General features: G+C 32.8%; 10 protein-coding genes and 1 pseudogene across 13 annotated transcripts; 1 reads left to right on the forward strand and 10 right to left on the reverse strand.

The window, feature by feature from the left end:
* Window positions 1-5,642, reverse strand: part of LOC122587540 — a 6,902-nt pseudogene extending 1,260 nt beyond the window's left edge.
* Window positions 5,643-9,110: 3,468 nt separating this feature from the next.
* On the reverse strand, window positions 9,111-18,520 carry LOC122586861 (cyclin-dependent kinase C-1-like). The gene is made up of 12 exons (XM_043758865.1): window positions 18,332-18,520; window positions 16,781-16,862; window positions 16,581-16,671; window positions 16,445-16,474; window positions 15,842-15,951; window positions 15,680-15,752; window positions 15,178-15,298; window positions 14,974-15,091; window positions 10,976-11,115; window positions 10,827-10,884; window positions 10,317-10,387; window positions 9,111-9,943 (listed from the first exon to the last, which is right to left on the reverse strand). The coding sequence occupies exons 1-12, from the start codon at window positions 18,439-18,441 to the stop codon at window positions 9,394-9,396; spliced, it is 1,554 nt and encodes a 517-aa protein (XP_043614800.1). The 5' UTR covers window positions 18,442-18,520; the 3' UTR covers window positions 9,111-9,393.
* A 7,078-nt stretch (window positions 18,521-25,598) lies between these two features.
* LOC122587541 (probably inactive leucine-rich repeat receptor-like protein kinase At5g48380) lies at window positions 25,599-27,524 on the reverse strand. The gene is made up of 2 exons (XM_043759725.1): window positions 26,598-27,524; window positions 25,599-26,481 (listed from the first exon to the last, which is right to left on the reverse strand). The coding sequence occupies exons 1-2, from the start codon at window positions 27,522-27,524 to the stop codon at window positions 25,627-25,629; spliced, it is 1,782 nt and encodes a 593-aa protein (XP_043615660.1). The 3' UTR covers window positions 25,599-25,626.
* Window positions 27,525-30,035: 2,511 nt separating this feature from the next.
* Window positions 30,036-31,657, reverse strand: LOC122589790. The gene is made up of 2 exons (XM_043762114.1): window positions 31,016-31,657; window positions 30,036-30,432 (listed from the first exon to the last, which is right to left on the reverse strand). Exons 1-2 carry the CDS (start codon window positions 31,573-31,575, stop codon window positions 30,354-30,356), a joined length of 639 nt encoding a protein of 212 aa, XP_043618049.1. The 5' UTR covers window positions 31,576-31,657; the 3' UTR covers window positions 30,036-30,353.
* A 2,239-nt stretch (window positions 31,658-33,896) lies between these two features.
* On the reverse strand, window positions 33,897-39,448 carry LOC122589850. Of its 2 annotated transcripts, none has more exons than XM_043762169.1 (2): window positions 39,160-39,448; window positions 33,897-36,833 (listed from the first exon to the last, which is right to left on the reverse strand). In XM_043762169.1, the coding sequence occupies exon 2, from the start codon at window positions 36,754-36,756 to the stop codon at window positions 34,282-34,284; it is 2,475 nt and encodes an 824-aa protein (XP_043618104.1). In that variant the 5' UTR covers window positions 36,757-36,833; window positions 39,160-39,448; the 3' UTR covers window positions 33,897-34,281. The 2 variants fall into 2 exon arrangements, with proteins under 2 accessions (XP_043618104.1, XP_043618105.1); XM_043762170.1 differs by lacking the exon at window positions 39,160-39,448 and adding an exon at window positions 37,589-37,641.
* Window positions 39,449-47,584: 8,136 nt separating this feature from the next.
* Window positions 47,585-52,989, reverse strand: LOC122589243 (probable receptor-like protein kinase At5g20050). The gene is made up of 6 exons (XM_043761504.1): window positions 51,990-52,989; window positions 50,928-51,004; window positions 50,271-50,520; window positions 49,590-49,940; window positions 48,016-48,147; window positions 47,585-47,851 (listed from the first exon to the last, which is right to left on the reverse strand). Exons 1-6 carry the CDS (start codon window positions 52,923-52,925, stop codon window positions 47,720-47,722), a joined length of 1,878 nt encoding a protein of 625 aa, XP_043617439.1. The 5' UTR covers window positions 52,926-52,989; the 3' UTR covers window positions 47,585-47,719.
* A 1,230-nt stretch (window positions 52,990-54,219) lies between these two features.
* Window positions 54,220-62,008, reverse strand: LOC122586820 (synaptotagmin-2-like). Of its 2 annotated transcripts, none has more exons than XM_043758814.1 (13): window positions 61,885-62,008; window positions 61,580-61,720; window positions 59,304-59,402; window positions 59,010-59,060; window positions 58,534-58,657; window positions 58,325-58,443; window positions 57,650-57,751; window positions 57,277-57,351; window positions 57,118-57,194; window positions 56,432-56,678; window positions 55,421-55,771; window positions 54,845-54,976; window positions 54,220-54,607 (listed from the first exon to the last, which is right to left on the reverse strand). In XM_043758814.1, exons 2-13 carry the CDS (start codon window positions 61,688-61,690, stop codon window positions 54,476-54,478), a joined length of 1,620 nt encoding a protein of 539 aa, XP_043614749.1. In that variant the 5' UTR covers window positions 61,691-61,720; window positions 61,885-62,008; the 3' UTR covers window positions 54,220-54,475. The 2 variants fall into 2 exon arrangements, with proteins under 2 accessions (XP_043614749.1, XP_043614748.1); XM_043758813.1 differs by having other exon boundaries at window positions 61,580-61,716; window positions 61,885-62,007.
* A 5,004-nt stretch (window positions 62,009-67,012) lies between these two features.
* Window positions 67,013-78,095, reverse strand: LOC122587309 (vacuolar protein sorting-associated protein 35B-like). Its single transcript, XM_043759438.1, has 22 exons — window positions 77,965-78,095; window positions 77,777-77,873; window positions 76,899-77,022; window positions 76,008-76,193; window positions 74,896-74,983; window positions 74,652-74,708; window positions 74,464-74,553; window positions 73,756-73,878; window positions 73,505-73,579; window positions 73,367-73,426; window positions 73,122-73,238; window positions 72,317-72,556; window positions 72,138-72,203; window positions 71,873-71,962; window positions 71,342-71,431; window positions 71,066-71,155; window positions 70,362-70,430; window positions 68,928-69,008; window positions 68,333-68,440; window positions 68,140-68,243; window positions 67,948-68,061; window positions 67,013-67,476 (listed from the first exon to the last, which is right to left on the reverse strand). Exons 1-22 carry the CDS (start codon window positions 78,058-78,060, stop codon window positions 67,266-67,268), a joined length of 2,376 nt encoding a protein of 791 aa, XP_043615373.1. The 5' UTR covers window positions 78,061-78,095; the 3' UTR covers window positions 67,013-67,265.
* An 8,130-nt stretch (window positions 78,096-86,225) lies between these two features.
* LOC122588830 (probable purine permease 10) lies at window positions 86,226-88,908 on the reverse strand. The gene is made up of 3 exons (XM_043761041.1): window positions 88,802-88,908; window positions 87,080-87,694; window positions 86,226-86,815 (listed from the first exon to the last, which is right to left on the reverse strand). Exons 1-3 carry the CDS (start codon window positions 88,836-88,838, stop codon window positions 86,310-86,312), a joined length of 1,158 nt encoding a protein of 385 aa, XP_043616976.1. The 5' UTR covers window positions 88,839-88,908; the 3' UTR covers window positions 86,226-86,309.
* A 27,983-nt stretch (window positions 88,909-116,891) lies between these two features.
* Window positions 116,892-121,467, forward strand: LOC122589745 (GDSL esterase/lipase EXL3-like). The gene is made up of 5 exons (XM_043762072.1): window positions 116,892-117,148; window positions 117,391-117,521; window positions 120,120-120,353; window positions 120,817-121,072; window positions 121,154-121,467. The coding sequence occupies exons 1-5, from the start codon at window positions 116,896-116,898 to the stop codon at window positions 121,333-121,335; spliced, it is 1,056 nt and encodes a 351-aa protein (XP_043618007.1). The 5' UTR covers window positions 116,892-116,895; the 3' UTR covers window positions 121,336-121,467.
* Window positions 121,468-135,399: 13,932 nt separating this feature from the next.
* On the reverse strand, window positions 135,400-139,509 carry LOC122589293 (bZIP transcription factor 27-like). Of its 2 annotated transcripts, none has more exons than XM_043761570.1 (3): window positions 139,101-139,509; window positions 137,843-137,920; window positions 135,400-135,616 (listed from the first exon to the last, which is right to left on the reverse strand). In XM_043761570.1, the coding sequence occupies exons 1-3, from the start codon at window positions 139,455-139,457 to the stop codon at window positions 135,554-135,556; spliced, it is 498 nt and encodes a 165-aa protein (XP_043617505.1). In that variant the 5' UTR covers window positions 139,458-139,509; the 3' UTR covers window positions 135,400-135,553. The 2 variants fall into 2 exon arrangements, with proteins under 2 accessions (XP_043617505.1, XP_043617504.1); XM_043761569.1 differs by having other exon boundaries at window positions 135,400-135,619.
* Between the last annotated feature and the right edge of the window lie 4,670 nt (window positions 139,510-144,179).

Consider the following 144,179-nt stretch of genomic DNA (forward strand, 5'->3'; position numbering starts at 1 on the left):
ATTTGACCCATGTTAGGTAAAACAAAACCAAATTAGCCCATTCAAAACATCTAGGGGGGCAGTAGCCTATAAGTTTGCAATGAAGATTCCAACATAGGTTTGTCTGAAGAAATAGAATACCCGTGATGGATCAAGGGTCAACATTTTCTCCAGTAACTCAAGAGCATTACGACCAAAGCTGTACAAAAGAAATTAACAAGAACACAGTCAACCTTTTTCATTTACAATTGAGCAATAACCTTATCTTAGATAAGCATGGAATGTGCTCAACTTTCCGAAAACCTCCCTGACCTGGCTCTTCAACTGTGTACTTGGTTTATACTTGCTATACCACATCATTTCAGAAACCCCGGGCCAGTTAACCTCATCAGGAGATCCACAAAGCTGAAATATCTTGTGCGCTTGCTCGGCCTGTAATGAATAGAAGCAAACAAATAATTCTCCAAACTATGTCTTATCATCATGTAATAAAAAGAATGAGGGATTCCGGTTACAATATTCTTTTCATAAAATACCAGTGAGAACTCTCTTTTGGCAGCCAATTATTTTATTTCCATAAATAAATCACAAAGTACATTTACCCCCTTCCCTAGTTCACGCTGAAACTCAAAGGGCCACATCTTTTGATGTGAGAAGTCGGAAAACTTGCTATTTCCAAAATCTACTATCATGAATGTTTGTAGTTTTTGGTATCTTATGGTTTTAAAATCTTTACATGTGTTGTAATATAGAAATCAAGTTTCACTGGATAACAAAGCTAAGGATAACTTTATTTAGTTTTAAAAAGGTAACATGTTTGACACTAAGAAGTCAACTACATAATTTTGGGGGCTAAGTGACAACTCAAAACACTTGCATTGGCTTTTAAAATATGCATAAAATATGGAATATATGGTCTATTATCGTCAAACGACGAGCTTTATGAGAGTTAGGAATATATGAATTGATTGGAAGATGAAAACTTATGTATACACCAACTCTCGCCCAAAAGAGTAAGCTCTCCCCTGCTGTTGCAACAGTATTGGCTTCACAGGCGTTCATAAAGACATCAACCATCCTATTATGAATAACATATTTCATATTCTTTTTCTCTAAGAATACAGATATCCATAATATGATCAGAGCGTAATATTTTATCAACTAGTTATTAAACTATGTGTTAATAGTCAAAATGGACAATTTAGGCAACATTCTAACAATTGCCTCAGTAAAAAGCATACCAGTATACCACCTAACATTTAAACCCCCATAAAGTTATACCATCCTATGAAGTACACATCATACAGATTCACAATTCAATTTGAAAAGAATAGATGTTAGTTAAAATTTAATATTTAGACAGACATGCTACTATAACTTAAGAAGTGGTATTTACTTTTCCACATCACACCCACAATGATACATTTAGCAATGCTCTTAGTGAAAACATCACACACAAAAAGTTACTAACCTCATTTTGTCCAGTTAATATTGGTGATCCATAAAGAAGCTCAGCAAAGATACAGCCAACTGACCACATGTCAACAGGAGGACCATAACTTGTAGCTCCAAGCAACAATTCTGGGGGCCTGCTCAAAAATAATCAAAAGACACAAGATACAGATAAGGGAGGAGGGTACGTTCATTAAATATTGTTTAAAGTAGCCACTTACCTATACCACAAAGTAATAACATGATTTGTGAGATTTTCCTCATGGTACGAAGAGTATGACCGTGCTAACCCAAAATCCGCAAGCTTTAGACTCCCCTCATTATCAATAAGAAGATTTGAAGCTGTACAGAAGATTTTCAATGCCTATAAGCAGATAGAGGTACCATTTTTATCCATTTAATTATGAATGGGTCAATTTGGTAATGTTTTATCATACCAAAATTGAGTGGGTAATATTAAAAAAATTAGCTTAAAAAAATCAACAAATGGGTGAAACAAGCAGAAGTCTTCCTAGGTGTTTTGAATGCATAAAACCTACCAAATCATTAAATAAATTACAGTGGTAATAATATAACTGCAGCATTGTCCTTGACTCCTTGACATACTAATTATTTACATAAAAATTTATTCGCTTTGACCCACCCCAGCCCAATTAGCCACCTATATAGGTGAGCAACCACCAGAGAATCAAAAATGAAGAAAGAAATTCTGACAATGACCTTTTATATCCCTATGAAGTACTTGATTGACATGACAATAATGAAGCCCTGTCAGTAGTTGCCTCATATAACACTGCATGTAAACACTGTCAGAAGTTAGGCATGTTGATGGTATTAATTAGTTGCTATACTGGCAACAATTTTTGATATATTACCTTGATCTGGGGAATTGTGAATCTCAGTCCAGGACGATTAGCAAGGCCTGACAAATCATGGTCCATATATTCAAACACCATGTATATGCTGCCCTTGTATCTGTAACCATCTGCAGGCTTGAAGGAAATATACCATATATGTGAGAGATTGTTGACGCATTAAAAACTGAGAAACAACAAGATGCAACTTTAAATACCAACCACATAGACAGAAGTGAAAACCAGGACGGGCAGGCCAGGTTGGGTAACAGATAAAAATGGGTACTGATATTCTTACAACAAAATTTAGCCATATACAACAAAGATACAAATTTTGATACACTAAATACAACTGCATGATGTATGTATTGTTGTAGATGGCTAAAAATTGTTGTAGGAATATCATTTTCCGATAAAAATAGCTCAACTTGGTGCAGGTGTAAACAGGTTAGGCTGTGTTCGGAACACTTGTTTACCAAAGAAGTTTGATTTTATTAATAAAGATTATGTCAGATATCATTACAAAAATTAATGTATACAGATATGAAAAAATATATCAATAAAAATGATTCAAGAAATCCATCCATTAAAATACACTTTGGTTGACTTTCGACCTGTTTGACACATTATCTAAGCTAACGTTTAAGATTTTACCCATTTCACCAGATTGGAATAAAACACAAGCTGAATCAATCCATTCGTAAATAAATGGGTGGAAATTGCCACCTCTACACGTATATCATTTATCATTATATGCGAATAAAATTTGGCTAGTAGATATGACTTTACCTGACTTCCCATGCTCATCCACCTCTGGACCTTTAAGCAGAATTGAAAGCATTTAGAAACGTAAGTTTTATTGATCAAAGTAGTTGCCAAGCTTATAATAATAGTAACGTAACTCCATAAATAGACCCTTAGTACCTGTCGAGGTCACAATCTCTTTCAGCTTGATAATATTATCATGCTGCAGCTTCTTTAAAATTTTAATTTCACGAATTGCGGTTTTAGGAAACTGCAGAAAGAAGACAGCGGTAACAAAATGAATTAGTGAAAGGTTAATTTGCGCCGAGACTTTACAGTAAAGTCCATATCTAATAAATGTTGTATATAAAACAAACGCACCCCTTCCTTCTCATTGTCCATCCGTATCTTTTTCAAAGCAACTATCTCCCCGGTTTTTATGTCTTTGGCCATGTATACCAGACTGAGAGCAAAAGCACAAGAAAATACTAATGAGTACAAACAAGCGGGTATAGATTTATTAATATAGGCAGAATAAATCTACATTATATTTTCTTAACAGAAAACATAAAAATAGAGATATCTATAATGCATGATTAATGATCAATTTTCTGATAATCACACCGGTATCTTAAACCTACACGTCCAAGTTTGCATTCCCTTTACTCTATCATATGAACTCAAAATCTTTAAAAAAACACTAAACTCTACAGAAGAAACGAGTCCCATTGCAATGCAGCCAATCATCTGAATAAATGAATCTTGTACAATGCAAAACCTAATGGGATTAAATATCAAAAGTAAAACTAAACACCAGAGCCCACGGACCCTCTGTGGGAGCTAGGTGGAAATGCGAGTAGCAATTCTACATATGACATTAACAAGTATTTTGTCCTAAGATTACATCTCAAAAGTTGAAGACCATCGCAAATGCTCATATGATTTCTAAAGGGACCCAGACTCATCAAGCCCAAAATTTGGCATTAAACATCAATAAATCACTATATCATGTAGGTATATGTACCCTTTTACTTACATATTTTGCAAATAAACTGTTTCCATGACTTGAACTCGAAACATACCATCCCCTTAAAACAAATTTACAACAAAACAATTTTACATGCCTGCCAACTACTGTGGTAGGATTCTACCCAATTCCCATTTTGACTCACCTATTCCCCTTTGAAGTCAATGATACAAATTCAAGTCCATTAAACACAACCATACACACACATGTTACATGTATATAGTCACATATATTATCCCTCTGGTTGAGTAACGTATATCTTCTGTCATTTAATTCAGTCCTTCCAAATAATTCAGGTGGCAATAATGCTTAGTATAACCAACCATTAATTCAGAATTTTCCAGCAACCCCGACCAGCACATACCAGATTACCCCGAGGACATCATGTAAGTGCTAAATCAAGTTCTCCTAGCAGTTCACTCATATAGTGGCCTGTGGCCCAACTGCTCAGGTTCCTTCCCTACTCCGGTGGTTTTGACCCTGGATACTTTCCAAATTTCCCTATTTATGAAACCAACCAATCTACACACTGGAGATGCATAGAGCCATAAAGGTAAACGGAGTCAGATCCTTTCTCATAGTACCTAAGGATAGTCAAGCCAATGGCTCTGATGTACGTGGCCTAACCTCTACTCCTGTTTCCGTTTCCTATACTTTTTCCCTGGTCATCCTAAGATGTTTAACCAGTAAGATTTGAACACCAATATCTTCAGACCTTTTGGCCTCCTTACCACTAGGCCACATCCTTAAATATGGTTTCACCCCAGAGACACATATCTAATGTTATTATATTCTTTGTGTCTCCTCCAAAATCCATTTGATGATCTCATATTAAACAAGTTTCTAACCCTAGCCTTGCCCTAAAACGGCACATACACACACACATCTAAATCTATATCTATACTCCTATATAAAAGAGGAACCCCCTCCCCAAATCTCAAATTACAACTTCAAACTACCAAAAATACCCCTCTCCTTTATTCATTAATTTAAACATCTCCACCCAATGTACCTATAATACCCTTAATGAAATAATCTACGACATAAAACCCTCAATCCTTAAAAATAACTATACTACCTCCTTGAACATATACAATTAGCACCATTGCTGCCCCTACCACCCATCACCACCACCTGTCGCCGCCGCCGTCACCCCGCACCTTTACCACTATCGCCGCTGCTTTGCGCGGGCATATGACTCGTATATATATATTAATATATCATCATAATCATAATTTAGTAAATAAACCACATATATTATGCCGTCTTTGACCGGGTTAGGTATTGCTATTGTTAATCAAGTAAAATAAGTGGAAACCCTATACGTTCATATATATATAATAATAATGTATCTATATGACTTATACATACACACTAACAAAACACTGGATTAAAATATAACTAAACTTCGGGATATATATATATATATATATATATAAACTAGGGTATGGAAATAGAATTAGGAGGAATTGGTACCCATAAGTTCCTTCACCAATTTGTTCAAGTTTCTCGAAACAGTCAACACTTCGAGAACCCCATAACGGTGCTTCTTCAAGATTTAACTGCCCGTGAGCCGCTCCCGCCATTCTCTCTTGCTTTACCGGCGAACAGAATATGCAGAAGCGGCAGCGTCGCGAATTTTATGAGAAAAAAAAAAGGTTTTTTTTATGAAGGATTTTGCTTTTTTTGGTATATAAACGAGATGAGTTGCCGCGGCACAGAATATTCTGTTGGGATTTAAAAAAGGGAAAGTAGAAAAAGTTGCAATTTGGGTATCTGTGATATCACACGTTTTTGTAACAATGGTCCAACTTTTATACCAAAGTAGCGATTTTGGTCAAGTTTTTTTGTTTTGGTTGCAATCTCAGTCCAATACAACAACAACAACAACAACAACAACGGTACCCAATTCCTGAGCAGAGTATGAGAGAGATAAGCTGTAGACAGTCTTACCTTTACCCAAAGGTAAAGAGACTGCTTCTATAAGGACCTCCAGCCAAAAAGATATAAAAACCGTAAATAATCAAACGTCAATAAAAATCAATCTTGCAATTTATATATTCACAAAACCCATTAAATTTATTTTTGTTTTTGTTTTATTAATTTGGGAAAGTTGCAAATATCTCCAAATATACGATCCAAATTACAATATCTTAGAGATAAATATAAATTACAAATATATTTAATTCTATTCTGTTAACATGAATTAGATTTTAAGTTCGTGTCAAATATGCGGGTATTACGATATTATTAATATTAAACTTTAATTTTTTATGGTTTAAAATGTTTTTTTTTATTAATAGAAAAAAAATTAATCTATATATTTTATATGAAACATATCCTAAATATTTCAGTTAGAATATGACAACATTATAAAATGACATTTTTACATGTTTTGTTTTTTATATGTATCATGATAACTAAAAAAACTTCAAAAAAAAAGATAATATTGCGAATACTTTTAGAATCTTAATATATTTACGTTGAATTTTAATTAATTTTGTATTTATAAAATAGATAGTACTATTGGGATAAATATTAGCTATTAATTTATTGAATATGTATTAACTATATATTAGTTGTTATTCTATTAACTATTAAGTTATTAACTATTAATCTACTATTATTATTCTATTGGATATATATAATAATTAATCATTATTATTTTTTTTTACATTGAATTCTTATGTTATTGTTATAATTATTTTTAAATTTAGTTTGTTGTTCATTATAGGTTCGTTATGGCTTTTCTTTAATAACAAAAAATATGACCACATTAGTTCATCTTAAAGATCATACACATTTTAACCATTATTTACGACTCCGTGTTGTGAATGTATAGACTGTTTCGAAGTGGAACAACCCGAAGAACATCAAAACGTTGGAGATCGTCTTTGTTGATGAATTGATATGTATTTTTCAAATTATACAGTTTACACTTTTAGAATATAAGAAATTGTAAATTTTTTATTTAACTAAAGTTGAAAAAAAAAAAGTAAACTGGAATTAATATTTATATGGAGTTAATTTTCATATGTTTCTTCTTTAGCTTTCGTATTGATTAAGTTGTGATATATGACTTAACTAATCTAAATATTATATATTAAATTTTGTATATGTAACCTATATAAACTCTTAGGATTTACGATTATATATTTCTATAACCTTTTAGATATAAAATCTAAAATTGCTATGAGTAGGATTCTGATTACTTTTATATATTGACTTTGATTATTTTGATATCGTTTTGAAAGTAGCTCATTAATGGTGTATACTTAAGATTTAGGATTATATCTTTCTATAAGCTTTTAGATAAAAAGTCGAATTTTGCTATGAGTAAGATTATGATTATTTTAATATTTGACTATGATTATTTTGAATATGTTTTGAAACTAGCTCATGGTGTAATTTTTTAGCCGCTGTTATTTTATCAGGGAAAAATGCTACATATTGAGATGATGTTGAATGTTTTATTATAATTATTTAGCATGGTGGAACAATTTATCATTTTAGTTTGTGTGTGACCGGTATACTTCAGATCTTATAGAAAGCATGATATCAATTTTAAATAGTATCTTTAGGTAAAACCCTTTGATCCACGTTATGTTTAGGATTTATCACAACAGGAGATGGCTTTGCATGATTTTTGGCTCGACTCCTTCTTTTGTCAAGAATTTGTTTCCCTATCTTTCTTGCATTAGCCGATAAAATCATTTGATCGACGTTTGGAATGTCCTTTGTTGGGTTCCTTTTATATCCTGAATAAATTTTCTGGATCTGTATGCAAAGATATTTATTCGATTCTTATGGTTAATTTGTTTGGGGTTTATATTTTAAAATTGGATTAAATACATAAAAACACACTAAGAGAACTTACCAGTTTTTTTCCTATTTGCAGAGAACTATCATACATGACTCGGTCAATGGTGAATGAGCGGAAACTTTTAGAAGTATTTTGACCGATTGAGTGGCTATTCAGCTAGCAAATTTTCAAGTTGATTTCGGTATATCTATTTAATATATTTGAATTCCAATTTTATAACTTTGATTAATATATTTTGAGACTACCCGTCCATTGGACGGGCCTGAACACTAGTTAATCTACTATTATTATTCTATTGGATATATATTATTTTTTTGGATATGCATTAACTATTAATTTATTGAATATATATTAACTATAATTTTATTGGATATACATTAATTGTTATTCTTGTTTATTTATAATGAAATTATGGTTAGAAAGTTTAAATTTGTGATGAAAAACAAAAACTGTGAACTAAAGTCAAAATTGAAACCAAAAATCAACTTGAAGAAATTGAAAGTTATGATTAGTTAATAAATTATTAAAGTAATAGTTAAGAAAAAATCTTCTGAGAAAAAATAAGTTTCAAACATTTCCGGTAGTAAAACTTTTTTATATTGAGATATATTGTAGCATATGATGATATGAATGTATTTGATGAAATAAATATAAAATGGATATATTTGTGTATTTAGATAATAAGAATGAAGATATTTGTAAATTTTATATTTTAATCGGGGATATATGTAATTTTGATTGTATAGTTAAGTATATATGCAATTCTTCCTATTAATTTTTTTTCTTTTTTGTCAATTCTACCATCACCATCAATCTATTATCTTCAAAAACCCCATCCATTGTTTTTTTTTTTTTTTTTTTTTGCATTTACAGATCTCCATACATAAATTGAAACCTACATACAAAATTATATATATACATAATATTAAACAAATAACTTAGAAGAAATTATAGTTCTTCAAATTAATCCCATTTTATATATACAAACCTCATAAATCAGATTTTATATCTATACTTTCAGATCTTATAATACATGCCTATTTGTATATATACATTCCATAGCCATACCTATACATCTCCATTTACTCTCATCTATAACCATCTCAAACCTATAAACATAGATCATGGAGCCATTTAGGGTTTAGGATTTGACTGAAACCTGTGACAACAGGTTCATATAAGATAACCAGATGGTTGTACTTTGATAGAATCTGCAGGGGTTTCAAAATAATTATAACCATAAGATGAGTTTTTACATATAAAACAATTATTTCTCATTCAGAACCAAATTACCATCAAAGCCAATAAATCATTGAAAGATTCAAGTCATTCAACACTAAATAATATGTAATGTCAAAAAGGCACTAACATTCATACAAAGAAATGTAGAGACAGGGACATTTTGCCAAGAACAACTGTACATGTTATGTCGCTCAGCATTGCACATAACTTAGAAGCAAAGCCCTGGTCTAACATTTCCAAAACTCTCTTCTTTCATATTCACCTGCCAAATACTATTGCTGCTGCCAATTGTAAGGCTGGTTGCGATTACCTGGCACATTTGGGCCTCTACCCCCCACTCCAGAACTGCCACCATACTGAACATTTTGTGAATAATTTGGTGGACCTACGCCGTAACCAGAAGATGATCCTCTGGGCCCGCTACCAGATGGGGCTCGAGACTGTGGAGGATATGGTCCACCGCTAAACCCAACACCACTTTGACCTGTTGATCGGTCTGGATAATATCCACCCACACCAGGGTTAGAGTTACCACCTGGAGGATAGCGGTTGGGCCCACCAGGGGGTCCTCGAGGCTTTCCATATTGATGATGGCTAGGTCCACCAGAAGCTAGCGGAGCTTGACTAGGATTGCCCATGGGATGGTTATGACCTGCCCAGTGCTGAGAATGAGCTTGGGCTTGACCAGATTGTACAGGTGGCAACCGTGCGTGCTGCTGTGGGTGTTGTAATTTTTGCCTTTTAGCCATTTCTTCATTTTGACGCTGTTGTTGTCTTTTCTTTTTTGTTTGGAACTCATGTGAGGACTCGTACTTGGGCAAACTGAAGAAATGAGCAGAAAGAAATCAGCAAGTGTCCTCTAAAGTAGTACGAGTAGTAAATTAGTAGACTTGAAACGGGCTGGATAGGTTGACCAAAATCAGATTTGTCAATTTTTTGTTTAAATTAGTATAAATTATCAGTATGCCACATGATTTTGAGAAATATATACATCTCTTATAAACTAGTATTTTAATAAAGTAGCTAAGTAGGTTGTATGCACTTAGTGACTCCAGACTCATTTCCTTTTTAGCTAGTATTCTGATATTACCCACTTGGCCATTCAATTTACACATCTAAGTAATATCCTCAAACTAACTGGTAGAATAAAACTTCCATCAACAAAAATTGAAAAACGCGAACTTTGGAAGCATACCTTTTAGGGTCACAAGGTAACGGATCAGCCCAAAAATACTCGGCATCCAGTGCATCTTTTGCAGATATCCTCTAGAAAAAAAAACAAGATTAAAAGAGGATGAAATAGAAAATCGGTCATCAGGATCAAGTATCAAGAAACCAAAATACATGCCCAAGCAATGAGAACTGTAGCATGCAAAGAGGTAAAGGAAAAGCTTAAGTTTCATTTAACTACTGGTAGCAAGTTATAACAAAGGATGACATGATATAAAACAAAGGGGCCTAACTAAACAGATAAATGCATCAATTATTATTTACACAATTCAATAGTTTGACTCTCCGGATAAAACGAACAGGAAGGATCAAGGATATATCCGTTGAAAACAAAACTATGGACGACTGATAGCCTATTTGACCCAATTTAGGTACAACAAAACCAAATGGGCCCGTTCAAAAAATTTAGGGGAGCTATACCCTATAAGTTTGCAATGAAGAGTCCAATATAGGTTTGTCTGCATAAATAACATACCTGTGATGGATCAAGAGTCAACATTTTCTCCAGTAACTCAAGAGCATTACGATCAAAGCTGTATAAGAAAAATTGACCAGAACAAAGTCAGGCTTTTTCATACAATTGAGCAATAATCTTACCCTAAATAAGCATGGAATGTGCTCAACTTTCTGAAAACCTCCCTGACCCGCCTCTTCAACTGTCTACTTGGTTTAAACTTGCTGTACCACTGAAGTCTGGAAACTCCAGGCCAGTTAACCTCATCAGGAGACCCACAAAGCTCAAATATCTTGTTCACTTGCTCAGCCTGCAATAAATAGAAGCAAACGAATGATTCTCCAAGCTATATCTTATCATCATGTGATAATAATAATAAGAGATTCTGGTTACAATATTCTTTTCATAGATACCAGTGAGAACTCTCTTTTGGGCAGCCTAATTAAAGTACATTTACCCCCTTCACTATTTCACTCTGAAATTCAAAGGGCCACATCTTTTTGATTTGAGAAGTGGGGAAACTTGTAATTTCCAAAATATAATGATTATTGACATGGATGTTTGTATTTTTTGGTTTCTTATGGTTTAAAATTTTAAATATCATTACATGTGTTGTAATATAGAAATCAATTTTCACTGGATAACTAAGAGAACAATAATTTTATTTAATTTTAACAAAGTAGTATGTTTCACACTAAGAAGTCAGGTACATAATTTTTGGGGCCAAGTGACTACTCAAAATGTATGTGGCTTCTAAAATATGCACCAAGTAATAAAGATTATAAAAGTGTCAAATATATGGTCTGTTATTGTCAAAAGACGAGCTTTATGAGACCAAATAAATGGATTGATGTGGTTAATGATGTATATATTTTCACATGAAAAGTAGGCGCAGTAAAGATTTTACATATAAAGTAAAGTTAGTCCATTTAATTCAAGTCTTTCATCCCAAATAAATTATGGCTAAAGCAGAAAGAAGACTATATAAGAGGTATCAAAATCTATTTAATTGAATGAAGCAAAAACAATTTAATATATGCATATCATTAGGTAAGATACACATGCATATAAAAATGACTAACGAAGAAAACAAAACTGAATTCCTAATGCATGTATAATTCTATTACTTATATATTCATAAACTGTAGATACACATATTTACAAATACAATTGAAAACCCTACATACTCATCATAATTGAAAGCAAGAATATAATTCATAGATCTGACAGAAAATATGATACAAATCAAATGGTTGTATTGATATAAAACTGAGATAGATAATCGATATTCGAGAGATCGATCAACTCTCCAAATTAATAACTAAATTACCAATATATTTCACCCATAATAAAGTTACAACCCTAACATTCTATTTATACTAATCCTATAGCTTGGTTAACAAGCTAACTAAATAAATAATAATAATAATAATAATAATAATAATAATAATAATAATAATAATAATAACACTTTCCTAATATTAATACCTAATAATAATAATATTAATAATATAATAGTCTTGATCGTATCAAAATATTACCTCGATGTATAGCATATTTAAACATTCAACACCTAACTAAAATAGAACAATAGAATCATAAAACATTAATTCTAAAATATATTTGGATCACATATACTTAGATACAAGATACAAACCCATAGCGTTTGTTTTCCAATTTCGGCACCATAACTAGATACTAACCCACAATGCTCGATGTGCACATGTACTTAATCTAGCCCATTAGGCTTTGTAGCCGCACTTACTGACACTAAGCCATAGTTCCATATCCACAAATATGGTATATGTGACCATACCATGCACACTTCACAGGTTGAGTTGGATTGACGATAGAAAAAACATTCTTGATAACTATAATTGTTAGTTTTCCTCTAAATGTAAGCATATACTGACAAGCACATCTCTTATGGATCTATTAATATAAATCTACTAATCTGCATGTAATAAGAACACCTTCATACAATCACATTGTGAAAGCCAATGGGCAGTTCTTTAAGAGATAAATTGGTAAAATCGATAGCAGCACGTGAAGGAGATCACGAACACAAGATAAACTATCAATTTAAAGAGGAAATAAAACGGAGAAGCCAGAATAAATAAATAGAACAAAAAAAGAACAGAAAAATTGCATCCGAAGATGCTGGAATGGATGTCTCATGAAAAACCATCTCAAAATACGACAACACCAAAATCCCAAAATGGTTCATTTTCAGGGGAAGAAGGTATTTGACCATACTGGGTTTGGGTTATCAGCAAATGAAGACATCCCAGACCCCTGCCCAAGACCTATAATATGTTCAGAGGGATTATTGATCCAATCTGTAAGCCATTGAGTCCTTTCAATCATCACAAGTCCTCTTGTCATCATTTCATTACTAGTCATTGAACTGTTACCACCAACAGTGGTTTGTGATGGAGGCGGTGGAGGTGCAGCTACAGACTTCTTAAGGAACTCGATCCTACAGCATATGTCTCTCAGGGTTTGGTCTACCAACCCACCCAGATCGTTCAAATCTGGCAGAGTCAAGTTTGCTAATGAGCCTTTTCCAGTCAAGCATTGGTACATAACCTCATTCATCTCCTTCTCCTGATTCTCTTTAATTTGCTTCTTGAGCTGCTCATTTGCCTTGCTGATCCTTTGCACAATGAAGCTCTCCTGATTCACCATTTTCTTGCTTTGCTCCATCTCCGGCATTCTCTTGAACTGAGCAAGCACACGTTGGACACCAATGTTGTTGGGCCACATCTCAGGTTGAGCTTCATATGGGCTATATATTATGGCACAAGCATCAATGCCACATAAGGTACTCAACTCATGTACCTTCTTCATCAAACCCTTCTTCCTTTTCTTAAAGGTGGCTTTCCTTGCCGAGTCGTTGGTTATAAACGCAAGCTTCACTTTGTTTCTAGTCATGGTGATTCTTTCCCCAAAAAAGTAAATAATTATAAAGATAAAAATATGGAAATTTTATGTGTGGATTATTTAGTTGCAAATAAGCATTGCTATATATACACTTTAGGTGACAGCTGTGACATAATCATAGTATCAAAACAATTAAGTGGATATGAGGAATCATTAATTCATGGATATTCTAAGGATTGTGTTTACAACAATTCCTTTATATTAAAGATTTGGTCTTTAAAATCATAATGGTTTACATTAAAAATAAAATAAATATATATACTTAAACTATATATACAAATTAAATTATATATACATATACACATATGTGTGATTTCTATAACTTACATAGACTGATTCGAATGAATTGATTGGGAGAAGGAAACTTATGCAACCTTACACCGAACATAATACATCATTAATACCCAACTCCCCACCCCCCAAAAAAAATATATAATAAAAATAAATTTATCAACAGATACAAGGCCTGACTTTCACTGACAGGCTTCTCATGGGTTACCCGACTATAAATATTGGTTGATTTTTAATTATATAGTAATGTTGGTTTTAATAAACTGTAATTCTAGAATTTTTGAAGTATCATTGTCATGTTGGGTTTAAAACTAGAAATACCATATGAAATCTTATACATGGATTCGTATTAAGAATTTAAAATACATCTTTCACAGGGTATATGCACAGACAAACCCTCTTCCTGAGGTAATTTCCCCCCTGCTACTTCAACAGTGCTGGCTACACAATCTATGCATAAGGCAGCATTTATAAAGACATCAACCATCCGATTATGAATAACATATTTCATACTCTTCTTCTTTAAGAATACAGATGTCCATAACATAATTAACGTGCATAATATTTCATCAAGTGGTTATTAAACTATGTGTTCATAGTCAAAATGGACAATGTTAAGGTATTGGCACATCCTAAAAATTGCCTCAGTAGATAGCATACCACCCAACATTTAAGTCGATCTCAGAAAAAGCCCATAAAGTTATACCATCCTATGAAGCACTGAAGAGCACATCACGTCTTATGTGCACATCACATAATACAGATTCACGATTCAAATTTAAAGCATATATGTTCGTTAAAATTTAAAAGTTACACAAATTTAGGACATCCTATTGTAACTTGAGAGGCGGTATTTACTTTTCTACATCACACCCACAATGATAAAGCAGTGTAACAATGTTCTTAGGAATACATAAAACCATAATTTACTAACCTCATTTTTACCAGTTAAGATTGGTTTTCCATAAAGAAGTTCAGCAAAGATACAGCCAACTGACCACATGTCAACGGCCGGACCATATTTTGTAGCTCCAAGTAACAATTCTGGGGGCCTGCTCAAAAACAATCAAAAGACATAAGATACAGGTAGGTGATATGAGGGTATGTTCATTAAACATTGTTTGGAGTAACCACTTACCTATACCACAAAGTAATAACGCGATTTGTGAGATTACCCTTATGGTCGGAAGAGTATGACCGTGCTAACCCAAAATCCGCAAGCTTGAGATTTCCCTCATTATCAATAAGAAGATTTGAACCTGCACAGAAGACTTTCGATGCATATAAGCAGATAGAGGTACCAATTTTATCCATTTGTATGAATGGGTCGATTCTCAATTTCTCATTATGTTTTATCACTACCAAAAATGAATAGCTAAAATCGAAAATAATTAACTTACAAGAAAGCAAGTGAAATGGGTTAAACAAGTAGAAGTCTTCCTATGTGTTTTAAATGCATATAACCTCCAAAATCATTCAATAAATTACAGTTGCTGAAATGATATAACTACAGCATTTTCTTTGAAATACTAATTACTAAAAAGTTACCCACATTGCCCCAACACCGCGCAATTAGCCACCTATACAGGTAAACAACCACCAGAGAATCAAAATTAAGAAATAAAATTTCTGACAATGACCTTTTATATCCCTATGAAGTACTTGATTGACATGACAATAATGAAGCCCTGTCAGTAGTTGCCTCATATAACACTGCATGTAAACATTCTCAGAAGTTAGGGATATTGATGGTACTAATTAGTTGCTATATACATTACTGACATCAATTTTAGATATATCACCTTGATCTGGGGAATTGTAAATCTCAGTCCAGGACGATCAGCAAGGCCTGTTAAATCATGGTCCATATATTCAAAAACCATGTATATACTGCCCTTGTATCTGTAACCATCTGCAGGCTCGAAGGAAATATACCATATATGTAAGAGATTGTTGGTGACAAAACTAAGAACCAACAAGATGCATATTTGACTAGCAATCACGTAGAAAGAAGTGAAAACCAGGACGGGCAAGCCAGGTTGGGTAACAGATGAAAATAGTTCAACTTGGTGCAGGTTTAAACAAGTTTAATTTTATTAATAAGAATTGGGTCAAATATCATTACAAAAATGAATGTATATAGAATTATAGATATAAAAAAAAAAGATATCAATATAATGATTCCAGAGATCCATGCACTAAAATACACTTTGGTTAACTTTCGAGCTGTTTGACACATTATCTAAGCTACCGTTAAAATTTTTTGCCATTTCATCCGTTAGGAATAAAACAGAAACTGAATCAATTCATTCATCAATAAATACGTATATGGTATATCTTTTATCATTATACTACGAATAAAATTCGGCAAGTGGATTAAAGTAGTCACATAGAAACGATTTTACCTGACTTCCCATGCTCATCCACCTCTGGACCTTTAAGCAAAATCGAAAGTAATTAGGGATGTTAGTTTTGTTGATCAAGTAGTTGCCAAGATTGCAGATTAATAGTAACGTAACTGCATATATAGAACCTTGGTACCTGTCGAGGTCACAATCTCTTTTAGCTTGATAACATTATCATGCTGCAGCTTCTTTAGAATTTTAATTTCACGAATTGCGGTTATAGGAAACTGCAGAAAGAATAACACAGTAGCAAAATGAATTATTGAAAGATTAATTTGCAACAAGACTTTACACAAAAAACATATCCAGGAAATGTTGTATATAAAACAAACGCACCCCTTCCTTTTCATTGTCCATCCGTATCTTTTTCAAAGCAACTATCTCCCCGGTTTTTATTTCTTTGGCCATGTATACTTGACTGAAACCAAAAGCAAAAAAAAACAAACAAGTTGATATGAATTAATCAATATAAGCAGAATAATTCTACAATATATAATCTTAACTGAAAAAAATAGACATCTACAATGCCTGATTGATGATCATGTATCTGAGAATGCTACCTGTATCTTAAAACTTACAAGTCCAAGTTTGCATTCCCTTTATCATATGAACTCAAAATCTTTAGAAGATACTAAACTCTAAAGAAGAAACCGAGTCCCGTTGCAATGTAGCCAATCATACATAAAAAAGAATCTTGAACAGTGCAAAACCTAATGGGATTAAATATCAAAAGTAAAGCTAAACATCAGACCCCACAGACACTTTGTGGGAGTTGGGTGGAAATGCAAGTAGCAATTCTAGATTATGGCATTAACAAGTAATTTGTACTAAATTTAGATCTCAAAAGTTGAAGACCATCACAAATGCCCATATGCTCTCTATAGGGTAACCCAGATTCATCAAGCCCAAAAATTGGCATGAAACATATACAATACACACTATATGTACCCTTTCACTTACATATTTTGCAAATAAACTGTTTCCATGACTTGAACTCAAAATATTCCCACCTACTAATTGCTCCACTAGACACCCATTAACTATGTAATCTCTACAGGTATCTAACCACCATACACTATCACTTCTTACCATATTATATCTCAAATACTACATAATGCATGTACAGAATGCACACATACCATCCCCTAAAAACAAATTAAAACTTTCGAGCAACCTGAACCGGCACATACTAGATTGCCCCAAGCCTCACATAAGTGCTAAATCAAATTCTACTCGCAGCCCACTCAGATAGTGCCCCAACTAACTGATCCATGTCTATCAAGCAAGGGTTATCTTTCCAAATTCCCCTATTTCCAAAACCAACCAGGCTAAACGCTGAAGATGCATATGGCCATACGGGTAAGCGGAGAAGGATTCTTTTCATACTACCTGGTAAAAGTCAAGCCATTGGCTCTGATGTACGCAGCCTAACCGCTACTCTCATGGCCGTTTCCTAGACATTTTCCCTAGTCCATCCCAAGATGTTTATAACCCTACCTTTACCCTAAAAAGGGCATATGTGTGTGTATATATATATATATATTAAACAAGTTTCTAACTTTACCCTAGAAACGGCATATATATATATAACCATAATTAAGACAAACATTCTTGATTAATGATTAATGATTGTGAGATTGTCTACATCCCACCTCCCTGCCTATAACCGGATTGGGTATTGTTGTTTTACTCACGTAAATTAAGTGGAAACCCTATATATATATACACACACACACACACACATATATATAAAGTATACATATATAAATATTCACAGGCACATACAAACAAAATACATTGATGTAAATAAAAAAGATAGCATAAAAAATAAAATAAAAAATGTATATAAATTAGGGTATAGATATAGAATTTAGGAGAAATTGGTACCCATAAGTTCCTTCACCAATTTGTTCAAGTTTTTCGAAACAGTCAACGCTTCGAGAGCCCCATGACGGTGCTTCTTCAAGATTTAACTGCCCGTAAGCCGCTCCGGCCATTATCTCTTGTTTTCCGGCGAACGGAGAACGGAATATGAGGACGCGGCAGCGAGTGTTCTTTCTTTCTTTCTTTCTTTCTTTCTTTTTGTCTACAGCGTCACGAATTTTGTGGAAAAAAAATAAGAAAGAAAAACCGTGTGAATTTATATTTGTTTTTCTAAAGGATTTTGCTTTTGGTATTAATGATCTACTTAAGATCGATAAACATGTTGTGTCAAATTTGTTACGATTTGTTTCTACGGCACATGTTTTTAGATGATGTATTGATTGATTGATTGATTTTTATTTTTTGAAAGGTTGTAACGGATAAAGGGTTAATACCTTCCATGCTGGTTCGACTTTTGACAATGCCCTAAAGGGTTTGCACGTGTTAGATGAGTATATCATTGGTAATGGGGCATGAGGGTTTCTTTAACATTTAGCTGGTTTTCTCCAAAATGGTAGTGAGACTACCTCCGCCACTCATGTCTTCGGATTGACTGTGCTGGTGACGTGGTTGATTTCTACCGGACAATAAAAAGACATCATTTCGCGCCACAACCATCTCTTTTTTTATAGGTTCTACGGACCGATGCCTGCTCTCTCTGTTTTTCCCTCGAGCGGGATTTGAACCCACGTCCGACTACGCTGAGTCCAATTATCACTGTTGTTCAAAAAAAGGTATTTCATGATTACAAAATATGATCATTCAGATAGTGAAACACGTGAAGCCGCCATTAACCTCTTCTTTTTATTCTCCAATCATGAACTGCAAGGCGTGGTGGAGTTCCTCCTAAAGCCAGGAACATTAGAGGCGTTTATTGGTCTTTTAGAAAGTTCTGACCAAAGTAATGTACAAAAGGCAGCTGTTGGTTTGTTAGCAAACCTTCCAAAATCAAAACTTGCGCTCACTAAGAAGTTAATTGAATTAGAAGGACTTTAAAGCCATTGTCGACATATTGTAATCAGGAGATACATAAGCAAAAGAAAACGCTTTAAGTGCTCTTTTCAGGTTCACGGATCCCACTAATATTGAGGCTCAGAAAATAGTGGTTGAACTTGGGACTTATAGTTTACTTGTGGAATTTCTTAAAAATGGCTCAGTTACAGCAAAGGCAGGCACGAGCTGCTGAGAAGTTCTGAACTCACCATGACATCAAGAAAAAGTCAATGGTGTTTGTGTTTTGGTAAAGGCAGGGCCAGCAAATGGTCGACCCATGGAGGGATATGCAGTGTAACTGGTACATTTTGTCTTTTGGAGGCGAAAGCATTGCCCGAGCTGGTCAAATTTTTACTTGGAGAGGTCCATGCCACAACATATGAAGCAATTCAGACACTTTCAACTTTGATAAAAAAGGAGTCGCCTCGTAGAGGTGCACATGTTTTGCATGAGAATGGGGCAGTGGTTCCTATTTTGGAGGTTTTGAACTGGGGTTCGGAATCTTTAAAGGTTGAAGCGTTAGATGTGCTAGAGAAAATGTTTACATTGAATGAAATGGTTGAATGGTACGGGTCAACGACCAGAATACCTCTTGTTCGGCTAATTGGAGGTAGCATTCATGAAGATGGACATCTTTATAGAAAGGCTGTGAAAGTGTTGTTGCTTATTGAGCGTCATTCACGCCGATCCACTGTTGTTGTTAATGGGATATAGTGGGTGAACAATGTGATTTCGGATCTCTAAGGTGAATTTTGACCACCTTTATGGTTCGTATGTTGTCGTTCTTATGGCCATTCATAATATAAAAAAGTTTTTCATGTTTATAGCATCCACCACAAAAAAAAATGGCAGGGGTTAAACGTTGATGGTAATTTTTTTGTGATGATTGTATTGTTTAAGATAGTAATTAGTTTTATCATCTTTTTAACGTATGGCGGGCTCTATTAAAAGTTTAGTTTCAAAATCAGTTAATTTAGTTTGAGCAAAAAATATAATGCATTTGCAAATCTCCAAGTGATAACAATAGATCGTGGCAACTGGCAACACCAATAGGTTAATTTAGGAATAACTATTTTTTCTTTGTATGGCTGTGTTCATATGCATAAAAACTAGTATTAGTTTAATCATAAAATATAAAGTAAAAGAAAAACAGGAAAGTCAAAAGATACAATTGATGTGATAAAAATATCGAAGAAAGGAGAAGAGTAAAGTCATTTTATTATATCGTAATAATATATAATTAAGCATACTTTGAAGGAGTGAAATATATGTTGGAACCACATTAAATGTGACCATCATTGATTGTTTATCATTCGTGATATGATAATTGACGATAACTGAAATCCCTATGTCTAGTAAATATACGATGGGCGTATTTACTCTTAAAGACATATTATAAGGTTTCCCATTAGATGATTGGAACTACGAGGACTTATATTGCACATACTAAATACCAGGGGCTAAAGTTGTAAATCATCTCTCTATAAATAGAGAGGCATGTACAACATTTCAAAGACTAATCTTCCACCATAATTGTGTGTGTGTTTTCTCTCCTCATCCCATCTTTAATCAATCATCTCGTTTTTGGAACCCGACATTAATGGCAAACAGTCTTGCTCTTGCAAGGTCCTCTCGATCGTCAGGTACATATTATTATCATCATATTTTTATTACATTTACAATACAAATCATATTATTTCCAACAATATATGTGTCAATACTCTTGCTTTTAAACTCGTAATACTCTAGCTTAAGGGAAGGGATGGACCCTCCTAAGTAGAACCGACCAAAATAATACTTACATGGATGTGAAATGAAACTAACTCAAAACACAAAGGAGTAAAGATGAAATTAAAAAACAAACAAAAAAAGTAAGTTTATACATGGATGTGAAATGCAACTAACACAAAGGAGTAAAGGTGAAATTAAAAAACAAGAAGAAAAAAAAAGTTTGTTTAAATGGATAAGTTCTACATCAATATCATCATCCTAGACTCCTAGTAATGAGTGAAACAACCAAACTCCTAAAACCTTTTTGTTTCGTGAAAACCACTTCACCCCAACCTCAACCCCACCGAAACATTCCTAGCTATTATATTTACAAAAGTTACTATGTATATATATTCTTCTCTTTGTTCAACTTTTCATATTTTCTTTTGTGATGGCAATTTCTGATATCATAGTTAGTAACATGACAATCTTGTACTTGGTCATAATAATGGTCATAAAGGCATACGGGCAGCTAACGGGAAAGAGTTATGGGGGCGCATGGATGTTGGTTCTTTCGACTACAGTGGTCGTGGTACTTTTAGTATGCGCGCTTACGTGGGACTTGTCGCGTAAAGTTGTTGCCACGTGTGTGGTTGTTACTCGTGACAAAAATGATGTGACGCAGATGTGTCGAGGTGGTATATGTTGGCATGGTGTTGCTGTTAAGTCTCCTGTTTCTGAAATTCGGCTTACGCTTCCTAGACGTCATTTATGAACCAGTGATGATGTTTTAAGAGAAGAATTATGTAAAAGTGGTTGTTACAAAAGAATTACGAGTACAAAGTTGTGTTGTATAAATATAAGTGTATAGATCGATACGGAAGATAATTTTTCTTTGTTTTACTTTTTTATGACTCTTTTTTCGTTGTAACAAAAGTTTAATTTATTTACTTGGTGATAAATTTGTTACTATGACATTTATTTGAGTTACACAAAATACTTTTGTTGTGTAGTTGGGTTTGCAGAAGGCTTTTCTTTTTTTGAAAAATATGTAGAAAGCTGTTTAAAGAAAAACTCTTTTATGTACAAAGAGGATCAGGATACCCTTGTTAGGCAATATAGAGCAAGCACTTTTCTGATTTATCGATTCTCGAGATTTGTAAACAAAGTCATTGTTTAATTATTTATTGATAGCATTATATTTTTTTATATATTTGAACGGCGGAAAATAAAATGACCGTCTAGTAAAATGTTAAGAAATACAATCTAAAATACACTATTTAAGCAAACTAGATCGGTTACAACTCACAACTTACAAGACATAAAGGTTAAAAGTCTGTTTTACATGGTCGGCTCCCTAAAAACATTCAAGTTCCGTATTTAACCATGTTCACTGTATCCTAAGGTGTATATGATCTTAAGTGGGCTATTTATAGTACAGGGAATAGTTGTCGATTCGTAATTTTTGACTTGACTCGAAACATGATTTTTTAACTTGTGACTCGAAATGTGACTCGACTTGTAAAAGTCAAGGACATTTTTAAGTACTACATAATATAGTATAATTATATACATGTAACATCTTTAAAAGCGAAATTTAAGTTTGTTATCTTAATAAATTTATCAAAATATTACATATTCAATAGTTTTGAGACATAAACTTACAATTTGTCACCAAATTCGCAATAAAATGATCAAAATTACATAGGTAACACACAAAATAATGTAGCAAATTAAGTATAATATATGATATTATAACCATAGTATCAAACTACAATAATTATAAGTTTGTGACTCGTGACTCGGTTCAATTTCACACAGCGACTCGTAAGAGTCTGGACAAAAAGCGAGTCACCTAACGAGTCGACTCGTTTTTGGTGTAAATCAACTCGACTTGTAAGAGTCGACTCGTGACTCGTAAGAGTTTAACAACCGTTGAGGGCTTTCAACCATTTAGAAAGTCTTGGGGAGGACATAAGGAAGTCCCTTTATGAGGGTTTGGCTTGGGTTTACTCAAGTTCAAGTTTGAAGGGGCAGAGTTTACTCCTATTAATCGTCGTGCCTTCGGGCGGATTAGTAGGGGGTTTTCCCCCATCGGGTATTTGAAATAGACATTTCTACTTCGAGAGAGCTCTCTAGCACGGATCCGGTTAAGAAAACGTATGCTAGACCTCCCGCTGTCGAATCGCGACATCAAATTTTCAGCGAAATTCACCTTTAAAAAAAAAACTACTTCAAAAGGAAGATAATAAAAACTAGACTACATTTGACATTACAAACATAATCGATTTTTTTTAATGAGTTAACTCTTCATTTATTATAATTTTTTTTTGTTTAATTTAAATGAAGTTTTATAGTGGTAAACAAGCATCGAATGGTTTTCAATGAGTCAAAATAATTTCACATATATAAAAACTAGTTTTTTTTTTTTTATTATTCATGGTCCACTAAAAAAACCCAAAGCCCACCTAAACACAATACCTAGAAAACTAGAAAAAGTGCATCATTGGGCTTCGTTTGACTTTATTTCAGTACAGCTTGGTTGAACAATAAAAAATGACAAATTCAAAAAGCTCATAAACTGATAAGAGCAAAAAGCTCATAAACCCAATAGGAATGAGCAAAAAGTTTTGAATCTCGATCCCATTGTATCGTAAAATGATACTGAATTCAATATTTTTCGAGATCGATTTAAATCGGTACTAGGTTCAGAAAATACCAAACTAATCACGTTTAATTAACAAAAAAACATTTTTGATAATTTAATGGATTAGATAATTTAACTTTTTTTTATTTAGACCCTAACAAAGACTACCTAAGTTCATTAAACATTTGAGAAGCCCCATCAATCACTTAAAAGTTAAACTATGTAGCTTAATCGACATACAAAAAACTCACTTAATTGTACATCATTTCATCTGTTGCTAGGAAACAAAAATCGTAAATTTAAAGGGTTTTTTGGTTACTTTTATAGTTTTATATCTATGAATTGATCACTATAACATTTTGCAGTTTGTTACTAACTTTACATTATCTCTAAAATTGTTCATTGTTAATTCATACTGTAACTTGTTATTTTAGCTTTCTAAATTCTAACACACACGAATCAAACTCTGCAAAGGAGGTTTGCATTCTTTCGCATCAAATTATCATTGATTTGCATTCCATCAAATTATTATTGATTTGTCTAGTCTTTCATTCCCGATGTATTGTTTGTGGGTTTTTCCGAAGATCTCATATTCTTTTTCTTTGCGTAAAACTCACAATTATTCATTCGTGTCACGAATCTTATTGGCGGCGATGATGGCCGGCTCTTGGTGGTGGTGATGGTGGCGGAGATTCAACAGCGGCGGGACTCCTGAAATTAATTCTCAACTGAAGATCTAGACATTTAATTAGAGCTGCTGCAATGTTTTTAGAAAATAACGGTAGTCCGAAATTCTCATTCCTTAAATAATTAGAGCAAATCAAATAGCTGTTAATCACTATCATGTGCGAAGGACATCAAATGACAACTTGAGGTTTTATCAAGATTTATGAACTATAGTTATTAATTATTAATTGGTGTTTGGGGGAAAGTAGAAAAGGATCTAAGAGAATGGCTTAAAAGTTCATGGTGTTTTGTAAGAGCAGTGCTTATTACTTTCTTTGGCTTACGTCCTGAGACTCCAAAGATGCGGACGTTTATTGGCACCCTTCGTCCACATTGATGCGTCTTCAACTATAGTCCTCCTATGGAATATGGGGGACGCTCCAAGTGGGTCCAAACATCAATCTTTTATCTTTTGTTTTTTTTTTTTGTTTTATATATGAGTGGGGTATATATAGGTGTATTTGTGTGTGTGAGATAAATTATAATTAATTAATGATGTGGCGAAGAAGTTCCAAGAAGCTGTCCTTATAGACAGTGAGTGTTATGAGGGTAATCCTGGGTTATGTGATGCTGATGTGGCAGGAAAGAAGCTCCAAAAAGTTGACCCTTACAAGTACAAGCCTAATGGGTAAGGATGATAAAATGAGGTTATGTTTTTATTGTTGAAGGAATTTAATTGAATAATAAGATATGAAAATTAAGACCTGGGTTGTGGTTGGTAGTGGAGATGATGAAGATGATGCATACACTTAAATGGACTATTATACCCTTGCTAACAGTCCTAAACTAACAGAAATTAGTGGTATGGACTACGGGCAATAAGAATGAAAAACAAAAGGACTGTTAGCAACGAAAAAAAAGGATAGGGGTCAACTTAATAATAAGAAGAACCACATGAACCATTTGTGATATTTTCTCTTTTATTTAGCTACAGCTTAATTAGTATGTCAATATGAACATTGATGATGTAGAATGCCTCAGGATCAATGGAGGGTAGATTTGGATCTAATGCAATTTACATATATAATGATAAAGAACCTTTATACGCTAAAATTCTAAATTTTTGTTAGAAGAAATCTTAGTACATATATGTTTCTATCCATTGATTTCCAAAAGTTATTACAGTATTCTAAATAGGATTTTGAATATGCCTTCTTTAACACACCTTACATCAATACATAAATTAATCAACAGAAATTTCATTTCTTGTTTTTGAAATGGCACACATTGCTTGATGTACTTGAAGCATGCTCAATTCTCTATCATTTTGTACTCGGATGCAGTTCTTGGCTATTCTAAGCGTGCCATAAATTTCCTCATCAAATCCTTGTTCCGCCAAGCATCCATCAATCACATACAATTCCGTACTAGAGTTGATCCATGTCGATGGTTCTCTACCAGAAATCAATTCAAGCAACACAATCCCAAAGCTATAAACGTCCTCCTTGTAAGGACCGAGACTAAATTCTGGAACAACAAAATTGCAACAACTTGATGGGATGCCGCTTGTATTCATCAAGATTTTTGAATTGCCAAAATTTGATATCTTGGGCTCAAACTCATCATCTAGTAATATACAGTTTGAGTTGATTTTGCAATGGGCTACCCGGAGCACATTGTTGTGATGTAGCCACGCAAGTCCTCGTGCTATTCCTATGGCGATCCTAAACCGTAGAGTCCATCCCATCTTCTTACCTTCCACTTGTGGCATACAATGTAGCCATTGATGGAGGGTTCGATTGCTCATGTATTTATATACTAGAAATTTCTTCTCCATTTCAAAGCAAAAAGCTAGAAGTGGTACTAAGTTTGTGTGCCGCAGTCTTCCTAAAATTTCTATTTCTAATAAGAACTCCTTTTTAAAGCTCTCAAACTTATGGAGCCTTTTGACTGCAAGCAACAAACCGTTTGATAACATAGCCTTGTACATGAGTCCCATGTTTCCACGGCCAATCACTTTTTCAATGTCAAAATTATTGGTTGCCATTTCAATCTCCTCCAAACTCATTCGGCGTATGTACTTTTCCATGGCAGTTACCTGTTTGATAATCATAATTACATATTAGTATTTATTCTTCAACTTGACACATGGCGCAAACACTTTATATACAAAAAAATAGATGGATTTTCAGAGAGGATGCGGAATTTAATTACCTTGCTCTCTTCGCTTCCACTATCCTCAGTTAACTGGATTTGAAAGATTTCTTCAATCAGACGCTGCCTCCTACCCATTAGTATTTTCTTGGTAATGAAATGATAAGTAATCACGAGGCTTATAGACAGCCTAGAGGCACCTCTTGGAAAAAAGAAGAACATCAGCAAAGTACTTAAGATAGCAGGAGTAAAACCGACTTGAAACCCAAAAATAAAGGGATCTATGTGCCGTTCAAAATTAATAATAATATTAAAGGGATTTGTATGGCCTTGATCATTCTTGCAGGGACTCAACGGACCTCCACAAAGTCCTAAGTTGTTTATATAACTACCTGCAGCAGCGGTGGCATTGTAAAAATAGGGTACAGGTCCTGATAATCTATTGTTTGCGACACTAAAATCGCTGAGGCGATTAAGTCCCCCCAATTGTGGTGGGATTTCGCCAGTTAGGTGATTGTTATTAAGCTTCAGAATATTAATGAAGCTGCAATTAGCAAGGCTAGGTGGAATTGGACCGGAGAAACTGTTGTATGACAGATCTAGAGAGGAGACAAAAGGTATAACATCTGTTAAATTGGTGGGAAGGGGTCCTTGGAGTTGGTTGCGAGAGAGGTCTAACGTTGTTAGGCTGGTGCAGTTTTTTAAGCCCAATGGAAATGCTCCTCTCAGTCCTATGTCTGATAGTCGAAGATTCATAACCCTGCTCTCATCAATGTGCCAGCATTCGACACCAGTAAAGCGACATATGAAACCTTCAGCCTCATTACTAAAATCCCACGATACTAACACGCTATAAGTATCTTGGAGCGATTTCTTGATCGATCTCAGGCAATCGATGTCTGACTGAACGGCATTGCTTAGAGCAAAGCAAGCTAGTATGAGTAGCATGTGCAAGTATAAACTAGGAATAATACATATTCTGCTCATTATGATAATATATATGTAGCTAGCTATTGTTGTTGTATAGTGAATATGTAATACTTGTATATAACTATACAAGTGATGAACCGAGTAGTCTTTTAATTTGTGGGGCTCACTCCCAATACAGTAATTTAATGGAAATAACTGGGTTTCATCTAAAATTTGAGATAAGTATACGAAGAGTCAACGCCGCTAAGCGTATCAATATTAGAATAATTTAACGAAATAACCAGTAGAATGGAGATACGTATATGAAAAAACAATGTCGTTAAAGAAATAATATCCAAACACGTCTGTTGAAAAAAATGATAGACCATAAACTAACATAGTTAAGACAATTGTATTAATGCCTAAATTAGACACTTTTTTGTCTACCAAAAGTCTTGAGTCTCCTGTGGGACTCACACTCACTCACAAGAAAAATAGGGTAATTAAACAACGTTCATGAAGGGGTGGAAAAATTGAACCCTGGTCCCAGTTAATCTTAACTTGTTAAATACGTACGAAGTGTACGTCAACTCTTGCATTCAAAGTCTATACAGGAAAGTTCATGGTCTTCGCATTTTACTCATATTTTTACATAAAAAATAATATAGTGAAACAGATTTTATTAACAAATTTTAATAATTCATGTGGACCAATAAAATAAAATAAAAAAACGGAGTATATAGATAAAAAAAATAATAATAACTTTATTGGTGTTTGTTAATATATATCATATGGTTTTATGAACCTTGTTAATTAGTAAATATTTGCTTTTCACTCTAACAATATTCTTTTTACATGGATAAATGTTGTTTTTGGGTCATCGTCCAAGTAATTTGAGGAGTAGCTAAGATTATTGAAGCAACGTATGCCATCTGTACAATAAACTTATGTTTTTACACAAATATATTGTAAATGTATGTAAATATTTCTTCAAGTTTAAGTTAAATTAAACTAAATTAAATAAAATTTATATATCTAAGTAGGTTTTAGGTAGAATAAAACAAGTATTAAAGTAAAACAAATGAAACAATAGATTTCTTTTCACTGAAAATTATCGTGCATCATGAAAATCATCGTGCATCAATTGCTTTGTGAATCTTCGTGTCCTATTTGTTTTACTTTAATATTTGTATAACACAACCCCTATTAACCCCTATATAAATAATAGTGATCAAATCACACATAAATTTAGTGATACCAAAAATACATACCAGTAAGAAATTGGCAGACTAAGGTCGCGTTTGGTTCACAGAATTTGATAGAATCCGATGGAATTGGAATTGAATTTCATTCCTTAGTGTGTTTGGTTGGTTAAAGATGGAGGAATCACATTTCGTTGGAATGTTAACATTCCCTAATTTGATGGAATCTCCATTCCTTGGGGATGGGGGAAGGAATCTCATTCCGTCCCTCACTTGAATCTTCAAAAAATCAAAAACATTCCGTCAAATTCCATTCCTTCAGATTTCAATTCCTTTGAAAGATTTCATTCCTTCCAAAAACATTCCACGAACCAAACGCGCCCTAAGTATATATAAGCCGTATAACATGGCATTCCCTAATCCCTAGCATGTAAACTCATGATAGTAATATTATAATTTTTTGAACATAAGTTGAATGGTACCTAAAAAAATCAAATGCAAGTGAATTTGAGAACCCGGACTCTATCAAATCATCTTTTATAAGCTAAATTATTTCATGTGATCATATATCTAGCTTAATAAAATTTACCAATCTATTTTCTATATTCATCTTACAAAATGATTAATAAGAAACAAAATTTAAATGTGAAAGATTAACGAATATACTAAAAAAATTAAAAGAATTAAAAATTGAAGGCGTTATCATTCAATTGGATATGTAATAGGTCTAAATCTTTTAACATGTCTTGAATAGATCGGTGTATTTTCTCTTTTTAAACATTACATGCATGTTTTATCGGGTGGCATCTTGCTAGTCATTAATTAGTTCACCTTTCGAAAAAAGTTAAATATAAACATATAAAAAAAAATTATATTAATTTTTAATTTAAATTATTATCTCTATCACTATTGCCTACTTAATTGCTTTTTTTTTACGAAGAAGAATGTACGTCTTTTTCTAACATCAATCATCACACAATCATAGTAATGAAACATATATGGTTTGCAATTCCAATCAAACCAAGTAATAGCGTAATTGCATTTATAACATAGATCCAATGAAAAGAATGAAGCTATATGCCTATATATCGTCCAAGAAGGTGTCTAGACGTTCAAACGCAAGTAGCTTTGTGTCTTTGCTTCCAAAGTGTTCAAATAAGAATCCATTAATTTATTGTCAATCCCACATGAATCTTCACTAACCATTGCATATTTTTGGATTCGCGATAAGGCATGTTTATGGAAATTCATCTTTTTATTGGGAAATTGGTACGAAACTGAATATAATTAGAATGATAAATAAAGAAGAGGAAAATAATACAACATGAAATATGAAGTTTAATAATATAAACAATAAAATGAAGTTCGATAATCTCTTCAATTCTCTTATCTATAAAAAAAAAGGAATTGTTTTTAGAAGTGTTTTTAATCAAAAATCCTGTATGAAAGTCCCTTCTTTTTGTCTAATACCCGTTCTCTAAAATTTAGTCTAAACAAATTTTGGAATACATTAATCACGAATATTCTTTTTGAACGGTAAATTTCATTGATCCAACCCAATAACTGCAAGGTGGCATCCCAAATTGGTGATAAATGTCCAAGTTTGAACCTGAAACCTCTTAGAAAGGCAAAACTTATCGCCTCTCCTTTGGACTACTAAACCGATAAGGCATCAAACATATGATTTGCAGATGTCACATCTAAATCAAAAGAAGATGCAGCCCTTTTGGTTTGTTGATCTTGTTCTGAACCAACATCCAGGCTTCAATGTCTCTTCTGCATACCTACATGCACAAAAGACAACTATTAAGTGTCAAAAAATGTAAACAACAAACATGCAAATAATAAATTTATTGTAACAATACAAAATGTAAAATATCTTGACCATTGGATAATGTTAAAACCAGTGGTGGAGCCAAGATTCTTTTTCTGAGGTCACCAAACAGTTTTTATGATACCAAAAACATATAAACTAATTAACTAAATAATTAAATTACATCAGTTTGAGTTGCCAATTAAATTTAAAACTAGATAAATACATAAAATAGTATTGGAAAAATAAAGTTTTTTGAAAATTGTGGCGTTATCATGATCACGTTTGATCACCACATAGCCCCGCCACTAGTTAAAACTGATGCATGAGTATTCATAAAACACAAGTATATATATTAATGTATGAAGATTTTCATGATACATAAGGATTTTCAGGTAAGAAAAAAAAATGTGTTTTACTTTAACACTTGTTTTATTTGGAAACAATAATTAAAAGTATTTACAGTCAAAATTTGAGAGGTCATAAGAACTTATAATAAGGTGAATACAAATATATAGCTGTTAGTTGCAGAGTTAGAAAAGAAAGGTGCATACCTGTTTCTGGTAGGAGCAGTATACCGCGGATTATTGCTACAAGATTTGTTATTGGTGTCACATCGGTTTTCAGCAAAAAGCCGAGTCTTACATTCTTTCGTATCAATATGATATCTCTGTAAGCCGTTCACAGATGTACTTCGAGAAACCTTACGTTTCTTGAAGCCAAAAGAACTCGGTACAAACATCTTTAGAAGGATAACTCCAGTATCAAGGCTCACACTCCTTGAAATCGAACCCTTATTTGCACCTTTATCGTTTTCTTTTGATTTTGGTTCTGTATCTTGTGAGACCATGTCTTTTAAGGACAACTCGTAACACGATTCTGGCAAGTCGTTTAATGCTTCCATGAGCTCTTTTCTTCCTTCTACCATTGCTATCATGGGTGATGATGGACATATGCAATTAGAAGAATTGATGTTTTTGGACCAAAGGCGTGGTGAGAACCCGAATTGGTTATCATCTTCACCTTGTTTTTGAAGATGTTTTGTTTTTGGGATGTCACAAAATGTGAAATCTGTTGATTTATTTAAGGAATGGAGCTTTAATTGAGAGGTCATGTTATGAGCTACATGCACTTAATAGTTAATATATATGTATCAAAAGCAATTATCATTAGCTATATGCCAATATATATATAGTGTGCAATACATACATAGTACTTGATGATTTTCTCAAAAACAATTTAATGCATATGTATTGTGAGTCAAGTCTCTCTTTGAAAATGAAACTGCCGTCTAAGATGGGGTGACGACAAAAAGAAGACGTGATCAATTTTCTTTTCCATTTGGCAAATAAGATATAGCTAGAAACAAAATTACTCCATATTAGTTATGATCTCTAATATATTATAAATCATTTAAATTTAAATATGCATAAGGGTTTTTCATCGAGAGTTTACACTGAATTATTTTTCAGCTTAGGGTTCTCTAACGTGAACCTGATTAAGACCAGTGGTGAAACTTGAAAGTTTTTAGTGGGGGTCGGGATTTAAATATTTTTTTTTTCCTAACACTATTTTTTTTTAAATAGGAGGTCAAAATCGAGTATATCAAAAATTTTCTATACGAAAACCATATATCCCTCTATCGCAAAAAAAATTTCGGAGGGTCAGGCGCCCCTCCCCGCCCCTATATAGTTGCGCCCCTGATTAAGACAACGTATATAAGACTTCCCGTCATTTGCAAGTAAGTCACATCTTTTTCAAAAAAATTAAAAGAACTTTTTTATTAATGAGCTGAGTTGAACCTATTTTCTTCTTGTATATAAGGGGTTTGCTTGGCATTGGGCTGAGTTGAACCTATTATTTTTATTAATGAGCTGAGTTGAACCTATTTTCTTCGTGTAATAATTAAAGTTATAAATTTCATATTTTACTAAAATAAATATAACTGGCTAGTTAAATCGATATATCAAAGGCCTAATGGTATATGAGATAATTTATGAAAACAGAGATAACGGATTGTAATCCCATACTAATCATTTATAAATATACATTTTTTTGGTATAGAATACTTGCTTATAAAATGATATATAGAAAAGAAAATGGTAAGTAAAAGTATAAAATTTTATATCAAAAACATACCTCTAAATTTTATGATAAATATACAACTGTTTAATGCATCTTAACGAAAGTCTATGTAGTTTCGTTATACAAACTACTAAAGAGAACTTAACTAAAAAAAATTTTAGAGTTCGCTAAATATGGTATATATATAGTTATTCATGATAAAGTTTTTTATTCAAGTAAAGCATAATAACATATATTTTTTTGAATGTTTATATATTTCTTATACAGAAAAAAGTAAGTAAATAACTGCTCAATGCCGTTTTTCGCGAGTTTTGATCCCCAATATCTCGACGGTGTATGGGGGAGGTAAAATGTAGGCAGACCTTACATCTATATAGAGAGACTGCTTTTAGTTTCTAATGATAGAAAAGGCCCTCAATAATTAAATTTCTAATCATCACATTTGCTTTCAAGCAGGGTTAACGAGAAAGCTGTGGTGGAATGGTGGTGACCTCCCAAGTAAGGGTGTTCAAAACCGGATATTCAAAAATTCGGATAGTCGTTTTGACCATCTCGTCATTTTCAATAATACATCCACCTTAGAATAAATTTCCATCATACGATCTAACTATATGTATGAATAACATATCAAATTAAATATGATCAAAGTTAACATAGCTAGTTGTGCACCGTCATGGCGTCTATCATTATTCAATCCACCACTGCCACAATCATGATTATGTGAGAAGAAGAAAAGAACACCAAGTTATGTTCGTCGTCGTAGATCTGCGTTTTCCAAGTTTATTGACGTTGTAGATGCGGTGGTTGATTGCATCGCAGGCCAGTCACCATGTCTGCCTTGTTGATTTCTAGGGTTGTGTATGTGTGTACTGTGTAGTGTGTGTCGTCTTCTTATTTGGGGGAATAGGTTACTGATTTGCATTAGAAAACTAATGATATGTGTCTGTTGTTGCAAGTTAACAAAAATGGGCCAAATATTAATTGGTTATAGCAGCAAGTGTAATCCAACAACTAGGCCCACTATGTAAAATTTCAGATATTCTGAATATCCGAAAATTTTGAAAATTCTCATCCGATATCCGAATCCAAAAAATCGGATATCCGATTTTCCCAAAAAGCGGATAACTTTGGATCAGGTTTTCGGATTTTTCAGATGACGGATTTGAATTCGGATATTTTGAACACCCCTACTCCCAAGTCCCAACCCATCCATTCATGATTTATTGGATTGTGAAATCTTCCACCTACATAACATAACAATTCCAACTATACATTTAACAAGATTAAAAAACAATAAATGTACACTTACACAATTGTACATAATTGTACAATATTCACTTCACAATCATGTCATGACAAAATTTGCGGTTTCAACACAAACGTACCAGTTGAATACAAGTAGATACAAAAAAGTTCACTAACGTTCTTTGATATATATGGATATAAGAAACTACAACTACATGTAAACAAAGGTTTGTTTCACAGAGAAACACTTCTTCTATCAAGTAGCAAAGAGTTGAATAAGAAATAACTGTTTGTGACTAATGATAAAAATCTATTTCCTTCTTTGTTAATTAATAAGATAAAAATAAGAATGATCATCTTGTTCCTCCATACCCACATGACCTATGTTCCCCAAAGGCAAGTCTGCAAGAATCTTTACCCGAGTTGTACTAAAAGCCCGTGTGCTATTTATCTCTAAGGATACCAGATCAAGCTTATGTGAAACAAACCTCTACCTCCATGGTGGTTGGTGGTGTTTGTTAACTGGAAAAAACTCAAACCCTGAATGCGGTTCAGGGCGTTTCCCACCAACAATCGAGCTAGAAGGAGCTTGTTGTAGTGAGTTATTTTCCCGCATGTATTGTTCATCCACATTTTGAGGAAAAAACTGTCTCAAACCTACAATAGTCTCCCGGTTTCCACCATTGATTGTTAAACCAGTGTTAATATCAAAGTTATGATATGGGTATGAGGGTCCAACCCCATTTGAGCTGGAGGATGCACCGGGTGCAGCCATGTTCATCATGAAAGGTGATGGTGGTTGTTGAGAGGCCATCAATTGAGGTACAAAAGAGCCTCCTCTATATGGCACGGGCTTCCCATCTGGTGATAATGCATACATAGGCATGGGGTAGACATACATACCGTTATGGTGCCCGTAAAAAGATGGATTAGGATTACCATACTGCATTGAAGATTCTACAGGTCGCCCCAAATTGAAATCCATTGTGGGTTGGAAAGAACTTTTTCCCTTCACCTCGACTTTCTTACCAAAAATAGAAATAACAGAATGATCTACAGCAGCATCATTGGGGAAAATGGGCTGACTGTTTATATTCAAATCAATGTTTCTTCTTGAATGTTGTTTTGATGACGATGAAGATGGACTTAGCCACCCATTTGGGTCATTTCCCGTACTGTTGAGATCCAACTGGGGCCGTTCTGGAAACCTACGTACAGAAGATTCCCCAGCAGAAGGAAGATCTGATACAATTACCATTTTATCCTCACTACCATCAGCAACGTTCAGATCAATATCAAGAAAATCCAACCGTTTCTTAAAATTGTTGTGGGTTTCACTGGTGGAAGCCAGTTCTTTCAATCCTGAACCCTCAAAGTGAATAGCATCAGGTAACTGGGAAGCTACAGCTGCCCGGGGAGGAGAAACAATCGAGATCGTGGATGAGACGGGATTAATAGGGTTATCAACTTCTTCGGAACAAACTTCTTCGTTCAAATCAAACCCCGAGAACCCTCTTCCAGCACCGGGCTCAGATTCTTGAGCCACCTCAGAAATTTGAGAAACTAGGGTTTCTGCTTCTTTCACAGGTTCAGGTTTCGGTCCAGAGGTGACCTTATCTGAGACGCTGACAAGTAGACTTTGACTTTCTTGACCGTTTTTAGATTCCGGGGTTGACTCTCTTGACCGTTTCACAGTTCCACTGTTTAACATTTTCTCAGAAACTAGGATTTCTGCATCTTTCACAGGTTCAGGTTTGAGTCCAGATGTGACCTTATCTGAGCCGCCAACAGGTAGACTTTGACTTTCTTGACCGTTTTTAGATTCCGGGGTTGACTCTCTTGACCGTTTCACAGTTCCACTGTCTGACATTTTCTCAGAGGTGCTGCAACTTCTTTCTCGGGAATCAACTTCTAGTTCCACCTCATTAGCAACTTGCCTAGCAATATCGAGTGGGTCTATCATGCCAAAGTCTAGTTTCATATCTGATGTCTTGCTATCCATTGACAACTTAAATAATCTTGAACCGCTTTCTAAATTTTCATTACTCTGAACACCATCATCTTCATTTACGCCTTCCGTGTCACTTTCTGAACTTGAAGACGCTTTTGGGCTCTCGCCATTATCCACCATATCTTCATCTTTGTCACTTAACACATCAGTCTCTCTAGAAGACTCTAAACAGTTATTAACAGCAGCACTTGGAGCTATTTCTGCTGAAGGACTAGGTAAAGCCAAAATTTCAACCAAGTCTCCTTTATCATGAAAACTAATCTCTTTTTCATTTTCATCTTTAACATCCGATTTCTCAACACCTTCTGATATAGAATTCTGGACTTTGAATTTAATCAAAAGATTTTCATCCTCAGCTGTTAATTTACAAGATGGATCAGCATGATCCGGAATATCCTGATTTGTTGTTGCCAAGTCCACAATATCATCTGGTTGTCTGGTCACCGAACTATCAGCACCAATTGACTCGAGATTTTTGACATCTAATAAACTTTCATCATCCTTTTCTTGAATTAGCATCCAACTATCACTTAACGATTTAGCTTTTTCACGAACCATAGAACTACTATGAGAGCCAAGCTCCTCGACTGTGTTCCTTATTTCAGAAGAAAAAGAACTCTCATTATCTAACCGCAGCCTCTCAAGTGCTCTCAACAATAAAATAAATAATTCTTCCAAAGAGCCATTTTCATCATCATTTTGAAGATTCTGGGCATCCTTGAGCCACTTATTAATTAAAGAAAGTCCATCTAAATTGATAAACTGATCAAGACAGTTTTTGTTTTCAGTAGCTGCAACGATAGATGCGACGCTTGACAAATGTCGGATTGCTTCACCGTTGTTGTCCACAGAGTCTTTCTTACTTTGAATAACGCTGATGAACTCGTTAACTCTATCTAGAGTTGTAAGCCCATCTTTTAAGTCGGTAGAAGTAAAGAAGTCCTCGAGAGTCATAACTAGTCACCTGCCAGCTGAGATTCCTAAGGTAGTACTGAAGCCAATAAGCATACTACAAAAATTTACCCTGTGACCTGCAAATATCATATTATAAATGTTGAATTGAGCATAATAAATGTATAAGTATCCACGGATTAAGAAAGAAAATCAACTGGGATATACATAATATCTATGGTCTGATACGAAACAAACAGAAGCAAAACTAATTTAAGTCATACTTTCCATACGATAGGGTCTGTGAAAAGCGACTTAAAGCTTTCTACATTAATGTCTTTCCAGAACAAAGAATGCTCTATGATTTTTCTTTTAAATCGTAATAAGACATTTTAGCTTTGTAAACGATATATTGCAATGACCTAGATATAAAAAGATAACGAAAGTAAATAACCCAAATGTTCACCATGCACGCCTAAGTACAAAAGAGCCATAATGTTTTGTCAATTGGAAAAAGCACAGAGGTCTGAGCCATAGTCAGATGGAGCACGGTACGACACAGTATGCGAAACGAAAACTAGTATGCGGTTCGTAGGGCTTTATAATCTGGTACCCCGGGGGGATAGGTTCATTCGGAACGCCAATTAGATACGCGGTACGGTGTACCATATACGATACATGAATTTAAAATCCTGACATAATCAAAATTATATGGCTAATATATGAATTTATAGACACGTTGGTCAGGTAAATATAGAATAGATTTTATGTTTCCGATAAAAATTAGGTCGGCCCACTATCATATTTATTACCATTGACCCAATATGGTCTTAGCCCAAGTTAAGTTAGGTCGGCATCTATAATAAAACATAAAGTTTGAAATATCTCCACCTACAATAAATTATAGAACGGTGATGAAAAACAATGGTACGGCGGTTCTTATATTTCCGGTGCGTCGTTCCGGCTGTGGCAGTACACGATTCACCCATATGAAACGACAGAAACGAGATCGCTACCTTTAACGTACTGGATCGCAAACTGCTATCATCTGGTTCTAGTTTGTACCGCGTTTGGGTAAGTCGTACTGGATCGAAAATCGCAGGTAGGTTTGCGTTTCCTGTTACTATGGTCTGAGCCTGATACATGTTCTTAACAACATGGCTTATATACAGTATTATACACACATACACACACGTCAAAAACATTGTACGGCTCTAATTATGGGAAGCAAACACTTATCTAAACTCCTAAATTGTGATTACACTGATTAATCATAAATACTAGCAATCATGAGACTACGATAATCATCTACACTGAAAAGATTGCACTATTTTAATTCATTGAAATTAGCACTTATGTAAACTCCTAAATTATGATTACACAGATTAATCACAAATACTAGCAATCTTGAGATAACGTTAAATCGTTAATGGTGCAAAAAAATAAAAGCCAGTCACTCTTGAACGTGTACAGCTTTACTAAGAGTTTAATTACCAACTTTAGAATAAGGTAATTCATAGATTCACCTTGAAACGATTTAAACAACAGATATGGATAAAAACTTTTTAGGAAACATAATTACATAACGATCTTCTCAGACATTTAATCCCATGTACATGTACTTATACACATCAATACCAATCTTGAAACAGAAATACCTTAAGCTACAAGCATCAAGAATTTCTTCTTGATTGGCTGTTACACTTTTAAAATTTGCAGTAGCCTTTGCAACATATTCGTTTCAATAATAAACTATAATCAAAAAAGAGTCTAATCTGATGAACCTTAAGTCCTTAACTTTTTAATCGCTTGCAATCAAAACATAAATGATGAAAATCTTTAATTTCAAATTTCAAAAACGCAACAGGTGAGCAAGAAAAAGAACAGGTGATCAAAACATAATGCGTTTCCATGTTCGACATGACTATCCATAAATTAACGCATAAACAATATGAAACTAAAATGTTGAGCTAATTGTTATCCAATTATGTCGCCCGTAGAATTTCATTCATACTTTTTATTCACATCAATCCAGGTACAATTTCCCAATTTTAATCATAATAGATCATTTACATGGCAATTAATGCCCTCCAAAATATTATTAAAACAAAACGATTGAGCTGATAATCGCAGTTTTTCAGAAAACTACAATAACTAACCGCCACGAGTAACATTATATGCTTAAATTAAGTCTCAGATAATCATAATTATGAAGTTTTGTCAGATGCTAACTCCTATATATATATATATATTAAGAAACAAATAATTATAATATTTCCATTATAAACACTAAAACTTGAAAACCTAACAATAACTAGCATCCAAATAAAACAAATTTACAAAAAAAATAATAAAAAATCTCAATCTAAAAATGCAAACTCTATAGGAAAAACAAAAAACCCTAAAAAAAGGAAGCATAATACTAAAAATTAAATAACAGAGAAAGAGAAAAATTAAAGTAATTACCTTTTATGGAATTGATGAAATGGCAAGTATTATTATACCATGGGGAGGATGTAAATATCTATTTATCTGGGGTTTATAATTATTGTTATTTTCTGTATGTATATATATGTATAAAAGGGGTTTTATGTGAGAATATTGGGGGAAAAAAATCTGTTTGTGAGTTTCACGAAACCCTAACTTTGTGGGTGATGATATGTTGTGGGTGTGTGTTTGTGTGTTGTTGCCTTTTCCCAGACCAGAGAAAGGGATGGTGCCTTCCTGCCTCCTGCCAAACGTTGTTTTCAATTCTTTTCTTACTTTCTTATTTTCCTTATTGTTATTATTTATTAATGATTTTGATGGATGTAACATAGTTATGCAAAATTAGAAAGTTATCCACGTGATACAACGGTGGTAATGGTGATGGGTGGTGGTGATGATTTAATGACATCAACAGTGGTTGCGGTGGCGACGTTGATTGGTGACGGTGGAGACAACTGGTGGTGGTGTCGCCGCTGTTAACTGACAGTTTAAGCAAATTGATACTATTAGTTCTCACAACTTCACTAAATTTTTAAGGTAGCTTATGATTGAATAAAAAATTAAAACAAAAAACATAGGGATATTTTAGGAATAAAATGAGTGTTTAAAGTCTTTAAAGAATAAAAATAACAAAGACTAATTTGTAGTAATCATATACATTATGTACATGTATATTTATCAAAAATCATGATATTGTATATCAATTTTTTTTGTTATACTAGCACGGTACTTGTGCAATATAGCGGTGGTCATAGCGACGACGGTGTGATGGTAGGGGCGATTGTTGATGGTAGAGGTGGTGTTGACTGGTGTAGATAATTAATGTAAAACTAATTTTTGTAAAAGGTTAATTAATGAAAATATTTTAAAAGATAAATGACTCATAGTGTAATTTAATCATTAAAAGCCTTTTGACAATTCCTTCCATGTAATTTTCGATAAAAGACTATTTTTTTAATAATATAATATAGATAGATTTATAAGTACAAATTTATAATTACACAACTTAACCCTGTTTTTATATATTGGTAAAATAGATTAAACCCGTAGGTTGTACGGGACTAATTGAAAACATAAATAAATAGTTACTTATCGATACAATATTATAATACCGAATTAAGAATCAATACATATATGGCGGAAGTAAAATTAAATTAATGGAAAACAATTTTATCTTTAAAACTTCACTTTTTATTTTAGCTCAGTGTTTTATATTACTTAAAATAATGTGCCATATATCATTAGAAAAGAAAAACTTGGAAAATAATAATTAAAAATGAGCTATAAAATAATAGTTTCAAGTGTTATCGTTTAATTGGAAAGTTTTAAAAAAATCTAAATTAAATGGTTAATAATAATAATTGTAGTGATAATGATAAAATAACATTAATTACATATTAAAATAAGTAAAAATTCTACATGTCATTTAAATGAAGGATATAAATAAATAGATAGAGATTAAGTAAGATTATTATGAAAAATAAAAGTTATTTTCAAGTAATACTAACAATAAAATGGAATAATAATCAGATTTATTATATATTAACTCAAGCATAACCAAAATTAATTAAAGTGAAATAAACTCAATACATGAAGAGTTATTATTATACTCGAACAATAAATCGAAAGAATAGAATATACATTAATTGTTTATAATATGATAGCAACTTCGTAGATAACAAAAGATAAACTTTTAAATTAACCAAGGATAATTGATATTATTTTATAATATTTATATTTATTGGTGATTAGGATCAAATTAAGTTTAGTTAAAATAAAATTAATAGGAAAAATTAAATGAGAAATAGTTAGAAATTTGACACGTATGCAAAATGCGTATGCAAAATGCTTATTTGGAATATAAAGAGGATAGCCTAGGATCTGGACTATTCTTAGTTTAGATATAGATATAGATATTATACACCTAATTATATAATCGATTGAGTTTTAAATATATTTTTTATTGGTATAATTTTCATCAAATATTATATAACACAAATCAAAATATTCAAGGTCAAAATTTATATAAAAAAAAGACTTTAAAAATCAAAATAGGACACATTTAATGGGACGGATGGAGCATTGTTTTAAGTGGTGATATTTTTAGCTCAGTAATTTTTTTTTCTTGGATTAATTATTGTAATAAAAAAGAAATATTAGATTGGTTCTTACGGCAAACTAGAATGTCATATCAGAGGTAACTTTGATATATATATTTTTTTCTTTCAATGATTAGTTAAAATATTTTTTTTTAATGTGATTTAATTTTTAAAAAATCATTTGTCATTATTTTTTCACATAAGAAATGAGAATACATGGCTGTTAGATACTTAATTTTAAATGTAGATATCCTAAAATTTTGATTTTTTAATCAATAAAAAACATAAAGGACTAATTAATTATATATAATAATATATAATTAATTAATATTAAAAAAAATAATATGTGAGAATTTCTAAACAAATTTAAGCGTACTCACTTTTATTTTTTACATGTTATAAGCTTGAAGTTTTTAATACTCAAATCATTATTAGCTTATTACAATGTGGATAACTATCTTGAGAATCCTAGATGCTTTGACAACACTCACACATTTGATATAGAATCGGCTTTTGTAGGCGTCCAAAGATTTTGTAATGTAGCTTAATGTCATCAACTATTATTGTCCTATTATAAATATGGGATTTTCTAACTATAGCCCTTTAAGCTATTTTTAAACACTAATTACCTTTCAAATATAATCTTTAATTAATTTAGATAATTCTTTCATTAACTTTTGATTAAGTCCGTTCCGATTATGTTGTGAAAGTAAACCAAATATTCTAACTTAATCTACAATCAATCTATATATATATATATATATATATATATATCCAATAAAACAGTAGTTATCCTAGCTTTATTAGGTTATCCACCTCAACTAAGATAAATATTTAGAATTTGCCACGTAAGATTTTTCCTACGTGTCATCTTCATATTTTTTTCATAATATTTATCAATCTATTATATATATATATATAGAATAAAATATTTATAAAAAGTAATAAAAAGATTTCCAAGTGATTTTATTTCTATAATTTCTTTTTCGGTATATACATATCATATGATATGAGTACATTTAGCGTTCCAAAACAATCATCTAACAATTTATTAATATAAATCCATATATTTATTAATATAAATCCATAGCTGTAACATTCATCTGCATGAAAATCTTAATTAACTACACAATATCTAATATGTGTTTTGCATGTAATTTTGGATCCTAAAGATTCATGTAAGTTGATGTTGTTCATTGTTTTTTATATTTAATTCCCGCGCTTAAAATAGCTTCAACTATTTCAAATATTTTGATTTTTTTTTTGGAAGTGTCTTCTTAATATCTACTTTCAGGTAATAGATGTAACAAATTTGCTCTGGAATTGTTACGAGTTATATATTTAAGGTTACAAAAATTTTATAAAAAACTAAGTCCGTTCTTCAATTGAAGTTTTTCTTATATTGAGCTTTCTTGAAATATTTGTTATAAATATATGTAAACGCGTGCAACGCACGGAGCAAAAACCTAGTTTACATATATATATTTACATGTACTTTCCAGCAACACTTTTATGCAATCAAATTTTATTATATCTCATCGCTACAACTTACAGGCTTCATCATACACAAGTAAAAGAAAAAGAATTTTAACACATAAATAAACAACCAAAGTTCATGAATCAAAAAACCAAAAAACTTTCTTAATACTTCAAACTAAACACTGGATTGAGTCCACAGTCACCAACCATTTTTTATCTTTTGTTTTGTGGATTATTTGAAGACACATTTAACCCAACAACATTATTCTCCTTATTATCACATTTGGTTTTTGTATATCCTAATTCTTTGCATATGGAACATCTATTATGCGACTGATTTCCCAATTCCTTTCCACCCTTCATACGCCTCTTTTTTGGACGACCTTTTGTTGCTGATTTTGGGGGGCACAAAACGTTATATCTTTTTTTTCGATTCAACCTTGAGTTGTGCTTGTTTGAGTCAATGACACGTTTGGTGATAAACGTTGCATTGCACTGCCACTCTAAAAAGAATCTTGACTCCAACGCAAAGAAAAGTATATCGGCGGTATCTTAAAACAGTCCTTGTGAAGAAGTGCCAGATATATATGACGACAAAGTATTTCCCAAAACTCATAATGCTTGCAACTACACAAAGCAATGTGTCCATCCCAAAATACCTGATGTTTTTTATTATTTCTACTGTCAAAGTATCGTATAATAAAGTCGTTACCTTCAACGCGTACAATCAAATACTGGTTTGCTCTTTCAAATTCAGCTTGAAACTTGTTGAAAGCAAACGGTATAAAAATCCATAAGCTTGTGCTTCCAACGGAGATTTTGTCTTTAAACGAGTGCAAATGTACTTGACATTTTATCTTTCACCTTGTGAATTTCAATTTCTTTAACAGCTAAATCAACCTAAAAAAGAAAAAAGCAAAGTGGCTTAAAAAGAGCATGATTATAAAGTTATACAGAAATATAACAATTATGATATAAATTTGTAAGGTAGTACCTGTTTAACAAACTCTCTGAAACTAGTGCGAGAGAAAACAAATCGTTTAATAAAAGCATTAATGCTCTCTGATCTGCTAGTCGATTTCATTCCACCAAAAAAATAACTTCGAAGATAGGCAGGAGCCCATGACTTCCTAATTTTGTATAAACCTTGCACATGATTGTTTTTTTGCAAGTTATACTTTGAAACAATCAATGGCCAACTATGCTCGAATTGTTCTATAGACGTCATCTTATAAAGTGTATAGAATTCACCACACCAATTTTGGTACAAAATGCGGAGAAGAGTTACAAACCAACAACTAAATTTAGAAGTGATATGCCATATACAAAGCTATGTTTTGTACTTGGCATTTCAGTTGCAATTGCTTCTGTCATCTATGGATCTTGATCTATAATGATTGTCTTGGATGGTTTTTTCATGATGAACACAAAAGTCTGCATATTAATTCAAAGAAAGAGAATATGAATAATATATTACAAATATATAAATAAGTTAGATATTTTGAGAAATATACCTTCATCAACCACTTAAAGGTTTTAACACACTTGCAAACAGAACAGTTAGCATTACTATTTTGCTTCACGACATCAAATATGAATTGTACACAAAACTCAGTGAGAACGAAAGTAAGATGTCCGCAGTATTTGATTATTTAAATACTTTTAAAGGTTTTTTATTTAATAAAAATGCAAAAAAGAAAAGACTGGTCGAGGAGTTAGAGGCTTGGATACGTTCCCAATAGGCTTGTGATAAACTAAACTTGTTTGATACAATAATTATTGGTTTAGTTCTTATATGGATATAGATAATATAAAACAAATACTATTATAATTAAACAAATATGACACGATTTTCATCCTTATATCATGTTAAATTGATTTACAAAGATTTACAAAACATAAATATATATATATATATATATATATGTATTTTGACTTACAATGATTATTATGATCACGATTATCTATAATACCTTATAAAAGAAATGAACTATTTTTATATTAGGTAATTCTACCTTTGAATTATCAGAGTTACCATTGACTTTTTATGTTTTGCCCTTAGTGAATTATAATTACACTATAACCCTTTATTTTAATATTAACATTTTAAGCTTTTATTTCTAAAAAAATTTCACTATCACAATTACATCAACCTACACCACACCGCCACCACCACCACCACCACCAACAGTACCATCACCGACACCACTAGACCGTCTTCCCCACCACCGTCGCTGCATTGCGTGGATACCATGCTCGTTTTCAGTGAAGAGAACCATATTGTTTTATTTATTTTATTTAAATATACTTGTTTTAATTTAGGGTTAAATCACTGGATGACTAATGTACTTTTCTTGATTTACATAGTTGTCCATTAAACTGAATTATTTACATATATCATCCACATACTTTTCTAATTTTTACATGGTTCACCGATTGTTTACCACCTACAACAATAGGTCACTTTAATAATCAATTATGAACCATGTAAAAATTAGATTAGTATGTGGGTGATATATGTGAATAATTCAGTTTAATGGACAACCATGTAAATTAAGAAAAATATATTAGTTATCCAGTGACTTAACTCTTTAATTTAATCAGAATCTATAATAAAACAAATATATATTTATAGATATGGGATTAAAATCTAGTTAAATATTACGAGCACGTTTAAAAAAGTATGTTAAGGGGTTAGCAATAGTTTTTGGTTTATTCCATTTTACTCGTACGGTGGCACATCCAAAGAAAACAACTAAAGCTTGGTTCGGTAAAAAGTTCTGCATTTGAAAAAGGAATAAAGTGGAAAGGTTAGTCAATGAGATTGAGAATGACACCTGTTAATAACACGAGTATATTTGTTCTCAGTCAAAATTTAACATTATCTATGTTATTTATAACATTTGATGCATGTACAACATTTGATGTATGTAATAACGTATTATACATAGCCCTGGGCTATGTTGTCATTTCATATGTTATTATTGCATTTGTTTTGTATTTTAGCAACAGCAACTCTCGGGCTTTTGTTTTTTTCTTTTCCAAATCATACGGTCATATGGAATTACTTCTGTGAATTTTTATTTTTCACTAGTATAATTTGTATCTAACTATAGAGATGGATTATGTGACTCATGTCATTTATTGATTGATATATATATTATAAATTTATGACTTTTATATCAAGTAAAAAAGTATATATCAGTAAACACGTTTTCTTAATTAGGAGTAATATACGTACAATGGGAAATCAGCCACGGACCCGGACCGAAGAGCCCAGATAAACCGAATAGGGAAAAACCTACTTCATATATTTATTTTGTGACAATAACTATCATGTTAAAAGTGCTGAGTATAGTGATGAAATGGTTGATGGTCATACACTACATACAAATGCTTTTAAGTTCCATATAGTTTTATGACATCTACGATTCAATGGCATTGTATGTAGTAGCTCAATAAGAGTCACAAGGACCGGGACACTCATCGTCATATATGCACAAGATGGTGGCTTATTTGGAGCCAAGTGAATTAGTACGTTATGCGAGTTTATCTTTAAGGTAGTAGGATGTTGAAGATCATGTGTTTCGATTCCTCGAACATGTTCCTAAAAAGAGACAACCCACGTACCATCTAAAACCGTTTTCTCCACTACTGCAACTCCACCTCAAGTGTACCAACATTCCTCGAGTTCATTATAGGTTGTAATTCCAACAAATTTTTTTGTTCCTCACTACATCTGCAAGTTGTATGTCTACATAACCCAGCGTTTCCTATAAAAAGATAATACAACTATACAAGGTTTAAATTTTATTGCAGATATACAAAACCACAACATAGAAATGGATGTAAGTGTTAGCGTGTTAACCCCAAACAGTCGCAGCCAATACCAAATTTGGACACATATTTGTTACCTTTGACCCATTAATTTAAATCACTTGGTGAAGGGGGTCTAAATGTTTTGCACCTATCATATGTTCGGGTATTGTATTAGGGTCCTCTAATTATAAAAGTGTTACATTTGATCTTAAAAGTGTTGCCTTAGTATGTAAAAAGTGTTGCACTTTGAAAACATATGCAACATTTTGAAAAGTATTGCATATTGTGATGAAAGTATTGTTTTAGACCTAAGGCGGCGTTAATTAATTGAGCACTTGTTAAAGTGTTGCATTAGATAAAATGCAACATTTTTAGGGCTTAATGCAACACTATATGAGTGTTGCCTTAGCCTTATATTGTAGTAGTGAGATTAAGGTGGTGAATGGTGAAATTAATCTTGACTTAGGCTTATTAGATGGGTTTATTTAGTTAATGCATGAAATAAGAAATAGAAGTGACTCATGACAAATTGAAGATGTGCATGGACTTGCTTATATGATTTAATTAGTAGTTGGTTTTATCTGCACGTTTGTTTGTTTTTAGCATGAGGCCATGTATTGATCGAATTAAGTGGGAGAGTGGGTCATGTTGACCGGTTATTTAGCACTCCTCATATCCCAACCATACTTTTTGGTATCCCAACCAAAATAGTGTGGGCCCCCATGTCTATAATGATATATATGGTAGAGTAAAAGCGGGCCCCTGTCATTAATAATCTGGTCGGGTTACCAAAATAATGGTCGGGATACCAGACGCCTTATTTAGTATTGAAAATAGACGTTTGTGAGTGCCTTAAGTTTAGGAGAATGTGGTTGCAATTGGTTATTTCTAGGCTATAAATAGCCTTGCTTTTACAGAATATATGCACTACTTTTTCATATCCTTACGGTATCTTTGTACGCCTCTATATCCTCTATATATTATTGAGTGAGGTTGAGCGTGTTAAAGAGGCTGAATCCAACATTCATGATATCAAACATTTAACCTCGTTGTATTCGAGTTTATCATTAAGATAATTAAGTTATTGAAGATCATGTGTTTAGATTTCTCGACCACGTTCTTAAAAAAAGACAAGCCACAATCTAAGACGATGTTCTCCACTGCAACTCCACCTGAAGTGTACCATTCCTCGAGTCTGTTAAGTTGTACTTCCCGTTGATTCTCTTGTTGCTCACTACATCCGCGAGTTGTATGTCCACATAACCCAGTGTTTCCTATCGGAAAAAAAAAATAATGGAAGGTTTAAATTTTATTATTTATGTACAATACCAAATTTGACATGTTTCTAGCCTATTGACCCATTACCTAACCTGTGCAACTCACCCATTTTGCCACCTCCATTTTTTTTTTTGATATATAATAGATTAACTCGTGGTACCTTGGGATGTATTAGACCCATCCTTGAAGATGTGCTAACGACTTCAAAGTGTATCCTATCGTTCGTAGGTGGTTCTTCCAAGATAAATGCAAATTCTTCTCCCCATATAGGATCACGATTTTTCTTCACAAGCTGCACACAACACAAACCATAAGAGTTAAGACACGCAGTTTGACTGTTCTCTATACGTTTCATTATAAGGACAAATTGGGCAAAAATTGCTACGACAGGGGAACACTATACGCTTTAACCCCACAAAAGAATTTAACAATCAAAAGCCTTTCATTTACGGGGATTTGCATAAGTAAAAATGGCATGTGCTTTGCAGTTCCACCAAAAAGAAAGCTAGTTTTCATTTGTTACATTAATTAATGATGGCTGTTACATCATCAATTTGATTGAGCATCCAACTCAGATCCCCTTAAAAGGAACTTACGAAATTTTTACTAAAACTTTGATAGTTTTAATTAATAAATGTCAACAACCACGTGTGGCAATTGTTAAAAGACAGATTACCTACTTGATTTTTTAATTTATATATGGTTTTGTAGTGTTAATAACATCCCTATTACTTTTTCTCTACGCAGTAATGACATTGAAAACGTCCATCATTAAATGGCTTGGCTTGACACTCCACTGCCTTAATTATCACTTTACCCCGGTTGATTAACTCCAGCTGAATTCATATGTGAAGGATATCATCCAAACAATTGTTTATGCTGTTTGGTGGGATATACGGGGCAATGTTTTGAAAACCGATATTTTAGTCATACCGGTGTATTACTGGAAATACCGGCCGGTATGACTATTTAATTTATTTTATTTTCAACCATAAAAAGTGTACTGTTACAATTTATCAAAAATAGTTAAAATACAATTATAATCCACTCAAAAATAATACCATATAGTTTCGTTTCATAACTAAATATAAGTTTTAAAGTTCACAAATAACAAAAAAATAACATTAAAGACTTAATTTGGAGATTCAGAACTGAGATGGTATTCAAACAGTACTCCACGATAAAAGACGCCTAGTTCTGGTTACATTCGACTATTAACAACTCATTTTAGTGGAACCGGTACAGAAATAAGAAGATTATCTCTTGGGACAACAAGACATTATTAAGTGGTTAATGCAATTGTTTTGGTTGTTTTTTGGGATCATCATGCCGTTCTATATACACTATTGGAAGCTCTATTAATGTTGCTGCTACTTATGTTTCTCTAAGTGATTGCTTGATGCCACTCTAACTCTCATGGTTTTTAAGTTTGTATCGTAGTGCCACGGGACTTGTTGGGGATTGCATAAAAAATTGTCACGAGGTGAAAACCGGTGGCGGGGTTTTTCTCATGTCCAGCCGGTAATTGACATGAGTTTTTTTCATCCCTTTTATAATCTTAGAAGTTAAAATTCTGAGATGAATCAAGATTATGTAAATGTTGTGATTCTGGATTTCTTAGTACTTTTGGTCTCTAGTATCTTGCTAGGTGACTTGTTTTATTATTATACATATTCTCTGCCATAGTAGTAGTTTAATCATTATTCGAAGTGAGAATACGAAGAGATTACGTACCTTTGTTTTCCTCTCTTCCCCTCTGAAAAGCACACAGACATATGGATTCGTATGGTGTTTCCCTTCAAGATCATTGGCGTGAAGGATTTTAACAACTAGCAAACCTCCACCTACAGGGGTTCCGTCAGGTGCCATTTCGATCGCATTTTCGTCTTCATCATCAGTCGGTACTTCATCAATTGTGAATGGCTTGTACGACAATTCAATTATGATTTGGCCACGAGACTTCTCGTTTTGGGCGTCATATGGGTCCATGTTTTTTAGGAGCTCAAGAGTCATAACTTTTTCTTCATCTGGTGTAACCTCTTTTAGTGGAACAACATTCATTCCCATCTTCTCATGTTTGCCCACCTACACCACATTTGGTGACAACAAAAATCACAATTCATATGTCTCTTACATGTTGTAAACTGGGCACAACGGGTAACGGGTTAACACTTTTTTTTTTTTTTTTGTAAACTTATTTGAACATCTGGTGTGTTAAATTAAGTATGAGTTGAAATTGACACCTATAAATTTTCTTAAGGAGACCAAGCTAAAAACCATAAGCATTTAAATACAACTTCGACAACTTTAGAGCCGTTCAACATATTTGATATTGACCCATCAAAGATAGAATACATCTAAATAGATTCGTTTTTTGGAAAATTGGTCGAAATTATAGCCTCTAAGAAATTGTACCTGTTCCCAGTTATAAACAACAATCATAAGAGCTTGCGATCCAGGATCCTTGACAACAAAATTAAATTCTTCATTCCACTCGGGATTCAAGTTTTTGAATTTGACAGTAGTTTTCTTAGATGGAAGTACATTCTTAGTAAGTTTCAGTTGTACATATGGATCAGAAGCACCAAAAATATTCTTCTCTTCAAGTTTCATTGCCCTCACAACCTTCACATGTAGAATTCCAACGGGCCTTTTCATGGCGGCTCTGCCAAATTAAACATTGATAATAACATGTGAATAACTAGAATATGACCAATTACAATTTGCTACTTATATGAGAAATACCAAGAAAAGTTCCAGTGAAACATATTATATTTCAAGAATAAACTTGTTAGAGGTTTTATATAGAGAAGAAAATGATTTTTAGAAAATGGCCTCAAGTAATTTGTGACCTGAATGATAAGCTAGGAAGTATTTGGATGTGCGTTTTGAAAGTTATATTTGATTTTGAGCAACCAGAATCAGAACGGTTGTATAACATGTGTGAAATCGAGTTTGGACGTGCTTTTGCATTTTGAAATTGCAATACCTCTTTTCAGTATTGTCGGATCAATTTTGGAAACAAAAATCCAACCAATTCAAATTAGATATCAGAGATCAACTAAAACTTACTTTGCAGGGTCGAGTACAGGTTCCGCAAGTGTTTTAGGCCACAAATACGTACTTGCAACCTGAGTATTATTAATTCCCTGAGCACAAAAATGTGGGTGAGAACATACAAGTCCAATCTCCATTCTAAACTTGGAATAACTCTTTTTTTTTTCTTTCTAAATTTGGAATAACTTTAACTCAGCTGTACATACCCGGTCAGATCTATACAAGCCAGGGACAGACATGAGGTCGGCCCCTAGCAGTTTTAGCCCAAAATCTACATGAAGTATAATACGGATGGTTCCATAGAAAGATTCAAGCTCAGATTATTGGTTAGAGGTTCTAGTCAAAAGGATCGGTAGAACTTCAAACATACATTTTCTCGTGTTACTAAGTTAACTATATTTAGAGTTTTAGCTGACATTGCCACTGCAAAGAGTTTTAATCTCCATAAGGATATACCAAGGCTAAACGTCGCCAGTTTTAAAAGCTAAGCAAGTCTCTTTATGGTCTAAACAAGATTCCAGGTAGTGGAATCGTAGCATGAGTATTCCCTGTTTGTTTAAGCCAATGATGCTAAATTTACAGCTGCTTTAGTTGATCACAGGAGATTGTGAACCTGATATTATTGAGCTTAAGTAGGCTTTAGATATATGCTAAGTTTACTAAGTTTTCAAAATTGGGGTTAGCTATATACTTAATGAAAATTGAGACTTGCATAACTAAAATTGTACTTACCTTAAGTAAATGAAGTACATTATTCACTTGTTAAAAGATTGATGGTCTCATGGTAGCTAAAACTGTTTCTTCCACTTTGCGTCAATATTTAAAGTTGTCACTTCACAAAGGACCTTTTCTTTCTAATCCAAATCATATAGAAGGTTGGTTAAGAGATTGTTTTTACTTACTATGACTGAAACGGATATTACTTACAGTCTTCAACATCTTAGTTTGTTTCTAGTCCATTACACCATCATATGCAAGCTGCTATTGAAAGGGTTTGTATGTAAATGTTTTATAAGTATAAACTTGTTCCATACAGGCTGATGTATAATACATATAGATACAAGTATTTGAACTTACAATCATTTCTTCAAGTTTCTGTAACACCAAACCCATGGAGGGTCGTTGTTCCCGATTATTGTGCAAGCACTCAATTGCAATCGTTGAAAATGTATTCAAGGAATCTGGATCCACTTCAATCTTCAGACATGGATCAATAATCTCGTGCAGCCTTCCTTCTTTGTAATAGCGTTTGGCTAGGTGGGCTAGAAATCCTTGTTCGCTATTCACATTTACGAAGCTCAACGTCCCACATAAGACTTCAAACATTACGACTCCAAATGAATAAACATCTGACTCTTTAGTTAGTATCCCAGTATGCAGATATTCCGGATCACAATAACCATGCGTGCCAGAAACATTAGTAATAATAAAACTGACATTTTCATGTGCGCGACTTATCAAGGAAAGACCAAAATCCGCAATCATAGCTTTCCAATCATGACTTAAAAGAATATTTGCACTCTTTATGTCCCTGTGGATGACTCTACGGTCTTGCGCAACATGGTTATGCAAATAGTCCAAACCGCGGGCTGCATCAATGCATATATTGATCCTTTGCAACCAAGTTAGTTGAACGGTTGATTCACCCTTGGTTAGGTATTTATCGAGGCTTCCGCGCTCTGCATATTCATAAACTAGCATCTTTTCACCGTTTTCTTCGCAGAAACCAAGCAGGGAGACTAAGTTTGGATGTTTAAAACGAGATAGCAACTCAATCTCCCTTAAAAACTCCTTCAACCCTTGACCGGAAATGTTACTATCTAGTCGCTTTATCGCAACTGAGGTAAGTTTATTAGAAAGTAAGAGTTCCCCTTTGTAAACCAAGCCATAACCGCCCTTCCCAATGACTGTTGTGAAACTTTTGGTGGCATCTTGTATATCTTGAAAAGGTATACAAAGGTGCTCTGACTCTTTAATAAAATGGGTTATCTTGGAATTGGAAGAGGAAGACATGAAGAGAAACAGAAGGGGGAAAGGTTTTTTTTTTTTTTTCTGTCGAGCTAGAGATCAATATGTACAGACTGATTTCAACGTCACGTAGATCCAAGAAAATGTATTGTTAGTTTATTACTAAAAAAGTCAACTCCATCACAAATTCCAGTGCGGAGCCACTTTGGACTGAGAGTGAGCCAAGGCCCATCCTAAGTATACTAGTGACATTCATATTTTATACATAGTCTGTATTTTGATCTATCTTATCATCTTGGCCCATCCCATATAAGAAGTTTCAATTTTCAAAAACCAAGTCAGTCAAACGTTTGGTCGCCTTATATCTATAAATGTTTTTTTTTTTAAAGGAAATGTTACAAGTCACGAAAACTAAAAGGTAAAAACAACCTATGTAATGTACCTATATACTTTCAAATATAAAGTAGATCGTCTTCCATGAAACAAAAGTTAAAAACAATTGTGTTTTACAATAATGATTGGTTTATACTCATTATATAAGACTAAAAGCATCAAAATAAGCTATAATATGTATATTTCTTAGACCGCTTTTACTTGTTTTCTGTAGATAATAACATCATGTTTTTCTTCAAAAATAAATTGTTGACTTGTTAACTGTTTTCATTCTTTGTAGAGGTTGTTATAATGATTTTGTTCAACTACAATCATGTTATTGGCTTGGTATTGTTTGGAGTTCTATTACTCGATATATATTCTATTGTCGTTATTTGTTAGCGATATGTCTGATATTTATTAACTAAATGATGTTGCGGTATCACCATTGTTCGGCTAGTGTTCACTAAAAAACGAGAATTTGGCCCTTCCTAAGTCAAATTTCTGCCTTCGTCACCGACAAATTCTACACATTTTCCGCGTTAAAAATATAAAGATACTGACTAAACAGCCTAGACTGGCTTTGCAATATTTATTTATTATTTATTTTCTCTAACCACCAAAACATACACATGTACATGTTACTTCAATAATGAAACCCTACTTCATTTATCCATTTTGTTATACTTATGTATCATTTAAAAAGTGTGTATTATAAGGATGAAATGGTTGATATTCATACACTACAATAACTACATACAAATGCTCTAAGTTCCATACAGTTTTATGACATCTATAGCATTGTATGATGGTAGTATGATAAGAGCCACTAGGATCCGGGAACCGTCTAACACTCAGTCGTCATGCACAAGATGGTGGTTTATATGGAGCCAGTGACTTGGCACATTATGTACAGTGTTGAATCTTTCAAAACAAGATTTCACATGAACACATTAGTTGCGGCGTCTAATAATAATGAGAGTCAAAGCTCTAATGAATCTATAAACTTTTTTTTTTGTCTTCCTAATAGTGTAACAGGAAAAAAAACGGCCCATTTATTTGCACAACTTACACACCAGTAGAACTTGTATTCAAAAGGCAACCTGTTTAGTGACATCAAACATTTCACTTAGTTGTATTCGAGTTTATCAGTAAGATAGTAGGATGTTGAAGATCATGTGATTAGATTCTTCTGACGTTCTTCAAAATAGAATACCCACAATCTAAGACGATGTTCTCCACTGCAACTCCACCTGAAGTGTACCATTCCTCGAGTCAATTAGGTTGTACTTCCCATTGATTCTCTTGTTGCTCACTACATCTGCGAGTTGAATGTCCACATAACCGAGTGTTTCCTACCAAAAAAATATAATGCAAGGTTTAAATTTTATTGTACATGTAGAAAACACCACAACAACAAAAATGGATGTAAAAGTGAGAGTGTTAACCCAACCCTCTGCAGCCAATACCAAATCTGACAAGTTTCTAGTCTATTGAGTACTGACCCATTACTTAACCTGTGCAATCCACCCATTTTCCCAGCTCTGTTTTTTGATACATTAAACTGGTCAAAATAGATTAATAAGTGGTACCTTGGGATGAATTAGACCCATCCTTGAAGATGTGCTAACGACTTCAAAATGTATCCTATCATTTGTGGGTGGTTCTTCCAAGGTAAATGCAAATTCTTCTCCCCATCTCGGATCACGATTTTTCTTCACAGGCTGCATACAACACAAACCATGAGTTAAGACGTGCAATTTAATTGTTCTCCATACATTCCATTAGAAGGACTAAGTAATAACTCCTGACACATTGTTCCCCTCATTATGGACAGATTGAGCACACATAGCTACGCCAAGGGAAATTTATATGTTTTGACCCCACAAAAGAATTCAACAATCAAAAGCCTTTCATTTATGCGGATTTGCACATGTAAAATGAAATGTGCTTTGCAGTTCCACCAAAAAGAAAACTAGTTTTCATGTGTTACATCAATGACAAGTCATAAAAGTCAACATGGTCGTGTTACGAGCACGATGGAGGTTATGTCATCATTTTGATTGAGTAACTAACTCAGATCCCCTTAAAAGGAACTTATGAAAGTTTTAATTAAACTTTGAATAGTTAATCATAGTTTGAAGTGAGAATACGAAGAGACTACATACCTTTGTTTTTTTCTCTTCCCCTCTGAAAAGCACACGAACAGATGGATTCGTATGGTGTTTCCCTTCAAGATCTTCGGCTTGATGGATTATAACAACAAGCAAACCTCCACCTACAGGGGTTCCTTCAGGTGCCTTTTCGATTGCATTTTCACCTTCACCATCAGCCGGTACTTCATCAGTTGTGAATGGCTTGTACAGCAATTCGATCATGATTTGGCCTCGAGACTTCTCGTTTTGGGTGTCATTTGGGTCCATATTCTTTAGGAGCTCAAGAGTCATAACTTTTTCTTCATCTGCTGTGACCTCTTTTAGTGGAACAACATTCATCCCCATCTTATCATGTTTCCCCACCTACACCACATTAGGTGACAACAAAAAACACAATTTATAAAAAACAATAGAACCCAAGTTGACCCTGGGTTGAAATTGCCACCTATAACTGTTTTTCTAAGAAGACAGATGTTAAATTGGTATGTTGAGGAGTTGTCACTTGTCAGGCTCGGGCAAAAGGTCAATGTGTTTTTGGGCCAAAATTATGTGTGTCAGGTTGGGTTACATACGTCAACAATTGAGTTCTTTTATCTTGAGATTTAAAATGATGAGCCGATTCAAGTTATGTTTTATTTCTAACACCTAAAACAAGTCATTCTTAGGAATAAGCTAAAACTGAAATGAGCAAATGAGTCAAAGAGTAATTTTAACGTGAAGCTTTAGTAATCTAAATTAACCTACTAATTATTTAGAGTAACACTTCAAAATTCAGGACAAACGGTGCTTCAGATTGACCTTCACCAAAGTTTACTCATTTTGAGCTGATCTTGTTGTCCAACCCGGAACCCCGCCAGAGGCCCATTCTGCCACCTTTATGGAAAACCATAAGCGTTTTTAAATACAAATTAGGCAACTTCAGAGCCGTTCCTATTTGATATTGTACCATCCAAGATAAAAATACATTTAAATAGATCCAATTTTAGAAAATGGGTCTAAATTGCAGCCTCTAAGAAAATGTACCTGTTCCCAGTCATACACAACAATCTCAAGAGCTTGTGATTCTGGATCTTTGACAATCAATTTAAATTCTTCATTCCACTCGGGATTCAAGTTTTTGTGTTTGACAGAAGTTTTCTTATGTGGAAGTTTTTCCTCAGTAAGTTTCAGTTTTACGTAAGGATCAGAAGCACCCAAAAGATCCTTCTTTTTAAGTTTCATTGCCTTCACAATCTTCACATGTAGCATTCCAACGGGCCTTTTCATCGCTCTGCCAAATTAAACATTGATGTTAACATGTTGATAACTAGAATATGGACAATCACATTATGCTGCATGAGAAATAACAAGAAAAGTTCTATTGAAACATTATATTCCAAGAATAAACTTGTCAGGGGTTTTATATAGTGAAGTAAAAGATTTTTAGAAAATGGCCTCAATTAAACTGTGATCTCAATGATAAGCTAGGAAGTGTTTGGATGTTTTATCTGAAAGTTATCTTTGATTATGAGCAACCAGAGTCAGATAAGTGGTTGTATAACGGGGTGTTAAATTAAAATAGAGTTTGGACGTGCTTTTGCATTTTGAGCATGCTATAGCTCTTTTGAGTTCTGTCAGATCAGTTTTGGAAACATGGATCCAAACACCCTTTTAATACTGTTCAAATTAGATGGCAATATCGCATTAATCAGATATCAACTAATACTTACTTTGCAGGGTCGAGTACGGGTACCACAAGTGTTTTAGGCCACAGGTACATATTTGCAACCTGAGTTTTAATAAGTTCCTGAGCACAAAAATGTGGGTGAAATCATAAGAGTTCAATATCCATACTAAATTTGGAATAACTTGAACTCAGCTGTACATACCTGAACGAATCTATACAAGCCAGGGACAGACATGACGTCGGCTCCGAGCAGTTTTAGCCCAAAATCAACATGAGGCTGGAAGTTTAAAGAAAATTAGATACAAATTGCTAAATAGAGAAAACTAGAAGTACTGGCCTACTTTCATCCAGAAAAATGACCGAATTTTAAACTTTGATAGTCAAATCAATCATTACTAACTTCACTAACTGAATTTAGGTGTGACATAGTTATATAGAACTATATAAAGAGTGTTACAATAATGTACTATAGGATTAAAAAGCTACAAAATCTTTAACACATTTGATACTCAATCTGTTGGAAACAAATCTTGAACTGACAGTGACACTACTGAAGTTAGAAAATGGACTATTACCTTTTCCATGAGAGATACAAGAATTTGACAGAAGCACGGGAAGCTTGGAACCAATGGCTTTAAAGTGATACGAGGTGCAGCAAATACTTGCAAGTCTACCACCTGATAAAAATAGATAAGTTGAAGACAGGAAAGCAACGAGTGGCCATGGTATAACTTACAGGTGGAAATATGGACAGGACAGGCAATATTCAAGAATGATAAACCATAAATCTGAACTAGAACTTGTGTACTCACTCCAATTCTTCTCTCCAATCATAAGAGAAAATCAGGGTTCAGTTAAGTATCAGTCTGGTCTAATACCAGATGTTTTTTAATGTTAATGAAATAAGTCCATAACACAGTTGAAGCAAAAAGATTAAATCTGGTTCATGGCCCGAATCTCAAATTCTAAACTCCAGTATGATGGTATACCGTTGCGCACCCCTACACTTGACCATTTTCCTTTTTAGCTAAGTTTTAAAAAGTCATCCAATTGACCCATTGAAAGAAAACAACCCAAATCAACCCAGGTGTTAAGTAAATTGATTGAAAATGACAGCTTTCGCAGAAGAGGATCTCTACAATTCTTAACTTGGGAGTTCATGTGCATTATAAAGACAGCATTGTATCATTGAAACGTTGTATACATAATTTGACCATGGCAAGCAGACATTCGCACATACACATACAGACCTGAACAGTAGGCCTCATTCCGAACGCCTTAACAGCAACATGTATGTTAGGATTTCCAGCCCACTTCAACGATGGTTCCATTATTAACTCCTTCTCATCTGTCGTATAAACTTTCATTCCTGAACGATCGTAAAGCAATCAAATTAAAATAAATCAACTGTCACTCACAAAATTAGATCAACAGTCATAAGTAGTGCAAAATGTCCAACCTTGAAATGTAGGTGGTAGGCTGCCTAACGAAAGAGTATCAAATTCAACTGCATCAATTTTGTACTTTGGAATCTGCTCTTTAATGATAGGTTCTGCTATCGTCTTTACAGTGTTGCAGATAGCCTACAGAACATTTAGACTATCAATACTTGAGGATCAGGTATTGTTAGAGGTGGCAAAATGGGTGGGGTGGGCAGCTTGGCTGACTGGTCATGATTGACCACAGGTTCAGGCCAAATGCGTAGATTTTTGTAAAGGTTAGATAGACCCAAAACACTTCAATCCAACAATATTTAAGAGTCAAAAACGATTACCAAGATACATCATTTAATGATAAAAATACAGTTTGTGTCACTTCTGGCCCGTTTGACACGTTTTCATGTAAGCTATTAACTTATTTAAAGATAAAGTGTTACCCGAATCTACAAACAAATGCATCTATACATATATATTCATATTCTATTTGAGTCACTACCTTGTTTAGATATGGCCACATTAATTCGATAAACTTGTTTAGCCAGTCAACCTGCATACATAAAACTAAACAGTTAAGTTTACATTTGCCTTTTAGAAGTCATTTACTTTTAAATGCTGAAATTTGATACATAATTTAACAATAGCTTAATATTTATGTAATATATCAATTAAAGCATTTTCTAATCGCCTAATATGTGTATTTAAAATAGATAGGAAAGCATTTGATTTTAAAACTTCATACAGTACTCAAAAATTGACATTCAAAGTGAGCTAACAAGAAGCTAGATCATACCCTATCATGGTCAGGATTTTTGACCCACATAGGTATCTCAGGCAGCATCTCTTGCAGAGACTTTGTATCTCTTTCGACCAAAGGGCGCACTTTGGGATCCTTCGTATTCAAAAAAAAAAAAAACATACACAAATTAGCAGATGATTTCATATAAAATGTTCGACCAACACATAGAAATTGTCATGTTAGTGAAGAATAATAAGAAGCAGAAATTAGATAAGATACACATGAAATTTATCGTTACACAAGAGAAAGCAGAAGCAACAAAAACAAGCTGAATGTTACTACCATGGTCTTCGGACTATCATATACATACATTACATTTATATAGAGAAGTATCATACAACTTTTTCTTCGTTTCTCAATCTTGTTCACAGAGCAGATAGCAGGAGGATACCCACGCTATACAACTTATACTACAAAAAATTATTAAGGTCAACATTGAACTCTTTATTGTTCATTTACGAGAGAAATGCATAATACGCTCACAAGTGATTAGTTAACAGCCAAAAACTAGGGGATTAGAACCACGTCAACCGGACTAAAAAATTAGAAATCTGGTTTTAAGTGGTTTTAATGTGGTATATATTATATATAACAGATACACAGCATTTTTTAGAAATCTGGAATTTGACACTTCCATTGGCTTATTATTGCATAGTAAATCACTAGTGTTGGATTTGGGTCATTAATGATGCACTTACCAACTTATGGTTTTTGATGGTCTTATAAGAAACATACTAATTCTCACATCAAAACTCTTATTAAACCAACATTTTATGCTTTGGATATAACTTTCATCTGATTTCTCTAACGCTTGAATCCTTTCTAATGATAAGAAATTAGTAAGACCAAGAGGCTTCTATTCTAACGATATGTGAGTTGGCACACGAAACAAGAACTTGTGAGTTCAAGTCTTATAAATGATGATTCAATGAAAAATAATATGATATATATATATATATATATTTTCAAAATTAATAACTATCTTATAAACATTTTGCTTTTTTTTTTAAGAAAAGATGATTTGGACTACCCAAAATACCCCTATTTTATATTCACTAATTTAAACATCTCTACCTAATATACCTATAATAACCTTAAATCTCAACCACTCATCTTTTTTTCTATTCTCAAATCTCAACCACTCATTTGTTTCTTTCTCATTCATAAATCATTTTATTCTTCTAATTCATTCAAATCTTTTATCTCAAAAACCGTATATCGATAAATAATAAAAATTGTATGGGTGTTCTTAAAATTTCATGCTCTTTCATTAGAAATGTCATTCGATATACTTTCGACGAATTTTTTAATCCGATGGCAAAGCCCGTACGGTTAAAGCATTTGGTTATCATACTCTATGACTTGACCTATCAGCCCCACCATCTTATCGTCGCAACGCGCGGGCACTATTTTTCGTATACATATAAGGGGATGGGTACAAAAAAGATTATTATAGATCTTTGTAATTTATATTTGGCAAAAGGCTGTATGATGTTGACATTTCTAGGTGTGTATGAATTTTAAATATTGTTCATTGGTACTTAAGATAGATGTTTAAAATTGGGCAAGTATGAATTAAAGGGAAAGGAGATGTATCTTTTTTTTTTAATGACAGTATAATACTTAAAACTAAAAATTATATAGGTCAAACAAACTATGTCTAAGCCACTTCTAAACACATGGCTTACAATTTAAAATTATCGATCATATTTGCCTTTAATTTAATCATATGGTCCAGAAACTGTCCGCGCTTCTAACTTAAACAAGATATACATCTGGTAATCCGTTTTCAGTAACTTAGGGGCCGTTTGGTTTCCATAATTCATAATAATCTTTGTGAACTGAAATTTAGAATTTTCGATGATAACTTAACATGACAAGTAAAAAAATTCAAATTCCATTGCACCTGATTCCCATAAATTATAAGAACCAAACGGCCCTTTAGTATTACCAAACACTTCTATCTATATATATATATATATATATATAATAATAATAATAATCCATCTTTAGTACTCGTATAAAATAAAACAAATAATCTATAAAATCAAAACTAAAAATTGCATATAAACAAAACAAGTCAACAATTTTTCCACACACTCGTGCCAAAGGTGCAGTCTCTCTACCATTGGACTAAATATAACCGTTATCGTAAAAGAATCTAACAATTTCCATCACAACATACTCAAAAAACAACAATTATTATTCTATATATATAAAAAAAAATTAGAGTTGAAAAAGAATGAAAAAAAAGTAAGTATAAGTAGTACCTCAACATGAGAAGGTTGAAAATAGATGAAGAAATAATAACCCATAACCATTCCAAGTGGCACTCCAATTCCAAATCCAAATGTTCCCATTATTGTGCTCACTATCCCCATCCTTCCTCCTCCTTCCTTCTATCAATCTATCTTTTCATAAACCAACCAACATTTACATATAGACAGAGTATATATATATATATATTATATGTGTTATATGTATAGAAAGAATAAGAAAGGACTGCTTATATATATGTGTGAAATAAAATAATAATGGAGCTGAAACAGGAAAGAATGTGGACAAAGATAATTACCTGTAACCGGATTTTGTGGATTTTTATAAAATTGTTAGAGCTGTCGGCAAATACAGTTTCAGTTTCTTTTGAGTGTGAGTATGTGTGTGTGTGTTTTTGACGTGTTTTGTGGGTGTGTGTGAGAGTAAAGAAAGAGAGGGGGGAATGCTATTGGTTGATCATCAATAAATATCTTTTTATTTTTTTGAATTGATTCCCACATAAATGGACGCCATTCACTTTTTTTTTTAACGTACTCACTTGCCTTCCTTTTTGTATTCTTTTGTGTCCTCAATAAATGAATCAATTAATTAAATTAATTTACTACGATGAAATTCTTATCAAGGTCACGTGTATTTTCGGTTTTATTTAAAGTTTTGAGTTTGATCTTATAAATTTTAAAGTTGAATGTTGTAACAGTTTATTATAAACATCTTATTGTCTAAGATACGTGAAAAGTATTATTATTATACGCATGATCAGAGCCAGGAATGTTATCATAAGGGGGCAAATTTAAAACATTATATAGGAAATATTATTTTTGAATATAACGATCAAATTCCGGTAAATTCATATACCGGCGAAATAATAACCATCAAATTACTACCAAAATGCAAACTCGATAGACGACATAACGAACCAACAACAACTTCGTCGTATAACCAAAGGATTGAGATCTTTTAAAGTTATAGTAATTTTATAGGTAAAGTTAGGATGACTTTGACCTTTGGATTAAAATCAAAGGTTAAGATTCAAAAATGATTTTTTAATATTGTCTATTGATTTTAATCCAATGGTCCACACTCATCAACTTCACCTATAAAATTCATTTTAACTTTAGAGGATCTCAATCCATAACCAAAAGCACGAACTATTCACTAAACTTAGACGACCCATATAATGATATATTATATCTACTCATCTTCATATCTACCAATATATATATAACAATGTGTTAAATTCATTCCTAAACAAATACGAACCTTTGGATGGATTCTATCTTTAATTTAAAACCATTAGATCAAATTTAATTATTTCATCTTTATTAAATGACAATATTAATACTTATACTTTTTATAACTATACAAAAAAAATCCCCATTTATAATTAATTTACACTTCTTGATTTTTCATCACAAATTTAAACTTTTTACCCAACAATTTTAATATAATATATTCAATAGATTAATAGCTAATATATCCTAATAATAAAATAATACTATCAATCTTGTATCTTATCCAATAGAATAATAGTTAATATCATATAAAAAAAATAAAGCATATTTTAATTTGAAATATTTAAGATATGTTTTAAATAAAATAGATAGATCAATTTTCTATTAATAAAAATAGTAAGCTATATTTTAAACCATAATAAAATAAAATTGAATATTAATAATGTCGTAATACCTTGTATCTATAATATATATATATAATAATAATAATGTCGGTTTAGAAATTATCAACGACAGTGATGAGAATGCCGAGTTTAGCTTAGGTGAGTGACAATTTTAAGAACGTCAACCTTTAACATTGATCTGCAATTTTGGAGCATGTGGTGACGGAAAACTTGCACTCTATTAAACAACATAAAATAAATTATCGAAATTAATGATATATAATTTAGCTTCTACATATGCATGACTATTGTGATTAGTATTATAAAAGAATTTGAAAAAGATATAACATTTTTACATACAACTATATTATTAATGTTCTGTATATTTACACAAACAAAGAAAAAACCCTTTTTCCAACCCCTTTTTTTTTCTATTCTATTAAAAATAAAAACAATTTAAAATTTTTACTCTACCAATAGAGGAGTTTATCTCAAAAATAATATTTCCAACCAAGTGATGTATTTTCAAAGAAAAGACTTATGACAACAAAGTCAATGTTTGTATGTATTTTTTATTGACCTTCACATTTTGGCTTTGAGTATATCAGTTTGGATAGAATTAGAAAAGGTTATTACAATAAGAAAGGTAAAATTGAGTTGGTTATAGCCACCTCTACCCTCTAACAATTTTTTTCATATTTGAAATTTTTTTTTTTTATTTTTAATAACATAACGAGAAGTATATCACATAAAAATACTTAGCTATTATGGTTTAACATTATAATAGAATGAAAATGATATATTTTTATTGAATTTTAAAAGTAATTAAGAAATGAAGATAATTGATTCACAATGGAAGGAAAATGATTTCAAGTCAATTTCTTATTTTACTTTGGAGTTTATGCCCAAGTTGTGCATCATCTTAGGAATGAAGAAAGCTCCAAGGGTTCGGTTGTTTGTTGATCCATAGAGCCACTTTTCATCCCCCCATACGTAATGATTTGTTGTGCATCGAATATAAATATCACAACCCTCATATTTCTTCTTCTTTTTGGATATGAGGTATTTAATTTAAGTTTTATAGATTCTGGGATATGTAAATAAAAATATAAATAACTAATTATTTACCGTTGAAAATGAAAAATATTACTCGTAAGAAATAAAGGGAAGCATAAAAGTAGAGGCCTATATCCCGTTCCATTTGCCCTTCGCCCATACTTTCTGTTATATCCAACATTTTCAGTTGTATTTACTAAAATGTCATCCTAGATTGAAGATTGAGTTACTCATTAGATCAAATCCAACGGCTATAACATTATCTTATTTGTTTTACATTGATAGTTATTTTATAATAACCAACCTCAAGTTATAATATATTAATAACAAAAATTATATATATTTCTTTTTTTTATTTTTTTTGATTTTACAACTTTTATTCATTTATTAATAAATTTCTATTTACAGAAAAAAAAAATATGAAGTACAATTTCTTTTAAGATAATCACGTCTATGTTTACTACACGACAAATGCACATAAACCATGCCAAAAGGAAAATCTTTTTTTTTAATTTTAAAACAAAGTTCAAAACATGGTGCGTTTATTAAATTAAGTAAATGGATGAAAGATACTCATTCTAAAAATAGCAATAATTGCGAAAGTCAATTACTTAGTCAAAAGGTTTTAAGACACAAAATTAATGTTAGTACCGAGAAAAAGACAATTGCTGGACAATGATATGATGGTTCTAGCAAGAGCATCGGGTATGGTGACCGCCGAGGTCCGGTTGTCGACATGGCACATCGGTGCCGGACCGAGCCCTTCCCCTCCCAGTCGACGCCAGGCTTTATTCGGGGTAGCCAAGCTGGAGTTCGATATCTCCGCGGTGGCATATACTTTAGTGTTGTAGATTGTAATCCACGTATTGCATATTTTGTAATTAATTTATTTTATAACTTCTAATTCTAATATCCACATCGCACAAAAATCATTATCCTCATCAAATCAAACTGATCAATTAATATATCAACTTCATCATACTTGGATCACTTCTAAGTAACTACCTTTCGCGGGTTTTGAGCCCCAATACCTCGACAGTGTATGGGGGTTAAGATGTAGGCAGACCTTACTTGTACCTAAGTAGAGAGGCTGCTTCCAGTTTCTACCTAAATGGTAGAAAAGACCCTCCAACCTTTGCATGGGATAAGGATCGAACCCATGACCTCTGTCTCCAGAAGCAAGGATGTTTACCACTGATCCAACTATGTTGCTTACTTGGATCACTTCTAAGTGTATGTGTTAAAATAAATCTAATACTGTATCCATACACGCATGGATGAAGTGAGACGGTCTAAGGACAAACATTAGATCTCATTTTTAGTGTCTAATTGCAACGGTCACACAAAACAAATAATCACATATAGTATTTAAAAGAAGGGTAACATGATGTATCACTCTAAATTATTATCATGTTTACCCCTTTACGATAAGATTATCAGATTACATATGATAATATCAAAAAATAATACTATAACTCTAAATGATAAAATAAGATTTTTACACATGATATGATGTAGTAGTAGACTAGTGGTATCAATATCAAATTATATATCTAAGGTTTTATATTGTTTCTCAAACTCACAGCTTTATCATAAATGAACAAAATAAACTTGTGAAATGATGATAAAATATAATCATGGAGTAGGCAAAGTTATTTGTGCTTTATGTATATTTATTTTTAATTATAACAATATATGTATATAATTTAAGGGTTTTATTAATGACATCTGTTAAAGTTGTCAATATACATTATTTGGGTGCATTAAAATTTATAGCTTGTTATGTGAAAATTCAAAGGCTGGTTTTTGATGTATATGTTGAATCTTGAAGCATAAATTACTAATTTTTATGCATGTAATAAACTAGTAATGATAACCCTTAACCATATAATTACGCCCACCGTATCCCAACCAAGCTTTTTTGGTATCTCGACCACACCTATTATTTACAGCGATAGCCGCTGCAAATAGTGTTGTCCCCATGTCTGTAATGACAAATCTGGCAAAAAAAAATAACGGCCCCCCTGTCAGTAATCGCTGCAAATAGTTGGATATGGACAAAAACACCACTATTTGCAGCGATAGCGATAATCGTTACAAATAGTCTGGTTTAATTAGCAAAAGTCTGATCGAGATACCAGCCACCTATAATTATCACTTTGAATTTTCCATAATTTAAAAGTACAACTTTCCTGTATTAATAGGGTAAACGTTTTTATTAATCAAGTATTGGTTTGTTAAAGCGGGGCCATGGCCCATGGAGACTAATATTCTACTAGAATGGATGACGTGGATAAAGATATATTAAAGAGTGTATTTGTGGCCAAGAAAGAGTAGCTCATAGAAAGCAACTTGCAAGCAATAATATTGAAACTTAATAATGTTGCCTTCCAAAAATGCATGTGCCTTTGTTGCACTCAATATGTTTTTGTTGGTGGGGTTTGCTTTTTGCTTTTAGTATCTAAATAAGTGATTCAAACCTTCAAGTGACTCAACTTTTTACGTATGTTAATCGATTTCAAACAAGATTTGAGTTTATTGTGTCTTTGTGTTTAAGTTGATAAGATCCAAAAACCTAATACTTAATGTAAAAATATCAGTTTACAGATATCAAATGAACGTACGTTTGTACACCAATAATGAGCCGGTTATCAGTTTAGAACTATAAATATCGAATGAAGAAAGCTATCGCATGCAATATACAATCTATATGGTACGTACAAGTACAACAAAATAAATAACAAGTAAAAAAACATGGCACAAAATTTGTTTCTAAGATGCATTTCACCAGGAAAACTTATCCCACAAACAATCAATAATGTACAAGATAAAAGTGTATAAGATACTATGCTTTTTGATTTTTACATAATATAAAAATAAAAAAAGATGTACAAATCATATGAGGGCAAAACCAAGTCTATGCTGTAAGGTAAACACACCACAAAATGCTTTTGCCCACATATGTATATATTAACAAAAAAGTAAAACAAATGTAGGTAAAGAAACATTTACACCTTTATCGCATCAAACTTCTCGCCCATTGCTCCACCTTTCTGTTTCTGGAACTGAATGTACCTTAAGGTACAAGCAAAGAAAGCATCTGAAGTTTGATTGGGTGTGGCCGTGTCACTTTGCATCTCGGTTTTAATCAGCTCTATAAGCCCTTGGATTGTAGCACTTGTTATTTGTGGATTTCCTTTCTCGAAGTAATAGAGGTACCTGGAAGAAAATATTGTGTAAATAGCTAGTTGATAAATGTAAATGCAACTTCCATTTAACCCGCAAAGACTACTCGTGACATAAATGGAAGGTTGGGGGATGAGCAAAGGTTGCAACATCGATTAGTCACTAGTCAGCCAACAGCGTGTTTTGAATTTTAAAACAGTATTTGATATCAAGTGTTATTACGAAAACAATTACTAAAAGAAAGACTTTATATCAGAAAAATATCATTCAGGTTCAAAGGACTTGTTTACTTTGGAGACTTTTCAAGCATTTGACCCATTTCCTTTTCAACTAATTCTTAAACCTTCACCCATTCAATCTGTTTAAAATATACAACCCAAAATCGACCTACAAAAATGGGTTGAAACTGTCACCGAAAGTGAAAACACCAATACGTGATTGGATGAGGTAATGGTGGTGTGAAGTGTGTGTGTGTGTCTGGCAGTGGGTGCGTAGTAAACGTACTTGTTGAGTATTTCGACAAAGAGAGTTACGGGCCCACTGCTACCTCGAGCAACATTTGCCATCTGCTGTGCAGCATTTGCGATCCTTAATGCACGCTTAAGGCAAAGGAGGACCCTGAAATGCAGATAATATAAATTTTGACCCAAGAATAGCAAACCAGAACAAAACTAACAAGATGGGTAGACCGTATACCTTTCTCCATCCTTGATTCCATCCTGATCATCCACCCAAAACAGATGAGAACATGCGTAAACGGCTCTGCATTGATCTGGCTTCTTAAGAAGTTTAGCTGAATACTGAGGATAGAATAAACGTGTCATTGGTTAAAACTTTTAAATGACGGAAGAAATAAAACTGTAATATGGAGGATTCAAAATGCTTTTACCCCCGTGGCCTTATGCGTCAAGGTATCCCTGTTCTCCACACCAAATACATTTGTCCTTTGAAGGGTCCCAATAATTAGGTGAATTGCAGTTACCTGGGCTTTCGAGTCCTGTCACCATTCAAACTGATTAATTCTATCATAATCACCAAGTGCTTTTGACCCAATAGTGATAGTGGTTAGATGGAAAGGTCAGGTAGGTTTGGGTAATGCGGCATCTTTAGTACTAAGTAAAACCAACACAGGTTGGTTAGGTTGACCCATAAACCCTTTCTGTGCATTTTTAAAAGAACATGTGAACAATTTATGTATGATTCTAAAATTAGGTTCTACAATAATAACCTGAATCTTGGATGAAAGTGATTCAAAGAGGTTTAATGGACTTTCAACCCTTTGACCCCTTTCATTTTTAGCAACAACTTTGATTTTGAGATTTGTGAGAAAAATCACAACCCATTTATAACCCCTTTATACATGGGCTAAAACGACCTCCTTTATAACCCCCCTCAGGTTGCAACTTTTAATCTAGGGATGCTAATGTATCAATGGTCAACCATTAAAATCATAGTAACTACTTAAAGCAAAATTAAGCAAGTACCGCTATTTCTTCTTCATATATAACAAATGCTTGAGTGAAGAACTCATAAGCAACTGGTTCCAGATCACAGTCATTGGCAGCCTGCAGAGCATAAAGGTCATAACCATCATCTGTTAGTTAATTGCCTTTGAGGACATAGTGCAAATTGACTAGGTTGGCGATTACTTGGTAGTGAAGAGATGAGACAAATATTCGTCAAACAATCTCAAGAGATAAATCTATTCCAAGATAAATCTACTTTTTGTACATGTGCAAACGGGCTGGATGGGCACAGTGTTGTCAAGAGCGCTAGCCTAGTCCGCCTAGGCGCAATGCGACGGCGAGGCCCACCTAGGCCGCCTGAAAACCTAGGCCCAGGCCCACATGCAAATTAGGCGGTCATTAAACTTAATCTTACCAGGTCAAACGGCGGTCAACGGTCAAATTGACCGGATCAGCCTCACAACAAGTCAGGAAATCGGATCTTGTGGCCGGAGATGGTGGCGGTGGAGAGTCGTGGTCGCCGGTCGTCGATGATGGTGGCTGTTGTGGATCCGTGGTGAAGAGGGGTTTGAATGAGAAATGATGAAAGATAATAGACTAGAGAGAGAGAGGGGGGGAAAGTGACAAATGAGGAGAAAAGTGACGAATAACAGTTGTCTTTTTCTTGGTAAATAGCCACTACAACTTTAAACACGTATATTAGCCAATTTATTTTTATTTTTATTTTTTTTAATGGAATACAGGAACAAATATAGATTGTTATTTTTTCTTCTAAAACAGGAACAAATCTTCTACAGTTCACAACCACGATTTGACCTTTCACAAAATTCATATAGTCCGTAGTATTATTATTATTATGATTATTAAATCCCACCAAAATTTTAGTCATTGATAACATAGGTTTAAACAGTGTGTGTTAAACTTTTTGGTTGAATGCATTATGGTTTATTTAGATGGTATTTAGTAAGTTGAATGGCATTTGGTTCATTTTTACTTTAGTGCGCTTTTTTTTTTCCGGGCGTGCGCTTTTTTTGCGCCTCTCGCCTTCGCCCCATTTAGGGTCTTTGCGCTTTGAGTTCGCCGTCGCTTTTGAAAACTATGGATGGGCATGAAAAAGTTTTTGTCCAGATATCTTCTGTACGAGAAATGATTAATCCTCCTAAAAGAATAGCCTATAAATCCTCCTAATCATAAGATGATGACATGTGGAAAAATCCAGCATTAAGATTAAGAAAGAGTTTTAGTAGAATCCACATGTCATCATCTTATAGTTTTAGGAGGATTATTAGGCTAATCTTTAGAAGGATATATCATTTATTAAACCGATTTGGCCGGTTAGAGACGAAAGATAACCCGATCTGACCCATTTATAACTAAAGAAGTCAACATTGCCACTACTACATAGATGCTTTATATTATATCAAAACTTTGTGCAGAACTAGAAGACTTCACCTCTGCACATTGCAAGTACAACCTCAATGCCAATTCTGGTGCTGGAACATACGAAAGTGCCTCAATTATCTGAAACATACAAAAATTTATGTCATAAACCGACAGGTCAACAAGTGAGGTGACAAGGACTTGTGAAAGAACCCACTTGTTCAAAGCAATAATCGAAAATTTTAATCACTAATATATGGATTACAGTATATTATGAATGGCAGCTTAATGATTGCCAATATGATCAAAAAAGCAAAATTACAAACAAGCAGATGCATATAAGGAGAATTTCATGACATAAATTGAAATGAAGTGGTACTCCAAAAAAGTGATCTAAGCAAACTCTACAACTACTAACAGTGGCTGCCCCTGTAAAGTGTTTCCAGCCATCTAGGTAGAGGTAAGAATTTGAACAGATTGATTTCAAACTGATCAAAGCAGGATGTATGTCATAGAAATATGCAACAAAAAGGCAAAATGTTTGTTTCAAATGCCTTCAATGGGTCTAATCTAACATTCATTAAAACGCATACAACGTCCTAAACTCTTTTACAAATATAACACAATATTATTTTAGCAATATCGGTTAGTAACCATATCTGATGCACTACTTATCTTTATAAATTCACATTTTGACATGTTACTGAACCCACTACTTATGCCCATTCTAAGCTTTATTTATAAATCTCCAACAGCTTTTTACAAGTCAAAATCACCTGATTTAGAAGCTGAAAAATTTTCTTAGGAGTTGCTGGATCCTCTTCCCCAGCTACATCTCCATCCTGATTTTGCAATTGACGAACCAGCTACAGACAATATATAATCAATCATGACACTAATTAATCAGAACTGTCAAAGTCCAACAGTTAACATGGTGCACAAACTGTTCTTTTTCCTTCTTTAAGTACATTGGTAAAGTGGTCCTTCACACTGTTTTGACGTCTGTACGTAAACTATTTGACATAAACATATCTGCAATATGGATAACATACCTTCAAAGCAGAAAAGACTAGTGGAGGGATTGTGAAAGGAAGACGTTTTGGGCCTCCAGTCATGATATGCTTTCGCACTGTTAAGATAATCTAAAGCAGAAAAAAAAAAGTTATAAAAATAACGGAGCTTAAAAACAAAAGCAGCAAGCACCCTGCTGTTAGTTGGGTTACAGGTCAAAACAGGGCAGTCTTCTGTATGATTTAAAACTGGTTAGACAGGTTGGGTTAGCCTTAAGCAATTTTTGTTTCTTATATATAACTAGCATGTCAGATATGATTACAAAAACTGCATCACGTTATAATCTACTATTTTACATATAATAGTCTAAGAAATTTGTGCATAAAAACTACACTTTAGCTGACTTTCAACCATAGGACAATTCCCTGTATAACATAATTTTTTAAATTTTACCCATCTGACCTATAAGAGATAAAGATAAAACTACAAGATATCAATCCATTGAACACAAAACGGGTTATAATTTCCATTTACATCGGGGAAATATAAACTTAAAGCAAAGCCAAAGTTACCTTCAACATCTCCTCTGGGTCGTCGTTATATAGCACATGTATAACACGAGAAATAGAATTTTGTTCTTCATTAAAATCCTCCTCATCGAACTATCAGCATTTACAGAACATAATACAAAAAAGAAACAGAAAGTTAAGTAATAAGTAGCAAAATATAAAAAACCATTTCAGCAAAGCAAAACCACATGAGATGAGAAAGAAAGCAATCATAATGTTATAGTAATTCTGCAAGCTACAACTTGAAACTCGAAAGTTTAATATGCACCTCATCCTCAGAATCTCCCTCCAAGTCCTTTATAAGCCCTTTAATTAGTTCAAAAAGAACCTCAACCTGCAATAAATACACCAATCAGATATTATAGAAGAAAAGCAATATAAGTCTATTTACCTCAATATACGTCTAGACGCAATTATGAATAAAATAACAAAACATGTTCAATATACCTTGTCAGCAGAAGATACACAAGCTTGGTTCGTCATTATGCTTTGGATAATAACCATAGCCATTACTTTGTTAGTTCCATTATCAAGGTGATCCATAACTCGAGGATAATTAGACAGCGTCAGGGAAGTGACAATATCACTATATTTTTCCAGTGGAGCACTCAAAAGTGCAACAACTTGTTTTGTAGCTCTACTATCTTCAAGCTTTGGTTTGTTTGAGAGTATCTTTACGCATGACCCCTATCCAAAATAGAAAAAGAAAGCATCACAAGAATAGCCATAAAGATATCTACATATTTACTCCTCTTTTTTCTACTTTTCTATTCATGTATTTGACCACTTAGTAGTTTGACCTGGGTGGAGAAACAAGAAAGGGTCTCAATAATAGATTCTATAGCTTATTGAGTCACATTGACCCAAAACATATTTTGCCCATACTTTTGATTAATTATTAACAATTAGTCTCAGATACAATTAGAAATACTATATGGTCCTGATAAAAATCTAACTTCTTGTTTGAGATGATACAAAAGACTTTACACATTAAACTACACGTTGACAAAAGATGTGTTTGACATGTTAAACCATTGGACCAATTTCCTATAAGTTGATCTTTAAAATTTTCCACCCTACCATTTAGAGATAATGTTTAAGCCAGGTTTACCCCATTCATCAGTATATGTACCAAATTGACACCTTCACCAAACAAGATGTTTTTAGGTGAATGATAATAATCAGTCTAACTCTACAATCTACAAATTGCAGAAGAGTTCTATATCTTATACAATATAGATATATAACATACCAGCACTTGATCCACATAATCAAGCCGATCAGGATGAACACGAAGAGTGAATGTGAGAAGGGAAACATACAAAGTAATGGCACCAACAATTGGCATGTCACCCTGAGTTTCAATAACCTGCCAACAAAGTATTCCAATCAAAAGATGACCAAAACTCTTTGGAAATAGATATCTTCGTTACAGCATCCACGAAAAAAGTACAACACTTCATTTCAAAAAAATACAGTAATGTACATAACGAGTACCTTCCCAATAGCACTGCTCAATTTTGCAAAAGCTTCTACTTGGAGAAACTCTGGTAGGACCTGCAATAGCATATAACTACTTGAACAAATGCAAAACTCTGACAAATATAACCACTTCTCATTAAAAAAAAAACTCACTTCTGGACTTGAAGCAGCATAACTTGATAGTCTCTCCATTAGTTGGGATAGTACTGTCTTGATATCAACCGTAGGCTGAGATTTCAATAGATTATATACATTCAAAACCTTTAGCACATACAAAGACACATATATAGAAACTACTCTTCTAGGGTTTATATAAACACCATATTCCAGATCAAGCATATATAAGCCAAGGGGTAACATTAATGAAAAAAGATATACAGATGAAGATAAGAAGTCTCATGCACCTGGAGCTGGGGACAAGCTCCTAGAAGGGTTTCAAGTGTCTGTAAGTGATACTCATCTGGAAACACTTGAATCAGGCAGTCCATCAGATAATACTGTGCAAGCTCATCCTTACAGTTGACAACCTATCACAGAGAAATTGTAAACACCTGAAAAGTTAAAATACTGTACTCTAAGATTTTTGGAGGTAATAAAGGGACTTGTGGAATGGTGGATTGGGGAATGGGTCAAATATATTTGGGTTAAAACTCTCAATTTTAGCACGTCAGAATGGGCATGGGTGGAAAAAAAATGTTACAATTAATAAGCTACATCGTTGAAAGAACTTTTTAAGGAATATGTACAGATTAAAAGCAGAGTTTGGGAGACATTCAACCCATTATGGGTCACATATGTTTGGGTTGAAACTCTCAACTTAGCACATCAGATTGGGCATGGGCGAACAAAATTGTTAGAATTAATAATCTAAATCCTTGAATAAAACTTTTTAAAGAAGATGTATAGATTAAAAGCGCAGTTTGAGAGACTTTCAACCCGTTTGACCCATTCACGCTATTTGTCCTGTTCCCACGTCTAACTTTTTTATTTTTACTCATTTGAGATAAAACATACCCAAATTGATTTGTTCAAAAGTTATTTGGTTGGATTTACCACCTCTAGCTAGCTATACTTGAAAAATGGTAATACTGGAACAACGAAAAAAACTAGACCTGCTCCAAGATTCTCGGTAGAACAGTCTCTTTGTACAAATCAAGGTCAATACCCTCTATCTGACTAAGAACATGAAGATTTTTACCGACCTGAAATTTCAAAGACATGTTCAAAAACATTAATTTGACCACTGGACTCTACTTAAACCAGATCAATGTGTTCCATGGTGTTATGGTGTTGATATTACTAGATCACGCAGCTCGTTCCTCTCCTTCTCCATTTTCTCCCGCACCCTGGCAGGTCCCTGCAGACCAGAAAGCCCAAATGAAGGCCTCAACTCAGGGTCACCAAAATCAATGTAGTACAAGCACTATTAATCCTGCATTATAAAAAATCATGCTCTCATGACTCATTACAACATGTCATGCAAGTATGCCAAGCATGCCACAACATGACATGATAAAAGCCAATAAAGATACGAACCCACAAACCTGATGCTCCATCCGAACCCAGAGTTTATTCATCTCTGAAAAATTTTGCAACACAAACTCTACAGCATCCATGACAGTATCACCATCTCTATAAAACAACAAGAAATAATTACCTCATTGTCTCAAACAAATTAAAACCAGCTATGCAACAACTGAAATGAGCAGGATGTAGACTTCGACAGCTTCAGCTGAAAATCATAATGTTGGCCAAACTAGTTCCAGGTAATTGACATGCAGTTGCACTAGCATATATGAACATGATAGAAACAAAAAAATGGCAATTATGACACCTTTACTTGTAATTGGGTCTATTTGGATTGTGGTTTATCTCGAACTGGTCAAAAATTTTAATTTTTTTAGCTGAAACTGGAACGGGCCATCTAAGTTGAATGGGTCGACATTAGAATGTAGCCCATTAGTTAACCACAACCTCCTGTTACACTTTATGCAAATATTTAGATCACTTTCGTAATAATATTGTTTTAGCGAATAAAAATTGTAAATACAACTAGTGAACATTTATTTGCTTTAAAATTATAAAAAAAAAAATGTGTTTATGGGTAATAAGAAACAGATGTAGGGGAAGCGAAATGAAAACGAGAGCAAAGCAATTTGAGAAATTTTACTCATTTGATTATAAATGTTAATTACAAAATGAAGAATAAAAACTATTATAGACTAACTAACGGCTATTTCTAACCATCTAATTTCTATCAAACTCCTTAAGTTACACTTTGTAGTTTGTACCCTTCTAAAGGTACAACTTGTCACTTAATATACAAACTATATACATTTCATAAGTAACCTAATCAGGTTTGAGTGTTTGACACAGAATTAATAAAAACCACTGTATATATGAGTGATATGACCATAGCATGTATCTGGTCAATTCTTTCATGAATTAGTGACATGGGTTCTCCTAGAGAAAAAAATTAAGATAATTAGGTGCAAACAAGAACATTTAAAATAGAGTAAAGAGCAACATAATTACAGCACAAAATTAAGAGCTCAACACTACTACAAAATTAGACATGAATTTAATTGCATGAAAACCCACTTACATATACATCGAAAGTAAGCACAAAACTTTGCAAGAAAAACAACTTCCTTACCCTTCATATTCAGACCCAATATCAGGAAGCTTATCTCTACTAATTTGTGCAAGGTAACTCCTAAGGAAGAGCCCACGAAGGGGATGCTGAACTGCACGACACATCTCAACAAGGTCTTTAAGAACATCTTTAGCAGGAGCCTCCTTTGATTTTATGTACACAGACCCTACGGTACATAAGAGATACCTATAAATCAAAGAGACAAATATCAAGAATAATCCACAGATAAACAAAAGCTGATGCAACATGTTGCTGAAGATTTTCTTTTTGTTATTTTTCTTTTTGTAAGTATGCTACGCGGGACGTAACAATGATATTTCTACAAATGTTAAATGGCTATTAAAAATTAATCGATGACAGATCCTTGACAGATCAACTACACCTCTTCCCACTGCTTTCACCCGAATATGTTGGAATGGAACTATTCTTAATTGCGGAGAATCTTTTTGCAATGGTTTCGCAACTATTCTTAATTGCTCCATGAATAAACAGCATAATTATTATTAGAGTTTTGTTAATGACAGCCAGTATAAGTTATTTGGGTGCATTAAAATTTGTACTTTATCATGCTAAAATTCAAGGGGTGGTTTTTTATGTATAAAGTACTACTTTTTATGCATGTAATAAGATACTAATGACAACCCTTAGGGCTGTCATTATCATTTTCCTTATTATTATTATCGAATGAATATCAATTAATACTAATAATGAATGAGCACTTGTGGCAATATGCATGCAAAAGTGGTCAGAAGCTCCAATTGATTGAATATTGTTAGACCTAACACCTCAAGCTTATCTACTAGGTTTATGCTAATGCGTGTGAGTGTAGCCAGGAAACGCACAAATATTTAAATTAGAAGAGAGGGCGAACAAAGTTGCTTTATGACTTACAGTCTAGGTAAAATATTTCCAGCATGTTGGACGAGTTCATACAAATCGACTACTGAACAGCCATGCCTCTCTTCTTCCTTAAAGAACATCTCCAACTTTCTCAATTCATCAAAGGCTCTCATATCTGTATACGACAATCAAACAAAAATCAAACCATCTAAAAATAGAATGTAACAGACTTCAAAAATGACTTTCGAACTCAGATTTGACACTACCTCCTTTTTAAAACGGCAAATAGGAAGCTATGGTTCATTATTTAACATCAATCGTGTATTACTTATCAAATTTACAACCACCTTGTTGCCAACTTGGCACTCATTCTTGCATGTTTGATATTCATTTTGCATTTTAACAAGAACATATAATTTCAAAACCAATTGATTTTCTGAAAAAAAATGTGGCTACACAGATGTTAAAATCAAAGGTATGTGTCAACCTAAAGGAAAGAGAATGGGCATATTTTAGGCATATGTATCATTTTTCATAAGTTTCCAACACCTCTACTCAACATTTCAATCACTCTTCTGTTAACTTGACCTTTTCATTATCGGAAACATACCATAACAACGTAAACTAAATAAATCTCGCAACCGGTATAAAGCAGTCATGTTTCTGAATTAGTTCATCTACATTTGGTTCTTTCTAATACATAACAACTTTCTCGCAATTTTCATATCCGCTAACTTTAATCCATAAAATATTTAGATACAGCAATATGCATAATATATATATATATATATAATTAGCCTAAAAGTGAAACTATATCTCCAATTATTTAAACAGGAGCATACAAGTTCAGTTATATCTATCTCTATATCTATATGTGTGTGTGTGTGTGTGTGTGTATATATATATATGAGAGAGAAAGATGTATATACAAAGATCGTAGTATTTATGAGGCGATAAACGTGAAGTGCGGAGCTCAGATAACAACTGTGCAGAGTATTTTAGAGCTTCTCTCAGGTTATTATCATCCTGTTCAATTCAAAACAGAATTAAATTTTTTTTTAAAAAAATTGAAGATAAATTGGAACGAAATAAATGAGAATGAATAATAATTAATTACTAAAGCACGATGCATGTAAAAAGCGTTGTGTTGAATTCCGGCGATGGCTTCTGCCAGCCATTTTTCTTCATCTTCCATTGCGTCTGCGATCATCATTTTTCTTTTTCTTTTTCTGTTTTTTATTTTCAGAGTTTTTTTATTGATGTGCGTGTATATGTATATGACAGTTCATCTGGTGTTGATATAATACAGTATTTGTTTAGTTTTTTAATTGATTTGATTTCAAATATGTATTTCACTATGTGTCAATTATGTTTATTAATTAATAGTTAGAATTTTTGTTTAGGTTTTCATTTTATTTTACAAGAACAACAACAACGGAGTACCGCGGTATGAGGGAGGTATGATGTAAAGAGCATTACCCTACTCAATGACAAAGAAGTTGTTTCCATGACCTCCGACATAGGGTATCACCCTTAAAAAAAATAGTTTCGGCAGCTAACTGGAGCAAAGCCAAGAAAAAAGAGGAGATCTCGATTTCAAATCTAGATAGATCCTAAAGAACTCTCAACGACTGTTTTTAGAGAGAGAAACTCTCAATAGATTTGGTAAAACCCTAAAACTTTTATTTTATTTTCTAAATACTTTTTCTTACTTTGCATTTAATATACGAAACTTTTATAAATGCACCTAAATGATGGAGCAAATACATATGGTAAGCAGCAATCAACAATAATATACTATGTAACACCTGTAAATACATATTGAAAAAGGTTAGTTAGGTTATATGAATTGGGGAGGGAGAAGATTAGTAAGATTCCTAATTGTGAAAAACTTTTCATAATTACGTATATAATTAAAATTTAGTTTATAAATATAGGGCTAATTGCTTGAAAGTACTCTAACTTTGACACTTTTGTTTTTTTTGGGTCCCAACAAAAAAAAGTTCTATTATAGGGATTGAAACCGGATAAAATGACTTTTGTAGGGCTCCGGGCAAGTTTTGCTGATGTGTCTAGTAACTAACCGGTTTTTTGACTTTTATTATTATTAATATTAATATTCTGCTAACTCTTTCCATGTGGAATTTATTTCTATTTAAGTATATATAACCCTAAATTAAGACAAACCCAGTAAAATCATCCATCCGATTAAAATTTATTGACCCAAATCCTTATTGTTTTCGTTGACAAACTCATTATTTTGATTTCCATATTTCAATACAATACACACCAATCAAAATTCTCATTCAATTTAAAATAAAAGAACAAGTATATCTGGATTCAAATGAATTTTGATCCCTTAAATCTTAGGCTTTCTTCATTAGACATCCTTTTTTCATCATCATCGATCTATTTTCATTTATCGATGGTATCTATTGTAAGTGAGGAAATTGTTTCTTTGGCGGATTGGTTTTGGAATAGAACGAAAGGGAAGATAACGTTATTAAGTTTTAATATTAGGTTCGAGTTTATTTAGATCTTATAAAAGAAACCGAAGGCAGTTGTAGAGGCACCGGTGGTGGGTGGTGGTTCTTGGCTTAAACCGGCGGTTCAGATCTGGGTTTTTTGTGCGGTTATATGCATTTATATATACGTTCATCTCGTTGCAACGATGGTGAGATCAGGGTTTTTGTGGTTCTATGCATTTGTTTGTTTGGAATTGTGTTCCGAATGAGAAAGTTTGAGAACTGGTGTAGCTTTAAATTTTCAATCTGAGATCATGTTGAATGATGATATTGGATAAGAATTAATGATGTTGAATGATCATATCAAACGAATCGATGATGTTGAATAATGATAAGAATTGATGATTTTTTTTTTCATTTCTATGTCTAATGATAATGGAATGGCAGATTTCAAAGTCATTGTTATACCATATTTCTTACCTAAGAGTTAATGATGTTTATCGATATAACATGAATTATCCACGTGAAATTGGATGTTTATTAATAAATGACATGGAATATCCATGCAATAGTAAAATAGTTAAAAATTAAAAGAAAATTAGTTTAAAAATATTTTTAACCGGCTACCTGTACAGAGCCCTACAAAAGTGGTTTTACCCGGTTTTATTCCCTCAAATAGAAGTATTTTTTGTTGGAGTCCCACAAAAATAAAGGTGTCAAAGTTGGAGCACTTTTCAAACAATTAGCCCATAAATATATTATGTATAATAGTTTGTTAATTTATATCAATAATAATAAGGAAATTGATAAATATTAAAGTAACTAAAAATTAAGGAAACTTTATAACAAAATTAAAAGGGATACATGTCACCTAAAACTCGTGTCAAGTGTTTATTGGTAGATGTCATGTGTGTTGTTGTAGCCTTGTAGGGGGTCAAATAAACCTGACCCAACTTGGTTTTGATGCGGCTTATTTAATCCTCTTTTTTGTAGTTCACCCAAAATCGTTTGTCCTGCTACACAACCAACCTGCCCGTTTTGACCCGTATGATAAGTTTGATACCATCATGCTGGTTGTGATAGTTTTATACAAATCAAGTTGCCTTTTACCTACCAAAATGGGTTCTTTCAACGGCTATACTTACTAAAACGGTACCGAGAACACTATAGTTGCATTTAGATTCTTAATGTTTTGTTTGGTTTTGTTTATGATGTTTAGGTTAGTGACTTAGTATGGTGGGGAATGGGGATGGTGTTCAACATAGTTGAAAGAAATAATTATGTTACCTTTATTGTTGATGATGGAGCCGAAAAGCTAGAGTGCAAAAGATGGTATGGCATACTACCTTTCGATCTGAAATTGATTTTATTTTTTAAATACTGATACAATGAATATGACTATCTTATATGTGAAGTTAACAATTTAAGCATTTTTTTGCAGGCTCAATGAACAATATGATAATATGCAAATTGAGGAAATCCAGTGAGTTACTTTATAATGTTTTTTTTTTCAAGTTTAGTTGTGGAATGGCTAGCTTGTTATTGGTCTCCATTGTCATTGGTACTATTTGTAATCTTTGATGAAATTTTTTGTTTGGTAGAGAAGGGATTTATGTCCATGTTGATGGGCACTCACTGGAAGACGACATGGACGGGGGAGATCTCACCGGAAGAGATCCAATTTCAAGCAACGCCTCAAATTCTTGATCGATAGTGTTTGTCGTGAGTAGTGATTGTTGATTTTGGTTTCGGTTTGAAAGGTTTTTGTTGATTCTCTTAGGCATCTTGGTGGATGAATTGTTGAGAGAAAGTGTGGTGAAATGTGAAAAATGGTGGTGATTTAAATAGGAAAAAATTAATTAAAAGAAAAAAGAGGAGGAGGAGCGGGGGCATCAGATTCAAACCCAACAGCTATATTAATAAAAAATGTTTTTTTTATTATTTTGGACCGTTCATACTCGACTTGGACCCCACAAACCAACCAAAAATGCATGTCTAACTATAGAATAAATCCCTCAGATGCACGCCTCGCGCCAGTGCTACTAGTATCCTCTGCCGTTCCCGTGTCGGACGCCCCCAAGAACACCCTATAAGGAGAGGCCTAAGGCAAGTAATTCTAATGCATTTATGCTTTGAAAACTTATCGATATTGTGTTAGAATCTTGATGTATTTCTTTCTTGTCACTTGCTTTAAAATGGGTGCTCATGTGGAAACAATATTGGTTCTTATCAATTTATAGAGGATTAAAACAAGAATTAAAAATTTAAAATCATATTCAGGATAACAGTTCGAGGTATTTGTTATCATTGACGTTACTGCTATGAATCAATGTCCACTTTTATTTTGGGTAAATGGGTCATTATTCCTGTAAAAGTTATCAATGCCATATTGACTAGCGTACAAATTATTAGTTTGAGATTGATTAGTATTTTCATAATATAGTTTGGATAAAAATATATGCTTTTAGCTTTAAGGCATGTGACAAATTTTGATGAAATAAAGCACAGGTAGGCAATGCTCAATTACACAAGTAGTGAATTACATGAATGCTAAGGTGTGCTTATGACTTATACACGTGGCTGGATGTGGTTGAATGGCAATATAAACAATCTAAACTATGGCTTGTAGAATATACATGGTAATGGTACAACTCTTTTCGAGAAGATAGATTAATGTAATACGTTTTTATTAAATCATATTTTTGTATAGAATTTTTATTATATAACGAATAAAATTTGGTTATATGGATTTTTGTATAGAACTTTTATCATAAAACATTTTTATTAAATCAATGTTTTGAAAATTAGATCGGATGTCAAACCAGACTTCTTAATAAATAACTGAAAAACAAATATGGAGTTTATAGTAAACTATCACAATTATATATCAGAAAATAATTGTATAAAAATTGCAATGATATTATGCATAATTTTAAGTTAGATTAACACAACATGCGTTATATAGATTTATAATTAAGTTGCTTAGTAATGCGTATAACTAAATTATTTGAGCAAAACGTTAAAACACAAATACAATGACAATGCAGACATATCCGGATGAATGAAAGACATCCAAATAAATGAAAACCTTACTTAGCGAAATCTCTAATAGATGATGTATCCATTTTTCAACTCTCTCTGTTAACCGGAATCTAAACGACCACTAATGTAACTTCATGTTTTTTAGTGATTTAATTATTATCTGGTTAAATATTTATGAAAATTATGATATTATGAAAATTTAAAATGTCGTTAATTATATATGTTTCCCGCGTATTACGCGGGTGATAATCTAGTTTAGACCCAATTCAAAAGCTTTAATTAAATTTAAATATCTGCAAAACAGTTAAAAATTATTTTAAAATATGTTAATAATTATTTTATCTTTTCTTCTCTTCCAAATAAAATGTCAGTCAATGTATTAATGAAATTAAAAAAACCTTGCATTCAATGTAAAATACACAATAAATGATATAAATCTGCTTTGTTTTTTATTCGGGTCGTTTAACCGTATTATTTATAGGGATTATGGCATGAGAATGTAACGAACTATGGCCGAAAGGTTATGTAGTGACCTTTCAAAATGACTATGTAATGTAAGGACCTTCTGTTTTTGTTCTTTTCGTGTATTCTTTGACTGGTTACACCGGTAACCGGTAATAAATCTTAATTTAATTTCAAAACTGTCGACATGGCATGCAAGCTGGATAAAACAATAATAACTTAAATATAAAATACACACTTTATATATATATATATATATATATCGATATATATACCCAATATTTATATAATCGGGATCCTAAAAACCCTCTCTTCTTCTTCCCTTTACACTCCCGCCCATCAAATCACCATTTTTACTCCTCTGACAAAGACGTTTTCAGGCCCGTTCAACCATACAACATCATAATCATCCACAAGAAGGTATGTCATATTTTCTTTTGTTATCCATCTTCTTGATTTCCACTGTAACTACAATAATTCTAAGGGGTTTTTTTTATTAGTTTTATTTAAAAATAATTTTCCATGAGGTGATGGATCTTTACTTTACTTTTTTTTTTTGTGTTTTGTAGAAAAAGATGAAACTTTAGAAATTGATTGTGCATTACAATGGGGTTTTTTTGTTTGATCCTTTACAATATGTGGATGAGAAAGTAAAGAATCTGACATGCCCAAGAATAACTCATGAAGAGTTGGTGCATTTCATAGACCGGGAAAGAGGTACTCCTTTTACTGATGATATTCAAGGTAATGGTGGTTTTGAAAATCTATTAAGTGCTTGTAAACAAAAAGATATTGAATGTTTAATGGACATCCTATAAGTGTATGAGGTAGTAGATATCTATGTTGACTACTTATCATCAGATATGACTGATTATAATAGTGAGGATGATGAAGATGAAGGTGAAGGTGAAGGTGAAACTAATGATTCTGATGTTGACTCTGTTGCTTCACTTGACCATTTAAGTGAAGATGAAGATGAAGTAAGGGCAATGAGGAAAGGACAACCCATAGCCAAAATTCCCAACTTAAACCAGTTACCACAACTTGATGGTAGTATGCCTGGTCCAAAGAATGATGCAGGCATTAAAAAGGTTGTTCATGATGAACATGATTCCTTCTTAAAAGAACTGATTGAAGCAATGCAATCAAGAGATGGGGGCAATTCTAATGACCCAATGAGACCACCAGAACAAGAGAAGCCTAAATTCCCAATTCATGATGATGGTACACAATGGAGACTGAAAAGGCCCCTTGTTGGTGAATTATATGCTTCTCATAGCCAGTTGAGGGAATGTCTATCTTACTATGCCTTAGCAAATGAGTACTCCCTTTGGTTTGAGAGATCATGTAAAACTAGCATTATTGCTAGGTGTAGAAACAGGCCTCCAAACATATCAAACCCAAAGAAAGATGTTATGCCTAGAGCTGAACATAGACAATGTGCTAGGCACATCTATGAGAATTTCAGAAAAGTGTACAGTGGTGTAGAGTTCAGGCATCTCTTCTAGAAAGCTACCAAGTCATCTTATGAAGCACAGTAAGAGACTGCCATGAAAGAAATCCAGGTAGCTAACCCTAATGCTTATAAATATCTTATGGAAAGAAATCCTAAATCTTGGTGTAGGGCTATTTTTGAGATTCATAGGGGTTGTCAAGCCGTTAAAAATGGATTTAGTGATTGTTGGAACTCAGTCTTATTGAAAGTCAAAAACAAACCCATTATAACTTTGTTAGAAGCCTTAAGGATCATAGTTATGGTTAGATTAGAGACCATAAGGGAACAAAGTGAGAGATGGCAATGGTTAGGTTAGAGACCATAAGGGAACAAAGTGAGAGATGGCAACATGATGTTTGTCCCATGATTAGGCTAAAATTAGATAATATCAAGAGGGATAGAACATGTTGGCTGTGGGGATGGCAACGGGCCGGGTATGGTCCGGGTTTAAGTAATCCCGGACCCGGACCCGGACCCGTTTAAAAATCCACGTCCCAAACCCGGGTCCGGACCCGACGGATCCGCATTACTTATTAACCGTCGGGTAACGGGTTTCCCCACGGGTAATCGGGGATCCGTTAATGTTTTTTGTTTCGAAATCCGTTAAGTTATATTATATTATACTAATACTAATTACTAATTATCAATATATCAAATACAGTAAGAAATATTAGAATATACATGTAGCAGAAAACTAAAAACTACTAGTATATCTTTAATATTGGAATGTGTGTGCTAACATGTAGCAAAGTTAACCAATAAAATGTCAAATACTAATTGCAATCTGACTCGTTATATTTACATATACTGGAAATTTTGAAGCATTTGCATGTATATATCATATATTAGCTACAAAGAACAAATAAATCACGAAAGCGGCATGCACAGACGCACATACACACTCTCATGAAAGCTAATTACTACATATAGTATTGAATACTATTATTTTAGCACATATTACCTCAATTACTATTTCATATTTTTAAAAACCTTTTGAAATAGAAATATTTTTCACGAGGATAACAAAAACATGGATAATTAAGTACCACCGCCGCCATATAAGTTTTCATGAGGAATCAAGGGTTTCAAGTGGATCGTGGGTTTGGTTTGTTGTGTCCTGCCACCGACCACTGTTAGGGTCGCAATTGCTGCTGCTCCTCCTCCTTCCGTTTCTGGCTCACCTTCATTATCATCCTCCTAGTCGTCCTCGCCGGCTCGCCGCCATCGACTTCGTTTTGCATCGAATTATCTTGAAGATCATAAGGATTTCTTCGCGAGAAGATTCTGAACTTGGTGATATCTTCAATTTTTTCCCGATTGGTTGAAGGTTGTTGACGGTTACTGCTTCCGGCGAGAATTGTTTTTCCGGCAAGGATCTGATCGAGATTGTTTTCAGTTAGGATTTGTGCGAACGTCAATTTTGAGCTGTTTGGTGTTGGTTTCAAGTTGAAACTCGAAGAAACAACAAAGTTATGGTGGTTTTAATTTTTCCGACGAGTTGGTGAATTTTTCGGCGAGTCTCAATCAGTTTAACTTTTGCTGAGGGTTTGTTTGCGGCTGATTTTTGAGTATTTTGGTGCAAATTTCGTGGTCTAATTTGAAGAAACGAAGGTTTAATTGGATTTTTAAATTTTCCGACGAGTATTTGAAGTTTCCAGCGAGTTAAGTGAAAGTGGTGACCAGCTAACTTCTTACTCGGTCACTTTTGCATGTTATGGGACTCTTGAACAAGTTTCCTGAACACAATAAAGCTGACCTAGAGTTCGTGCACACAATAACTTTTGAGCATTAGTCGACTGCATTCCGGGACACTTATCCCATTTTATTTTATACATATATCAAGCATAGGGATGCTTATATAGATATATTGCATTATTACCATTACTAGAGCAATTATATGCAATAAGGCACGGCTTTTAACGGATGATACAACCAGAAATTGATTAAAACGACGCGCACGCGCACGTCTCATGCATACATCTTATTCTACTCATAGATTTAATCAATTCTTGTTTCTACGAGATCTACTTCATGATTTACAATTTTAGCCTCACCTTTTTCTTTCAAGTCATCAAGATAATGCTGATAGACATACGAGATAAACCCCCAAATAGCCAACAACATTGAAATCACCTTCACACCATTCATCTTGTCATGGAAAAATACTACTGCCAGAACGGGTACAATAGGAATGCCTAAAGTACTAATCACATTCGAGAACAAGGATGAAACCTCGAATATCAAACCTACACACCCAATTGAAAAAACCTGCCATGTAATGGCTGTCCATACTAAATTCATTATGTATGAAACTTGGCCCAACTTGTAACCTTCCATCTCTCCCTGTATGTCATTCCATTCGCCGCTAGCAAATAGTCCCATGAGAATTACAACACTGGCTACCATGTTTTGGTATAGGACGACATCGAATACCACTCTGTAACTTTCTGATTTCAAGATCCTTTTAAATGCAAGCTGTGTTACAGAAAGCATCAACCCATAGCCTGCACAATCAAATAATTAGTTTTAAGATTATACATTCTCTTGTAATGATATTAATTTAATTTACCCAACAGCCTTTGTTCTATGAAATAACCCATCAACCCGAAAGATTGTTAATTTTGTTAATCCAACTGATCATTTGACAACCCATTTCTATCTTTAACAAAAATATCTTCTCATAAATAAAATATTTAGCTCTACGCATTTGTTTAGCCCATTTATAAAGTATAAACCAAGTCAGTTATTTTGCTGGAAAAGCATTATACCTGCAGAAGCAGCGACTGTGCACACAAATCCAATAATATACTTGCTTCTCGAAGCTTTCCTGCTCTGCTCAGAATCACTTTGGAACACAAGTAGTGAAGACGAAAAGCTAAGAACAACAAGTGAATTGGTAATGAAAGGAGTGAGCTTCTGCCCGTTTAAAAAGTAGGAAAACAGGGCGTTAAATGCTAGCTGGGTTGCACAGATTAAAGTGTACGTTGAAACGGGCAAAAATTTCAATCCAAGGGTATATAACATGCAGTCTGCAGCCAAGAATATACCAAGAAACATATAAAGCATGAAAAGGGTAGTCCTAGAAGGTGGTTGTATAGTAGTAATTTGGTGTTGTTTAGGGGATGTTTTTGATGGTAAATACATGAAGAGTAAAGGAAGCTGAAGTGGAAAGCCAGCAGTTTGAACAAGTGTTGCCATCCATTTACTATTTCCTCCTTCATTAAAGTAAAGACTTCCTAACATAACTGCAACGGATTGGCCCGAGAGTACAAAAATTGTGAACACTGCTATCTTTATCCACCAATATTTGTACTTCTTTACAACCATTGAGGAGCTTGTAGCCTCATTTTGGCTTTCAACTGGCCTATCTTCATCTGCTAATCCTACAATAATAGAATCAACGGCATCAACATACAACGGCCATGTGCCTTAGCCAACCATCTGGTGGCCCAATAGACGGTGGCTTCACAGCCTACTTAGAATAGATTAATCACGCAATATTATCTCTAATTAAAAGGACATGGAGATGAGGTTGGACCAAGAAATTTGTTGCTATTTCTCACGGGTGAGGATTCCCTCAAGTTGATTCCCCAACTTGGATCAAGTTCCCCAACTTGAGTCAAGTTGGGAAAATCTAGACTTTTGAATAAAAATCAAAGGCCAAGATTCAAAAATCATCTTCAAATCTTGGCCTTTGATGTTATCACCTCATCAGGTAAAGCCTGATTTAAGTTTCATGATGGTAAATTCCAAAGCCAAAATCTCAAAATACTGATCAAACATACAACTATACATGTTTATTTATACTACAAGACATACAAGTATACACTTCGTTTTAGGGGCGCGGTACCAAAAGGGGGCGAGGGGGAAATGCTCTTTTCAAAATTTAAATTTTGTCACTAACTTTTGTAAATTTTCTAAAGGATTTTTTAATTTTGCCCTCTTGTTTTTCATGGATTTTTTAATTTTGACCCATCTCTTAATTTTGGTAACGCCTCTGGTTCGTTTACCATAGCTTGGAAAGATGTTTACGAAAACTTGACAGTGAAGTGTAGATTCACCGAGTTACTCTTGACCCCAGTCCTCAGGTGTCATTTTCACACATATCCACCCACAAGGATTGCTCCAGGTAACTCTCATGAGCACCGCTGCTCTAAATTTAATACGTGTGATTGATGAAAAACTCACTCTAAGGTCCATATGCGGGTACCAATTACATAAACAAGTAGATAATAACTATTTTTGGATATAATAATATAGTTTATCTTTACGCGATTATATATGACAGTAATATGTTGCTATATTAAATTATAATTCATATACATATCTCAAAAGAAAATTATGCTAGCTTAATACAAACTAGCTATATATACATGTATAATGATAATGATATTAAACATACTAGTTTATATCGGGCTAATTATAATACTGCCTACTAATTATAACATGAAGGACTTTTTTTTGGAAGGTAAAGATGTTGTAGGACTTACCGATGGTATTTGTTGCCAACTCTTGAGCTTCTTGCATTTGAATGAAATAAGAATTTAATTAAGATAAGAGAGACACGAAAAATCAACTATGTGTTCATATAGATGTCATTTCCTATGATATGATAGCTACCTATATTTTTTATATAGAAAACAAACAAGAAAGACCGTAACGTGTTTATCTATACTTAAATACAACTTTTGTTTGAACTACATGTTCCGACAAAAAAATTTAAGGAAAGACCTTATAAAACACCACTCAACAACCACACGATATCGTTACAATAACCACACCAAATTTAATTTATTAAAATATAACACATTTATATATATATATATATATATGGTAATTAAGAACCAACTCTTCGTAGAAGAGTTGGCCACGAGCTGCCACTTTCTATAGGCAACCTGAGTTCGAATCTTGCAGAGGCAGAATTGAATTTAAGTGTTTAATTAACCTTGACACTATCCCTGCTAGGGTTATGTGGGTACCAATTCGGTATATAAGATCAAATGGTTCCTATCAATTTACTCTTTATATATATATATATATATATATATATAGGGTGAGGTTCATGTAAGAACTATTCACATATTAACATGGGTAATTATAGGTATAACTTCATAGTTCATATGGGAACGAATTTGTTCACATATACCATTCACATATGATGACGTACCATCCCATAGGCTCCGGACTCTCCGGCAATGACAGTTTGGAGACTGAAACGAGACTAGCAATAGGCTCCGAACCCTACGACAGCCTAGCCGACAAACTGTACGATGAATCACGTGCACTGGTACGCACGACTCGTGCTCGTGTCTCCAAGCCAACGATTTCCATACAGCTGTCTAACGATAACGATCTCCTATTGGAGGCTGCCGTTAAGTCGACCGTTAGGCCCAACTTCTAGACATTTCGCCCCATCTCATGAAACCCTTCGTGGGAGGCTTATAAATACCCCCTCACAACAACTTTGAGAGGCCAATGCATTCATACCTACACTTAGCATATTTACTCCAACACTTGGTGGCGTGAGGCTAATCCTTCACACCATTAGGGAACCGCCAGCAAGTACAAAACTCTCTATTCTCACCCTCCAACCACTTATTATCATTCTCTCACACAAGATTAAACCCTTATTAATTTAAGAGTATATTTAAATACTGAAACCTCTTGTCGGCAAACTTTCGCGCCGCCTCTTTCAGAGCTGCAAAACTCCCGCGCATATATCCCTCAATCTGTGTAATATCGACCTCCGGATGCTTCGCCTTTACTTTGAGGAGAGCCTTGTTATAACCAACATTCAAAGCACAACTCTGAACTGCCCCCATCACCTCCGCAAACTCCCCACTAGAGCGGAGGTTATTGAAGATTTCTGGGATACCTCTTACAAGCTCTCCCCAATTTGCTTTCATCCTCTCAATTTCTCCGTCCTGAACCTGCAACCTATTCTCCAACTCTGTCTCCGCAGCCTTATACCCATCAATCTCAACCCTACATCGTTCAACCTTCACACCTTCTTCACGTAGATCATGCCTCAACCTGGATTCTTTAACCATCAAGTCTTCAATTTGCCTCCGCTGAGCTTCCACAACCTGCTCCGCCATCTCCGCTTGATTTTTCAAAACAGAGTTATTGGCTTCCAAATCAGTCATTTGCTGCGTTTGTAGCTCCGAATCGCGATTCTCAGCATCGCGGAGTCTCCGGCGGTATTCCCTACATTTTCCCCTCATCTCATCCATTTCCGCCTCCATCAACTCGACACGCCTCCATAAATCATTCTGCGGAACATAAAAGAAAGAATGAGTAAACACAATAAACAAAAATTAAAAAATCATCATCAAGTTAAATCAATACAAGTAATAAAATCACACCTGCTCCGATAGATGACGAATGGCTGTCTCATTAGTAGAGCTCCGGAAGTCGCGAAGGGAAAGGATGGCCAATTCTTGAAGACGACCCGGGACCATGGCACAATCAATAAAATTCTCCCTCTCCACATGTTTGTCTAAAAGGCTGTCACTAGGAATGAGGGGGAAAGTAACCTTGAAAGGAATTTTAGGCCTTGGAGCCTCCGGAAAGTGTGGAGATTGGTCATCTCCGGAAGGCTCCGACAAAAGCTCTCCGGTAGCAGACCTCTGGTCATTGGCATTTTGGGTCTCCTCCTTCAACCTTTGAACGGTCGCAGGACTTTTCCCAGCGCCATGGAACGAGGGCTCCGCCCCAAGATTTCCTCCGGAGCCATATATAAAGTAATTTTACCCACCGGAGCCATCCTCGCATTGTCGAAGGGGCGGGGGAGAGTATAATGAAACCCCGAAGGAAACCTATGGTCGGAGAGAAACTTTACATATTCATGGTGCTTAACTGTGCAAAAATTAACACACAAATCTTTTTTGTTAACCATGGCAAAAGTATAAGGCGGAAACCAAAAGATCACCTGCAGAAGTATGCAAAAAGAAGACCAGAGGCTACGATCGCTGTGGAAGCTACGGAAAAATAAAACGAGAGCAAAAGTTTTTGTCTAGAGAAAAAAGTAAAAAATGAAGAAGGAATGAGAACTATTTATAGGAAACAAAGAGACGCTACAGTAACCTAGGGGGATGTCAGGGGCAGACGTAACGTTTGAAGGAGAACACGTGTTTCCCACTACGTTTTCTGAAATGCATCTATGACAATATATCCGAAAACACCCATGCATTTAATGCCATAATCGCAATAAAACAAAAGCAATCATATTTCTTGTCGTTTTATTTTATTCTCTTTTGTTTTTCCTTTTTGGGGGGAGGGAGGTAGGCACATAATACCTTGCGAAAGCTCCGGCTCCCGGAACTTCCTCCAAAACACGATTCGAAACTTATAGGTATTAAAATTCATTTATTAAAAAGCAGTCTTACCCTACCAATATGAAGAAACATAATGCTAGGCTGGGGGGCTTGATGACGTACCATCCCATAGGCTCCGGACTCTCCGGCAATGACAGTTCGGAGACTGAAACGAGACTAGCAATAGGCTCCGAACCTTACGACAGCCTAGCCGACAAACAGTACGATGAATCACGTGCACTGGTACGCACGACTCGTGCTCGTGTCTCCAAGACAACGATTTCCATACAGCTGTCTAACGATAACGATCTCCTGTCGGAAGCTGCCGTTAAGTCGGCCGTTAGGCCCAACTTCTAGACATTTCGGCCCATCTCATGAAACCCTTCGTGGGAGGCTTATAAATACCCCCTCACAACAACTTTGAGAGGCCAATGCATTCATACCTACACTTAGCATATTTACTCCAACACTTGGTGGCGTGAGGCTAATCCTTCACACCATTAGGGAACCGCCAGCAAGTACAAAACCCTATATTCTCACCCTCCAACCACTTATTATCATTCTATCACACAAGATTAAACCCTTATTAATTTAAGAGTAACCTTACCCTTAAACAACATATGAACATCAAGCTATAATATAGAAGTTCCCATAGTTTTTCCAATTCAAATGGTTCTCACATGAACCTTTTCCTATAAATATATACTATACAAATACATATATATACAAATAAAAACCTTTTGTAATAAATATAAATTAATAATTATGATTAAAAATAATATAAAACAACAAATCAAAACTTAAGTATATAGTCATTTTATAAACTAATAAACTATTTTAGTACAATATTAATTAATTCATATTTAAGTTAATTAATAGATAATCATTTAGTGTTGTATTTGTTGAAAACTGAAAATCAATTGTAGAATAATAACATATTTGTTAACATGTTTAGTTAATTGTAAGTATATAGATCAAAGTATACAGTATATTGATTCATTCAAACTTTCATAGTATAACATTCATGCAAAATTAAAAAGGTTTTTAGTTTGAAGGGTTAATTTTGAAAAATTCAAAGATACAGGGTTGTAATTAAAAAATTAAAAGAAAATTGGCCTGCCTTTGTCTTCCTCAACTTAGCCTCCGCTGAATTTGAAATACTTCATTACAATTCGACAAAAATAAAAAAATAAAAAAAATTCGAATATTGGCTTTCATAACTAATTAACACAAAGATTTGATACCATACACACACACAAAAAGCGAACAAAGTTAAACGACCTCAACTTACACAGCGTCGATTTACCCACGTCGGCCTTCCACACGCAACCCACCCCACAACGACCTCAACTTCTTAACAGTCCACACCACTACCCCAGCGTCATTGGCTGACCAACCCGTCCACGCTGGTACCATTACGAATGCTCTTACACTCTAAAATACTCGAACTCAATGCATTTTTGCTACTCCAAATTAAATAGTCGAACCCAAAACATGATAAAAAATAAATAATAATAAAAAAAAGTTTCCTCACATCCTCATGCATTACCAGTTAATATGTATCACATTTGACGTTTTGTTAAGCGTCTATTTTAATTGTGATTTATGAAATCCAATATTGATGGCCTTTTACTGAAATATAAACACAATTAATTTTCTATTTTACTCTTTAATTATATCCTATCATCATAAAAAAATTAATTTTACCAAATAAAATACAAACTAATACCTTTTGGCGTGATATTCAAAGTTAGATTAATTATTTCAAAACTCTTCAACGATGATAGTCAATAGTTGGGATAACGACGGCCAATAATTTTGTGGTCCGCTCGTTTTGTACGGTACTGATCGATGATGATGATTTGAAAAAAGATGTGAAAATTAAGTTTGGCTATTAATTAATGTAATTTTTATTATATATATCAAATATGTGATCTTATATATTCTACTAGATTATGATCTTGCGTAATACACGGGCTAAATTATACAATTAGTTACATGCATGGATGATTTTTATAATAATGTATCATGCACTCAAAACAACACATACAGACATACATTAATCCAAATTTCCCTTTTCGTAATCTTTTGATAAAAGTATAAAACTATCCGGTCGAACAAATTATATGAGCAACTACATCGCATTATACCTCACTTAAAAGTTCTTTCTATTCAAGGTATTCTTTCATTTGAAACAAACAAATAATTTCCAAAAATAATTATACCTCACTTGAAAATGAGTTTGATTTTTTTTTAGAATATGAGTATATGCCTTTCATAAAACAACTACAAAAATACTTATCACCCTAACAAATCATAACATTGACTTTTGAAAGAAAAAAAAGTTAATGTTACATCAGAACGCATATGTACGTGTTTATATCGAAGAGGAAATTTGCTTTTCTATCTATGGAAAGAAACAAAGTTATTTTATTTATCTATTTATTAGTATTATAGTAAATTTAATAACTTAGTAAATGTTAATCGTTTATGATTTGAATTGTATGTTTTATTGATATGCTAATATGATAGAGGAGACCCTCAATTTATACAAGAAGAGAAAATATTATGTAAATACGGAAACTGAATTAATTCTTGAAAACTTGTTTCTTGATGACCAAGTTGATATCTCCTAAATTAGGAAATGATGATTTGTTTTGATCTGATATCTTCTATCTTTAATCTTGATTTGGTCTTATCTTCTAACACTCCCCCTCAAGTTGGACATCGGGATTACCAAAGTTCAACTTGCTCAAACACTTGCGAAAAATAACTGTTCCCACAGCTTTAGTTAAGATATCTGCAAGTTGGTCTTCAGACTTAACAAACGGTATTTTGATAATCCCATCTTCAAGTTTTTCTTTGATAAAATGACGATCAACCTCTACATGTTTGGTTCGATCATGTTGAACCGGATTTTCTGAAATCTGAATTGCTGCTTCATTATCGCACATGATCCGTATACTTTCTTTGGAGGCGAATCCTAACTCAGTCACAAGTTTCTTCAACCATAGTGCTTCTGCTAGACCTTTAGCTATACCTCGAAATTCAGCTTCTGCACTTGATAATGAGACAACTTTCTGCTTCTTACTTTTCCATGTGACAAGATTTCCTCCTACAAGAGAAAAGTATCCTGAAGTTGATCTTCTGTTCCCTTTATCTCCAGCCCAATCAGCATCTGTATAGATTTGAATCGTTAGATGACCATTTGCTTTAAACAGTACTCCATGATCAAGAGTTCCTTTGAGGTATCTGATAATCCTTAGAACTGCATTCAAGTGTTCTTCTTGAGGCTGGTGCATGAATTGACTCACCACTCCAACAGCATATGCTATATCTGGTCGAGTATGAGCAAGGTAAATCAGCTTCCCCACCATCCGCTGATATTTGTTCTTATCAGCAAGCTTTCCATTTAGTTTCATAAACAATTTCTGATTCATAATCATGGGTGTATCGGCTGGTTTACAATCAATCATTCCGGTTTCAGCTAGAAGATCCAATATATATTTCTTCTGACAAATAAAAGTTCCCTGCTGTGATCTCATAACTTCAATTCCAAGAAAATACTTAAGGTTTCCCAAGTCTTTCATCTCAAATTCCGCAAATAATGCTTCCTTCAATTTCTTAATCTCTTTTTCATCATTTCTAGTAATAATCATGTCATCAACATAAATTATTAGACATGTTACCAGATTTCCTTTATGATTGAGGAATAAGGTATGATCTGAGTTGCTCTGTTTGTATCCATATTTCTTCATTGCTAGAGTAAATCTTCCAAACCACGCCCTAGGTGACTGCTTCAATCCATATAAAGACTTCTTCAACTTACACACTTCTCCTTGTTTAAAACCATGAGAGAAACCTGGAGGAGCTTCCATATAAACTTCTTCTTTCAATTCTCCGTGTAAAAAGGAATTCTTAACATCAAATTGATGAAGAGACCACCCTTGATTTGCGGCTATTGAAAAGAGAACCCTTATTGTATCTATCTTCGCAACTGGAGAGAACGTTTCAGAATAGTCAATCCCATATGTTTGAGTGTATCCTTTAGCAACCAACCTAGCTTTGTATCTCTCTATGGCACCATCTGGTTTATACTTGACTGTATAGATCCACCTACATCCTACTGGTTCCTTTCCTTTAGGCAGAACACATATATCCCATGTATCATTCTTTATGAGAGCATCCAACTCAGTCTCCATGGCATCTTTCCAAATTTTTTATTTCAAAGCATCTTTTATTCTTGATGGAATTGATTATGAGTATAATGCTGCAACGAAAGCTTTTGCTTCGTCAGAAAATCTTCCACCTGCAATGTTGGCCATAGGATACCTAGAGTTTCGAGAAATTTTTTCTGGAGAATATCGTTTTGCAGGTATCCCTCTGGTTGACCTGGGAGGAAGTACATATTTTTCTAGGACTGCTACTGCTTCTTCTACCCCAGCTTGTACTTCATCTTCTATAGAATCTTGTAAATCATCTAAGATACTCTCATTATTAATCAAATGACTAGGTATAGATTCACTTACCTCAGATATCAGGCTCGGGACTGTATGTTCGTTGACAATTTGAGGAAAGGACTGTTCTTCATTCACGGGATCAGCTGACTGTTCTTCATTTACGGGATCAACTGATGTATTCTGTTTTTCTGGAGAATCAGTGACTGAAGTATAACTCAACCAACCCAGTGAGTCACTTTGTTCCCCTTCCTGACCACTGTGTTGCGGGGAGTAAAAGTACTTGGTTTCAAGGAAATCACAATTCATTGTAGTAAACATACGTTTTTGGATTGTAACACCTATATCCCTTTTGGGTAACCCCATATCCCACAAAAACACATTTTTCGGCACAAGGGTCAAGTTTATCACGATAAGTTTTTGGGATATGTACAAACACTGTACACCCAAAAACTTTAGGTGGGAGTGTGAGAGCTGGAGGAAGATTATGATAATTGGCAAGGATTTTAAGTGGTGTTTTCATTTTTAAGATTTTTGTAGGAAGTTGGTTAATCAAGTAGGTGGCAGTTGCTATAGCTTCGGGCCAAAAACTTTTAGGGACACCAGATTCAATTATCAAAGCCCTAGCCATTTCTAATAGTAGCTTATTCTTTCTTTCAGCGACACCATTTTGTTCAGGGGTATGAGGACAAGTGGTTTGATGAACTATCCCTTTGGATTGAAAAAAAAGGTTCATTTGAGTATTCACATATTCTCCACCATTATCTGTTCTAACAACTTTGATAGATTTTTGAAATTGAGTTTGAACCATGGCATAAAAAATGGTAAATCTATCATAAACTTCACCTTTATGTTTCAAAAAATAAATCCAAGTCATCCGAGTGCAGTCATCAACAAAAATCACATAATATTTGAAATTCTGACCCCCAACCACTGGAGCAGGACCCCACACATCTTAATGAACTAACGAAAAAGGATCTTTAACTCTAGTATTGGTGGGTCTAAAGGTTTGTCTGTGACTTTTGGCTAAAATGCAAGTCTCACAAGAAATTGTTTTATTTAAAGGAAAAAGGTTCGGAAACAAAGTATGCAAATAACTAACTGAATGATGTCTTAGTCTTCTATGCCATAACCAAGCCTGTCTTTCATTAGTTCCATGAGCTAGCATCACCTTTCCATTATCAGTGACTTCATCAACATAATACAGTCCTCTCTCAGTGCCACGCTCAATGATCCGTCCCGTCCTGATATCCTGTAACAGACAAAAGTGTGGATGCATAAGAACAGAATAATTGAGCTCTTTTGTCACATGACTTATTGACAAAAGTTTATGTGACAAAGAAGGAACATAGAGACAATTGGTTAGATTGATATTTGGAGAAATTTTGATGGTTCCACCATTTTTAACAACCATTTTTTGCTTATTTGCAACTTCAATTTTGGTTCTTTTTGGTTTTGAAAAAAAAGAAAAATCGGTTGGGTCATAGGTCATGGTATCGGTTGCACCACAGTCAAAAATCCATGACCCATTTGATTTATCGCAGCTGGACTTAGTGATATGGGCTCCCCCTTGTTTCTCCATTGGCCCAAAACATTTCGGCCCAGTGCTGTACGACCCATGTGGCTTATAAACCCTTTTATTATTATCACATATATATATATATATATATATATATATATATATATATATGTTTATATGGAAACTTGGGATATTTTTGTACTCCCCCATTCCTGTTACCTTCAACCACCCGAAAACTCCCCATCCCCTTCATTAACTCCGGCCGCCGCTATGCCACTGAACCCAGTCTCCGATTTTCGATTATCACTTTCTTTGGTGGTATTGGCTTTGGTGGTAGGGGTGGCGGTGCTCGATTTGGAGGTATAATTTTTCTTGAAACTTTTCTTGGTCGCCGTCTTGTGATTATCCGTCCACCACTCGGGATATCCAATTATCTCGAAACACTGATCTCGTGTGTGTCGAGACATGCCACATTCATCACACGTTAGTTGTGATTTATCATCCTGGATCTCCTTTTTCTTGCCGTCGTATCATCGGTAGCCTTTGGACACAAAACCGCCGCCGTTGATTTCTCCGGCAATCAACCCGGCTGCGACACCTTGTGATTCAGTGGTAGTTGCTCCCAAAATCTTTTGGTGAGCAGCTTCTTTTGGGACAGTGGCTTAGGCTGCTTCAGCAGTTGGAACAGGGTCGGTTCGAAGTATCTCCCTTTTTATTGTATCGAATTTCCGATCTAATCCATTCAAAAATTGGAAAAGTTTTTGATCAGATCGGATTTGTGAATATGTTTTTATATCATCAGGGCACTTCATTGGATTGGGATCAATCCGATCTATCTCCCCCCATACACCTTGGAGAGAAATCCAGAAATGAGAGCTGCCGGGTTGATCGCCCATGGTAGCTTAAATCTGATGATGATGATAATGGTTTGATGAGGTTAAAAGGTAGATGATGATGCTGGAATTACTGGCTCTGATACCATGTTAATCGTTTATGATTTGAATTTTATGTTTTATTGATATGCTAATATGGTGGAGGAGACCCTCAATTTATACAAGAAGAGAAAATGTATATACGGAAACTGAATCAATTCTTGAAAACTTGTTTCTTGATGACCAAGTTGATATCTCCTAAATCCGGAAATGATGATTTGTTCTGATCCGATATCTTCTATCTTTAATCTTGATTTGGTCTTATCTTCTAACAGTAAACATATCTAAAAAAGGGGTATGCTTTTTTCAAAAATGATTTTAGGAAGCTGTTTTATAGTTATTGGAAGATACTTAAAAATATTTCAATATTTTTTTAATTAAAATATTATAAAGCAAATTGTTTTGTTTAATATTTTAACTTCCAACATTTTTTCAAAACCAAATTAGATCAATGACCTACATTATTCGACGCATCTACTCCACCGCCACCACCACCTATTTTCGTTTCCGCCATTGCCGCCACTGCCGTCCCTACCGCCGCTCCCCACCGCCGCCGCCGCCATTACATCACCACCATTGCCGCCATCCCCACCATCCCCGCAACAAACGGGTACTGTTCTAGTTCATTAAAAATAATCACCCAAAAATCAAATTGATACCAAAAAATCAAACTGATGACACGTCAACTAATTAACTTATCAAATTTAACTTTAATGCAATTTACACCTCTAATCTTCAAGTTAACTAGATTATTACTCGTATAATTGGCAGAAATCTATGCGGATTATAATTTATGATATGTTAAAATTATAATATTGTAAGTTGATAAATATTTAATCAGGTAGTAAGTTGACAAATATCTAATCGGGTAATAAGTTGACAAATATTTAAACATGAAGTTTGATTGGTGATTATTGAGATTTCGGTTGATAGCTAGTGACCGAACTGTTGATCAGGGATATATCATCTACTATATTATAATCGTCCGATGGACAGGAACACCATAAGTAATAATCACTAATCACTTATGACTGTTATTTTATAGAAAGGCACTTTGGTTTTACCCAAAGTCTTGAGTTCGATCCTTAGGGATTGCAAACCTTGGAGTTTTTCCATCTGAATACTTGTAACGGCTCATAGTCAATATCTTGTTGTCTAGGGTGCGTGTAAGGCTTTACCATCACATAGTGAGGTTTCTCTGATGTCGCATACCGACTGAATGTTCGGAAAAAAAAATTGAATTGTGTGTAAACCACATAAATAATATAATAAAAGATAATAGGATTTAACACTCTAAAAATGTTTGTACTATTTACTCATAAACTTTGAAATAGGATAAGCTAAGCACAATTAAATAATAATAAACGAAAAAATATTGTTATGTCAAATACAAACTAAATTTATATATATAAAGTCAGACAAACATGGATGAGAAGCCATCTGGGCAGGCGCTTTATTATCTCCAATTGAGTACATTGCCAGTTTGATTTCCTCATCTGTGATATATCTTATCATAGAGAGTGATTTCTGTTGCTCGACTTTGTGGGTGAATATGCCATTTGTAGGCTGTAAAGTAACCTCACCCTCCATTCCCAAGAATGCTTGTGGTGATTAACAAAGGCTGTTGGAACTTTTCCTCCTTCATGTTCTAAACCATTAGAATCCTTTATTAATTCAACATGGTTTCGATGGTTCTTACTTTTCACCGAGTTATGGAAATAAGAAGTGTTTTGAGTCATCAACTTTTAGCCATTCTATTTTTGCTTTTTGTTTCAAAAATCTTTCTCGTCTAACAATGCCTCCTTGTATTCATTCAAGCACATAACTTCTTGCTCTCGTATGTCACTGTTTGAATGATCCTAGTCGATTGCTTTTTGGGGACAATCAAGTTTCTTCCTAAGTTGGTCCTCTTGTTTGTATCTCCCCTTGAATTGGATCGTTAATAGTTTGCTCTAGTTATCTTAAGGTGCGAAATCCCTCACTATAACTGGGTGATTCACAACGACAAAAATAAGCCTTCACATTATCTGCTGAATCGCAGATGTTCTCTAAGCCGCAGGAACAACTAATGACGACTATAACTTGCACATATGCTTAATATTTCGACAAATGTTCAATCATAATGTAACATCCCGAAACTTTTTGACGTTAAACGTTAATTTGTTGTTAGTGACCATTAGTTAATATGTGATTTACGTGTATTTGTGTGAATTAAATGATTGATGTGCGATATGTGTTAAAGTGATTAAAGTAATGAAAATACGGTTGGTAATGATTAATAGAGTCATTTAGTGATCCCGATAGGAAATAAGCGTCGTTAAGTCTTATCGTATGTGTTAAATGAGCAATTAAGTGACAAAACGAGTTGTAAGGAAGTGCGAGAGACTAGATGTAAAGTTTTGAAAGTTGTTCCAACGTAAATAGGGCCCCATGCTAGACCCTAAAAGCTTTTGATCATATCTAAACTCTAAGAAACTCATACACACAAAATTCAAGGTCAATTCTTCAAGTTCTAGTCGATTTCGGGGGTTTTCACAAGGGATTTTTCTTGCTTTTCGATCCGTTAATCAACCCTACAGGTATAATATCATTAATTGAATGTTCATTAAGTTTTAAAGTAGGTTTTGTCCCTATAGATTCGACCATGAGGGTTGGGGTTGTTTAAAGTTGATTATTTCGGTTAAAAACGACGTTTTCGTCAGTAAAATCGTCAATTGAGTTGGTTAACTACATCAAGATGCAAACTTTAATGTCGACTTATGATGTTTATATATATATATATATTACTTATATATATATATAAGTAAATCCCACGTGATTAATTAGATCCATAAGTGTTTAACGCAGGCCCGAATGACGTCGTCAGAAATCAACGGGCCACAGTCAATAAATAATGGAGGTGGAAAATGAAATGGAAATGATGGAAAGTCAATATCTGACCAAATACAAAAGTATATGGCAAATATGACACGGATGTCGAACAAGAAGGTGGTGAATTGAAAACTTTATGTGAATTAAGATGACAATGCAATGCAGTTTGTTAAGCTTAAAAAGAGAGATTTTGGATTGATTAGTTAAACTACGAAAACTAAATGCAAACATAAACTAATATAAGGAAAATCTTCAGACAATCAATATTTCACACAAGTGCGTGGTGATGATGGTGTGTTTTTATTCCGGTCTTTAAATTTATAAAATGTTGTACAAGTAACTATCTTAAAACAAACTACACTTAACGAGTAGAGAACCCGGTCTATGTAGTATAGTCTAGTGATAAGCTACAGGATCATTCGCAGGCACGCATTGCTTTACCTAATCTAGTAATATGTGTAATTCTTGTTGTTTTGGGGGTTTGTCACTGACTCTTAATAAACTATTACCTAACAGTATATATCCGGTGTTACCAGGGCAGGCAGTGTCAGAAGACACAACGTAAATCAGATTAAATTGAAGAAAAGCAAATAACAGTAATAAAATTAAAATACTTGTTTGGCATCTTCGATCTCATGGTACAACCAAATACTATCCTACTAGTTTGCTAGTATGTTGGAAACTTCATCGCGGCTCAGATTCTCGTTAGATTCAGTTTGCCTAATTAATAGTGTTGTCGCTAGACTCACACTACCATATAAACAAATTCTCGTTAGATTCATTGTTTAAGCATTAATGAACTAAAGTTTGTGTTACTAGTTTATCTTTTAATTATCCAACCGTTAAGCCATGGCTAGATATAATTCTCTCCGGTGACCACAGTGCTCGGTTACAAGTCAAAGGATCGCGTCTAATATTGTTAAGCTTCATGTTTAATTCATCCTAGTTACTATGGTTCTAGATCCCTCGGTTACAAGTGAATCACTTTTTACTTCTAGTTAAAGACTGACTAGTCGTTTTCTGTCCTAGCATATTAGTCCTAGTGTATGTTCATAGACAACCATCAGAATTAAACTAATATGTTCAGATATAAAACCAATAGCAACATGAATTACTAATAAACATGGATCTACGATAAAAACAGTAAAACACAATCTAACATAATCTAAACAAACACAGTAAAACAATAAGCGTCTACATGATCACATATATCCAAACAATTATTCAGCCTATTAACCTAGCATTATTAAAGGAATAACAAATTGTGTAAAGATGAAAGACATCGTTTGATAATAAAATTAAACAAAAGATAAAAGATCAAGACCATGACCAAGAATGAAGACCGGAAAGTGTTAGAAGCTCCAAAACCTCCTTGGAATCTGCAAAGTCGATCTAGGGTAGTTGCTGGGCGGCTAGGGCTGCTGAATCGGCGCTCTCTTAAGGTTTTCAGGGTTAATTCGGCATAAATAGAGGTGAAAGTCGGTTGTTGAACTGGGCATACCAGTGGCGCTGGTCCTGGGCTTGAATGGGCTAGCGGCACTGGTGATAGAGGAGCGGCACTGATTCTTGATGGCTAGCGGCGCTGGTGACTCCTGCTGCAGCTTTCGCGTCTTCGTTTAGCTCCCGAATCACTTCCTTGTGTCTTGTAACTTCATAGGCCTCCTTCTTGAGTCACTTGATGTCATTTACCCTCTTTCGCATCTTCCGTGAACCTGTATAAACACATCATTCATTAAGTACCTATAGTTCCAGAATAATGACTCATTTAAGCATTGAAATGAAGCCTTTCGATAGGGGTTTTTATCACAAATTGGACGCTCATCACATGGCTAGACGAAATCCTCCCATCTCATTGTGACCATGGTTGACTAAAAATAAATAATATAAGCCGGTTGGTTAATTGTGACTTAGAAATCGTTGACTTTTACTTGAGAAATGGCGTGACAAAATATCCAACTCGATTAACTAGACGGTCATCTACGATAAAAGATGTAGACATTAAAATCACTATAAACGATAAAAATGAGTATTGCGGTCACAAGTATTCCTCATTCCCACCGTTTGGCATGAAAAACGACTCAAGAGGCTTTGATCAAAATACAAGTTGCTGTCCCTTTATGTACCCAAACCAAGCTAACAAGTTATGAAATATTTAGATGGTCATCTTTTAATGCAATTACAACTTATTAAATTATAGATCTTATTTGACCAATCGAATCCAAAGCCAACATATGGTTTTACAATCATAAACACCATGGTGAGAAAAATCATCAATATGTACAAGTTCAATCAAACGTTTATTTGCAAAGCACTAATACATACCATGTTAACCAAATTTATCAACTAATCAAACTTTGACCCTAAAAATCAAAAAGAATCCAAATCACAAGTAACCAACTTTTCAACCATCAATTAAACATTGTCACCACTAAATGGGATTCATCATAATGTTTAGCCAAACACTAATCCAACTACTCACACATAATTATAATAGCTAAATAAACACAAATAATTATATTAATCCACATAATCATTCAATGTATTACAAGCTAAAATGAATATGAAAAGAGTTAAAGATTACAACCCAATTGCAAGGAATGAAGGATGAAAATACAGCCCACTTCCTTCAATCTTCAACTAGCCCCAAGCCCAAATCTTCAATCTCCATGAGTAAATCTTCTATGAATAAAGATGAAATAGGTAAAGGGTTTTGTTTAATGATGAAGATGATGGATTTTATAGTGGATGATGATGAATAAATGGAGTGTGTGTGAAATGTGAAAATGGGAGATGAGTGTGTGAAAAATATCAAAGTGTGGTGTTGGTGTAGCTTTGGCTGCTGGTGTGTACGTCTATCTACGAAAGAATGTGCAGCCTCCCTCTTTTTGTCTAATGTGCGTGATATATATTTCTTTTCTCATCCGAATTTTCCTTCAAAAAAATGTTGTCTGTCTTCTTTCTATAAGTCCGCGTCTCCCTGTTCTTCACCATATATTAATAGGAGCTCAAATTCTCTCCCCCTCCCTTTTCTTGGTCACGGTTACAACAAATAAAAAGAAAAGAAAAGGACGAGTGGAGGGTGATGATCGGTTAGTCAACGATTCAACATACTCCTAATGAAATAAAAAGTTGGCTTGTTGTGCGTGAGCTGCTTGTTTCTCCTATGTGCACCATGCCACTACATACTCAAAGTCTCAAAGCAATGATATAATTGAAATATGAGCAGCTTTGCCTCCTTATTTCCAACAAGACCAAACACAACATAAAATGGACTTGGGCTTCATTTCGTCTAGTCCAAGCAGAAATAAGAGTGTGATGGCTTCTTGACTTGTCCTTTTGGGCTGCTGTTGTGTTCTTTGGGCTTTACTCGATCACCATTTTGAGTCGTCATTTGCACACTTTAGCTCCATTTAGCTCCATAAACTCCAAATCACATAAGCGACATTTGAGACTTGGGTGTGTGGCATTGTGGGATTGGCTGGTCAAAGTCAAAACAAACCAAAATTTTCAATTGTAGAATTGATGTAATTGGCTCTCCTACTTCTCTTTTAGGCCGACCCAATTACAACAAAAATCTTGTTGCCTTGTGTCCAAAATAGAGCCCAGCAAGCAGCGCCATCTTTGCAACATTTTACTTGTAATTCATTTACCTTGTCATTTGGCCACTTTAATTTCATATCATTTTGGTCAAAATGCATAGAATTTGTACAATGTACCTACACAATACTTATGCAAAACAATAAATGACCAAAATTACAATAAATGGACATAAAATGCATGTAAAAAAATATTAGCCTATAAAAGTATAATAAAACATGAGTAAATTGGCTAATATCAGTGTTCAATTATGTTTTTGTACAAAACGTTGCGGCTTCGAGTTGTTTTGATAATTAAAAGGGGATTCATGTTTGCAATTGATTCAATGATCAATTGATGTTTTCAAAGTCTTAATTGAGTCATATTAATGTTAATTTAATGGGTTAAGGTGTTTATAGGACTTGGGGGTGTCACGAATACGTTTATAAGTCAAAAAATGAAGCAAAAACGCAAATTCCTTCTACCAGCACCATGTTTTATGAAAGGTATCAACCGTTTCGGTTAGGGCGGTGATTGTAATTAGAGAAAATGTCACAAATGGTCCCTCTGATTTGTCATATTCGCATTTTGATCCCTATGTTTTTTTTTCATTGCAAACGGTCCCTAGAGTTTCAGTTTTCATTGCTAGAGGTCCCTCACATTAATTTCTGTTACTTTAAGGGCGTTAGTGAGGGTATAATTGTCAATCTACATGAAAAAACACTATTCTTCTTCCCAGTTCTTCCTCCTCCATCACCATCATCCCAAAATCCGGCCAACATGTTTTCCCCAGATTTTTTGATCTATACAATTTCTAAATCTATAATCACTTCTTTAAATTCTTCCCTCATCTTTGATATATTTTTCTTCCAAAACTCTAAAGCATTAGTAATGTTAAAACACAATTCAACAAACACATGTTCATATATATCCGTAAAATAGGTACAAATAAACACAAATATATAGACACACTTATAATAATTAGTAATAATAATAAAATACGAAAATCTCCAAGATAATCTCTGTAGTTGGGCCATTTTCCTAGTGCATCCCATGGATATTTCATGTATTTCGATCTAGTATAATATCTTTTAATTTCCCCAATTCTCAAACCCTAACCCTTATTTCTCATTCAATCAAATCAAGTGTCATACCCAATAACACCTGTCGTAGCCACTTACCGTAGATGCTACAACTTATTGATCCGACCACCTGAAATCATCTGCTCTCGACATTTATCGGGCCACGTGCCGCCATCACCATCACTAATCGGACCACCACCACCCTTCTTTGCCCCTCTCAACTACCACCGTCGCAATGATGAAGAATTTAATGATTATTATGAATCTGATTAGTTATATGACAATAATATGAATCAATTATGAGAGAACTGATTGAGATTTATTATTATGAATCAAAAATATAGAATGTTATTACAGACCAGAATCAATATCAAGACGATATTGAAACAGAAAAGATCAATCGATCAAAAAAAATATGTACATAACTTTTTAATCTGAAGTAAAGAATCAAGATATCTCAAAATTATATATATATTTTCTATATATTTTTAGGGTAAATAAACAGTTTATATAGGCAGGTAAATATGTAGACCGACACTCCAAATAGTCCCTCTAGAAAACCTTTGTCTATCTTTAGCCCTTCTTTATACACTTGTTTCCTTCAGCAGTCCTTTTGCACTTCCATTTATCCATAACCAAAACCTACATTACATAAACACTAATCACACAATAAGTGTCTAATACAAACAAGTTTAAACCAGAATCCTGAACAATATACACTATTTTAATACTCCCCCTCAGTTTCAAGGTTTAAACATATCAAAAAGTCTCAATTTTGAACAGAATTTTTCATGTTGGTCTTTAGTAAGACCTTTAGTTAATATATCTGCCACTTGATTAGATCATTCAATTTTCAAAGGTTTGATTAAACCATCTAAAATCTTTTCCCTTATAAAGTGTAGATCTATCTCAAAGTGTTTTGTTTTCTCATGGAAAACAGGATTAGAAGAAATTTGGATTGCAGCCTTGTTATCACAAAAAAGGGAAACAGGTTTATCAACATCAATTTGCAAATCCTTTAAAATGTTTATAAACCACATGACTTCACAAGTTAAAGATGCAGGAGCCCTATATTCAGCTTCTGCTGAAGATCTAGAAACAACACTTTGTTTCTTGCTTTTCCAAGAAACTAAAGAGTTTCCTAGAAACACAGTGTATCCAGTTACACTTCTCATGGTAGTTTTACACTTAGCCCAATCAGAATCAGTGTAACCAAATAGATTTAAAGAAGAAGATTTAGAAATAGAAATACCAGTACCAGGGCTCTGCTTCAAATACCTCAAAACTCTAAAAGCAAGTTTCAAGTGTGAGATCAAAGGAGAATGCATAAACTGACTTAGACTATGAACTGCATAGCATATATCAGGTCTAGTATGTGAAAGATAAATAAGTTTACCAAGCAGTTTCTGATACTCAGTAATATTATCAAGAGGCTTGTCATTATCATCTACAGGTTCACTAGAAATGATCAATTTAGCCTCCATAGGAGTTTTATCTAGTTTGCATGCAAGCATACCATACTCAGATAATAACTCAAGAGTGTATTTTCTTTGAGAAAGATACATACCATTACTATCTTTAAATACTTCTATGCCCAAGAAATATTTTAGCTCACCTAAATCCTTAATCAAGAACTTAGTTTTAAGAAAACTTTTAACATTTTCAATTTCATTGAGACTATTCCCAGTTATTACAATATCATCTACATAAACCAACAAGACAATAAACAATTCAGAATCCTTTTTAGTAAACAGAGAATAATCACATTTACTTTGCTTAAAACCATTTTGAATTAAAGTTTCACATAATTTCTCATTCCATTGTCTTGGAGCTTGCTTAAATCCATACAATGATTTCTTAAGTTTGCATACCCTATTATCATCTTTAGAAAAATAACCAGTAGGTAAATCCATATAAACTTCCTCATACAAATCACCATAAAGAAAGGCATTATTAATATCAAGTTGGTAAAGAGGCCAATTATTAAAAACAGCCACACTAATAAGACATCTTACAGTAACCATTTTAACCACAGGAGAGAAAGTCTCCTCATAATCAACACCTTCCCTTTGATCATACCCCTTAGCTACCAATCTTGCTTTATATCTTTCTATGTCACCATTAGATTTATATTTTACTTTAAATACCCATTTACATCCTATAGATTTCCTACCAGAAGGTAAATTAGTTATCTCCCAAGTATTATTTCTATTTAATGCTTCCATTTCTTCATTCATGGCATTAATCCAATTTCTGTTTTTACAAGCTTCAAAATAAGTCTTTGGTTTACTTATTTTATTCAAATTAGTAGAAAAACAGAAATTTTCTTTAGACAAGTGGGAATAACTAACATGATTATGAATGTTATACTTGACTTTACCATCTAAGACATAATTTGCATACTTAACTAGTAAATGACCAGTTCTTTCAGATATTCTAATATTTTGATCAGTTTCACCCTCAGCATTAGCATTATCATCTTGAGATGACCTATCATCATTTTCATTGGTGGCATTTTAGAAATCCCCTAGTTCCTCATGATCACTAGTATTTTCATTTAAGAAATCCCCTAGTGACTCATGATCACTGGCATTTTCTCCATTGCCTCCAGGATGAAAATTCTGATTTTCATCTTCATTATTGGTCTCTGCTTCATCATTGGGTGGTGTGTCTATTGATCTATTATTATATGGTGAATCAAAGAAAGTAATAAGTTCAGAATTCTGAACAGTTTCAAGTAAATCTGTTTTATTCATTTTAAAAGGGAAAATTCCTTCATAAAATTTAACATGAGAAATAAGAAGTTTTTGACTTAATACTATAAACTTTATAACCCTTTTTAACATTTGAATAGCCAATAAACACACATTTATCAGATTTCTTAGAGAATTTATCATTATTATTTAAAGTAGTAGCAAAACAGAGACACCCAAACACCCTCAAATGATTAATATTAGGAGGTTTTCTAAAAATTAACTCATAAGGTGACTTTCCTTTAAGAACAGAGGAGGGTAGCCTATTGATGATATAAGTAGCAGTAAGAATACAATCAGTCCACATCCTGAGAGGTATGCCTCCCTGAAAGAGAAGAGATCTGGCAACATTTAAAAGATGCCTGTGTTTCCTCTTAGCAATCCAATTTTGCTGAGGGGTATAAGCAATAGAAGTCTGATGAACAATGCCATTGATATTACAAAAATTTTCCATTTTAGAGTTAATAAATTCACCCCCATTATCACTTCTAAAAACTTTTACCTTTTTAGAAAAATGATTCTTTAAGTATTCATAAAAAATAACTATATGTTGATAAACTTCATCTTTAGATTTTAAGAGGTATACCCAAACTGCCCTAGAGAAGTCATCAACCACAGTCAAGAAATATTTAAAACCTTCAATACTAGATACTCTATAAGGACCCCAAACATCAAGATGCACAATATCACCAATAGAAGAAGAAATATGATCACTTATAGGAAAAGGTTCTCTGGTTTGTTTAGAAAAATGACATATATCACAAGGAGAAGTAGAACCATCTCCTTTAATATCAATTTGATTTTTTAAAACTTTTAAAACTTGGTCAGAGGGGTGACCAAGTCTGCAATGCCATAAAGTGTTTGAAAAACCAACAAAAGTATTACAGTTAACCAATTTTCCAGAACTAGTAAAATCAAGATAATACAAACCTCCAGACTGACTACCAGTCCCCAGAGTCCTCTTCCTTTGTAAGTCCTGAATGTAACACTTTGACTCATCAAAACCAACAAAGACCTTATTGTCTCTAGCTAACTTATGAACAGATAAGAGATTTACAGAGTACTCAGGCACATATAACACATCATATAAGGTTAAGTCTTCACTTAATTTTAAGTTTGCAACCTTTTTTATACATGCAGTAGTTCCATTTGGGTGATCAATTTGAAGTCCAAGTTCAGAAATATCAACAATATTATCCAAGTTATCTAAACTAGTGACCATATGTTGATTAGCCCCTGAGTCAATGATCCACCCCTTATCAGTTTTATAGATTCTAAAAAAAATTTTTGAGTTTAAACAATAAAAAGTACCTGCCATATTGGCTTGTACATTTTCAGGAGGTTTTGAGTTTAACAGCCTAAGAAGCTGTTGAACTTGATCCTGAGTGAGAATAGAATCACTAGAAGAAGAAACAGAACTTGAAGGAGTGGAACCATTAGTAGTAGCATTGTTAGAGTAAGAAGAACAATTATTACTAGCAGTATTTTTCAAAGCATTAGAAGCAGCCCATTTCTTCTTAATATAATCAGGATAACCAACAATCTTATAGCATTTATCAACAGTATGACCAGTCAAACCACAATTAGGATTAGAACATACAAGATTATTATTTTTTGGTGAAGGTTTTCTGTAATTATTAGGTTGATATTTAGCAACAAAAGCAGAATTATGAGGTTTAGAGATATGACCAACAGTAGAATGTTTGTGAGACTCATCCCAAGACACCACAGAGAAAGCAGTTTTAACATCAGGTAAAAGATCTCTAGTAAACAAACCACTTCTAACAGTACCATAAACATCATCAAGTCCCATAAGGAACTGCATCAATTTAATCAAATCATGATGAGTTTTATAATCAATTTTAGCATCACATGAACATTCAGGTAGTTTTGTTATAGACTCAAACTGTTTCCAATAAGCATTTAGTTTATGGTAGTAGTCAGATAAAGGCATGCCATTTTGTTTAAAAGAATTCATCTGTTGGTATAGGTTAAAAGTTTCAGAACCATTAATTTTATCATAAGTCTCCTTTAATTCATTCCACACAATAGTAGCATTAGTAGAGAAAATCTCAGATACAAATCTTCAGAAATAGAACTAAGAATCCAAGTAAGAACCACAGAATTACACATATCCCATTGTCTAGCTAAAGATTCATCACTAGTAGATATTTTACATGTACCATCTATGAATCCTATTTTATTTTTAGCTTGCAGAGCAATTTTCATAGCACAAGACCATACATTATAATTCTCAGTTCCTTTCAACTTATGTGCAACAAAAGAAAAGATATTAGAATCAGTAGGATGTAAAAACAATTCATCACCAAACACAATAGAAGCAGTAGCAGGAGTACTACCACTCCCAGCACCAGTCATTTTAATAACACAAAAGAAATTAATACAGCTAGCTAAAATAAACTAAGTAAACTAACAACAGATAAGCACACAAAAAACAAACAGAAGAAAAACAAAATCTACCAATAATCTCTTCTCAAAAACAAAAAACAGTTGAAGAAAATATATCTTAGTCTCACACCAGAATCAGTGACAGGATTCCTTGCCTCTCAAATGGAGGTAGGTCAAGTATTAACCCTGGTGTTTTTATGAGAAAAAGATAAAAGAAATTATATATATATATATATATATATAAATTTATTTGATTAGAAAATATAAGCAGATTTACCACAAATAATAATAATAAAAGAGATAAGAAGACAAACAGTGCGTTTTTTGCAGAAGGATGAAGAACCCTAGATCTGATTTTGATTCACTTAGTCAAACCAGATCCAGGATCTGAACAAATCTACTCTTGATTCACTTAGTCAAGAGATAGATCAAATAATCAATATGCAGCGGAAGATCAATCGAGTGAAATCAAGAAAAAACCCTAAAAAATTAGGGTTCTTTGATTTAGGGTTTCGGAAAACGAAATACGCCCTAAATCACCAAATCAACACCAGAATAATACTAATCAGAGGAACCTGTCTCTGATACCATGAAGAACTTAATGATTATTATGAATCTGATTAGTTATATGATAATAATATGAATCAATTATGAGAGAACTGATTGAGATTTATTATTATGAATCAAAAATATAGAATGTTATTACAGACCAGAATCAATATCAAGACGATATTGAAACAGAAAAGATCAATCGATCAAAAAAAATATATACAAAACTTTTTAATCTGAAGTAAAGAATCAAGATATCTCAAAATTATATGTATATTTTCTATAAATTTTTAGGGTAAATAAACAGTTTATATAGGCAGGTAAATATGTAGACCGACACTCCAAATAGTCCCTCTAGAAAGCCTTTGTCCATCTTTAGCCCTTCTTTATAAACTTGTTTCCTTCAGCAGTCCTTTTGCACTTCCATTTATCCATAACCAAAACCTACATTACATAAACACTAATCACACAATAAGTGTCTAATATAAACATGTTTAAACCAGAAACCTGAACAATATACACTATTTTAATAAATGATGACGAAGGTGAGGGTGTCATTGAGAGAAAATGAAAGTGAAGAAAGTATATATTCTTTGTTTCATTTGTATTTGATTATGGTGATAGATGATGAGCCAAGTTTCATAATTTTGTATACAGAAAAATGATTATGATGATAAAGAGAAAAGTTATATATATTAGTAAATATCAAATGAGGGAAACTATTGATTGTTGTGTACTTGTGTTGTAGATTTAGATATAGAGAAATATATGATTGATACAGAGAAACAAATACGAGTATATGATTGAAGCAGATACACATTTGTAAATATATATTGTAGAATATAAATGTTATATTACAAAAGTTTTTATCACATATAGTCCCTGTGATTACTAAATAGACGATTATACCCTCACGTGATTCGCACGTGAAGGTTTTAAACGGTCAAAACTAACATAAGTTAGTGTCAGTGATCGTTAGCAACGAAAACTGAAACTCTAGGGACCGTTTGCAACGGAAAAAAAACATAGGGGTCAAAATGCGAATATGACAAATCACAGGGACCATTTGTGACATTTTCTCTTGTAATTATTTACTAATTATTAGTTACTTTTGGAAAATAAAATCTCAAACATTTATTTAAATTTAATTTTTTTATATATCATGTGTGTCGTCATGTTATAATTATTTATTAACTATCAATTACTTTTTGAAAATATAATTTCAACTATTTACTTAAATTAAAATTTTTTATTATTATATAACTAAGAAAGTATAATTTTGCTCTTGACATATAGAGTTAATTGTTACATTAAATTTTAATTATTTATCATTTTATCACAAATTTTATTTCATTTAAACGTCATTTGTATAGTCATGTCATGCTCATTACTTCATTAGTCAATGTCATAAGTTAGTTAGTCAAAGATTTTTAATCAATATCAATATAAAATCTTATAAAATATTTGATATAAATTTATTTTCACGTTATAAAAAAATTAATTTGATTTTTTTACATCAATATATCAATAATTTGTTTAAATTATAGTTTTTAGACTATAAGGAAAATAGCTTAATTATTTTGTCTTTTAAGTTTAACCTCTTGTTTTATTGTCATTCAACAAGATTATTATTTTTTAGGGATTAATCACGGGAAGATCAACGTACTTTCTAATTTGTACACGGTTGCCTATTATACTTTTTTATTGGTGAGGTTTACCCACAAACCTTTTGTTTTTGTACACAGTTGACTCATATTACCGGTAATTACCCTTTTTAATAACGTGGTAACCACGTGGACAATTTTAGCTGACATGGATTCACAACGACATGTTTAATCACTGAATGACTAATGTACTTTTCCTTTTGTACATGGTTGTTCATTGAACTTTTTTTATTGATATGTATTACTAACAAACTCTTAAAATTTGTACATGGTTGACCCAAATATTCAAAGCTGGTTCTCTCATACTCAAGTCCTCAGAATTGCTTCTTTCTCTAAAAAGAAAACCCATAAATTTTAATTTAAAAAAAAAACAAAAGATTTTTCTAAGAAAAATTCAACCGCTAACCGCTCAGTCACCAGAAAATTGTAATTCGTATTTCTGTTGGTTAGGGTTTGTGCGGATTTCAATTTCGAGTATTTTGGTACAAATTTTGAGTTTCAATTCGAAGAAACGAGAGAGAAAATGTCGATTTTGAGTTTTCCGGCGAGATGTTTGAATTCTTGCAGGCTAACAAAGGTGAGTGTATAAGATACTTTTTTATCTGACTTAGGAATGTAAGTTTGAAATTGATAATGAAAATGCCAAATTAGCCAACTATTCGTTTGACAAAAATCTGATTATCTACCGGATTGTCAATCAAAGGGGACAAAATTCTGAATCAAATGTTTTCTACTAAAACATGTATATAATTGTTGGAATTATTTTTAAAAAAATCTTTTGTTTTTTTTCTATTAAAATTTTTGGGTTTTCTTTTTATAGAGAGATGCAGTTTGGAAGATTTGAGTATGCGAAAGAACCAGTTTTGAAGATTTGGGTCAACCATGTATAAATTTTAAGAGTTTGTTGGCAATATACATTAATTAAAAAAGTTTTTTGGCCAACCATGTACAAAAAAGAAAAAGTACATTAGTCATCCAGAAATTAAACATGTCGTTGTGAATCCATGTAAGCTTCATTGCCCGACTATAACCGGTAAACCGGTCAGCTATGGGTCAACTGTGTACAAAAAAAAAGTTTGTGGGTAAACCTCATCAATAAAAAAGGTATAATGGGCAATCATGTACAAATGAGAAAATATGTTGATTTTCTCGTGATTAATCCTTTTTTTTTATTATTATTGATTTTGTATGTTTTTTTTCCTTTTATGGCCAGCTCACATAATTAGGTAGTTTTTGTAAAAATGAAATTTTACATTTAGAATTTTTATTTATTTAAGGGCTAACTCAATTATATGTCATTCTTGTAAGAGTTTAAAAAATAATTAAAAATTTTGGTAAAAAATAATATCGTTGTCAATTATACAACTAAAGTTATTTTTTCTTTTTATAAAGTATTAAGACATTTGTATTTGTATGGTTACTTAAAACGTAATTAACATGTACATCTAAAGTTCATCAAAACCATTTATAAATTACTAGTTACAAATTGCAATTTGCAAAGGGTTTAAAGGAGTGTTTACTTTTTTGATCCTGGGCCACTGAATGTGGTTCAATAGTCTATGCAACAGGAGCAGGTTGGCAGTTGGCTCCAGGAAAACTTAAAACTTTAAGTGGGCTCTAAACTTGGCTCAAGTCTAATGGGCCTTTGTTCTTGTAAGTTGTAATTGTAACAACAGAGATTTTGAATATACTCAAACATGGCTGTTTTTTTTTTTATCGAACAATATAGAAGTCAATTTTTTTTAAAAATGGGATGAAATCACCTGATCTCATGTACCATTCGATACTTATTAATCCTCAGTCAGATTGGTGTCCAATTGATTCTCAACCACTTAATAATCCCCTGATTATCTCAAGTTTGTCTTTAACAAGATTCGAATTCAAGATCTCTCCTGAAAAGTGACGGCTGGTGGCCATTGGGCTATTACCCAATGGTTACAATAGAAGTCAATTGGATATGGCAAAATCTAGTTTTTTTTAAACTTCATTTACGCATATGAACGGTTTGGTAGAAACCAACTAAATTGGTTTAAACTAGGATATATGGACGGTTTGGTCGGGTTAACATCAAAAGCTTAGACCAACAGTTTCTTTCTTCAATAAACCGTTTTTATGGTCTGATTTTGGGTTTTAAAGGTTAAATCAACCATTTAAAACAACCCGGACTATTAAACTAATATATGTAATTATAATAGTATTTTGATATTTAATTTTGTCATGATATATATTAATTAGTTTATGATATTGCTCTCATATTTTACTACCTAGTGTAAATATAAATTATTAATAATTGTAAAATATAGAAAGTATACTTTACTAAATGTTGGTATGCTAACTATTACTACACGATTTTATTTAATCTTCGTACGTGCCACTAAATTGGTCTGATTGGTTTAGTTTAACATAACAATTTGAGCGGTTTGATTTGAAAAAAAAAATTAAACCATTGGTATTGATTTGGCACAAATTTTAGATTAAAACCGTTCAATTCAGACCATACACATCCTTAACTTCAACTTTGAAATAGAACATGTCCCTCAGTCATCAAAAGTGAAGTGCCTTGTTAATCTTTCGCGCTACAAGTAAAACCCAGTTACTTTAACTAGTTGATATGGCATCATTGTTACAGTTTAGTTTAATTAAGTTGAAATATTATTATGTTGCCAATTGAATAGAAAAAAAATCACTTCAGGATAAATATGATATTGAGTATCAGAATGAAATGTCACAGTAAAGGAGATCTAGAAAGCATTGGAAAATGCAATGCAAAAAGCCTCATAAATTCACAATGAATAACCAGCAACCTCATCCATGTTGCATGATATAACAAACAACAAATACTATATATATACAAGATGGTCAGAGAAGTTACTATTATAAATTAATAAATACATATAACATATGATATTTATACTTTTTTTTTTGAATGGATATGATATTTACACTTATCCCTCAAGTAACTCTCCATTGTAATTAGAATTAAGAACTCAATTAACTCATAACTTAAATCAAACTCCATTGTTATAAAATAAGAAAATGTTAAGTGAAGTACTTAAAGTTTCACTTAACGCGCATAAAAATAATTATACTTTTTATATTACAAGCTCAACCTTTATCTGAATTTTATAATCAGTATACAACTATGTAATATACCTTAACGAAAACCCTTATGACCTCGTTTAACAAAAACCTTAAAAACTATAGCACAAAATAAAATCCAGCCGATTAGTAGTGTCATGTCTTACTTAAATGGATCATGGATATAAATAGTAACCCATCAAAAAGCTTAGTTTAATTATAGATTTGGAACAAAAAACTTCACATTTATCTAAAGACTGAAGTCCATTCAACACTTAAAAAAACCATGACAAGAAGAAATTGGATATGTGTGAATTCAATGCTCTTAAATATGCGTTTGAAATGGGCATTTCTTTCACACCCTTACCCAAAATAGCAATGCAGCCTTTCTTCCTTCACAACCTTTTTTCTTTCCTTCTTCTTCTGTTTTTGCTTCTGTTGCATTTTCGTTGCAACGGAAGCTCGATAGTCCCAGCAGTTATCGTGTTTGGAGACTCCGTAGTGGATACAGGAAACAACAATAACTTGCAAACAATTTTTAAGGTGAATTATCCTCCTTATGGCCAAGACTTTTCCGGAGGACAACCCACTGGCAGGTTTTCAAATGGCAAAGTTCCATCTGACTTTTTTGGTACATATATACATATATCTTTTGCTTTATATATAAGTATATAACTAAATCATTTCTTTTTAACTATTAGAAGTCATTGCTCTGTTTAAGTAAAATGTTTAATTTTGGTACTACTAAGAAAACTCAAATAACCATATATGATAATTGCATATATACAAATTGCATCATTTAAGTAAAATGTTTAATTTTGGTACTACTAATTAAGAAAACTCAAATAACCATATATGTATGATAATTTGCAGTGGAAGAACTCGGTGTCAAAGAGGTGTTACCACCTTATCTTGGCCCAAACCTTCACATTGAAGATCTATTGACTGGAGTAAACTTTGCATCAGGAGGCGGTGGATATGATCCCCTTACATCTGAACTTGCGGTATGTGCAATCTATCTATCTAGAAGTAGCAAAATAGACGAATTAGATGAGTTTTGGGTTGACACAAAACACTTGACTCGGGAAATTTATATGTGTCAGTTATAATTACAAAAGTTATAGAGAAACGGATCAGGTAAACCTGATCTGAAACAAAATTTAAAATCTCTAATTCTTTTAATAGATAGTGTACCAATTTCGGTTGATTACGGATTTAATGTGTTCTCTAGCTCGTTGAATAACATCCATTTGGTGTAACATTTTAAAAAGTTTAGGGGGGTTAACTGTAACATATATGGAGTAACTAGAACATTTTGGAAATTCAGGGACTACTTGTGTAAGATAATTTTTTTGAAGGGTGGTGGTAGGCTAGTTAAGAGTCGAGTTAATTTCATTACATACCTTTAGGGTATGTCAAATTATCAAGTTTTGCTTCCGTATCTTTTTTTGTTATTACATCTCCATGAGATGACTTCTTGCTTTATTATGTACCCCATACTCTAACGTCCGTTGATATGTCTCCGTCAATCCTCTCATGGACATTGCATATGAGGGTATTTTAGTCTTTTTACATGAAAATCTTCTCCCCAAAATTAAAAAAAAATCCACATGTATACATATGCATATGTATTTAAACAGTAAACAAAAACCAATATATGTTACAGATCTATAGATACACAAAATCCATCGATTTATCTACATCTTTGTATCTATGTATTACATCTATATCAGTATACATACCCAATATATACATATACATACACAATATAGACATACATACACTCCAGACAGTTTCAACTTCGGAAACCACCGCCGTCGATCGTTACAACTTCGGGAACCACCGCCATGGATTATTGCAACTCCATGAACCACCACTATTTCAGTCTATCTACATCTTTCTGACTGTTACAACTCGGGAACCACCACCATCGATCGTTACCACTGTCTGGATGGAAGAAATGGATATTATGAGATATTAATAAATGTGAACTAGCAAAAATGCTCTCACATTCTATGCACATGAAGGGGTTAACGGATGACAACAAACGACTGTTAGAAATAGGGTCTGTAATGAAACAAAATGTCACCACATGGTAATGTAATAATGATAAAAAAAAAAGTACAAAGGCAAAAATGATAATATGACATACCCCAGGGGCATGCAATGAAATTAACTCATTGAAGTTTGTTAAGATTTAGTTACTGAGTCTTCGTATAAATAAGTGTATGAACAAAATTGTGAATCAACATGTTTTTAATAAAAGTTAACATCCAAATCGTCCCTGTGGTTTACCTTAATAATCAAGTTTCATTCTTAACTTTTCAAAATAATGGTCCTTTTGAGAATGATAAGGATTACATCCGGTCCTTTAGGCAAACGGACATTTTCTCCTATCCATTAACTCCCGCACGTGTCATGACGTAAGGGTATTAAGGTCATTTCAAACCTGTAAAGGACCATCAATGATATTAAAATAAGAGTTATTCTAAGTTTACAAATATTTTACTAACAAATTGTTACAAACTCAACTTACACCAATTAAACCACCTCTATGTGTTCTCTCTCTTCTTTCCATCTATTGTTTAATTGGACCACCTCACATGTCACCTATGTTTGTAACAATTAGTTTGTAATTTATTTGTCATTCTAGCATGGCTCGTGTGTTTTCATATACAGTATGTGTTTATGAATATGATTACGGTGTTTGAAAATAGAAAAGGGAAATATGTTTGTGTTTAGTAAATAACACTAATGGTTCTTTACAGGTTTGAAATGACCCAAATACCTCACCTGCATGACACGAAAAGGAGTTAACAGATAGGTGAAAACGTTTCTTTGCATAAAGAACTAGATGTGATCTTTATCCTTTTCAAAAGGATTGTCATTGTCATTTCGAATAGTTAAGAACGAAACTTGATTATTAGGGTAAACCACTAGGACGATTTCGGACGTTAACTCTTTTAGTAATTAAATCAATTATCTTCTCTCGATAGTATATCTTTCTTATCATTTGATATTAAAACAAATGATCTTCCAGCCATCGCTATGATTATTCCAATCAAATTCTGGCAAGATTACAAAATTCAAAGCATATCAAAGATGAATGGTAGCAACCCGCAAGTAAGTGATGGAAAAAAATACAGAAGGATCTCTCGCAGTCCCCCTAGATACCATTTTCCCCTCTAATTCGCCATGGATTTGCTCATCAAGTTCCTCCCAATGAACCAACGCATGCATAATAGACTATTTCCTCTTTTGACCAACCTGCCCGTCCATTATAACCTTGGCTGCAAAAAGAATCTACGACCATGATCAACCCCCTGAACTTCTTACAATATAACACTTGGGTAACACTCTTGTTTGTTTGATTTAATACAATATTTTTGCAAACAAGAAAAAGGGGAAAAAACATTTGATGAGGTGATTGTTAACTCATTTGACAGGTTTCGTTTAATTTACTATTTTTCTAATTTCAAATGAATTGGCCCGTTATACATGGATAACAACCTAAATCGACCCGTCTAAATATAAATGTATCAAATTGTATATAATCTTCTATAATGGTAGATTTGTTTGTAAAATTACTCGTTTTTCCATAGTCAGTGATATCGCTTGAGGGACAAATAGAGTTATTCAAAGAGTATATAGAGAAGGTGAAGACAATGGCAGGGGAAGATGCAGCAAACACAATTTTAAGTAAAGCCCTGTTCATATTAGCAACAGGCAGCAATGATGTCACCAATACCTACTTCAAGAACCCTTTGAGGAAATATCACTATGACTTTGACTCATACACTGGTCTTTTAGTCGATTCTGCTTCCTCCTTCTTGCAGGTAACTTCTTAGCTTTATTATTTGATAACATTAAATATAGTACTTTACGATATAATAAAAAAAACTAAATGAGTTTTGATAATGACAGTCGTAAAAGATGTTTCAAATAACGTATTACATGTATATAGGTGACACTATTAACTCAAATCGTCGATCACCTAAGATCTCTGACGATAATGTACCACAAGGACATTATCTGTACGTCTATGCATGTAATAAGTTATTAGTGACAACTAATGATAAACGTACAAAGATATATTTTTCATAGACCCATTGTGCGGTCTAGTGATTAGTTGAGGCCTCACAAAACATAATTCTTTATAGCCACGTCCGCTACTATAGAACATATTTTTCTGTAATTTTTTAAGCTCAGAGTTTTCAGAAATGATATCATGTTTTTTTACCATCAAATTTACTACACTAAATCTCCACACTGACTTCAATTATGATTGAAAACCAACAGAATTTATACAATTTAGGTGCTCGAAGAATCGGTATTTTTGGTGTACCACCAATAGGATGTTTACCATCACAGAGAACTTTGGAAGGAGGAACACTAAGAGAATGTGCACAGAAGTATAATGAGTTAGCAGTGTTATTCAACAACAAACTATCAATGGAAATCAATTACTTAAACCTCAATCTCCCTTTTGCAAGGATGGTTTACATTGATGCTTATTATCTTCCACTTGACATCATTCAGAATCCTACAAAATATGGTACTATTCTAGCTCTAGAACAACAATTTCCTTGAATTGCAACTTTATAATATTTGTGAGTGTTTCAAATTTTTGTGACAGGGTTTGATATTTCAAACATAGGCTGTTGCGGCACAGGTACTATAGAGGTAGCATTTTTATGCAAGTTCACATGTACAAATGTGTCGGAATACGTTTTTTGGGATAGCTTTCATTTTACACAGAATGCATACAAAATCCTTGTTGATGATTTTCTCAACAAAAACATGAACTTACTAACGTGACGATGGCTCGTCGTAACGTTCATCTTTTGGCTTTCGTCCTCTATGTGTGACATCTTTTGGTCTTCGGGCCGATTACCATTGTTGGGATTCTTAATGGATCCATATATACTAAAGATTCATCAGTTTATGATCTGTGATGATGTACCATTTTAGACTGGTCTTTTGGTGAACCCGCATATTTAATTTGTGTATTTACCGGATTATTCGGGTTAAGTTGTTTAGATTATCAATTTTTTGTGATCAAATGAATCTATTGATCCTTGAGTTGCAACTTAAATTGATTAACTACATGAGTTAAGAAAACATCACTGATGAAATTGTAAGTCAAATATTGACTTTTAGAGTTGAATGTGCAACATCAATCCTCAGTTCCTCACCTTGGTGTAATTAAACTCGCTCTAGTTTTTTTTTCTTTGTGGTTAAAGTTTATCGATTTAACTTGAAAAATGTATATCTTAACTTTCAAGATATTCAACACTAATCATTTATCTTATCTACTGCAGTACTATTTCTATTTGATAATACAAAATGATGTGATTTGGTAGTCTAATCATGTCCTTTTCTTTTTAATGATTATAAAGATAAGATGTTTGTTCATTTGTTCCATTATTATGTCAAAAATGATGTGATATGGTAGTCTAATCATGTCAAAACCATATTTTGGATAAGCAATATGATAAACCTCTTTAGAAATGCTAATAATATCACATTACTAATTCCATTGAATATACAACCATAACACAATATTTTGGATAAGAAATATTAAATCTTTTTAGAAATATACAACCATAATACGAGAATTCCATTGAATAGCTTGTTTTAATTTTAAATTTTTAAATACCATCATTTTATTATAACTAGCCTTGTATCCGCGCGATGCAGCGGAGCATAGGAAAAAAACGCTGGTTAAGTAGTTGTACCGTGTTATTACATGAATGTATGATTTAACTCAAGTGTTTCTTACCGCCGTTGTTGTTTTAGAATAAGCGTTTTTTATGTTGATTGATTATTAAATTCGGTAACGCATGTGTGTGTTTTTGGTATACTATGTGAGCAACTTAAGGGAAGGGACACGCGTAAGGTTTTTTTTAAGGGTATATTTGGAATTCCATGAATAAAGTGTTTAATGATAATATAGATTAAAAGGGTAAATTGGAGATTTTAAAGGTAAAGTGTTAAATTTTAGGGAGGATAGTTAATTTATATAGATAGTATAGATGAAGATATTTATGCTAATAAATTTAGAGGATAAATAAAAAGTTATCTCTTCTATCTCTTATTAATGTTGATGATATACCCCTCTGACTATACAAAATACAATATGCATCTACTAATAAACTAAAATATGATTGAAATATTTTTGAAACGACATATGGCATAATCCTTGATCGACACGTATTTTTTTAATTTATCTATTTTATTAAATTAGTTTTTTTAGTTGTATATAGATTCAATTTCCTTATTAGACTTATAATTAAACTCTAACTCTTAGCTTATATATACAAAGCACATTATAACCTTATTTGACTGATAGTTTTCTCATTAATAAAATTGTTTTTTTTTTCTTTCTCAATTCTTCAATTCTATTACTTATAATAATCTAATAACATGACGACTTTAAAATTTTGATTTTACGATCCGAAATCACAAGGTTATTTGCTGTCATCATCAATGCTTACAATTTCTGATTTTGAAGTGATTTTAAAATTTTAAAGTAAAACCAAACTTTAACTAAACATATATTATATTTATCGTTACTGTTTATTATAAATTAACTTCAATCATCAGTTTACTTTAACCACAATATATTTCATACTCATAAATTATGTATGAGGCATATTCAAATATCTTTATGATATAATCTAGGGAAAAGTATCTGTGTATGTATGTAACTTGTGACTAGCTACTATTGTATGAAAGAAACTTTAGTTGGGTTCATTGTATGTAAGTAACCTGCTAAAACTGAATGAATCGCGTAAACAAGCTGATGTGGAGGTCTCTCATTTGGCCATGTATCAGATGTTTGGTGGTGCCACGTCGATTTCTTACACGATTCGTTCAGTTTTAGCAGATTACTTACATACAATGAACCCGACTAAAGTTTCTTTCATATAATAGTAGCTGGTCACAAGTTGCATACACATACAAATACTTTTTCCTACAATCTATATAGCTACCGTACATCCTATGGTTATTAGGACTTGTAAAAGTTATATAAGAAAGAACGTAGTCCGGGGATAGCTATAACAGTTAAAGATTAATTGAATCGATCGCAAATGAAGCTAGCCCAACTGGCAGATACATCCTTGATTTTTTCCAAAGATCTTGGGTTCGACTCTTAGGAATGACAATTTTGTGGGTTTTTTCTCTAAATCACTTGTAATGACTTATGGTGTATATCTCGTAGTCTATAGTACGTGCAGGGCTTCACCATTATACGATGATGTGTTCATTGATGTCGAAAACCGACTAACTGTTTAAAACTTAAAATCGATCATTTTCTAAGATTAAAGATATTCATAATAAGTGAATATATATCCGGTCAATATATATGATAACTATCCAAGGCAAGAAATCGGATATCAATGGAATTGATATACCAAAATTATGAGAAGAGGTAACAATACTCTAAATTCCCCACCAAGCTAAACCTCTCCTATAAAAGGGAGAGGTCGTCCTCATCTTTCGACACGATCTCAATAGGTCACATCACACATACAATCCTCTTTACGTGGAACTACTTCTTGACGTCTAATATTGTTCCAACGACGCCGAGTTTTAGATTTTTATGTGTTCAATTTAGAAATTATTATACCGGATGTTGTGGATTATTAGGTGATACGTACTGATATAGCATTAACGTATCAAACAACCTTGTTTTATAAGTTTAATTCTCTCAACGACCTATTAGAAGTGTCTATCTCGAATTTTCAAAATTTTTATCTATAAATTTTGACTGTAATTTTATTTTTTTTGTGTTATATAAAATTGGATGAAACCATATCTATAAAAAGTTATATGAATTGGTTGTGTTTTAGACGTGTTTTTTTATGATATAACTTTTATCAAGTTTTATATAACACAAAAAAATATATTTAAAATCAAAGTTTAAAAATAAAATCTTTGAATATTGAAAGTAGGACACTTCTAATAGGACAAGAGAGTAATATTTATGTAATTAACATCAAGTATTATCTAATATAAACAAAACTATCAAAGGTCTAAATTTGGGAGATCATTGTCTTAACGCAGTGGTTTCATCGAGGTCCCTCTATGAGGTAGGTCTCGGGTTCGAGGCTTGTTGAGAGAGCAAGGTTTACCCTAATTAATGTTGTGTCTTTAGGTGGTTAATTAGGGTTTTTCCCCCAATGTGGTGTTGGTATTGCGGTTCTGGAGTGCTCTAGCGCGGGCCCGGTTTAGACAACGTAGTCTAAACCCTCAAAATTTCGTCTTTCCAAAAAAAAAAAAAGTTCTAAATTTGGAAAATTAAATTTTGAAACAAAACACATAATGAGACGTACGGAGTAGATAGGACACCTTTACTACTAAATTATTTTGTTGCTGTCTGAATTCCATAAGTCACGATCAAATACTGTAATAAATTTATGTTCTATTCATATAAGTCAAGGCAAAACAATAGTTGGACAAACATGGACAAAAAAGATTACTTTTCCACAAAGCACAAAGGGCCAAATTTGGACAAACGTCCGCATCTTTATCATAACCAAAACCCAAAATGGTCATTTCCACTTCTTCAAGTTGCAAATCAAAACCAGCCACATTTATAAAACTGTACGTACCAGTGTTTTTCTTTTTTTTCTTTTTTAAGAATATGTTGCACTTCTCCCAATCAAACTGCATGGATCATACTATATGCAAACTTCACTAGTATTATATAGCATAGTGTTTTGATATGACTGTTTCTCCGATCCGGTTTCCTTTCCTTTTCGTGCTTTTCAGCTATATGTACGAAAAATTTCTTGAAGTAGTAGTTTTTTATTTTTGTTTTGTCAAAGGAGTTTTTAGGGAAAAAAATTTGTGAAACAAGGTGTTCCGGCAGTACTGCCGGTCTCGCATATCTTAAGCGAAGCCGGCGTTGCCACTGCCGGTCTCGCCTTTCTTAAGCGAAGCCGGCATTGCCATTGCCGGTCTCGCCTCCAATGCCGGTCTCGAGTGGTTCGAACAGAGGGAGCAGAGGAGGCAGAGAAATGACTACTCAATTCCAAATTTCACTCAATTCCAACTTTGCATAGTCACTTCCAAACATTGCAGGAGTCACATGAAGTCTTTAATAAACCATATATACATATACATGCATTTCTGAAAGATCACATACAACACAAAGCAAAACATACATTATTTTCAAAAGCAAGAACATTTTCATTCATCAAATACCTTATATTTTCAATACGAAATGGCATCTCTTAACGTTACATGTGTACCAAGAAATCCTGAATTGTTGTGGCGACAAACTCAAGATAACCATCGTGCATACAATATTTTCCATGAACGCCAAGTGAGTGAGCCAAAATGTAGAAAAGGTGACGGAGGAATCATGCTACAACTTGCAAAGCTGAAGACAAACAAAACAATATGTGAGAAGGTCATGACCTATATCAGAAATGTTGGGTTTCAGGGTGTATTGATGGTAGTGGTCCACAAAATCGATCATCCTCTCATTATCACGTTGGTTGAAAGATGGCGGCCCGAGACAAACACGTTTCATTTGCCAATTGGTGAAGCAACTGTTACCTTGCAAGATGTGCAGGTGATGTGGGGTTTACCCATAGATGGGCCAGCTGTGACTGGTGAGTGGGCTACGGAGCCCAGAAATATTGACTTCTGGAATGAGATGTGTATGGATATGTTGGGGGTTTTCCCTAATGATGAAGATTATGCAGATAATTTGAGCAACGGTAAAATCAGATTGGAGACATTAGCAAAACGCATAGCCAAGTCATTAGATGAAAATAACGATGAATTGTGCCTGCAAAATGCTAGAATGATTATTCTAGCCCTCTGTGGTTCGGAGCTATTTCATGATTCAAACACCTTTGATATAAGTTTGAATTATTTACAGTACGTAGACGACCTGAGCTATGAAGGTCGTAAGAGTTGGGGTTCTGCAACTCTTGCTTGTTTGTACAGGAATCTTTCTAAGGCTACAAAGCCAGATAGAAAGGGAATTGATGGGTCGTTGTTGTTCAGTATTGGGCATGGGAAAGAATGTCAGCGATTGCCCCACGCGTCACCCCTTTCAAAGAATCGCCGCCATATGATTATAGCGATTGTTTAGCAAATAGATGGCATGGAAAGTTCTCCCATGTTCATATCCCTCATGGGGCGGTGCCTCAAGTTCTGGCACCCAGCATATCCCTCATGGGGCGGTCCCTCAGAACCCGGGTTTTTTTTACTCCGGGTAATTTATTTGACAATCTCTTCAATGTACAAGATTACCAGTTATCTGGTCCACCGCCACGAAATTACTCTCCTTATCCAATACAAGGTTTCGACATTCCAAGTTCTTCTCAAAACCCAGTTACAAATCTAGGAAATGACGAAGAACAACAAGAAGAACAAGAAGAAGAACAAGGAGAAGAAAATGTGCATCCGCGAAGAACTCGCAGACCACGAAGATGTGGAACGGGTGGCTTTAGATAGTTTCTATTTAGTATTATGTTTGTATGTTTTGATTAATAAATATATGTTTGGCAATAAAGTTAAATATTATGTTTTCTTAGATAATACATAATAATCGATCAAAAATTAATATGAAAATAATACATATTAAATCAACATCACATTAACTGATAAAAAGTTACATGAATAAAGTAAAAAAATCATACACTTTATTATACGATATTAACTGAAACTGTCTTCGGCTTACAATTTATAATTTGTCGCCAAATCGATTTTTCTGTCAATCAACTTTAGCAGTTTATCAAGTTGAGAAGTTATTTCTTCAAAACCTGGTAACGTTGTTTCAAGATAATCGCTATGCATTTCTTCACTTATAATGATTTCGTTACCCCTTTTCCTTATTTCTTTGATTTTCTTCTTATGTTCCAGTTTCCTTTGTTCCATAAGAAGCTTACAATCATTAATTTTGTACAAAAGTTCATACCCGTCATCTATATCCTCTTTACATTGCGCTTTCAATGCATGAAATGCTACCATACGAGGTGATGAAGGATCAGATGACAATGAAGAATCCATTATCTATTTTAGAAAAATGATAACTCGACTTGTATTTACTTAGATGTGGATTTTATTTAAAGTAACACATATGGTTTGAGATATATATACACGAGCAAAATAATTGAGCCTGTAGTCAACACCAACCACCTGCTACTATGCTCCTCACAATTGCTTTAAGCGAGACCGGCAGTGGGAGCCACGGCTTCGCTCCTGAAAGGCTAGACCGGCAGTGGGAACCACGGACTCGCTCGTGGAAAGCGAGACCGGCAGTGGCAACGCCGACTTTGCTTAAGATATGTGAGACCGGCAGTGGCACTGCCAGAACACCTTGTTTCACAAATTTTTTTCCCTGAAAACTCCTTTGACAAAACAAAAATAAAAACTACTACTTCAAGAAATTTTTTCTATATGTACTTATGTAGCAATGTTATATTTGTATCGGGTAAGAAAAAAATGAAAACATGATATTTCACATTTTTATTGAGTGGTATCATAGAGTGACATGACACCATTTGTTTAGGTGTGAAAAACGGATGATGGATCTCTCTCTTTAATTAGTGAAATTTGTATCTTTGTTGTGCTGAATTTTGTTGTAAGAATATCACTTCCCTTAATTTTAAGATATGAAGATATATAATAAATTTTTTAATTTATACTCCTTCATATTGTAGCTAGAAAAAGTTAGCTGGGAGCTTTTATTTGTACAGCATGTTTGATAACCGATAAGTAGCTGATGTCCAAAATTTAGAATGTACAATTAAGTAGAGAGGTTTGTTAAATACAGCCCTAAAGGTGCATAAATTGTTTATACATTTATCATAAACATATTAATTTTAGGTGCATAAATTGTTTAAGGTGAATAAACTAACGAACACATTAATTTTAGGAAGTGGAATAAAGTGAATTTTGAAGTATTTAGGTAATATTTTTGTTTTAATATAATTTCAAGTCAAGTAAGATACTTTAAATAACTTTCAACTAGTTTTTTCTCTCTGGGCGTTGCCCCATGAGACATTACGTAACATCTACACATGTGGAAAAAATTATATAAAATGGAGTTTCGTGACAAAAGTTAAAAAGTGAAAAGTTATGTGGTCAAAAGTAAAGAAAATAAAACTTTGGTGGCTGAAGTTGAAATATTTGAAGTTATGTGGTAAAAAGTTAAGAATATGAAACTTTGTTTACAAAAGGAAAAATTCCAAAAGTTATATGGTGAAAAGTAAAGAAAATGAAAATTTCGTGAAAAAGGTTACAAAATTGAAAGTTATGTGACGAAAACATAAAATTATATGGTAAAAAGTGAATAAAAGAAACTTTGCTGAAATTAAGAAAATAAACTTCGTTGATAGAAGTTAAAAATTCAAAAGTTATATGGTAAAAAGTAAATAAAATGAAACGTGTCAAAAGTTAAAAAAGAAAAAGTAGAAAATATGGCGTAAACTCAAAGTATGTGCAAAAACTAAATAAGATGAAGTTTTCGTGACAAAAGTTAAAAAAACTGAAAATTATGTAGTAAAAATTGTTGACAAAAGTTATAAAAAAAATTATGTGGTAAAAAGTAAGAGAATGAAACTTTCCTGACAAAGTTGAAAAAATAAAAGTATAAAAAGTGAATAAAACAAACTTTTGTATGAAAAGTAGAAGAAACGAAAGTGATATGGCAAAAAGTAAAAGGATGAAAACTTTAGTAAATTTATGTGATAAAAACTAAAGAGAATGAAACTTTCGTCAAAACAAAAGTTTAAAAAGTAAATAACACGAAAATTTCGTGCAAGAAGTAAAAGAAATAAAAGTTATGTGTCAAAAAGTAAAATTTTTAAAGTGTATTGATAAAAAGTAAAAAGAATGAAGTTTCGTGTCAAAAGTTAGAAAAAAGAAAGTTTAAAAACTAAATAAAACAAAAAAATCGTGCCAAAAGTAAAAGAAATTAAATTTATATGAAAAAATGTAAAAAGTTAAAAGTGTCCGTGATATTAAGTAAAGCGAATGAAACTTTCGTGTCAAAAGTTAAGAAAACACATGTTTAAAAAGTAAATAAAACCAAACTTTTGTGCTAAAAGTAAAAAAATTAAAGTTATATGACAAAAGTTATAAGGTTAAAGTTATGTGGCAAAAATTAAAAAACCAAATATATTCTCTTTCTTTATTAAAATACAAAGAAAATGCAAATTTGTGGTAAAAAACAAAGAAAAGAAGTTAAGTGGTAATTAAGAAAAGAGGAAAAACATTAATGTAGTTTTCGCTACTTTAATTGTTATATGGTTTTGATCATTTGAAAACTAAAATTTTCGTGAAAACTAGAAAATTGACCAAAACACGTTGTGATCTTAATTTAACACTATGTGTTTTTAATGTGTTTTTCAAAAACACATTGTATTAAGTTTATATCACAGTGTGTTTGAATAATTTTCTGATTTACAACGTTATAAAAAACACACTGTGATTTAAAACTTAACATAACGTATTTTAGATTACACAATAAAAACACATTGTGTTCTATAAAAACACAATTAAAACACATTGTGTTAAATTCAGATAACAATGTGTTTTGACAGTTTTCTAGTTTTCATATAAAATTTAGTTTTCAAATGAATATTTCACAATATTATAATAATTTTACAAGATTAAATAATATACGACGCACTGTTCAATTAAAAGGAACATATTAATCTATGAAGATTTGACATCATTTTGTCATACCATTAGATAAATGTTGTTAAGGAAAAAATTATCTACATGATTATATAATGTGAAATATTTTTTACATAAAAACTAATAAAGATAGTCATCGACAGGGACAACTTTACAATGAGACAGTGTGAACAATCGCCCTCACTTTAATTTTGATATAATTAAATTTTATATATTTTAAATGGGATAAGATTTCTTCAAGTTAAATCTTGACCTTTAAATTAAAATCAATGATTAAGATTAAAAGATTTTAACCCTTGATTTTAATTCAAAGGTTAAGATTGCTACAACTTGACCCCTCAACTGAACTTAAGGGAATCTCCACACATATTAAATTTGATGTAACTAAATTTTATATATTTAGAGGGTAAATTTGTAATTGTGTCCAAAATATATATATATATATATATATATAAATGTCACATTTATTGTCATAAATCTTTTTTCTAAAATATTAGTTTCAATATAGATCTTTCAAACTGGGAGGGTAAAAACTTACTTGTTTTAAATTTTAATAGAAAGGAAAAAATTAAGTTAGAAGAAAGTATTTATTATTTATCTTGTAAATATGTAATATATTAATAATATAATTATATTTTTTATTATTAAATATTAAATATTTAACTAAGAGTAATAATTAGAATAGAAATGTAAGAACATATGTACCAGTTAATTATTGTTTTTTCGAGCCAGGATCTATTATATATATATATATATATGTGTGTATATATTTGGAGACCTTTAATAGATATGACAAACGACTTCTATGTTTGCCCTCCTACATAAATTTTCTTTACTCCGTCACTGTTCATCAATAAACTCAACTAAATTCAATTACAATAATTTAAGAAATAACATGAAACATGTAAATAATATTAATTCAAAATGACCTAAACTTTCAGAAAAAAATTAAAAATTAACAAAATTACGTTAATTAACAGTCAAGAAAGAAAAACAACCATTAATAGTATTTCAGAGTCTATTCATATAGAATTGTAAGTATTGGATAATTACTGAAAATGCTTCTTAAGCAAAAATTTCAAAACACATATATATCAGATTAAAGGGAGATCCAGAGAAGTTGAGAAACTTGAGGAAATTCCCTTCATAAATAGGACGGAAAGAGATTCTTTTAAATTAGTTTCAACTTAAAATATTGACCATTGAATTAGAATCAAAGATCAAAAATAATTTTTAAATCTTAACTTTTTAATTAAATTAAGTTCAAAATTTTTTAAAAATCTCCTCCCATATTTAATCGGTTCGTCCTATTTTTGTCACTTTATGATTTGTTCAATGTCGTACAAGTTGAAACTTTTTTTAATTACTAAAAGGCTTTCGTGCCAGTGTGCCACATGGTTATATTATTCAATTTGTCATACAACTTGTTTTATTGTACAAGTTGAAACTTCTGAAATGTACATCGTTGAGAACATTGATAGGTGAAGCAAAGTTTTTAGTCACTTTAAAATATTAACTAGCATGGTACTCGTACAATATAACGACGGTGTCGATGACAACGGTTTAGTGGTATCAGCGACGGGTGGTGGTGGCAATGATTGTTGATGGTGATGACATCGATTATTTGTGGTGGTGGTGGTGGTGTCAAGTAGTGTAAGTTGATATTTAGGTGATAGTGAAAATATTTTAAAAAATAAAAGTTTATAGTGTAAATTAGTAAGATAAGAATTTAGAGTGTAAATTAGTTCATTAAAGACAAATTTAGTAATTTCTAATAACTCTTTCATAAAAAGTGTTAATTAAAGGTAATTTCGTACTTTCGTAACTAAATACTGTGTAATACTTTAAAAAATGGAAGTTGGATAGATTTTAAAAAAGAGTTGAGATGATTAAATAAGTTTGGAAAAGGTTATTGATATGAAAACTAGTTTAGTTCATAAATATATTGTTTATTTTTGCATTTTAATTAAAAGGGTGTTCTTTTGATAAAAATATAAAATGTTAAGATTACAGTCAAATCTCTATAAATTAATAATATACCTCGATAAAATTAATAATTTATTCAGACCCAACTTAAGAGATTAATGGAAATCAACATTCGATAAATTAATAATTCATTAAATTATTTATAGAGGTTTAGAGTCGTTGATGATGGGTTCAAAAACAAGAGTGGTGAGTTTTTTTTCTATTACTTATTATTATTATTTTTTTTTCGTTTCTCGCAGCTTAAGTCTGTATCTAGAATCATTATGATTGTTTCGCTTCTAGATAATATTGTGCTGTTTATTACTGTCATGTGACCTTTTTACTGTTTTGCTAGAGGTCTATGTATATTTAACATATATATTTTTTTGCCGTAAAAAAAAAGAAAAGAAAAGAAAAAAGAGTAGTTAGTAGATAGAAAGTCAATTGTAGCAAGAGTGCAATGGTATTTTACAATTGCTAAAAGGAATTTGATAAATAGAGTAATGTTCGATTTTGTTCCAAACTAGGGGGATCGGGCTGCCAATTAGGCGGTATCGGTTTGCACATCTTGTCGCGGTTATCTATTTCTTTTAAGATTAATAGAACGATACAACAATCTACTTTATCATGGATACATATATTATTTTTGTTGTGTTGATTTATGTGTTAGCCAAAAATTTTGACACTCTAAATATATATTAATTTTAAAATAATATTACAACCACATTTAAAAGTTTACATGGTTGTGGAAAATAACCAAAAATAAAAGAATACCAACAAAAAAACTCTCCAAAAAAGGAAAAAAAAAACTAAAAACAAAAAACAAAAAGAGATATGATGTGGCAAAATCTCAACAATTATATGAATGTGACGTAAAAATAAAATGTATTAAAACTATAAAACAAAAATATAATAACTCTGCTTAGATTGATCATATTAAATGCATATGTTTTAGTTTTTAAAAGAATTTTAAATAACAAAACAAAACCATATATCAAATGTGTATTAATCAAATAAAAAATAAAGATAGACAAAATTCAAAACTGACTTAAAAACTATTCAAAAGTTTGTTATATTATATACATATATTTTATTTAATAAAAAAAAATAAACAGACTGCCAAGTAGCTGCGCATGCAACTACCTGTTAACGTGCTTTAATTAAAAAGAAAAGTAAGCAAACTGGCATACAGTTGTGCAACTACTTGCCAGCCTGTTTTTACTAGGGTTGTAAACGGTTCGGTTCAGTTAGCTAGAAATTTGAACCGTTTTTCGGGTTTCGGTTCGGTTCAGTTAGTTAGAAATTTTGAACCGTTAAGTTCGGTTACCCGAAAAAGTTGGTTAATTTCGGTTAACCATTTATTAAAGTTATGCTAATATAAAGTTTAAGTATTCAATTATAATAGTCAATTTACATTGCATTTATTAATTCTTCTATGTATAATAGTTATTTAACTACATTAATATTTTATTTTTTAAATAAATATACATTATATCTAATTGTGATTTACTTTTTTATAGCGACATATTTATGCAATACAAGTTTCTATTTAAGAGTATCATGATTTATTACTTAAAATGTCATTTATATGCTATTACTAATATTTTTGATAAGTATCTTAAGCAAAGTTAACAACTTTATATCTAAGAAAATTACTTAGAATATCCCAAATTAATCATAGATTGTGAAAGAAGGTTAGTAAAATTGTTAATATTTTAGACAATATATACAAAAAATTAGCTAGAGAGATATGTAAATGATGTATTCGATCATGTAATAAAAATATATGTGTAAATATACATATATATGATTATATGTGGGTATGTGTTGAAATTCAGTTCGGTTCGGTTAACCGCGGGTAATGAATATTGAAAACCGTAACCGAACCGTTATACTTCGGTTTTTATGTTCTCGGTTTTTTCGGGTTTCAATTTTTTCGGTTTCGGATCACACGGTTTGGACCGGTTTTTTTTTTCCGGTTCATTTCTTACACCCTAGTTTTTACTGTTGATAACCACCGACAATGTTATATAGTAAATAAATAAATTGGTGATATTTTTCTTCTATTTGGGTATATGCTTGTCGATCCTGTAGATTTGTGACACACATCCAACAACCTCCCCGGCCATGCATTAGAATGAATGGTGCTTACCTAATGACAGTCTTATGTGTCACTAACTGTATAAGGAGCTTCAAGCTTGTACATTTTTTATTTCAAAAGCCTAATCAATTTTATTTTAATATAATTAATTTATGTATGTTAATGATGACGGTAAGAGCTTTTATTAGCAAAACTCTATAAAAAAAAACACCCTTTCATTATTTAAAGTTTAAACACATGAATGTGAAGGTATGTGCATGACCATCAAGAAATACAAGCACACAAATCGTTAGTTTGACAAGATCCAAATATTGTTTTCGAAATTGTATGTTCCTAAGAATGCTATCCCACACATTCTGAGACTCTATCGCGCCAAGACATTCTTAGTAGATATGTGTTAAAGATCCCTACATGACTTAATCTGCATTCTACGGAGCTAGAGTAATTAAGATTAGAATAGTTGGTCTTTTTTTCCATAGTAATTTGATTTATTATTCATTAGTAAAGAGTTAAGCAATGTCACGTTATATTGTTTGCTCTGTTTATTAAAATACTCCCCCGTCCCGCTACATTAATCCATTTTTAAATTTTCAAAGTCAAGTTTTACGATCTTTGACCATAAATTTTTTTATTTGTATTATATAATATTTAATGAAAGTTATATGAATTGATTGTGTTTTAGACATATGTTTTATTGGTATAATTTTCATCAATAATTATATAACACAAATAAAAATATTTATGGTCAAAACTCGTAAAGTATGACTTTGAAAATCTAAAAGTGGACAGATTTAGCGGAACGGATGGAGTAATAAAGAGTTTGTGTTGTTGTTTAATTGTTGAAGTACTAAAAAAGTTGAGTAGTTTAATTTAGATCGAATTCGAATCAAAACCGAATCATCGTATTTGATTTGATGATTTCTATCTTAAGGGCACATTTAATCCTTGCTTGTTTATTGGTTTTCTGTCCTCTTCGGCGTAGACTAGTTTGGCATCTCGCAATGCCCATAACCTTAAAGTTAGAGGTTTAAATATTGTCACCTCCATACTTTATAATCCGTAAAAAATTGTAGATTTTGCTCTGCTAAGTGCTAACTAGTAATTAGTTAACCCTGAGCTTCTAATATTTATCAAGTCGAGAAAATCGGTGGATCACGGGAAACACATGCCATAAATAATCGCTGAACAATCTTAAAAGATATCTACAAACATTAGGCCCCCATTACTAAAAGATACCCAAAAAGGTCATTTCCTACTATTTCTCCAAATAAAACAGCTACCACTGTATTGATTGCAGCCTTGTCAAAATGGGGCACTTTTGGTCCTGTGAAGTCTAGATTCTTTAGCAACGTGGGAAAGACTTGCCTGCTGCAAACAAATATTAGCAAAATTTAATAATTTTTTATTTGTGATTTATTACTATTAATAAGCAAAATTAATACAAGAATAAGGGTATAGTAGGCAGTCTTGTATTAGTTGGTATGATTGGTAAACTTCAACGTTATGTAATTTGTATATTTCGATTGTAAATTTGGTCGCTTACAATTTGCAAGGGCTTATGAATATATACTTAATTTTCAAAAAAAAAAAAATTATTACATAAAAACTATTACGTTTTACATTAAAAAACCACCTCAGAATTTTCACATAACAAAATATAAGTTTTTTAATATAACTCTCTGGCTATCATTAATAAAACGAATCTTTTAAACATAACCAAAATGAATGTCACATAATTAAATTAGGAATCAAAATGGAAGTGATGAAGCATTTGTACTTAACTACAAAATGAAATTTTTATTTTTTTTTAGTAAAACTTAATTTTTTAAAGATAAAGATCCTCTAAAGTTGTTTTTAACTTTATAGGTGAAGATGAGAACATCTTGACCTTTGGATTAAAATCAAAAACCAAGATTCCAATATGACTTTTAAGTCTTGACTTTCGATTTTAATCCAATGGTCCAAATGCTAACTTTACCTATGAAGTTGGGTTTTAACTTTAGAAGATCTCAATCCACTAAATTAGGCGACATTTTTAAAGTATTTAGTCATGATAATGTTTATCTTCTAGTGCTTTAAGGATTCAACATAATCATTTTTTAGTATAAATAAAATAAAATACTCTATCCCCAAAGAAAGAAAAAATAAATAATAGGGTTACAAGTAAGATAACAAACTTTAAAATAAAGTTTTGTTATTTAAGACTTAATGATTTTAGTAAAAAAATACTTAATTCATTAAATCAATCAAAAAATGTTTATTATTTTACTTAAAAAACAATAAAAAAATAACTGTATTGAGTTAATCCTTAAATACATTATTTATACATTTAATTACTGAACTGATTAAGTCACTTAAGAATAAAAAAAAAAAAAACGAATAAGCCTTAACATGAAATATAATCATTAAAAGAAAAAAACAAAAATGTCAAAACAAACAAAAAATCAAAAGTGGAGTTTTCTTAATAAAACATATTAAATGGTTATGAAAAAAAACCATGATCTTCTATGCAATTTATTGAAGTTTGCATGAAATTTGCAAGAGAAAAGGGGAAATAAGAATTTAAAAGAGAAAAGGCGAAATAAGAATTTAAAGATCCAAAAACTTTAATTTAATGTATGTGTCTCTCTAGCTATATATTTTGTGTTCCAGTGGTCAAAATGGGTGATGAAGAAGTGTAATGTCTTCATGTGGAGGACTTCGATAAATCAGGTTCCAACTTTACTTGCTTTGAAAGATACAAAGTGTCATTATGGAAGCTTAGCATGTGGTTTGTGTCAAGAGGCAGACGAGTCCATCGACCATTTGTTGTGTTTGTGCGGGGTGGCGATGGATACATGGTATAGAATTAGTATGTGGTGTAAAGTTAACCCCCTTTTCTTTTTTTCTATCAAAGATATCTTTAATATTAGTAAGAATGTAGGACTAGGCAGAAGAACAGGGAAAGTGTTTAAAGGCGTGGTATTTGTTACGTGTTGGTGCTTGTGGAAGGCGAGAAATGAGAAGAAATTTGAAGGTAAACCGATAAAAGTGAGAAGATTATCCATGATATCATGACTACGAGTTACTTATGGTACAAGAATAAGTCTAGATGTTACTCACTTAGTTGGCAAGATTGGGTTTCGTTTGATGTAAATGTGTAATTAGTCGTTGTATATGTTAGCCACTCTTTGATTTTGGGAGTTGGCTAGTATCGAATAAAATTTACTTTTCAAATTATATATATATATATATATATACAATATACAATAATTTCTGTTTTATGTTAAAAAAATAAATAAAAATAATTGCTGTAAAAAAAATATCAAAGGGAAAATAAAAAGAGAAAAGAATTTAAAAGAAGAAACAAAACTTGTACATTTGGAAAGGAATATATCTTAAATGGGAAATCCCAGGTTCTTTTTATATATGGCTTAAAATGGAACATAAGAAAGTTGTATTTTTTATACTATAGATGTTCATGAATCATGATTCATCGTTAATGGACAACATGTATTTTTTAAGTCTATTAAATGTTTTGAGTTGTTTTTGGGAATAATTTAACATTACTACTTTAAGAAAACAACGAATAATAAAATAATCTATCTTTACCTCTTTTTGCATCTTTTTGAGCTTCGCATTTTCCTTCGCTAATCGCATTACTTCAACCTCCAACTCATCAGCGCGAGCCTGTAAATCATATTTTAAGAAACTATAATCAAAGAAAAAACAAGTTACACAATTAATATTAATATATTAATACAAGGGGATAATATAGAAAAAGAAATAAATAATGCTCGAAAAGCCTACTCTCATTTTTTAACAACCCCAAAAGACCGCATTATCCCAATGTATTTTAATATAGATATTTAAATTATATTGTAATTAGTATTACAGTTGTTCAATATTTCAATTTCATTAATTTGTGAAAATCTTGCATTTTTTAATTAATAAATTAGCAAAATATACGAAAACAAAAATTCAAAAAAATGTAATATTTGAAAAAGGGTAAAACCGTAAAAGTAATGTTTACTGTTAAAAAACTGTAGCATCAATCATATACTTAAATCTTTACAATAAATTTGTTCTTAAATTTATTTATAAACAATCTCTCACACAACTTAAAATGGAAAAAAAGAAATTTGTATCACCATTGAACATTAACCACCTGGCAGTCGGTATTGTTTTATCTGTGACACTAACACTATCGCCACCACATATTATGGTCGTCAGTACAACACTAGTATATTTTTATTTTAATATAATTACTAAATACCTAATTTATGTAGATCGACCAAACATATCTAAAGTTCATCGGGATAATTTATGTAGACGACCTCGATCGGAGGTGCTTTAACACTATGACCAAAAAAAAAAAAAAAAATCTGATTGACTTGATTTTTTAAATTTTTTTTAATTCTCAATAAACTCCTATAATCCACCCTTTATAATGGTGAAATATTTTATCAATGAAAAGTGAAATTAGTACCATTTATTCAGGTGGCGTTTGTTTTCGACTTAATAAATTAAATCTCAAACTTAATCAAAAATACTTAATTTATTAAGTAAGAAGGGTTTGTTTTTTTTAATTATTAAATAAAAAACAACTATATTGACTTAATCCATAAAGACATTACTTAATATTTCATTCACCTAATCAATTTAGTAACTCAATGGTTAAAAAAAAACAAACAGGGCTGTAAAATTTTATGTTATTGTACTTCTATCAAAAATAATAATACGAATATTAGTTGCTTCCTTTGCGAATAGGCCAACAACATCATCCGTAACACCGTGACAAATAAATACTACCTAGAAATATATATATAGTGACAGTTTTTTTAAATAATGTTAGGGATAAAAAAGAAACCTGTTTTCTAGCTCTAGATCGAGCGGCTGATTCACGGTTTTTCATCAAGCGTCGGAACTTTTCAGAATATTCCGGTGAAGAAGTTTCCGGCTGCATGAAACTATGTGTTGGTGGTTGTGGTGGTGGTGGTGGATTAGGCTTGTGTCTCTTACAAGGGTCTTCATCAAGAGTAGGGGTTAGTAGGGTTAGCATTGTAGGGGTGGTTGGTGGTGGTGGTGGGAAGAAGTGTGCGGCGGTGGAGGAGGTGGAGAGTGGTGGTTGTCGGAGAGTCGCCGGTTGAAAGAAGTTTTGGAAGTGATTGGTGGTCGGAGATGAAAGACTAGTTATGTCTTTCCAAACGTCATCACTTGGTTTCATTGTTGTGAAGAAAAGGAGTAATTAGTGGGGTTGGAGAAAAAAGAGCATTGCTTTCATTTGTCAACAAGTCAATTTCATTATATGTAGAAATTTAGAATTTCATTTACCACCCTTTAAGTTTATGTCTAATTATTGATACCCACCATGTGTTTGTTGAAATAATTAGCACATACTTATGGAATAATTAAAAAGGAGTTTATGTCTTAATGACATATAGTATTTCATTAGGCTCTCAGTGCTTGACTCAAACCAAAACTCGACGGATAATCGACTTGGGATTAAGGCTTTGTATTTTAAATTGTCAACCCATTATGTTTGTGATTGCGTTTTAAGTTGATAATCTAGTTATTGCGTATGCATAACGTTAATAATGAAAAAATGTGTTGACAAAATAATAATTATCTATGTTTTATTAGAGATAACACAGTGTTGGAATGGCAAATAGAGACATATTTTTTCAAAACGTAATTTTTAAATGCATAATATATTTTATAAACACAAACACCCTCTAAGTTACCAACATACCGACCTAAATTTCTTGGTTGGATTTTGAGACAATATATCAGTCTACCAACCCGAGATATCTAAAATATAACTAAAATAGGGGGTTGAGGGTACACTTGACACCCTTAATCCCTCTCCTTGAGCATAAAACTCCTTCCTCATTAATCCTCTATTTTTTTAATATCTTTTTAATTATTAAATCTATAGGCCGATCTTATTTTTAATAAAAAAAAATTATCTTTTTTATCCTTAAAAATCTCCCAAAAATTATATTATATATATATGCTATGTAGCACCGAAACGGATACGGCAAAGGGGCACGAGAACGATACAAGAACGGGAAACGACAAAACTAAAAAATTTAGGATACGGGTACGGCAAAGATACGACAATAAAAAAATATATATGTATAATTTTATATAGAGAGAAACTTGAGATTTTCGAGATTATGTATAATTATATATGTATAATTTTATAATATATGTTTGATGGTGACTGGTGATCACAAATTAAATTTTTACTAACCAATTTTGGAATAGAAAAAGTCTGATGGTGATCTCAATTGTATAATGTAGTTAGTTTGTGTTTGGGGGTATGCATAGTCGCAAGATTGCAGTCGAATTTGAAATTGAAAAAGTTCATTGAAACCCTAATATTAATTGAATACAATATGGAAGCTTCACAGAAACGTTTCGGTATATATGAAAACTTCATGGAAACGTTTCGTACGAGTTTCCATTCTCATGGAGTTTTCGAAACGCGTACGCCTACCTGGTTGGAGTTTTGGTGCATCATAGTATATATGTATCCTAGGAAAAAACCCTCACATATCCTCAACCAAAAACAAAAACCTACGACCAAAACAAAAAAAAATAGTCGCTTACCAAGAAGTCGACTACCAAGAGGTTTTTTTTTTTTAATATACTTTGTTCATATTTAATTATTATTATTATTATTATTATTATTATTATTATTATTATTATTATTATTATTATTATTATTTAACATTGAATTCTTATGTTATTGTTATTATTATCTCTATTAATTTAGTTTGTTGTCTATTATAAATTCATCATGACTTCTTCTTCAACAACCAAAAATAAGACCACATTAGTTCGTCAACACATGTTAACTATCATTTACGACTCCGTGTTGTGCATGTATGGACTGGTTCGAAATATTACAACTTAAAAAAAATCAAAACGTTTGAGATGATTTTTGTTGATGAATTGATATGTATTTTTCAAATTTGATATTTTTCGTTAGTTTTCATAATTATAGTCTAAACTTGTTGTTTGTGTTTGTCTTAAGTTTAAATATAACAAACTACAAACTTTTTAATTAATTAAAGTTGGGGGAAAAAAAGGTTAACTAGATTCAATATTTATATGAAGTTAATTTTCATATGTTTCCTTCTTTAGTTATCGTATTGATTAAGTTGTCATATTGGTTTTAGGAATTTTGTCGCCTTTACGATGATTATGATGTTTAATATAAACATTGAACCTTGGGAGTGCAATCTGTCAATGGGAAAATACTGAACCATGAAACTTAATTCATGAAAAAAAATATATTTTAATTTTATTCGGTATCTATTTAATATACTTAAATTCTAAATTTTTAGCTTTAATTAATATAATTTAAGACTATGCGTCCATTGGACGAGACACTAGTTTTTAAAATATATACGTACATCATGTCTCTAAATTTTTTTGATAAATCTCCAATCTAATATTTTGACTTTTGTATATTTGGTACATTACTGATTCACATTATTATTATTCGATGTTTACTCATGACATCCAATTATCGATCTTTTGGATACTAGAACTTTATGTTTACGACTTCATATCAGACCTTAATTTTGATTTATTCAAATAATATGTGTCCATTATGCTAAATATCTTTTCTTATACTAAACACAGTTGTTCAATTATAACTTTTGATTTTTTCAAATTTTAATTTTGATTTTTATTAACTTTTTTTGTATAAATAAATATTAGAATATTACTATAGATAAATAATGTCGACCACCTATATATCTATTTATGAACATAAACTCATAAAGATAAGTATAGGATAAACTCATAGAAATAAGTATTATTTTATTAAAACAGATTTGTCGATTACCTATATCTATATATTAAAAAATCACAAGGATATTCACCGTCGTCCACTATGCTTACAAATTCTGATTTTGATGTGATTGTAAAAATTTAAAATAAATCCAAAACTTTAACTAAACATATATTATATTTATCATTTTTGTTTATTATAACTTAGCTTCGATAATCGCTTAATTAAACCACGATTTATTTCATTCACACGAATCATGTATAAGACATATTCGAATTTGTTTATGATATAATATATATAACTACCGTACATCGTACGGGTATTAAGACTAGTAGATAAATATAAAAAGATACACATGAATTATTAATCTTTTTATTATATTTAATAATGAATAAGTGAATTGGATTAATGAATAAATATTATCCAAGATAAAAGGCGATAACCAAACTTACTTTAGCTAAGATAACATTTATAAGACACGGTCCATCGACGACTTCGAACAGTCTTTGCATGCACCAGAATTACCACACGGATTCAAAATTTCAGGAATCTCAAACGACAAATTGATTTTAAAGAAAGGGAAATAATATATTCATAACAAAAATTTGTCATTTACAACAATTACACGTATTTACTGCACATTGTACAACTGTCTGGAGCAAACAATTGTTGTAGATGGTAAATTTGGGTTGTGAATATATCACCTCCCTTAAAGAAAAGCTTGTCTTTAATGCTACTTCGCAATATAGATTTGGTATGTAATGAAACGCGATTGAAGGCAACAAAATTAGGAAAGGACCGAGGCAGAGATAATATCCGGCAACAATATTGATTACCAAATTTACATACCAAATTAAATAACATTTTAGTTGCTAACATTATTACACGTTAAACGCTTAATGTTTCAGTATTACATTCTGTTATTTTGATTTTCATTATAATATTTATATTTGAATTACGGTTTTTTTTCCTTCATAATTTAATTACATTATTTAAATTTGAATTTATTGGGTTTTTTTTCTTTACATTTGTTATAAACATTCCGTGTGTTTGACACGGATTACAAATTTGAGAAAGCATGTGTTAGCAATAGGGAAATAACCCGTGAAGATGATATATGTTACATTATTTTCCCTTTTCGTTGTTAACATTTTTGACATTTGAATTGGACATTAGTTTTTATGTATATCTTTAACTTCTAACTTAGAAGCTTTATTAATTACATATATAAATATCTAATATTGATAATGTCGTAAGTTCCATATCCAGTATTAGACACGTGCCTAAAATCTATTTATCATGACTATTATTTGGTTATTTTGTAACAACAAAGTCTTAGTTTCTTATGAATTAACTTTTCTGTTTGCTGAGTTTCTTAAGTTTTCCATGAGTAAATATAACCTAATTGTTTCGTATTATATGTAATAGATATATTATTAACTTTTGTTTTTTATAGTTTTTATATTAAGTTCACTTAGATTATTAGGAGTGAGACTCCTTTGAGGCTTCCCAAAGAGATGCCTCTCTTTTTTCTTGGAGTGAGGCTTCTCTTTGGGGAATCCCTCCATTATTTATTTTTTCTTTTCATGTAATTTTTATCAATATATATATATATATATATATATAATGTATAACTTTTTACGTTTAACAAAAAAAAAGGAGAAAGGAAGAAATAACACACACTCCAATTGATTTATCTAGCTCCCTTTTGATTTTTTCATATATATATATGAGAAAGTTAATTTTAGTACAAACACTAAAAAAAAGTATATGTGTAAGTTAACTTACTTCCTTCTTCTTTTTTCTTCCTTCCATTTCTGATCACCACCATGATCCTCCGGCGACGACGACCATCTCCGGCGAGACTTATACATGTGTAAGTCTCGCCGGAGATGGTCGCCGTCGTCGGAAGATCATGGTGGTGGTCGGAGATAATCATGGTGGTAGTTGGCGACAGTCTCGCCGGAGAAGAAGGAATAAGAAGGAAGTATATTAACTTACACATGTACTTTTTGTAATTTTTTCCCCTTAGCACTCAAAATAACTCACCCTTATATATATATATAAACAAAATTTATCAAAGAATGAAACTTTCTTCTCCACTTTTGAGGCTCCCTTTTTCTTCTCCCTCTCACTCCCTCT

Source organism: Erigeron canadensis, chromosome 2, assembly GCF_010389155.1.
Source record: "Erigeron canadensis isolate Cc75 chromosome 2, C_canadensis_v1, whole genome shotgun sequence".
In the NCBI taxonomy this organism is placed as follows: Eukaryota; Viridiplantae; Streptophyta; class Magnoliopsida; order Asterales; family Asteraceae; genus Erigeron; species Erigeron canadensis.

Coding starts and splice junctions, on each gene's coding strand:
- LOC122586820 (XM_043758814.1), bottom strand. CDS start 61,690: ATGGGGATAGTGAGCACAATAATGGGAACATTTGGATTTGGAATTGGA. Junction 59,403..61,579: donor TTCAACCTTCTCATGTTGAG/GTACTACTTATA, acceptor TTGAATACGAAG/GATCCCAAAGTGCGCCCTTT. Junction 59,061..59,303: donor AAAATCCTGACCATGATAGG/GTATGATCTAGC, acceptor TTATGTATGCAG/GTTGACTGGCTAAACAAGTT.
- LOC122589850 (XM_043762169.1), bottom strand. CDS start 36,756: ATGACTCTCGAGGACTTCTTTACTTCTACCGACTTAAAAGATGGGCTT.
- LOC122589293 (XM_043761569.1), bottom strand. CDS start 139,457: ATGAAACCAAGTGATGACGTTTGGAAAGACATAACTAGTCTTTCATCT. Junction 137,921..139,100: donor GATCTAGAGCTAGAAAACAG/GTTTCTTTTTTA, acceptor TATGATTTACAG/GCTCGCGCTGATGAGTTGGA. Junction 135,620..137,842: donor TCAAAAAGATGCAAAAAGAG/GTAAAGATAGAT, acceptor ATTTGTTTGCAG/CAGGCAAGTCTTTCCCACGT.
- LOC122589243 (XM_043761504.1), bottom strand. CDS start 52,925: ATGTCTTCCTCTTCCAATTCCAAGATAACCCATTTTATTAAAGAGTCA. Junction 50,521..50,927: donor CCTGTACTCGACCCTGCAAA/GTAAGTTTTAGT, acceptor TTAATTTGGCAG/AGCCGCCATGAAAAGGCCCG. Junction 47,852..48,015: donor TGGGTCTAATACATCCCAAG/GTACCACGAGTT, acceptor TTTTTCCGATAG/GAAACACTGGGTTATGTGGA.
- LOC122586861 (XM_043758865.1), bottom strand. CDS start 18,441: ATGGCCGGAGCGGCTTACGGGCAGTTAAATCTTGAAGAAGCACCGTCA. Junction 16,475..16,580: donor AGAGATTGTGACCTCGACAG/GTACCAAGGTTC, acceptor TTTTGCTTAAAG/GTCCAGAGGTGGATGAGCAT. Junction 15,952..16,444: donor GGATGAGCATGGGAAGTCAG/GTAAAATCGTTT, acceptor TCGAGCCTGCAG/ATGGTTACAGATACAAGGGC.
- LOC122589790 (XM_043762114.1), bottom strand. CDS start 31,575: ATGACCTCTCAATTAAAGCTCCATTCCTTAAATAAATCAACAGATTTC. Junction 30,433..31,015: donor ACTGCTCCTACCAGAAACAG/GTATGCACCTTT, acceptor TTGTGCATGTAG/GTATGCAGAAGAGACATTGA.
- LOC122587541 (XM_043759725.1), bottom strand. CDS start 27,524: ATGAGCAGAATATGTATTATTCCTAGTTTATACTTGCACATGCTACTC. Junction 26,482..26,597: donor GTGGAAGCGAAGAGAGCAAG/GTAATTAAATTC, acceptor ATTATCAAACAG/GTAACTGCCATGGAAAAGTA.
- LOC122588830 (XM_043761041.1), bottom strand. CDS start 88,838: ATGCAAGAAGCTCAAGAGTTGGCAACAAATACCATCG. Junction 87,695..88,801: donor GTTGGCAACAAATACCATCG/GTAAGTCCTACA, acceptor CTATTATTGTAG/GATTAGCAGATGAAGATAGG. Junction 86,816..87,079: donor CACAGTCGCTGCTTCTGCAG/GTATAATGCTTT, acceptor TTGATTGTGCAG/GCTATGGGTTGATGCTTTCT.
- LOC122589745 (XM_043762072.1), top strand. CDS start 116,896: ATGCAGCCTTTCTTCCTTCACAACCTTTTTTCTTTCCTTCTTCTTCTG. Junction 117,522..120,119: donor CCCTTACATCTGAACTTGCG/GTATGTGCAATC, acceptor GTTTTTCCATAG/TCAGTGATATCGCTTGAGGG. Junction 121,073..121,153: donor TCAGAATCCTACAAAATATG/GTACTATTCTAG, acceptor TTTTTGTGACAG/GGTTTGATATTTCAAACATA.
- LOC122587309 (XM_043759438.1), bottom strand. CDS start 78,060: ATGATGATCGCAGACGCAATGGAAGATGAAGAAAAATGGCTGGCAGAA. Junction 74,984..76,007: donor ATTGGGTCTGAATATGAAGG/GTAAGGAAGTTG, acceptor GTTGTTTTATAG/AGATGGTGATACTGTCATGG. Junction 71,963..72,137: donor AGGGAGATTCTGAGGATGAG/GTGCATATTAAA, acceptor AAATGCTGATAG/TTCGATGAGGAGGATTTTAA.